The following is a 144,179-nucleotide window of genomic DNA, read 5'->3' as shown; positions in this document are numbered from 1 at the left end:
AAATGAGCCATTTAAAAGAAATTCAAAAGAGTTAACTTTTGGAATTGAAGACCGATTATCGGACAGGAATGGTGCATGTGGTGGTAACTCCCCATACCTTCCATTCTCATAACCAGGTAACGAGTCTAGATTTCTGGTCAATTATGGGTCCTAGATCCCTCATCTAGGTGGCGACTCTGTCACTTTTTTTTGTGTGGAATTCGGATTGCCTTAGTGATCCCAAGTTCACGGAAAAGATGAATTAAATCACACCTTGCTAGGCTCGGCGGCTTACCCCTGCCCTTATGGGTATTGGTTGCACGTTTGTTTGCACCATCTGGCTTTGTTGCTGCCTGCTTGGTTGGGTAATTAAAATCAATAATAAAAAGCACACGCCATTCGCGTGGATACGAGAGACCAAGAGAGAGCGTGACGCCTCGCGTCGCGACCCTCTCGCGGGATCGGGTCCCACACTTTGGCGACTCTGCTGGGGATGACCTAACTTCATTAAAATTTCAAAAGATAATTCATTTGAATTTATTTTAATTGGCTCATGAAAACTCTATGCTTGCTAGGTAGTTTGTTTACTTTATTTTCTCATCACATAATACTCAAACTTAATCTAACAAAACCTGAACGTATCATAGATTGCGCAAACATAGTGCACACACTTACATCAATTGCATCTCACATGCACACACATCCTATTTTAGGAACCCGGAGTGTTATCTAGCATGGTTGACTGGGATTTCATCACCTGGTGCCTCTGTGCTAGAGAAGCATTCCACTCTTAGCCTAGTACCTTTATGGTACGTAAACGGATCTCTTGTTCATGTACTGATACGCCGAACACTGGTACAGTATATTGAGCACGGATTCGCGCTAAGGGAACTCTTGGGCTTACTCCTAGATTAACCCACACATGCATGTAGTATACAAACACACGTGCATCACGTGTGTGAGCCTAGTTTGGGATATCCTACCATTTGTGTCTAGATTAGGCCGTAGTCCATCTTCCAATGGCTACGATCGGTCCTTAGGTACACAAACAAAGTCATGAGTCGAGATCCTCTCTCCACTCCGTTAGATTAGGATTAGGATTTATGCCTTCAGGTAACCCTTGTCAAAATGTAAAAAGATTAAAAAAACTTTCCCTTCGGGATTAGGATATAAATCCCATCTTTCCTAAGATCTCATAGGATTAGTTATTCTTGATCTACCCGTTGAAAGTAATCTTATGTAATCTCATCTAATCTTTTGATCAGGTGTCTTTCATTCATACGATTCGATCATGTTTTCATACTTTCTTTAAACTGGCAGGAACTTGTCCCAATCTCATGTTTATGTAATCTTGATCATTCTTGTATCCCTTCTCTTGGCTTACAGGCATCATGTCTACTCGTAAAATTCTCGATTGGATCTGTGGTACATTAAAGGAATCACACATCTATGCTATAAGTGAGCAAGAGAAAAATCTCTTTGGCTACATAGCAACCATTAAGCTCGATTGGGGATTACTCTATGCCGCATCAAAGTGTTGGGATCCCGATCATCATGTCTTCCGTTTTGGCAACCAAGAAATGTGTCCCACTTTTGAAGAATGGTGTGCTTTGTTGGAATATCCTGTGGGTGGCCCTCTGGTGAAGCCATCCTGTGTGCCGGATTATCGTCCTTTGTTCCTTCGCTTAATGAATAATCCAGATGAATCCATGGACTCTTTCATAAAAGGCCAAGAAGTGTCCATGCAACAGCTGATCAACATTTACCCCCTATTGAACACATTGGTGCTATTGATATTCAAAAGGCCCGACGTCGCGCTTTGAGATTCTGCTCCTTTGTTAGGTTCCTCACTGTCCAGCCTTCTCGCTTGGCGTCAGCTGTTCTTTTGGATCTCGTTGATCAAATGGATTGTGGTGCCAATCCAATTCCTACTATACTTGCAGAAACTTTCAATGGGTTTGATGATATGGCTCGCCTTCGTGCTGGCTCAGATCCAGGTCGTTATGTTTGCTCTTTCAATAGGTCCTTCTCAGGATGTCCTGCATTACTCCAGGTGTGGTTGTGCCACAAGCTAAAAATTGCAGCTCCTGTCCATTTTGATCATACATTGTATACCTTTAGCGAGTGGCGTCATGATGTTTCCTTCGATCATAAAAGCGATTGGGCTGATTGGTTAAATTCTCGCCAACAAGATCAGATTTGTTGGCAAATTCTTGGAATCCAAGAAGCTGTCTTCAACACTGGAGAAGCTAACTACGTTCGCCTTCTTGGTCTCAAAAAGACTTCCTTTTATGTTCCTGCCAGGATTCTGCGTCAGTATGGAAGGGAGCAATCTATTGTGCCTCCCCTTCGTCATTTTATCCGCCTGAGGATCTCAAGCCCAAGATTGTCAGAGCCATTTCATCTGCTTGGGATGTCAAAATCATCAAACTTTTAAAGGAGTAAGTTGAGGAAGATTATCATCCGAAGAAAAAGTCTAGAAAGAATGTTTAGTCTTTTTAGTCCTGTCAGTTTATCTGTGATTTAATAAGTGAACCATGTACTCAAACTTTAATAATTGATCAATAAAGTTCATCTTTCTCTCTCATTATCCTGGTCTATGTATGTATCATTGTCTGCTTCCTTCTGTGATTTTAAAATACGTCTTTCAAATATTTCAGGGTAGTAACACCATAGCTAAGCGTACTACTCCTTCGGTTCGAATTTCGTCACGGTTGGAGAGGAAATCTGTCTCTCCACCACCTTCTCTGAGGACCCCGTCATCTGCTTCTTTCTCACCCTCATCCTCGCCAATGGTAAAAAACCAAGATAATCCTCCACCCGTTGCTGTTACCGATACTCTCACCTTAATTCTCCAACAACTTCAAGAGCTGAAAGAGGAGAATCGAGTTATCAAGGCTCAGCTTTTTGAGAAGTTCGGGCCGTCGTCTTCCAAAGATAAAGGGCCTATGCACCATACATCTACTTCAGCAGCACCTGCCCAGCCAGTGTTCATCCCTATCCCTGATAAAACCGAAGAAGACTTAGAAAAAGAGCAGTACAGCGAGGATCGCAGTAAGCCCTCTCAGTCCACGGTTGATAAGACAGTTATGGAGAAACTAGAAAGTCTTATCAGGAAAGTTCAAGACATCCAGCTTCAGGACCAGGGTGGTTTCAACCCAAGTGATCTTACATTGTTTCCTGAAATCCGTCTCCCTGCCAATTTTCAAATGCCGAATTTTGATAAATATGATGGTGTGGGTTGACCAATCACCGATTTACAGATGTTTACCATCATGTGTCAGCCTCAAGGCTTATCTCCTGAGCAGATGGCTCAACTGTTCCCTGTTTGACTTACTAAAGTTGCTAGGAGATGGTTCATGGTCCTAGATAAAACCCGTTATAAGACATGGAAGGACATTGGTGAACAATTCATTAAGCAGTTCAAATATGATGATGGGACAAAAATCACTAGAAAAGATTTGGAGAAAACTAAGCAAGACTCAAAGGAATCTTTTCTAACCTTTGTGAAAAGATGGAGGAGACTAGCAGCGCAAATGATGGAGCGCCCTTCTGAGGAAGAGCAGGTCCAAATAATTATGAAGAATATTCCCCCCCAACTCCAGTATCACATGTCTTTACAGTATTATCCGGATTTTAAACATTTCATCGTGGTAGGCACCCAAATAGAGGAGGCTATGGCTCAAGGTGTATTCAACCGTAGTAACCCAAACACCAGGGATTTCAAAAAGTCTCCCCTAGCCCAAGTTAGTAATATTTCTCGTTCCAATGCTCAGTCATCTAGGTCCCAGGAACCTCTAGTGATGGACTATGCCCAACCCGCGGCTGCACCTCGACAAAGAACCCAGGTAGAATTTACCCCTCTTCCTATTCCATCTTCAGAGGTACTAAAGCAGTGTCTTGCCTCAGGTCCCATAACCCTACCTGCCATCCGGCCTCCCCCCAATCCTCTACCTACAAATTGGCGAGCTGACCAACACTGTGAGTATCACAGGGGTCCTGGTCATCTTACTGACAACTGCATTGTCTTGAAATTTAGAATTCAGAAACTCATTGATGAGAAAGGTATTGCATTCCAGCCAAGATCCAATGTTACCCAAAACCCGCTATCTGGCCATGTCAATCCTCCTGCTGCCGTTAATGCCATAACCATAGGAAATTTTGAGTTTGACCCTCTCACCCTCATCTGTGCCTTAGAACCCGTTTCTGAACCTCAAATCATCTTCTGTGATGAGTCATACCTAAGATAGTCTGTATATCCCTTGGTGGTCACCTTTGAGCCACAAGTTTCTCAAGTTATTACTTATGACGAGCCGGAGCTAGATGAGGTCAGACATGTTACTAGGGGAGGAAGGATCTTCAAACCTGCTGAACTAAGAGTCGAAAATCCAGGGGGGCATTGGCTCGAGGAGAAGAGCCGCAATATGTGAAAGACCCAGATGATGAGGTTGTGCAGCAGTTGAAGAAAACTCAGGCTGTTATATCTGTTTGGGGATTATTGATAGCATCAAAGAAACACAGGGAAGCCGTGTTAAAGGAATTGAATACTACACAGGTATCCTAAAAAATATCTCCAGACCAACTGGCTGAAGTTGTTGCTCTAACCCAGGCTGCCAGAGTCATTAGTTTCTCAGATCAGGAGCTGCCTCCTCAAGGTCAGAATCATGCTAGAGCTCTTCATGTCACTATTGTCTGTGAAGGCAAGAAAGTACCATCTGTGTTAGTAGATAACGGATCTGCGTTGAATGTGTGTCCATTGAGAACTGCCATTACCTTGGGTTTCGGCCCCACTGATTTTGCCGAATCAACCCTTGGAATCCTCGCGTATGACAACACCCGCAGAAATGTAGTCGGGGTCCTTACCACCAAGATTGTTGTAGGTGGTCAAGAATTTGAGGTTGAGTTTCAGGTTATTGATATCAAGGCCTCATTTAATATGCTTCTGGGACGTCCCTGGTTGCATAAGGAAGGTGCTGTTGCTTCAACCCTTCATCAAAAATTGAAGTTCATCAAAGATGAAAAGTTGATCACTGTCAGAGGTGACGAAGAGCCAGAAATAGGACAAATAACAGGTGAAACTCTAATCCTTCCAGTTGCAAAAGCAGAAGACTACAACTTGAATGGTTTCGCGTTCGACGTTGCTGCTATTTCCTATGAAGAGGCCTCTCAGGAGGAGTTGTGTTTACCTTTTGCCATCAGTCCTGTGGTTGCCAAGATAATGAGAAAAATGAATTACTTTCCTGGTATGAATTTGGGCCGTGATCCAAGTAAGGCGTCTCACTGGCGCCCAATCAAAGCAAACCATGGAACTTTCGGTCTTGGATATGTACCTACTAAGGAAGAGGAAGGAGCCATGGAAGAATTGTTGAAATTGAGGGAAGAAATCTGCCGCATCGGAGGGGTACTCCCAATGGATCCATACTCCTTATCGATGAACGGTCACTTTGTCAAAGAAGGCGGGACTTCACCATACTATGGGTTTTCCGAACCATGGTATGACTCAGTGATAGGAATCATGATACCTGGTTTGGAAATATTTAGTGGCCTTGCTCTCCTAGAAACAGAACCGCCGGTGCATTATGTTGAGAAAACTGTTGAGGATTGGTTAGTCTACCTTGAGCCAGATATGTTGGGGTCCTTGTTTGAAGAAGATGAGCCTGATGTTGCTTGGCAGGAGTTGCCAGTTTTAGACCATTCTGAAGAACAAGAAGAGACAGACCGTGAAGATGTGCTAGTAGCGGTTATTCAGAGCAATGCTACCTTTACTGAACCTCAGAGTCAGATTGCACCTGCAACAGAAAATCTTTCAAACTGGAGTTCTAATGTTTTTCCTACTTATCTTATTGCTAGGTCGAGTCCAATCAAGTCTGTGTCGATGCCTACTCCAGGCGAGTCATTTTCTGATATTATTTTCAATATGAATCCTGAGCCTGTTCAGGATGAGTCCGATGATGATGATGTAATTTTTTTTAATCCAATGAAATCTTATTCTTAGTATGTCTCTGTGTCTGCTTCTGACTTTAATAATGATAACACTCCCTCCTCAGACGAGGAAGATGGGATCGACGAAACTCCTCTTGAATTGCAGCATATGCTCAAACAAGAGGAGGAGCGCCGAGCCCAGCCTCTTAAAGATGAAATTGAAATTATAAACATCGGAACAGAAGATCTAATACAAGAAATACGAATTGGAAATACTCTATTTCCTGAAGAGCGCGATGAATTAATAAACCTACTTAGGGAATATAAAGAAGTTTTTGCCTGGTCCTACAAAGATATGCCCGGGTTGAACGAAGACATTGTTCAGCACAAGCTACCTTTGTTACCAGGAATTAAACCTAAAAAGCAGAAGCTAAGGAGAATGAAGCCCGAGTGGGTCTTGAAAATAGAGGAAGAGGTTACTAAGCAGTTGAATGTTGGGTTTCTACAAGTAGTGGAATATCCAGAATGGCTCGCAAATATAGTACCTGTACCAAAGAAAGATGGAAAGGTGAGAATGTGTGTAGATTTCAAGAATTTGAACAAGGCAAGTCCAAAAGATGATTTTCCTCTACCACATATCGATATCCTAGTGGACAATACGGCCGGGCATGAATTACTATCTTTCATGGATGGTTTCTCGGGCTACAATCAAATTAAGATGGCACCCGATGACATGACTAAGACCTCGTTCATTACACAATGGGGGACCTATTGCTATCGGGTAATGCCATTTGGTCTTAAGAATGCCGGTGCGACATACCAAAGAGCAGCTACAGCCTTACTCCATGACATGATACATAGAGAAGTCGAAGTTTATGTCGATGATACGATTATAAAAGCCAAGGAAATGAGAGATCATATCCCGAACCTTAAGAAGAAGTTATTTGAAAGAATAGAGGTAGATCCTGAATCCTAGCAAGTGTGTATTCGGGGTTACCTCTGGTAAGTTGCTAGGATTCATGGTGAGCCAAAGGGGCATAGAGGTAGATCCTCAGAAGATTAAGGCTATCCAGGAGATGCCGCCGCCTAAAGCCGAGAAGGAAATTCGAGGATTCCTAGGAAGGATACAGTTCCTAAGACGTTTCATTGCTCATCTTACATCAACTTGCGAACCTATCTTTAAGCTCTTAAAGAAAAATACTTCCAAAGAATGGACAGAGGAATGTCAACAGGCCTTTGAGAAGATAAAGCAAAGTTTGTCTGAACCACCGATAAATCATCTTCTTCATTCTTTTTTCTCTTCAATCCATTTTGGACCAGTCAAAATGTATTGTCTGTTCAGCTTTGACATTCGCGCGACAAGCACGCTCTGCCAAAGAGGGGCATCTGTAGACACCCCATTTTGACCGGGCCCTAAACCTCTCTGTGAAAATTAATAACCCTATCAAATCAGTGAGGTAGGACCCCAAATTACACCCTAAGCTAGGTTAAGGTCCCACCAAGGTCCCTGTGAAATTTCGTCGAGATTCGAGCACGTTTGCCTACCAAACGAGCCGAGATAGTGTGCGTAGTGTAAACCGAACAGAGGGGTGGATTATCCTGGAACGGTACCAAGCGGATTCCGAATAGGACACGATTGTGTGCGCGCTCATAAAAAAAATCGCGCAAAACCGCACGCCAATCAAAGGGGGTAGTGCCAATATCAGCCCCATATTTTTCTATAAAAGTAAAAAAAATCTGTAAAAAAAGAGATGGAGAGAAAAAATTCGTTAGATAGAAAAAGAGATCTGCAGGGAGAGAGAGAGAGAGGGGGGTTTTTGATTTCCTTTATCTGCGATCTCGCCGGAGATCCGACCGATTCCGTCCGGCTTCTTCACCATTATCACCATCGCTATCATCTCTTCATTTTTCTCTCCTTTAGATCCATCATTAAACCCTAATCAGAGAGAAAACAGATCTCAGAAAAACCCATTTTCTCCGGTCATCTTCCCTACTAGATCCGATCGGAATCCGGCGGACCTCCATGAGATCCGGCCGATCATCGTCTTCTCCGATCATCCTCGACAGAACTCCGGTCAAGTTCCAAGTACGTAGCATATTCTGAATCAGTTTTCTCTCTGCAACTTCAGCAAAGTTCCCCTGCATCAATTCGGACCTATAAGCTGGAGAGAAAGATTCGAGTAGAAGGAAAAGATCATAGCAGAAAGGGAGCTGGAGAGAAAACTCTTTTTTTTTTATATATATTTTTCTCTTTCCGGTCTTCTTCTCCGGCGAAGTCGCCGGAGCTCTATCCGTTCATCTAGCCAGTCATATTCTTAGCACTCCACTCTCTTTTCTTCCATTGCTAACTTTCTCCATCATGATCTTTTTCTTCTACTTCATCTAAACCCTAACTCTAATCTTCAAGCCCTAAATTTTCCCTTTCTTGTCTTCTTCTTCTTTAGCCAATTCCGGCCAGGATCCGGTCATTTTCCGGTCAGATTAATCATCGTTCACCAATGATTATTTACTACTTTCCTCATCCCATGCTATTTTTATGATTTCTCTCTTATAGATCTTGTTTAAGCTCTGTTTTAGTGTCAAAACCCTAGATCTGTACCAAATTTGATCCATTTTCTGCAAGATCAATCCCTTTTATCTCTTCTAAAATCAACACCATAAAACTCTCACCTTATGACCGAGCATATCTGAGGTGATTCCTTGTGGTTGTGGGTTTCCTTTGTCGTTGAAATTTCATATTATAAGGAAGAGTAAGCACGAGCAAGATTCTTCGAGTAGCCTTGGAATTGAGACGGATTTGCCGGAACTGTCTCGCCAATTTATTACTTCTGTCATTCTCACCATGGATTCCGATGAAGCTAGAAGGGAATCATAGAAAAGCTGCAAATCCTAGTCGGTACATCCATTCGTTGAGGTTTTCTTATGCAAATCTCAGAATTCTGTAAGTAATTTTTATTATCTTCATTAGCATTATTCTTATTACTGATTGATTGTTCGAAATTGTGGTTGGATTTCACAAGAATAAAATACAGGTTAAGGTTCAGTTCAGTATCTGTCCCTGTTTAGATTGAACCCATGGATGATGTGTGTAGTCACTGATTACTCTCCATTTTCTGTGAGCATTTTCATCAGTATCATTTTATCCTAATGCCTCACAACCCATGGGCTTCGGTTCTAGGTGTTGTGTGCCTATAGCATCTCTTGTGTTCTCATTTTGGAGTTTTGTATAAAATGATACAGTGGGCATTCGAATTATCATTCAGCCCTACATGCATCAAGTAGTTATTCTTCTTGTACATGTGTGAAATTACATCTGTTCATGCGCATCTGAATTATCATACGTCAAAAATTGTGATGTTGTTTCTATGGAAAATTTAGATGCTATATTCTTGCACATAGCTGTATTGAGCTCTTTTCTCATACTTTTATGGCATAAGTAGCAACAACCTGTTCCGATATAATATCTTTGAGATTTCTAATTTGTTTGTTCATGAGAAACATAGATCTTAGACATCCGGTAAAAAAATGTAGCTGATGGTCACATCCCTTTAAGTTCTCTTGCTTAAAATATTGACCTTTTGGGTGAAGGCGATGAAGGCGATAGCCCAAGCCCATTCTTAAGGGACTTGCTCAGTCCAAGTAGCACTCATCTCTTTTATTTAAAAGACTTGCCTAGTCTTTTATATGTGTTTCCCCTAGATATTAGATCCCCTCTGTCATTGCAAAGGCAATAAAAGAGATATCTAGAGCCCCCTTTTTAGAAGACAAGCTATGTCTCATGCAGAAATATCTTACCCTGTTAGGAGACATGCTTTGTCTCATAGAAAGTCACACCCTTTTAGAGAGACATGCTTTGTCTCGTAGAAAAGCTTATCCTCAGAGAGACAGGCTATGTCTCATGCAGAGAAAGTTATATCCTTTAGAGACAAGCTTTGTCTTATTAGTGAGTCCATCCCTAGGAGACATGCCGTGTCTCATTAGCACTTCTCTTATAGTCACTAATTTCAGAGTCAGTCCTTTAGCATAGGAATCTCTCCTTAGCTAGAGAGTCAGTCATTCAGTTTCAGGAGTCTGTCCTATCATCATAGGGGTTAGGATTTTGTCCAACCTCTCGTCAAATCATGTGATTTTTTTATCCACTCTTGCAAGACATATAATGCTGTCCAACCCTTGCAGAGCTGTGATTCTGTTCTTTTCCCCCACAAAGCATAGGATGATGTCCAACCTTTGCGGGATATCAGGAGTCCGTCCTACCCTTATGATAATAGGATTTTGTCCTCTTGAATCAAAAACACTTGAAAATTCAAAAACATCTAAAAACCAAAAATCTCAAAAATTAAGAGTCTTTAGGAGTAGTTAGGAAAATCTGTTTCGAACTACGTTGGCTTGATCCCTTTCCACAGGGTACGTAGTGCAGCTTGGGATTCACATCCCAAGTCCAGCCAAACCTTTAAAAAATAAACATTTCAAATATTCCAAAAATACAAAAATTCTTCAAAACCTTTTCAAAAAGATCTTCCCCTAGAGTTAGGGGTCTGTCTTAGCTGTTTGGGGTGTTTTAGAGTTAGGAGTCTGTCCTGATTTGTATTGATATGGTGTGTCCAGTCGTGTGAGTGTCCCTAGAGTTAGGAGGCCTCGAGTTGGTCGGTTAGACATTTAGTCGAACCGATGGCTAGACTAGGAAGCATATAGTCAGCCCGTGATTTTCTTTAGGATGCACAGCCTAGTTACACATAGGGTATAGGACCCACCTGCATTAGCTTAAGGCTAATCAACTTGCATTAGTTAGGGCATATAGAGAGTCCTAAAATTAACAATTCACTTGAATTTAAGCAATTGTACAAAAAGCATTAAAAATCAGTCGAGTCTAGTGGATCGAGTCTAGGATAGCGGTTCTAGATGGTTAGGCATCGTAGTTAGAATAGGTCATCGAACTACGTTGACTCCGATTCTTCCCGAGGCCGGGATACGTAGAGCAGCCAGGGTGGATGGCCATTATGGTCCGAGTCAAGTCTTGCATTAGAGTTTTAGGATTCTTCTTGTCCAGTCATGTATAGAATTGATTTGTGTTGTGTGTTTTGCTGTGTTTTCTTACTTTCATGTACAGATCCTATACATTTAGCTGTAGCATGCATGTGTTTGCACACCAGAACTCAGACACCAATTAGGCATGACACTCATAACTTAGATATTCATAGGTGACACTTCTTTCATTTATTTTGTATGTGTTTATTATTCATCTCTGAGACATGCATGATTAGATAGACGTCTTCTCGGAGATATTCGTTCCCACTTCAAATGACTTTCGCCCAAAACTCTTTGAAATTAATAAATAAATGGCATAAGAGACCAGGTGCTTGCACTTGGGTGGACGAGGTGCTCTTCGGACCTTCCAAATTCGTAACCAGGCACGAACCTTCTTTTTATATCTCTGATTATCGGTTGCAACAGAGCATAGTATGGGATCCATGGCCCGCGTCCTTGGATGGCGACTCTTCTTTGTTTAAGGTACGTCTCGAATCTGGGCTAATCCCCTAATAGAGAGGTATCTCCCTTTGTATCGCCACTCATGCTGTGAGAGACACATTCTTTCGAGAGTTCCTTGGTAGAGCTCTCCATTCACGTGGATGATCCTGAGACTCATGTGGGGGCTCGTCCCCCGCCTCTCTCGGATCGGGGTCCACAGTGCCAGGGGGCATACGGATAAGTATAAAAGCAGTTCCTCCCCCGGCTCTGGCTTTGTCAACAGCGGTGGAGAGGACAAATACCGTTTTAACTCTTCGAATGCGACTTGGCACTCCTGTGTCCAGGGTGCTGTTTTAATTCCTTTGACAGCGTTGAAGAAATGCAGGCATCTCTCTACGGACTTTGAGATGAAGCGCCTCAGTGCGGCCACCACCCCGGTTAGCCGTTGTACTTCTCTAATGATCTTTGGTGGAGTGAGCTCCACCACGGCTTTGATCTTTTTCGGATTGGCCTCGATCCCTCTCTGGCTTACCATGAATCCTAGAAATTTTCCCGAGCTGACACCGAAAGTGCACTTGGTGGGGTTGAGCTTCATGTTATGCTCCCTGAGGACTTGGAATGTCTCTTTCAGGTCGGAGACATGATCTTGTGCGCTTTGGCTTTTGACCAACATGTCGTCTACATAGACTTCCATGTTGCGGCCAATCTGTTCCTTGAAGAGCTTGTTCACGAGCCTCTGATATGTGGCCCCGGCATTCTTTAGGCCAAAAGGCATGACACGGTAACAGTACGTTCCCTGATCTGTTATGAAGGAAGTCTTTGGTATATCTGATTCATACATTCTGATCTGGCTGTCCCCGGAGAAGGCGTCCATGAAGCTCAGTAGTTCGTGACCTGCTGTGGCATTTATCAGCTGGTCGATTTTAGGGAGCGGATAGCTGTCCTTGGGACAAGCCTTGTTCAGGTCGGTAAAGTCAACGCAGGTCCTCCACTTCCAATTGGCTTTCTTCACCAGGACCACGTTCGCCAACCAGTCCAGATATTAGATTTCTTGAGTGAAGCCAGCCCTCAGGAGCCTCTCCACTTCTTCCTTGATCGCCTGCCGCCTTTCCAGGGCAAAATGTCTTCTTTTTTGTTTCACCGGTCTGCAAGTGAGATCAACACCGAGTCTGTGCGTGCTGACCTCCAGGTCTATGCCGGGCATGTCTGTAAGAGCCCATACGAAGACGTTTGCATTGTTTTGAAGAAACTGGGTGAGATTCTGCTGGGTGCTACTGTCTAGAGAGGATCTGATTTGAATGACCTTCTCACTATCGTCTTCGCAAATAGGGATGGAGATAAGGTCTTCGGCGGGCTGAGTCACCCGGACTTCGTTTCTCAGATCGAGTAGCTCAATCGGCAGCGATTCTGATGTATTTTTTCCCTTGAGTGCCATGGCATTGCACTCCCTGGACTGTGGTTGGTCTCCTCTGACTTCTCCCACGCTGTTTGGCGTTATAAACTTCATTTTCTGGTGATATGCTGAAGCAACGGCGTGGATGAGATTCTGGTCTGGTCGTCCCAAGATAGCGTTATAGACCAAAGTGGCCCTCACTACTAGGAAGTTGACCATCGCAAAGGCTTGACAGGGCGGCTCCCCGACGAGGACTGGGAGTTCAATCTGTCCTTCTACTTTCACAATCTCCCCTGAGAAACTGAACAGATCGGAGTTCGCCGGCCTTAAGCGGTCGTCTCCTATCATCATTTGCTTAAAAGCATGATAGTACAGGATATCGGCCGAACTCCCGTTATCGACAAGGATTTTCTTCAACTCCTAGTTCGCGACGAGCATGGTTAGGACCAATGCGTCGTCGTGCAGTAGTATCAAGTTGTCGAGGTCCGCATCCAAAAAGGTGATTTCGTTTTCCGTCTTCATCTTTTTGATGCATGTGTGCATGGCATTGTGCTGATGACCCCCTTGGTCTGGGGTCGGTGCATCTCTGGCCGTAGACTTAATGGTGGGGGAGATGATTCCGCACAGGAGGCGACTGTGACCGCCGAGGGCTCAGGTTCTGAAGGCTCTTCTCCCTGCGCTCGCTTCTGCGGCCGTCATCTTTGACATATTTTTTCAAGTATCCTCGACTGATCAGCAACTCGATTTTCTCCTTGAGCTGCCAGCACTCATATGTGTTGTGCCCGTGGTCCCTGTGGAACCGACAGTACTTCGACTTGTCTCTCTTGTTTCCTTTGGAGATCATCCTGGTTAGCCATCTTACGAATTCTTCTCCTCTGATTGCAGCCAGTATGTGTCCCCGGGAGGTGTTAAGGGGGGGTAAAGTTCTCTTCCCTCCTCTGGGGGGGACCTCTCTCTTCTAGGGGCCTTATCATCCCTATGCTGCGTGGCAGGGTTCTTTTCTTCAGAGGTTCTCCTCCGGTTTGAGTCTAAGGCCGCCAGAGTCTCCTCCACGGCTATGAACTCCTCGGCTTCAGCCATCAGATCCGCCAGTGAGTGGAGGTTTTGGAGAGCCACTAATCGGCGAAAATCATTGGATTTGGCCCCTGCGAGAAGTGCGTTCATGGCAGCTGAAGGATCCAAATTTGGAACTTGGAGAGCCTCCCTGTTGAAACGGCTGACGAATATTTTCAGAGGTTCATTATCCTCCTGCCGTAAGGCCTTGCTTTCCTTGGCCTCCGGTTGCTCATAAAATGGCGGACCAGATCGTCCCCAAAGTCCTCAAAGTTGCTAATGGAGTTCGGCTTAATCCTCGAGTACCAGTCCCGGACTGCACCGGTCAGTGTGGTCGGGAACGCTCTGCAGAGGAACCCGTCAGAGGCGCCGTGGAGGAGCATCATAGTCCTGAACGTCTCCATGTGGTCCACAGGGTCGGTGGTTCCGTCATATTGCGGAAGCGTCGGCATTTTGAACCCTCTGGGTCCTGGCGCGTTCATAACATCGCCGGTGAACAGCGGTCTGCTTGAGAACGTCCTTGCAGCAGGCCGGCCTTGATCCTTTCCCAGCTCTTCTATACGGTGGTCTATGTCTTCTATCCTCCGCAACATTGGATCAGCCCTCCTGTCTTCTCAGTCCACTGATCTGTTTCTCTCCACAGAGGGACTAGCTGCAGAGCCGGAGTGACTTTCCGAACCTTTTTGACGATGTCTGGACCTCTCTCGGGGTGCACGGTCCTCCTGAGCTCGGTGCCTCTGCACTGAGCGAGAACGTGACCTGTGGTGATGGTGAGGTTCCGTATGGGCATGCCTGGTCTTGGAGTGATGAACTCTCCTCGTAGAGTGGTGAGTCCGATCTCTACTGAGAGGTGCGGGCTCCCTCTTGTGGGCGTTCGACCTTTCCTGCGCTGGCCTTGAGGCTTCTGGGTGACGCTGGGGAGGCGCTTGGATCAGATTCTGGTATTGACCAACAAGAATGGTCATTTGTTGAAAGAGAGCTTGAACTTGCTCCGGAGTGGGACCAGGGATGAGGTGCTCCGAATGAACGGGGCTCTGCTCCGATATTGCTGAAGGAGCCACTATCTGTGAGGCCACTCGTTCGCTCCGAGTCCTGCAAGGCGCTTCAACTCGGGCTGTCCGAGCAGTTGGTACCCGGGCGCTCGTCCGTCCTGCCATTTTATAAACGGGATTTGAATACCTTTTAGATCAAGTCCCACGGATGGCGCCAATCTGTTAGGCCCAAAAGTGGTAACAGATACGGCAGTGAGGTAAGAGCTGATCTGGCGGGCTGAAGGAGCTGAATTGAAGGAACTGAAGTCCTGCACAAGAGCGCACGAGGTCAAAAGACCAACCCGGAGTCGTTGCTCCGGACGGGCCCCCTCGACACTCAAGTCAGTACGAGCAGAAGTGCAGAGCCAAAACTTTAAGAGTGGTAGCTTAGAAGTTATTACCCCTTTACTTTGAGCCTTGAGAGGCCTTTTATAGAGGGAGGCCTGGGGTGGTTGGATTACCTACCCCAGGATAGGTGTCGGCCCTTCTGTAAGTTTAGGTTTACCTACTCTCAGGTAATTACCGGATTACCCCTGGGCAGGTATCGAATTCGTGGTGGGCCCTTCAGGGGCCACGTGTCGACAGCTCATTAGTTGTTGTTTTTCATACCCCATCACGCATGTCACAACCAAGGGTTTGTAAAAAAAATTTCCAGAAGGGATTTCTTGCTAGCAGCTCTCTAAGAAAAAATAAAATTAATGTTTGGTTAATAGAATTTGTTCTTTGGATAGCATTAGAAACGTTGTTTTGATATATTCTAATAATAGAAAATTTTAATTTTGATCATTTAGAATCAGAATCACAATAAAAGCTTTGCCAGTTATCATCGAGATTCTTCTCCATGCATTAAATCTTCACGTTTGCATCCTTTTCATCCAGTAAAATCTTTGTATTCTCATAGCTGAACTACAAAGCTCACAAGTGAAAGAGAGGCCTGAAAAGGATAGAAACATGAGAATAAAAATTCAAGCCATAAAGATTCTGAAATTGCCAGTTATCATTATGATTCAGAATTGGTGTGTTTTCAAACACAAATGCTTGCCCGTGCCTTTACCTTTCTTCCTTTTCTCTAAGTCCAATTACTCTTCGGAAACTCTTTAGTCTTCTCGGAGATTATGTGATGTGTTTGTAGTTTATTAATCATTTTATAGCACTAGTTACGTACCTGTCCCTTTCCATCTTTTAGCATACTCCGAGTACTCCCAGTCTTCATTTCAATTCCATACTATTGCTGTGTTTTTTCCCATGTTCCCTTTGCGTCCTATGCATCCTTTCAGACAACCTCCGAACCGTGTCCAGCAGCATTTTCGTCATTTCAATATCCCGTATACCTCGATAAATGTGCCTTTTTGATTGATCTGTAAAATATCTCATATAAAAATGGAAAAAAAAATTATTATAACCTTTCCTTGTCATTTATCCAATCGTACTCTTCACAATCAAGATTATTGAACTTGTGTGCTCTACGTAGATGGGCAATCAAACGGTCCTAACAACTTGCATGATCGATGTGTTATTTTTTGTGCTGGTTAAATGACGGCCATTGCAGGATTTTATTTTTTTTTTTAACATTTTTTTTTTTGCTAAGGTATTTTAACTAGTCCACCCGCAGGCGATTGATTGGACGGCTAAGATGGTCCAATCTTCATGATTTTCGGGCATTTGTTTATCACCATAGATGTGTCACATGATTGGATGGTTCCCTGCCATGTTCTAAACACTAATCCAATCAACCTCCTACTCAAGAAGACACCTTCTCCATGTTCGAAGATCCATATAGTGAAGCTAGAGAGAGAGAGAGAGAGAGGGTACAGATCAGTTTCTCAAAACTGTTGACAGATCTGAACCGTTCATCTGGTAGACATTGTTATGGATGTCCTGTAGCCCAAAATCGAGCCAATCAGACAATCAATATAGCTAATAATGTATATTTCCAGCCGTTGACTTTCTTTGAAGTTGTGATTGGAAGATTGACTAGATTGGCAGCTTTGATCATACCAAAGCGTGAACCCTTTGTTGCACCGTAGTGGGCCCAACCACATTATAATACAAGGGATTTGCTAGGGTCCATTGCAAAAGGCATTTCGGGGCTGGTCTGTCGCATGTCGCTAGATTGGCAGCTTTGATCAGACCAAAGCGTGAACCCTCTGTTGCACCGTAGCGCGCCCAACCACATTATAATACAAGGGATTTGCTAGGGTCCATTGCAAAAGGCATTTCGGGGCTGGTCTGTCGCATGTCGCATGTCAGACCACAGATTGTCTCAATTCACGAGTTGGCTGGTCTGACATGCAACAGACCAGCCGCGAAATGCCTATTGTGGCAAACCCTAGCAAATTCTATAATACCATGAGGTAGATTGCAGCATTTTAACGGGAATAAAGGGAGATGATTTTTAGCTAAATAGTTAAATACGTCTCCTCAGAATGCGTCCCTTTAAAAATAGTGTTAATTTAAATACGTCCCTTCAGAAGTAAGAGCTAAATGGAACAGGGGGATGACTTATTCGAACAACTCCCCCCCCCCCGCCGCGGATACTGCACCCCCCTTGTAACTTGAATTGTGGGTCCCTACCGAGGTTGGACATTGTTGCAAAAGTTTTACGGATTTGACAATCCTATCAATTCAATTTAATAGACCTCCGCACCCATCGGAAGATTATAAAGATGCACACTCCTCCGTGTGAAATATGAATCTTCATTGGAGCTTTTTGGTAGTAGTCGTGACCAACATGATTCTTGTCCTCCAATAGAGCACTGCTTCTTTGGGCGATCAAAAAGAAAAAAAAAAATAGAGCATTGCTTTTTTGCTTCTCACCATCCATTTAATGGTCACAAATCTGAGTATTTGAATTGTCTAATTGCGATGGATTTTGATGCACGGCCCATCCATCACTAACAGATAAATGGTTGGGATCATTGAAAAGGTGCCCCTCATGTATAGGCGATAAGAGTCTCAGAATCATCATAAAAGTAGCAGGAAAATTAAATATGTGAATGAGCCTACTAAAATTGCGACAAAGTTTGTTTTCTTTCTTTCTAATTAAATGTGTCAATCTTGGGATACTCAGGGTTCGGTTCTTGGATTTTCAAAATTGTTTGGGATTTTATTCGACTTCGAGACTTTATTCGATTTGAGATTTAGGGTCCGCTAAAATGGGCTGTCTACAGCGCAGTGTGAATATAGTAGATCTATAGTCCAAAGATTAAGATCAAGGTGTTGTCCTCTTAATCGATTGGATGTAGTGAATTATGTTCAGGCATAGGTTCAAGATTCGTTCACCTAATGGTATACATTGCACTTCTATATTTTTACCCTATTTTAAAGTTATTTTACTTTCAAAATTTTGGAAAATGGTGGGGCATTGTTGGGGTATTTTCAAAAGAAATTATATTAAATTCAATAATAGTGCATGCTTTTTTACAAAATGCATTTGGGTATAGTGGTAAGTATTTGATTTTCTCTATTAAAGGTCATGGGTTCAAGTCTCAAGAACATTACCTTTTTGTACAATTAATCTCCATCTCCTTTATGGATGATCTCAACCGTTGATGAGAAATCTCATCCAATGGTTGAGATTGATGCTCCCAAAGGATACATTATAACTAACTGTAACAACTATAACCAACCTTTCAACTTCAAAATTTGAAAGGAAGATCTCCATCTCCTCTATGAGATGATCTCAACCGTTGATGAGAAATCTCATCCAATGGTTGAGATTGATGCTCCCAAAGGATACATTATAACTAACTATAACCACTATAACCAACCTTTCAATTTCAAAAATTGAAAGGAAAAGATATGTAACCCTCCCATTGAATTCAAATGGGTTAAGTTTAGTTAGTGGTGATTAGTTGGTGGAGAAAAAGGAGGAGTCTATCTCTATAAGATTGATGCAAGACGTTGGGAGAAGTCTATCTCTATAAAAATAGAGTGAAAAAATAAAACAGTAGTATTGAAAAAGAGAAAAAAAACACTTTACAAAAGGGAGTGTTCTTTCCAACAATACACTCACTTTGAAATAGAGCTCTCTCTCTCTCTCTCTCTCTCTCTCTCTCTCTCTCCTATTATGTCTCATTAAGTGCTCTTGTTGACTTAACCCTTACCAATATTATTTATTTTTCTTGCTATTTTTGGGTAATTGATTTATTGTTAATCAACGGATTGCAGCCGTTGATTTTCAAGAGCGTGTCGGGCATTGTATCCTAAGGGCAGAGATTCCTTGAGCACCTGCAATTCTTTTTGGATATCATCCTATTGTGGAGGAATCTACTGTCCTAGGGGATAGCCTGCTGAGTTGAAAATCCGAAAGGGTGACTCAGGCAAAAGTTAAGGCTAACACGGTCCGCCAAGTTAAAAATCCTGAAGAGGTGACTTCGTTACGGTAAGAGAATCACTATAAGAAGGCTACAGTGGAATCAAGACTGAAGATCGAAAGGAAGTTCAAGCAAGCTCAAGCGTCATCCTAGAAACTTGGGGCATTGAAACCAAAGAATTAAATCCTTGAGGCATTACTGTTTTAAGGAAGAAGTCCAATGTTTATCAATTGACAAATTACTCTTTGAAATGATAAACTTACCAAACAAAATGTTAACTAAGTCTGAAGCATCACTGTATCTGTCAGTGTAGTTAGTCAATCTTTGTCATTCTAAGTTCACTCTTTCAGAGTTCCTCAATCTTTTGAATAGTGTCCTTTACCCAAATTTCATCTTTAAGAAGAGCCAGCCGCCGTCCTTGTGTCCAAATGATGCAACTGTTTCGGTGAAAGAGGTCTGGTGTCGTCAGCTCCCTGCATTGGTACCAAGACCAAGTTAAACATGAAGGAAAGACCGCAAGAATCTAGTTAAATAGCTTTATTTTAAAGAAAATCAGCTTAGAAATATTCAGAAGAAGCATCGGAAAGTGCAATTCCCATAAGAAGATCATACCTCAGAAAGGCACCCTAAGCTTGGAAGAGCCTTGGATGCAATGGTCGTTGAGCCAGATTCTCAAGAAAGGTGAATTATGAAAATTTAGAATTTTCTTCCGGTTCATTGAATACCATCCTTGTCAAGAAATATTTGTCGGAATGCTTTTGAAAAGAAGAATCCTCTATACCAATGTCCAAATATTCCGAGGTCCCAGTTCATATCCCCTGTAAGGAAGATCTTAATCCAAGATATTTCATGCTGTGTGAGATTTTTTTTGTTCATCCCCAGTAAATAAATTTGTGTAAAAATCAGTTTACCAGTTCATCAATTACCAATTCCTAATTCGCCAGTACGAGTTCATCAATTGCAACTTCCAGTTTATCCATTTCCAGGTCTCCAAACTCCCAAATTATTCCGGTCCTAAATTACGAAAATGATATCACTGTCACCAGTCTCAAGTTCAATCAGACACCAGTTAACCAGTGTTCCAGTATCCAGTATTCCAATTCCAGTATCCCGTATTCTAGTATTCCAATATTGCAGCATCCAGTATTCCAATTACAGTATCCAATATTCTAGTATTCCAGTATTGCAGGATCCAGTATTCCAGTATTCCAGTTCTAGCATCCAGTATCCTATCGCCAATATTCCAGTACTCCAGTTCCAGTATCGAGTTTCGATTCTAGTATCCCAGTATTTCGACACTCCAATTCTTGTACTCAGTTCCATTGTTCGAAAATCCAGTGTTCCAGTACTCCAATTCTAGTATCCAGTATGTCCTTATTCTAGATTCCCAGTTCTCGGTGTTTAGATCAAAATTCCAGTTTTCAAGTTTCCAGTCCTAACATCCAGTGATCAAATTCTAATCCCAGAGGAATCAATCAAATTATCAATCCAATCTAATCCCCAGTTCACCAATTATCAATTTTCGGCTCTCTAGTTTTTCAGTATTCAAGCTCTACAATTCCCAGTGAACAATCTCTTCAACTTCTCAATTCTTTAATTCTCCAGTTATCCAACTATTGAGTCCCTTAATTATCCAGTTCTCCAGTTTTCAGCTCTGCGGGTATTTAGTCCCTAAATTTTCTACTTCTCCAGTTCTCCAATTCTTCAGTTCATCAAATCTTCAATTCTCTAGTTTCAAGTTATCCAGTCTTCCAATTCTCCAGTCCACCCATTGTTCAATTACCCGGTTTCTCAGTTCTCCAGTTCTCAAGTCCTTAAGCTTCCAATTCTCCAGTTATCAAGTCATCCAATTTTTAAATTGTCATTCCCAGTCTCATTCTCAATTATCGGATCCAATCTTAAATCCATTAGCCTCCCGTCTCGCTCGCAGATAGGCTAATTCTCTCATTCTCTCTTAGCCCGTTCGAAAATGATCTCTCATTTTCTTATTGCCCGTTTGAAAACGGCACTGCCTCATAATTATCTTTCATTCTGAGTTGTGTAATTTTTGTAATCAGATTGAATCAATTTCTTCGTTATTCCGAACTACCAGCTCATGGTGGTAAGAATAAATGATCTTGATTATGTTCTAGGACTTCATCTAGGGTCTTGCATTAGGTTAGGTTGCATTGTTAAGAGAATCATTTGTTAATTAACTCTACGTAAAATGGTTCTGTCACTTTTGCTTTGGTATTCGATGACTACGTCATCTTTAACAAAGAAGGGCATCTGTAGACACCCCCATTTTGCTACACTTTAAAAAGTAAAAGATTCGGTAGTTTGTCAAGTCTCGAGTCCATATTCCGCAATAGATTAGGCATCCATGCATTATAGGGTAGATTTCATCTCATTTTAGGTGTTTCGAAGTTGATTCGCAATCGTAAAGGTTTCTAGGGTGTTCCAATGATATCTGGAAGATGAAAGTATTCAAACAAGTGAAAAAACCTGCTATTTTTAGAAATTTCAGGGTTTCCCTCATTTTTGCCCATTTTTGCATTACAGGGGTATTTTGGTCATTCCCGATGTGTCCCGTTTGACCCCCAAATTGTGTCTAAGAAATTTTTAGGGATTCCATGAATTTTCAAAAAGCTGTTATTTTTAGAGTTTCCCAGGGTTTTCCCTAGTTTCACCAAAATTTGTACGTCGGGGTAATTTAGTCTTTTCCTGTGTAATTCTTTTGATCCCCGAAATGTGTCTGAGAGATTATGAATGATTTCCTGAATTTTGAAAAACCGGCTAAATTTAGAATTTCTCAGGGGTTTCGCTTAATTTGGAAATCCTGAGTGTTGAGGGCATTTTGGATATTTTGAGGGGATACCAAATGATCCTGTTTGATATTGCTCACCGAAAGGACCCAACTTAAAAGTTTCTATTTGAGAAGTTTGACCACAAAGACTTTCCATTTTTAATTTTTTCCTTTAGGGTTGAACCAATTTGAGGGTATTTTGGTCGCATTTAGATGTCTAACGGTTAAATAGGGGCATTTTGGTCCAAAAAGTTGTTTTCCAAAAAAATGGATGGCTCGATCATGGGTTGGGTACATATATAGAATGTTGAATTTAGAAAGATTTTATTGAATTTTTACGTTTAAACCCGAAACCCGTGTGAAATGGCCCATTGGGCTAAAGCTCGCAAAGATGGAGTTCATGTGGGTTCACCCATGTGGGTCAACCACCATGGTGGGCGCCCCACATGGCTGACCCACATGAGTTGGGCACCCAACCTTGATGATGTCACAATGGTGACATCATATTATTAAAAGAAAAAAAAATAAAAAGGAAAGAAGGAAAAGATGAATGATTGCTTAAAAAGATTTTTTTCCAAAGAAGCAATGTAAAATGAGAATAGCATGTCTTGATTGACAAGAAATTAAGATTGGAATCAAATCCAATTTGAAAATAAGAAAGAAAGAAATCAAGAGGGGAAAATTGGAAACAAGCCAAATATGGGAGCTCTCACATGGGAAACTAGTATTTCTCTCTTAACCTTAACTTTTTGTATGAAAATAAGAGCAAACAACCTTAGTAAGGAGCTGAAAAATTAGTCCACCCCTCCCTCCTCTCTCTCTAAGAAAAGAAAAACCCTCCCTTTTTCTTAGTGTATTTGGTTCATCTCTCTCAAGTGCTCTACACAAAGGGTTCTTGAATTCTTCCTTCTTCTTCTTCAACATATCATACATCGAGGATTGTTAGGTCATTCTTTGGGTCTTCTTGAGCGTATAAAAGGGTTGGACAAAACGTATATCTCGGATCACCAACCCTAGAGACAAGGATCGCGATCAACGGTAATGATTCCTCATCTTTGTGAAGTAAAAAAAAAAAACATGCTAGGGTTTTACTTTTGATATAACAAATCAAAGAATTTTCTTTTGAAATTCGAGAATGTTATAATATAGATTATAAGTTTTCAAAATCTAAGATTTAACCAAAAAATTAATTTTCTTCCATATAAATATTGATTTTCTTTCTTTTTTTCTTCGATATGGATTTAAATTCAATTTTCAAAGCAAGTGTTTGAAAACATGGGCATTTTCAAAAACCAATATTTTTTTAGGTTAACAAAAAATTTAAAACTACTGGAAAGTAAGATCCTGGACCATGGTTTGACCGCCTCGATTTCTGTTTTATTTTTCGAAAGATAATCCGGCAAAGGGTTATTTCTTGAAGAATAAAATAGAAAACGGGTCAAATTAAGCCCAAATTTCATGAAAATTTATTTTACAAACCGATTTTTGGATTTTCAGTTCACCTTAAAATTTCAGATTTTTTTTTATGTTTTAAATCCTAATTTAAATTACTTTAAATTCAGCCTATTTTTAATAAATACCAAAAGGTTTTGAAAATTGATAAAACTTTTCAGAATTAAAGTTTAGATATTAAGTGAATTTTTCATGGAATTTGTTTTTGAAAAAGATGTTTTCTTTACTGTTTTCTAATCGGTTCTCCGTTTTACGTGCCGTAATTCCTTTTCGTATTGAATTAGTGAATTTTCAAAAAATTTCTTTACAAACCAATAACTTAGTTACTTGAATGTTATAGAAAAAATTTTAATTGGTTTTGCAAAGTTTTAATATGGTTTTGTAATTTATTTTAATAAATGGGTTTCAATTCCTAGGAAATTATTTACAAATCGATTTTATGGAAGAGTTTAGGTTTTGAAATTTTGATAGAAAATGTTATAATCTACTGAAATTTTTCTTATCTATTATATATCTACTGGAATTTTTCTTTGATTTTAAGATACCATTATGTTTGCCTTTTAATTAATTCTTTGATTTCATTCGATTTTGTGTGGATTTTAATTGGCATCAAATTGTTATAAAAATCTTTAAATTTTTTACAGTAGCCTAATATCATAATCAACTTTATACTGTAAAAGGTTAAGCTAATTTGAAAGCCATATACTATAAGTTGCTTTATTAATTCATAATCTGACTTGAATTTTGAAAATTCATAAATTGATAGTCAAATTTAGTTAAAATTCATGAAACTCTTCCAGTAAATTACAGTCATCCATATCTTGTTACTGAAAAAGTTTCAACTGACTTGAAATTCGATTGCTTAGGGTTTCCGTGTAATCCTATCAATCTGGTCTTAATGTTAATAAATCACAACTTAATAGCAAATCAACACAAAAGTCAGTAAACATCTCCAAAAAATCTTAAATTTTCATAATTAATTCAATCCCTAACTTATTTGAAATAGAAACCTTAGGGTTCATAGATCTCCCATGTAAATTCGCTATATCGCGATAGTTCAACTGCCGAGATTATATCCATAATCGTATACTAATTGTGATCGATCCTGCATAATTTGGATATGTAAATTATAGTATGCTGTTGGCTCCGAGATCCACTGTCCATGGAAATCCTAAGAAACATGCCAGGCAATAATATACTATAACTTATGTGTTAAATTATATAAGGGTTGATAGCACTATTCCCCTCCATGGATGCAATCAAGGTTGAAACTAATCAAGCCCTAGAGCCTTTGGTATTCCATTGATCTTAGGAATCAAAAACTTTTAAAGAATTAAAAATCATTAACTTCGGCAAACTGAATTGATTTAATCATTGTCCTTGAGACCGTTGGATTACGGTTTCCCATCGTAAGAACCTTTAGGGCCTCTTAGGAACACTTACGTCACGTTGTGTCCTAGGTTTTAGATAGTCCTAGAGTTAAGAGTCCAGCCTCATCACGGCCGTTTGCTATTGATAGCAACCATGCCATAGATCTAGTTACACTAGTAACCCAATTTTCTCATAAGACAGGCCTAGTTGCCTAGGATGTAGGTTCACTTGCATTAGTCTAAAGGATGTCTTGCACTTAGATAAGACCATATAGCATCTTAGATGATGTCCTAGGATAATAAAATCTTCAACTTGAACTAAATAATCTCTCTTAAACTCTTGAAACAGTCAATCCAGTCTAGATCAGTGTCCTAGATGAGTTAGGCATAAGTAGCTTAGTTTAGGTGCACCGAACTACGATCGACTCTGATTCCAGTGAGGCTGGGATACGTAGGCAACTTTGGATGCTTGAATGGCATACCGAGCCCGAGTCGGCTCACCACAAATGGTGGGATTTTGTATATTAGTTTTTTTATGAATTCTTAACTAAATTAATTAAAATATTTAGGGCTTTCCATGAAACTAGAATTTTATGAGAACTTTCACTTAGATTGAATCCAAACAGATTAAGAAAATCAAGATACACATTTAGGAATTACATTGAAATTAGATTTTAGGATGCATGTCACGTAGTTCGCATACTGATATAGAGTTAATTAAGCCATTTAAAAGAAATTCAAGAGAGTTAACTTTTGAAATCGAATACCGGTTTATCGGGCAAGAATGGTGCTTGTGGTGGTAACTCCCTATACCTTCCATTCTCGTAACCAGGTAACGAGTCTAGATTTATGGTCAATTATAAGTCCTAGATCCCTCGTCTAGGTGGCGACTCTGTCATTATCTTTTGCGTGGAATTCGGATCGCTTAAGTGGTCCCACGTTCACGGAAAAGATGAATTAAATCAATAATAAAAAGCACACGCCAATCGCGTGGGTATGAAAGACCAAGAGAGGAGAGACTGGCGCTTCGCGCGCCATTCCCCTCTTGCGGGATCAGGTCCCACAATAAGCATAAACACAAAAGAACGGATTCATTTGTTATCTCCCATCCACATCTCTAATGGGAGAGATTTGGGATGGGCATAATCTATAAAAGGAGGATCACACCTTGGCTTTTGGTATTGTGAGTTTTCACAATCTGCCTTTTAGATTTGCCATCTTAGCCAAGGTGTTCTATTCCTTAAGGTGAGATTTTAAATTCTATTTATTTATGAATTTATCTTTTATTTGGATTGATGAAATTCCAACAATGGTATCAGAGCCATGCTTGAATTTGATTTTAGTTTTACCTAGAGAACGATAAAAGTGGTTTAAAATTAAAATCAAATACTTGGCTTAGGCACAGCTTGGATTGCAGTTTTGTGCCGCAATAGAACACATTGCCATTTCTCATAGAAAATTATCACTAATTATCCATGGAATCCGCCGCCACTTCGTCTCTCTGTCAACCGACGCTGGCTTGTCCATGTTTTGTTTCCCCTTTGTTCAATTTCATCTCTTAAATCCTAAGCAAAAATAAACAATTATATGATCTGCTTTCTTGGCACATCTGGATGCAATGCCACTATTGCCTCTCCGCCAAACTAGAAGATCTCCATCCGAAGTCGTTTTGCTGGGATGGTAAGTTTCCACCAGATGGCAAAGGGAAGGGTGTAGTTGGTAACCAAACACGGGAAACCCGGATTTCTGGTCCGTCGCATCATACCCCTGGTGGTCAGGTTGCCTCCCGCCATGCTCCGTCTGGCCGATTATTGCTGCCTTATTCCCTTGGAGATCGGGTGTCCTTCGACAGTGTGCAATCAACGCAAGAAAGCCACTAATGCTGTGTGAGAGTGGGATCCGAAGAAGATGGTGATTCCACATTATCTCATTTTTATTTGGTAGCTTGGAAACTACCTTCTTTTATATGCCTTGAGGTCCATAGTTATGGTGACCCGCATAAGAACTAAAGTGCCATTTTCGGCTGGAACTGCGCGCCATTTTAGTCATGAGATTTGCGCATCTAGTTATCACTATTGTATGCGTGTTGGAGAAGTAGAGAGAAACTTGATTCAGAAAGATTTTGAAGGCCAAGTGGGAGATTTTTGGATATGTGTCCTTTAAAATCTCCTTTTTAATTTATTAACTAATTTTATTTGATCTTATCCCACTTTGACAAGGACTCTATGTTGATAAACATAAACACAAAAGAAGGGATTCGTTTGTTATCTCCATCCACATCTCTAATGGGAGAGATTTGGGAATGGGCCTAATCTATAAAAGGAGGATCACACCTTGGCTTTTCGTGTTGTGACTTTTCACAATCTGCCCATTAGATTTGCCATCTTAGCCATGGTGCTTACCTCCTTAAGGTGAGTTTTTAAATTCTATTTATTTATGAATTTAGCTTTTATTTGGATTGATGTAATTCCAACATTTTCTACATATTTTAATCTTGATTAGCGATAGAATTGGTAGCATCATCAAAATCACCACCAATAAAAGAAATGAATAAAAAGTAGAAAAAATAGTTCCCTAAAATATGGGTTTTTATATTATTTTTCCGAAGGGTCTTCTCCAGTGAGGGTAAATAGGGGGTAAAACATTCGTTTACCCCCTGTGCAAAACTTAAGCGTGTTCCAATAATCAAAATATAATCAACTTTTCTCGTAAGTTATTTCCGTGCTACCATCTATTTACCCTGAAAGAGGAGAAATGGCATACACTCAAGGAGGTAGTAATCAAAATACGCCATCTCATGTTAAAATGACCAGAGTCCGCCTGTCATGGAAAATGACCCTATATACCCTTATGACATAAATATGATCAAAATACCTCCATTCAAGATAAAATGACTAGAATATCCTCGAGTCATGGAAAATTACTAGAATACCCCTATAACATTAAAAAGATCAAAATTCACCGTATCGGGTAAAATGACCATAATGCCACTGCATCATAGTGTGGGACCCGATCCCGCGAGAGGGGAATGACGCGAGGCTTTACACTCTCTCTTGGTCTCTCGTACCCACGCGAATGACGTGTGTTTTTTATTATTGATTTTAATTACCCAACCAAGCAGGCAACAACCAAGCCATAGGGTGCAAACAAACGTGCAACCCAGTACCCATAAGGGCAGGGGTAAGCCACCGAGCCTAGCGAGGTGTGATTTAATTCATCTTTTCCGTGAACTTGCGATCACTAAGGCAATCCGAAGTCCACACAAAAGAGAGTGACAGAGTCGCCACCTAGATGAGGGATTTAGGACCCATAATTGACCAGAAATCTAGACTCGTTACCTGGTTACGAGAATGGAAGGTATGGGGAGTTACCACCACATGCACCATTCCTGCCCAATAATCGCTCTTCAATTTCAAAAGTTAACTCTTTTGAATTTCTTTCAAATTGCTCATTTAACTCTATATTAATGTGCGAACTATGTGACATGCATCCTAAGATCTAATTTCAATGTAATTCCTAAATGTGTATCTAAATTTTCTTAATTTGTTTGAATTCAATCTAAGTGAAAGTTCTCATAAAATTCTAATTTCATGAAAAGTCCTAAGTGATTTAATTACTTTTAATTTAAGGATTAATGTACAAAACCCCACTTATGTGTGGAGCCGACTCGTGATTGGTATGCCATCCAAGCTGCCTACGTACCCAAGCCTCACTGGGATCAGAGTCGACGTAGTTCGGTGCACCTGAACTAAGCTACTTATGCCTAACTCATCTAGGACATCGATCTATACTGGATTGACTGTTTCAACAGTTTTAAGAGAAATTATTTAATTCAAGTTGAAGATTTTATTATCCTAGGACTTCATCTAAGATGCTATATGGTCCTATCTAAGTGCAAGACATCTCTTTGGCTAATGCAGGTGAACCTACATCCTAGGTAACTAGGCTTGTCCTATGAGAAAAGTGAGGTGACTAGTGTAACTAGATCTATTGCACGGTTGCTATCCATAGCAAACGCCCGTGATGAGGCTGGACTCCTAACTCTAAGACTTCCTAAAACCTAGGACACGACATGACGCAAATGTTCCTAAATAGGGCTCTAATGGTTCTTACGATGGAAACCGCAATCCAACGGTTCCGAAAGACATGATGTAAATTGATTCAATTTGTTGAAGTTAATGATTTTTAGATTTCAAGGATTTTCGGTTCCTAAACATCTAAGGAATACCAAAGGCTCTATGGTTCGCAAGTTTCTGCCTCGAATCGCAACCATGGAAAGGAATCGTGCTCTCGACCCTCGTATAATTTAGCACGCAAGTTATAGTATGTTATTGCCTGGCATATTTCTCAGGATTTCCGTGGACAGTGGACCTCGGAGCCAATAACATACTATAATTTACCCACTCCAATTATGCTAGATCAATCGCAATTAATATACGATTATGGTTACGATTTTGGTATCTAAATTATCCTAGCATGGCCATTTTACAAAGGAAATCTAAGACTTCTAAGACTTCTGTTTCAGCGGCTTAAGGAATGAATACGTGACAGAAATTTAAAGTTCCATGGAAGTTTTCATAATGATTTTGGTTAATTTCAATTAACAGATTTTATCATTTTCAGATCACATGGATGATTTTACAAATGAACTCATTGCAAACAAACTCAAAATAAATTGAAATTTCTACAGTAACACGATATGAATGAATCTAGTCTACTGTGAAAATTTGATGAATTTTAGATATGATTTACTATCAATGTCAGATTTTTAAAAATTCAGATCAGATTATGAATTTACACAACATCCCCTAGGAAATAAATTCCAAATCAATTGAAAATTTTACAGTAACATGATATTGGTAATATAAGAGTACTGTAAAATTTTTGAAAATTTTAATTATGATTTGATATTAATAAAAAATCTCACAAAATCTGGTTGTTTCAAAAGGAAATATCAAACGATATACCAAATAGAATCCTAAAATCATTAAAAATTCATGGCACAATATATCAACATCATATTATTTTACTACAAAATTTTATTAATTTTAGAACTTATTTGGTATATTTTCCATTTTTCTTCTTCAAAAAGATGTCTTTTAAGAGTTTTTTATTTTTTAAACATGATTTTTGATAAAATTATGACTTTGAAAGATGTCCTTTAACATTGCTCTGATATGATGAACACAAGAAAATTATAATATTCCAAGAAATAGATCATCCTAAGATAGCTATTTTTTTCAATTTCTTAATATCCCGGTCATCAATCCAAATTAAATTTCAATCTTCATTCAAATTCTGGAAATCCTTAGATCCAACGTATGATAATGAATTAAATGAGCGTAAATACTAAAACCATGCAAAAATACGTAAAAAAATGCGGAATAATTCTAGAAAAATCAGAGAATAATGAACCTACCTTTGGTCGCGCTCCTCGTCTCTAGGGTGCGTAAATCCGAGGTATACGCTTCGTCGCACCCTTTTATACGCTATAGAAAACCCAATCCGCCAAAGTAGACGAGTTGCTCTTTCCGATGTTTGTTGTCTTTCCTCAAGCCTTTGAATCTTCTTGAATTTATGATTCTTCGATGAATACCCCGCCGAGAGGTGAGAGAGATTTGAGAGAGAACCAAGTGAGGGTGAGATTGAGAGATGGAGAGAGTGTTCCTGAGAGAGATGAGAGCTACTGTTGAGAGAGAGATGAGAGCTACTGCGAAGAGAGGCGAGAGTGCTCTTGAGGGAAATGAAAGCTGCTGTTGAGAGAGAGATAGAGAGGGCTGGCTATTACAACATAGAAAAGATGAGAGGGTGAGAGAGATAGATAGAGAGACTTTGAGAGATTGAGAGAGGGCTGTAGCGAGATGGAGATTGAGAGAGGGCTTGAGAGACGAGAGATTGAGAGAGGGCTGTAGCGAGATTGAGAGAGAGACTTTGAGAGATGGAGAGAGCTTGCTGTTCCAACAGAGGAGATGAGAAGGCCGGCTCTTTCCACAGAGAACAAATGAGCGGGCTGGCCGTTTCAAGAGAACAGATGAGCGGGCTGGCTCTTTCCACAGAGAACAGATGAGCGGGCTGGCCGTTTCAAGAGAGAAGAGATGAGAGCTTGAGAGAGCTGGTGTTGAGCGAGGGAGAGGGAAAGATGTTGCGAGGGAGCGAGAGAAAGATCTATAGAGATGAATATAGAGAGGGATGTGAGATGAGAGAGTGAAGATGGGAGAGATCTACTGCTGTGTGGAGGGGAGAGATCTGCTGCATGGAGGGGAGAGATCTGCTGCTGTGTGGAGGGGAGAGATCTGCTGTGTGGAGAGGGGACGAGAGTTGCTGTGTGGAGAGGGAGAGATGATTAGAGTAATTGGAATTCTCAAAAAAAACTGGACGTCCCCCTTTTCATTCTCATATTAATAGTATTTATATCTTCTCTCTCCTTTCCTTTTAGAATCAAGGCAACATTCTTTTCTTAACCAAACTCATGTAGCAACTTTCTTATTTCTAAAGTAACTCTTTTAGGAATGGCAGCAATCTACACCAAAGAAGAAAATCCAACCTTTCTATTTCAGTGACATGCTATTTCGGTTGAAATATTCCCAACTAGCATACCCACGTATGTAAACCATGAATGGCTAATTTGAGAACCTTTCCATTCACTTGGTAACTTTCCCAAAGGAGTAAATAACAGGTTCCCATGCAATGCATGCAATAATACGTGAGAGGGAGAATAACCTCCTTTTTAAGAATAGATGGCTAATGAATAAGAAAAGTTGCATTAAAATTAGTGTGATTCCTTCGGATTCCTCTTCCTAAAATACATAAAGAAAGAATGGATGGTTCAGATCTTTCTTTAGTGCGGATTGTAAACCTACAAAAAAAAAATACCGGATGCACACCTTATTTCATAATATAAACCATCCATTTAAATGAGCCAGGGTTGCGCCCTGCAAATTGCATCCATAGGATGATCCGAACCACTTAATTGATTAACCACGACTTGAATTGGTCATGCCCCGTGAACTCTCTCAATAGCATGATCTAAACTGTCCATTTGATGGGGCCACTTGAGAATCTTGACCGTTGAAGTGTTTGATATTGTTTTCTTTTACTTTATTAGGCTATCCAGCGGCTGGTCTGGACTAATTAATGTTGTTTATCATTTTATGATTGCTATAGATTTTATTTTTTATCCTCCTACAAAATACATCATTATCTTTAAAACAGAATAAGCATTGATTCCTTGGCATGATAGTACTCTAATCAACAAAATAACAGGTTGCTATTGGCATCATCAAATCCCAACAGCAAAATGAGGGCGACTACTGTAGTTGGGTACCTAGAGACAACAGATGAAGAATATATATATATATATGAGAGAACATTTCCTACACACTTGTGTAGGTAAGTTACCTACATACTACCTTAAAATACAGTGGGGGCCCACATTGTTTGGGTGATCCAAACAATTCATTTGAATGATCCTCACATAGATAGGCTATCCACAAAAAATCATATCCATAGGATCATCCTAACCATTCAAACTATAGAGGCAAAAAAGGACTAATTTGTGAAGGTTTATACACGTCCATTTTACCTCCACAAATCGTAGGGCTGGGATGATCCTATGGATCTGATTTTTTGTGAACACCCTATCTATGTGAGGACCATTCAAATGAATTGTTTGGATCACCCAAACAATGTGGGCCCCCACTGTATTTTAAGGTAGTGTGTAGGTAACTTAGTTGCACAAGTGTGTAGAAAATGTTCTCTCTCTCTCTCTCTCTCTCTCTCTCTCTCTCTATATATATATATATATATATATATATATATATATATATATATATATATATGCATGTATCATCCAATTAGCTACTAATTTCCTCTTTAGAACAAGAACTTGATAATAAAAATAAACATTCCAACCAGACATATTTAAATTAACAGAGCCAAAATCAATACATCACTACCATATCTTGTTATGGCTCTATCTGGTATTCACAAAACTTTGAATTGGCGCCTTTGACAACAAGCTTTCAATCATGTAGCTAGAAATATAATACGAAACAACAAGTATTGTATTAATGCTTTCAACATTTTCCTTTATATCAGGCCCATCTCCCCCATGGATAATTCTAATATTGAAATCTAGTGCTTCTTTTGCTAGCCCTATGAATAAAATAACAGATTTTTGGTCGAAAGGACTTTATTATAGATCAAACAAGAGCAGAGCTAACCTAGTAAAGGCTTCACTTGAATACAATTTTACTTTTCATATCATGGCAAATGCTATTTAAATCATATCTGCATACTTGAACCATAGACTAGTAAGACAAGGTTGAATTACTGAGCAGAACTTATGACAAGACAGGGGCTGTCCACGGGTGAAACTCATGCACAAAAAAGGGCTGATTCATGGGTGAAACTAATGCACAAAATGGGGCTGATTCATGGATTGAATCTGCACAAAATAGTGGCTGATTCATGCGTTAACTCATGCACAAACAGGGGCTGATTCACGGGTGAAACTCCTGCACAAAACTGCGGCTGATTCAGGGGTGAAACTCATGCACAAAACAGGGGCTGATTCATGGGTGAAACTCATGCACAAACAGGCGCTGATTCATGGGTTGAATCTACACAAAACAGCGGCTGAACTGGGCAAAAATTGGGACAGATTGAATGTATTTCAAGACAATTTATAGGTTACTATACTATTAACACTTCACTAAGTCAGCCTGTCTTTTGTAAAGAAAGAAACATGGAGATGACCTGAAAATCTAACAACCTGATATCCGAATTGTAGAAGAAACCAAACACATAACTGAAGGACATGCTCATGATGGTAAAGCTCGGCTTAGTTGACATGGGAATCAATACATGTACTCAAAGAAAGTCATATACATGATGAAAAAGATGTTTTATTAGCTTAGGAATTTGATGGCAGCAGTACTATGTATGAAAGAATTTCTCAAATAGAGTTATTCCATCACAAGCTTATTATATCTTCATAAATCCATTACACATACAAGACCAGGTCTAAGATCAATTCAATTTCAATCACAGTGATAGCTATAATCAGGCTAGAACGTTGGACCTAGGGACTTTATTGCTCTGATGATTACCCAAATGCCAAATTAACATACAAAGCCACAGAAAATGAGAGGAAAACATAATATATTTTAAATTCCAAGCCCATGAAGCCTTTTCTTAGATCTAAAATCTGCTGTAAACCTTTAAAACCTCAATCACTCATCACATAACATAATCAATCGAACTAGATTCTAGTCATGAAATGATAATAATAATAAAACAAAAAGAGTTACCTGAAACAAGACAAAAAAATGCAAAGAGTTTCTTAAATGCCTATGGATCCGCTGACCTTATCCTTCTAATGAGGATCTGTATGAAGAACAACAATAAGAGGTGCCAGATTGTGACTGGAAATTGGGTTAGGGTGACTGAAAATGATAAAATTGTGAAGATGGCTTATGATGGCTGCAAAGAAGAGGAATCCAATTGGGTTTGAGGTGAAGGTTTTAGTGGAGAAAGTGGCTGGATAAATGGAGGTGGAGATCAGCAACTTAGAATGGAGATGGGAAGAGATAGTAGATCTGACGTGGGGAGGGGAAATTGGTCGGAATCCGACAATGCCTTGGCGGAGAAAATGAAGAAGAACGGTTTTAAGGAGGTTAGGGTTTAGTGGCTGGGATGGTGATGGTGATGGGTGTTGGCTGAGGGGTTTGAGGTAGAAGATGAAGAAGAAGAAGAAGATGAAGGTGGAGCGATGATGGGGAAAATGAGTTTAGGAGATAGAAGAGGGTTTTGGTAGTGGTAAGAATGAGGTGGTCGGTGGGGGAAGGGGTATTGGCTGAGATGGGTTTGAGGGGGGTAGAGAGAAGAAAAAGAAGAAGTGGCCGGAGCAGATGATCGGATTTAAAATGGGTTTGGATGATGTTAGGGGTGGAGTTCAAGGAGGTGGGAATGGTGGCTGAACTACGGAAAATGGAGGTGGGCTTTAATGGATTGCCGGAAAAAGGTAGAGGTCTCACCGGAATTAATGGGTTAGGGTTTTAGGTTTGAAATGGAGATGATAGTTGCTGATGGGATTGAGAAGGAGGAATAAGATGGCCGGCCAGGAGCTTGGCCGGAATCCGTGGTGGAAATGATAGCGGTCGGAGCTCTGGCAACGCGGTTGGAGAAGAAGACCCAAAACCCTTTTGTTCTTCCTCCCTTTCTCTCTCTGTTTTGTTCGCTCCCTCCCTCTCTCTGATTTTTTTTGTTTTGCAGATACAGGATAGATCTAAGATCTGGTGGTGATGGTAGTAACAGAGATGGAGCGGTCGGAGCTCGGGTCACCGGAATCAATGGTGTTTTGCCGAGGTTAGGGTTTGGGTTAAAAGAAAAATGGGTTTCTGAAAAGGGAAATAGAGGTGGGTTTGGGTTTTAAAAAAAAGTGAAAATGAAGGTGGTGGAAAGGATGTTGGTCTGTGGGTGGAGGTGGCTCCGGTGATGGAGAAATTGCAGAGGGATGAAGAGCGGAAGGTAGAGGTGACGATGGAGACGCTTGCTGGAGGTAGTGGAGAAGCAAAGGGTGGTCGAAGAAGATGGGTGAAGGTGGAGGTGGAAAAATGGAGGTGGAGAAGATGGGTTTGGATTTTTAGGGATGTTCCTTTTCTTCCTCTCTCTCTCTCTCTCTGGTTTTTGCAAAAAAAAAAAATCAACTCCTTCTCAAACCCTAGGTCGATGGATTTTTATAAAAGGGAAATGATGAATTTGACCCCCCCCCCCCCCCCCTTCACCCTTGGACAGCCCCATATAGTGACTTTGTAACCATTTTTTTTGCAAAAGGGGGGCCTGGCAGAAAACAGGGGTAAATGAATTCTTTTTTTTCTCTCCTAATCTCAGCCCTTCATTTTGCCTTTGCAAATGAGGGGTTAAGATCAAAACCCTAAAAATATCAAGAAAGCTTCCTAAGATGCCTCCTAACTAATCATAGTTTTAAGCTTCTCACTAACCTAGCTTAGGGCCTAATGGTGACTTAGAGGGGAAGAAAAGCATCTTCACTATTTACAAAATTGCCTTGGCCTCGGATCATGCACCCCTCAATTATGCTATATACTAATCTGTCTACCCACAGATCCTCCTTGACAGCTCATAATGGCAAATTTGAACTGGTTTTCCAGATTCCAGCACAATCCCTTTTCTGGCTAAATCGCCACCCTTCTGAACTTGCACCACGACATTTTTCGGGGTTTGCTCGCTGGGTAAATGAGCTCGGATTTCGATGAAAATTTGCAGGGACCTCGGTGGGATCCTAAGCTAACCTGGTGCACAATTTGGAACTTCAGAACACTAGTTTGGTGGGGTAATTATTTAAAACAAAACGTAAAAAGGTTCGGTCAAAATGGGGTGTCTACAGGATGCAGTACCTATCCCGAATTTCCCCTAATTTGGACTCCTCAAGGTGGTTCTCCTCGTAAAGAGCCTGAACGTTGTACCGGAGATTGGCGCCTATCCGAGCCTCAGCTATGACCTCTTTAGCCCGGCCAGGAATGAACGTGGTGGATGCCTCGGCGACATCACTACCTCCTCTCACCTCTGCCCGATAGAAGCTGTCCGTTCGGACGAGGGTGGTATTTAAGTCTAAAATCACCTCATCCCCGCTACCTACGGGCTCGTCAAGAGCAACTACATTAATCCTAGGACCTGCCATGTACGGGCCGGGAACCCTAGCCAGATTTGTTTAGGTTGATTTGTTTGTGTTCTTTCCGATGAACTAGACCCTGGACTGCTAGAAGAGGAGGATTCGCCTGAAGACAACCTAGAGCCGGACTCAAAACTAGAACTACTACTGGACATCGGGAGCACAAAAGAAAAGAGAATCAAATTAAGACGCGCTAAGAAGAAGATTATCGGTCCAAAGAGAAAGGCTCCTAATTCGCAGACGACCACGACCACAAGCTACCACAGCCGAGCAGGCAGAGCAAAAGAGGCAGAAGTAGAAAGTGAAAAGTAAAAAATGAAGGGTGAATACCGCTTCTTATAGCCTTGAGGCTTGAGGCGGTTGCGTTCGCGAACCAGGTGGTGCCACGTGTCTCTCATTAATTAAGTGGGGCACACCTTACGAGGCGAGCGTACGTATACGTATGTAGCCTATGCACATGCCTTCTGTGAATATGCGTACAAGTTGAATGGAAAAACTTCTAACTGTTTGAGCCCGTCCCAAGCCAGCCAGGATATGACGCATTTCATAAAACGACAAAAATCTGCCCGTCCCAAGCCGGCTAGGATATGACGCATTTCATAAAACGACAAAAAGTTGCCCGTCCCAAACAGTGCAGAAGGCTTGGCCGGACAGATTATCACGCTTCACAATTCTGGTCGTCCCAGGCCGTGCAGAAGGCTTGGCTGGACAGATTATCACGCTTCACCATTTTGGTCTCCCAAGTTGTGCAGAAGGCTTCGCCGGACAGATTATCACGCTTCACAATTCTGGTCGTTCCAGGCCGTGCAGAAGCTTGGCCGGACAGATTATCATGCTTCACAATTCTGGTCGTTCCAGGCCGTGCAAAAGGCTTGGCCGGACAGATTATCACGCTTCACAATTCTGGTCATCCCAGGCCGTACAGAAGGCTTGGCCGGACAGATTATCACGCTTCACCATTTTGGTCGTCCCAAGCCGTGCAGAAGGCTTGGCCGGACGCTTCACAATTCTGGTCGTTCCAGGCCGTGCAGAAGGCTTGGCTGGACAGATTATCACGCTTCACCATTTTGGTCATCCCAAGCCGTGCAGAAGGCTTGGCCGGACAGATTATCACGCTTCACAATTCTGGTCATCCCAGGCCGTGCAAAAGGCTTGACCTGACAGATTATCACGCTTCATGTTTCTAGTCACTCCGAACACCAGCCCATTCAACCAGGAATATAACTCCTCATGCTTCCCCAAGTCACCACATTGACTTGGAGAACCGGGGGGCACTTGATGGGATATGAAAAATAGCAACCAATTGGCTGTCGACACGTGGCCCTCGAAGGGCCCACCATGAATTTGGCACCCACTCAGGGGTAGCTCGATAATCTGCCAAGAGCAGGTAAACCTAAGCCCACAATGAGCCAACATCTGTCTCGGGGTAGGTAACTCAACCACCCCAAGGCTCTCACTATAAATAGCCTTCACTCATGTTATGGAAGGGTAATAACTTTTTAAACTACCATCTAAAAGCTTTGGGCCTGCTCCTCTGTTCATACTGACTTGAGTGTCGAAGGGCCCGTCCGGAGCAACGACTCCGGGTTGGACCTCTGACCTCGTGCGTTCCTGTGCAGGGCATAATACCTCCAGTTCAGTACCTTGGGCCCACCAAATTAACTCTTTCGTCACTGCCGCATCTGTCAATAATTTTAGGCTTTACACTAACCATTCGATTTATTAGTTAACCAACGGTGGGATCTACTTGTTCAATGATCCATGCCATTTATCTGCTAGGCCTTGCAATGAGTGTGGTGTGCCATGGAAGCGGATTCTGCTGCACATTTATCGCCATGGAAGCGGATTTTGGTGCACAAGGCATGAATCGCCAACTGTGAATGAAGACCATTGCTTTATTGATGCATGGCGATCCATTTAACGGCCACAAATCGGAGGGTTATAATTGTCTGGCTAATGGCAGTAAATTTTGATGCAGGGCCCATCCATCACAAGGTCTAACGGATAAATTTTCATGTCATAAGTACTGGATTGTTCAAATAATGTTCAGAAGGGAGGCCCTTGAGAAGTGTCAGCCATTGAATGACATCAAAAAATGTCCTTAATTGATAATATGGAGCTTGACTACATTTGAATTCTAGCTAGTATTACAGGATGGAAGTGAAAAAGCATTTGAAGAGGCTGTAGAAAAGAAGAACTAAGGGTTAGACATTGTAGAGATAAAGAGGTAGAAGCGGAATAAAGAGAATCCAAAAAAATTTCACTTGTAAAAATGGTAGATAATTTGAAACGGACCTTGGGGGCTGAATTTACCCAACAGCATCTTCACGTTTTTAAGCTTTTCAAGTTTACCGCACCTATAAAATCCGAGGAAGCCATTTTAACAGCTCTTTCACTAGTTTGGCGAACGCCATCTTTCACTAGTTTCTGTCGGAGAAACTTGATGTTGGAAATTATGGAAATAGAAAGCTGAGATGCTCCAAGGCGAGATACCGCTCTCCTTAAGACAATATTCGCCCCCCCCCAAATTGTATGCAAAGGGGCTCCGCAAACTTTCCTCCAAGACGCAATGAAGCCTAAGGAGATGCTCTACTAAAGTACTAAAGTTTGATGACGCTATGCACAAGCGGAATCATACTTGAAATGACCTTGGAACATTACAAGTGTCTGAGAGATATCTAGTTAATGTTTCTAGAGAATAACAATAACTAGAGAAAGAAGAAAATGGAAATAGTATGTAAAAATGTCTTTGGGGGATTTTGAAAGGATGTAGAAATGTTTTGGAAAGCTTGGAATAGCACTAACAATCTGTATTTTCGTTTTGTCTTGAAATGATTGTGATTGCTTTATATAAAGCCACTGGCGTGTTATCTATGTGAAAAGCACCTCTACCTTTCCAGATTGATTTGAAATCTGACCATTAGATCGTAGCCATCCGTGATTCTATGGTCCAGATCACTCCAAGAGTGATTTTTGGGTTGTGTAAAACCACCAGTCCTCCCCTTTATCCGCTAGATCGCGAGCGATCACCATCCCACAGCTCAGATTGCACCCGATCGACTTCAAATCATTGGTACGCGATGGATCACGATCCTACAGTCCAGATTGAACCCGATCGGACACTTGCCATTACCCACGATCCAACACCTGACACCCAATCCATCAATAGCCGTTGGAACACATCCGAGCGGCCCGATCTTGATCCGACGGATCAGAAAAAATCTATAAACTGTCAGAAGGCAAAGATTTTATATAGTGCTAGAGCGAGCTTGCTCATGTAAGTAATACGGCGGAAGCAACACCCTCTTAAAAATTGTGTTGCCGTAGGATCAAATATCAAGGGCAGTGCCTCTTACACAAGCATGTCTCAGCAGGCACCATATAATTTATCCATAAGCCAAGCCTTTTTCATCAAAATGTGATATATGGAGAATAACCTAAACGGAAAAAATAACATTGATTAAAATTTTGATGAAATAAGGACATATTTGGATCGCAAGAATTTTATGGAAAAATTTGGAAAGGAAAACCTTTTCCATTTTTTTATCCACGAAGAAGAAGATAACTTGAACCAACCTGGTATCGGAATCTGCTAGAAATGATGTGGCAAAATAGAAGAAGCAAAAAGAAAAAAAGGAAAAAGTGGTATTTAATTATTACGAAAAGGAAAAAATAACTGTTCTAGTTCGTTTTCTCGTCTTTGTTCTTCTCTGCAACAAACCCAAATCTTCAAGAAAGAGAGGGTTACTTGTTGCCTGCATTTCTTAACGGCTTTTTCCGGCCTTTTCCAACTATCTTTTCTTTTTCCAGATTTATCTTGTGGAGAATCCCAAATGCATAGGACTCTAGGAGTATGTTTAGGATTTGTTTAGTCTATGCGACTTTGTAGGGATCACTATCGATCCAAGTAGTTTGTATTTAATAAGGGATGAGACTCTTGAATATCAATGAATAATCAGTTTTAACAAATCCACTTGCAGTGGCAGAGGGTTTCCCCCCAGACGTGGGAACTTAATCTTTTTCCTTGGTTGTTTTGTGTTCTTCTCCCAAACGACTGTATCATCTGGTATCAGAGCAACGATTCTGGTTGCCTGATTTCATTCGAGATGGCAGATGGGACCAGAGGGCAGGATTCCAAGCGGATGGAAGCGGAGATCACCAAGCTACGGGACAACTCCACAAAGCAGGAAGAGGGTATCAAGGAGATCAAAAAGGAGATAAAAAATATGATGTCAGCAATGAATCTAAAGTACGAACAGTTGGCGAATTCAATTTCAATGGGTCAACAGGAGCAAGAGGGATCGACTCGCAGCTCACCTCAACGAACTATCGGACAGCAGGGACCGATACAAACTAAGTTTGGAAAGGTGGAATTCCCCAGGTTCGACGGAGAGGATCCCTTGAGATGGATATACAGGGTGGAACAATTCTTCGATTACAATCTGGTTACGGAGGAACAAAAGGTTCCGCTCGCATCCATTCATCTTGAAAAGAAAGCTTTGCAGTGGTTTGAGAAAACAAAAAAGAGTGTGAGTTGGGAACAGCTTGTGGAGGCCTTATGTACACGATTCGGCCCCAATGCTCTTAATGACTTTACTGGCTCCCTAACAAAATTGGAACAAAAGACGTCAGTTAAGGAATACCAGGAGAGATTTGAAGAGTTGGCAACAAGAACCAATGGGTTAAGTGAAGAATTCTTCGTTAGTTGCTTTATTAGTGGACTAAAAGAAGAAATTAAGGCAGCTGTGCAGATGTTTAAGCCCACTACGATCAGCCAGGCTCTTAGGCTTGCACGATTGCAGGAGGAGAATGCGGAAGCAATGGCAAAACGCAGTCGGTTCAACACCTCAAGACCAGACCAAGTAAAGCCTACCACACCTGGAAAGATGGTTTTGAAACCAAGCAAAGGGGCTGGCCCTTCTCCGATCAGACGGCTTACTCTGAAAGAGATGGATGAACGAAGATCGAAGGGACTTTGCTTCAATTGTGATGAGCAATTCAAGCCGGGGATCGATGCAAAAAAGACAGTTATACTTGATTGAAGCGGAGAGTTCTGATGATGAAAATGAAGGGACGCAGGAGGAGGAACAAGAGGCTACAGATGAATGTATGCAAATATCTGTCCATGGTCTCACCGGAACATTAGCTCCAAAGACAATGAGAGTTAAGGGCTATACTAAGCACCGACCGGTTTCAATCCTCATAGACTCAGGTAGCACCCACAATTTTGTGGATCCCCGAGTAGCCAAAAGAACAGGGTGCAAGTTTGAAACGACACTACCCCTAAAGGTTACGGTGGCTAATGGACAACAAGTGAGAAGTGACGCGGTCTGCAAAAACTTCCAGTGGGTGATGCACGGCTCTGAGTTTTGCACTGATGTTCGGCTCCTACGATTGGGTGGCTATGACGTAGTCTTTGGAACCTTGTGGCTGGAGACGCTTGGAGACATCATCTGGAATTTTTCCAAGCTGCGTATTGAATTCTGCATCAATGGAAAGAGACATGGTTTGAGGGGCGCAAAAGCCGGAAGTGTGCACTCGATTGGACGAGATAAAATGGTGAAGATTTTGAAGAAACAAGGTCATGGAGCTCTCACTCAACTATATGCCATGATAGAAGTGCAGAAAACTGAGCCTCTGGAGCCAGAACTTTCTGATCTATTGCATGAGTTTCAGGGCTTGTTCAACGAGCCAACTACCCTTCCACCAGCCAGGACGCAAGATCACAGGATTCCCTTGCAACCAGGTACATTGCCCATCAATGTTAGACCCTACCGTTACCCATACAAGCAAAAAAAAGAAATAGAAAAACTAGTTCGTGAGATGTTGCAAAACGGGTGTTGTGCGGCCAAGCACCAGTCGTTTTTCGTCACCCGTGATACTGGTAAAAAAAAAAGATAACTCTTGGTGGTTTTGTGTTGATTATAGAGCATTGAATTGGGCAACTATCAAAGACAAGTTTCCGATTCCCGCCATAGAGGAACTGCTAGACGAGTTGCACGGCTCACGGTTGTTTTCCAAATTGGACCTCCGATCAAGATACCACCAGATTCGGGTATTTCATCCTGACATCCCTAAAACAGCTTTCCGGACACACGGGGGCCATTATGAGTTTGTTGTCATGCCCTTTGGCCTAACAAATGCTCCCTCTACATTCCAAAGCCTCATGAACGAGATCTTCAAATCATTCTTGCGAAAATTCATATTGGTTTTCTTTGATGATATCTTAGTGTATAGCCGAAGCTGGAAAGATCACATACAACATCTGCGAGCCACTTTTCAGTTGCTTGAACAACATCAGTTGCATGTCAAACGTTCCAAGTGTACTTTCGGGCAGCAAAAATTGGAGTATCTTGGGCATATCATTTCCGAGCAAGGGGTTGCCACAGACCCTTCCAAAATTGAGAGCATGCTCAAGTGGCTAAAACCTCGCACCTTGAAGGCGTTACGTGGATTCTTGGGCCTAACAGGATACTATAGATGATTCATAAAAGATTATGGAACGATTGGCAAGCCACTCACAGATATGCTTAAGGAAGACGCTTTTTCTTGGACCCCAAAATCAGAGGAGGCCTTCGAGCGGCTTAAACAAGCTATGAGCACGGCCCGGTACTAGCATTACCAGACTTTTCCCAGGAATTCATCATTGAAAGTGATGCCTTTGGAGTGGGTATTGGGGCAGTTTTGATGCAACAAGGACGGCCTATAGCTTTTACAAGTAAAGCGCTCGCACCAAGGCATTTAGGCCTCTCTACATACGAGAAGGAGATGTTATCAATAGTGCATGCTGTGCAAAAGTAGAGGCCCTAATTGATTGGGAGACACTTTAAGGTGCATACCGATCATAATAGTCTGAAATTTCTTCTCGAGCACAGAGTGAGTACACCTACGCAGAAAAAATGGTTAACCAAGCTACTCGGTTATGATTATGAGATTGTCTACAAATGGGATGCGGAGAACCTTGCGGAGAACAAGGTCGCAGATGCATTATCCTGACAACTTGAGAATGAAAACGAATTTCACGCCTTAACTTGCTCACAGGCAGATTGGTTCAAACAAGTTAAAGCAGAATGGGAAAATGACAGTGATTGCAAATACTGATTCACAAGCTAGTGGCTGATCCCTCAACAGTGCGAGGCTACACATGAGATGCGGGTGAACTAAGACACAAAGGGAGGCTTGTTATTGGGCGTCAATCTTCCTTGAAGGAGACATTGCTACTAGAATTTCACAGTTCTCCATCAAGGGGACACTCGGGGTACCATAAGACTCTTAGAAGTGTAAAGCGGTCATTTTATTGGCAGGGCATGCGAAAGGGCATTCGAAGATTCGTGGCTGAATGTGAGCAATGCCAGCGGAATAAAGGGGAGAACATATCTTCACCAGGTCTTCTTCAACCTTTGCAAATACCATCAAGAGTTTGGACAGAGATCTCAATGGACTTCATAGAAGGTTTACCAAACTCTCACTGTAAGGATAACATTTTCGTTGTGGTGGACAGTCTCAGTAAGTACGCACATTTCATTGCATTGAGCCACCCATTTCCTGCTTCTATTGTAGCAGAGGCATTTCTTAATCATGTCTTTAAACTACATGGCATGCCGGTGTCAATAGTTAGTGACAGGGATCCCATCTTCTTGAGTAAGTTCTGGCAGGAACTTTTCAGATTGCAAGGCACAAAGCTGCAAATGAGTTCTGCCTACCACCCACAGACGGATGGGCAGACTGAAGTCCTAAATCGGTGCTTAGAGACTTACCTTCGTTGTACTACTGGGGGCAGGCCCAAGCAGTGGGCAAAGTGGTTACCATTGGCAGAGTGGTGGTACAACACTTCATTCCATTCAGCCATTCAAACCACTCCTTATGAGGTTGTGTATGGACAGACGACTCCACCACTCACATTTTACATTCCTGAAAGCAACAAAGTAGCAGCAGTCGACCAACAACTGTGCGAACGAGATAGTTTCTTTCGGCTCGTTCGAGAAATTTGCACCGAGCAGCTCACCGTATGAAACAACAAGCAGATCAACATCGTACCGAACGCAAGTTTCTTGTAGGAGTTATGGTTTTCCTTCGATTGCAACCTTATCGTCAGTCCTCAGTGGCAATGCGGGGGAACCAAAAGTTAGCACCGAAATTTTATTGACCATATAAGGTACTGCAACATATTGGACCTGTGGCATACAAGCTTGATCTACCAACTGGCTCAAAAATTCATCCCGTTTTTCATGTATCATGCTTGAAGCGACACCTTGGAAAGAGCTCTATTCCGCAATCAGTCCTACCAACAGTCAGCGATGAAGGGCAATTCTTGGTTGAGCCAGTGGCTGTCTTACAACGCCGCATGGTGAGAAAGAATAATAGGGCAGTGACACATGTGCTAGTTCAATTGTCTAATATGGCTCCTGAGGATGCTACATGGGAAGTCTGGCAACGACTCAAAGAACGCTTCCCACACTTTGAACCTTGAGGACAAGGTTCTTTCCAAGGGGACTGGAATGCTTCGTGCATTTCTCAACTACCTTTTCTTTTTCCAGCCTTTTCCAATTATCTTTTCTTTTTCCAGATTTATCTTGTGGAGAATCCCAAATCCATAGGACTCTAGGAGTATGTTTAGGATTTGTTTAGTCTATGCGACTTTGTAGGGATCACTATCGATCCAAGTAGTTTGTATTTAATAAGGGATGAGACTCTTGAATATCAATGAATAATCAATTTTAACAAATCCACTTGCAGTGGCAGAGGGTTTCCCCCCAGACGTGGGAACTTAATCTTTTTCCTTGGTTGTTTTGTGTTCTTCTCCCAAACGACTGTATCAGTTTTTACTCCGAGATCATTTGTGGTTCTCTGCAAAAAAATAAATAAATAAATAAACCATTCAAATCTAAAAATAGTTTCTTATTCTCTACAAAAAAAAAAAACCCAAATATGCAATGGAACAGAACCCTTCACCTAAACCCTAACCGTAGCAGGCCAAAAAATGAAAGAGTTTTTGACTTTTCATTTGAAGCTTTGGGTATCTCGGATGATGGTTGCATTCATTCCAAATCCTAACCATGCAATGGAGAGGGTTTTTGGCTTTTCATTCGAAGCCTTGTTCGCATTCATTCCTCATTCTTAATCCTGCAATGGAGCAAAACCATAACCATTCTCAGAGAAGCTTTCGAGTGTTTCGGCTTTTCTTATTCAAAGCTTGGGTTGTTTCTAGCTTCTAGTCACCCGTAAATCAAGCTTGAGTGTTTTAAGAAAGGCAGTATAGGAGAGATGCGCGCCCGAGAGAAAATGAAAAAATCCGCTCATATTTTTTTAAGAAGACAATTTTATTGATACTATGAAAGATATAGATTGGGGACCAGAGATCCCAACTCGCCCTACATAGAGTTAATTAGGTTGGCCAGGAGAATACTCCTGATCAGGAAAAACGAAGAAATCTACTAATCAGCAGTACTGCGGAAGCCTCCAACCATGCAATGCATATCTATCGATGAACGAGTTTCCTTCCCTACTAGCTAAAACCACCACCAAGAGATATTGAACCACCCGCAAATCGCCGAAGGTCAGATCCAATGAAGAATTCCATATTTGGGGGCCTCTCGTGCAAGGCTTTCCTTCAAAATAGCCTTTCCATCACCATCTAGATGGTCATTTAGTTTGGTGATCAAGACAAGCCATCAAAATCGGAAGAATAAAATCCGTGCTATATGAAAGCTAGCAGATATTCAACCCTGGAAAACGAACACAACACCTCCGTAGGGTCGCTGGAAGCCTGACCTTCTTCCAAGATACAGTAGTAGACTACTACGTTCATTCTGTGTTGATTGTTCCTCCGCCCAAAAATTGAAAAAAGCCTCGAAAGTTTTACAGATTGCAAAAGTGAAGTTGACTTAGCAAACCTCATGGGTGGCCATTCCTATTTACCAAATGAACCTGTTCTTAAGATGGAGGAGGGGCCCTTAAAAAGCACTGGGCCAAGAAAAGCTCAAAGTCCGGTAAAAAGCTGTGCCTTCTGACAATACGCCACCCTAAAATCCGTTCATATTAGATGGATTTTAAAATGTGGGAAAAACCGCCCGCCAAGCCAAAAAGGTAACTACATTTTCTCCCTTTCGTAGAGACAACAAAACGCCTAGATTTCTCTCTTTTAGAATAAAAGAGCCCATTTCCACTTTCTTTCTAGCTGATTGGAATGACATTTTTATCAACACTTTTGTTTATTTCTAACTTTCTTGCATTCCGGATGCTAATACTAATTCTTGATTACGGCAATCCAAAAGCAGCCATGTTATTATTTAATAATATTTACTCAGTCCCAATGATTTTATATATAAATAACTAAAAAATTAGGACTAAAACATAAAGTAGGAAAACTAGTTAGATACTGACCTTTTATAAAGTCGAACCATCAATGGAGATGGCCCCAAACTAAAGCTTTGGGGTTCATCATTGGATATGTTAACAACTCAACTACTATACGACCTACCGAAACTCTGCGATTTCAAAAACTTGAACAGTTCCATCTATTGAAACAGAGACAAGGAACTGGCGATTGGCAGAGATGGCTAGACACTGAACGGATTTAGAATGCCCACTAAATGTCTTTGCACAATTCCCCAAGAGGCTGTCCCACACTCGTACTTTACCATCTACGCAACCAGTAGCCACGTACTTCGAAGTACCAATCCAAGACAAGCATGTCACACATTCCTGTCCCAAACAAAAAATATCAAGGTAAACGAGGAGCGAAGACGTAGGCAATCATGAATTTTTTTTCCACGGAATATTAGTTTACTCAATGGTGGATCTAAGAGGGCGTGAGTAAGGAGAGGGTGAAGAAAGGATGAAAACAAGGGAGGGAAAAACTAAACTCAAAATATGATTTATTTCTTCCTTGTTTTCTAGCCTTTCTTCACCTTCTACTCACTCATGCCCTCTCAAGTCTCTCCTCCCACTTACTCCTCTCTCACCACATTATAAACTAATATTCCATGCAAAAAAAATTCACCTGCCAAACATGGCCGAAAAGCTTATTGAACAAATTGCATTTGGGTGTACGGCCAAATTGCAATTGGGTGCAGTATTGGGCTTCCCGGTTGCAGCTTAATTTAAGATGTAATTAAGGAAGTTATAACAGACCTCATGATCACATATGCAGCGTAGTGATGAATGTCGCAAATCCCAAATGATAAGCTTTTCATCTTTAGCCCCAGTTGCCAGCCAAGGGAAGCTGCAAAATGGATCAACATGGTTAATACATTTCTAGGCCACAGCCACTTGTAAAGTATAAAAGACACAACAAGCAAGCACGCGCACACACACGCACACGCACACACATATATATGGGTTGCTAGCGTCCATCACAGAAGGCATTTCGTGGATGGCCTGTTGCATGTGACAGCAGCCACCTCGTGAAAGAAGAAAAAATCTGCTGAAAAGTGAGCCTGTGTGGCTGCTCTCACATGCAACAGGCCATCCACAAAATGCCTTCTGCGATGGATGCTAGCAAATACACACACGCGCGCACGCGCACTAAGCATGCTTTATTCCGCTGTCATTCGTCTTTTTCCAGGAAATGTTTTTATCAGAAAGGTTTTTCCCCTTGAAAATCTGCTTTGCCGCTAATAATTTTTGGTAAAGATAAAATTGCAAAACCGAAATTTTAGGGCACCCCCAATTCTCCTACAAAACTGATTTTGCCCTAGCTATTTTGAGTTTGAATGAATGTGCGCCTATAAATTTTGAATGGCCGCCATACAAAATTGAAACTGAATTTGCGCCCACTATTAGCTTGGACTTGTGCCCGCTATTATTGGAAATCTTTTTTCCTGAAATTTGGGTTTTTCATTTACGTCACCATAACATTGCAGTTATTGTCTCACGGTTACCATATTCTATGTTGAGTTCCTAAACCGTGAAACAAAATCTTAGAAACATGCCATTCCATGAAGAAGAGAATAATCAATGAAATGTAATGAATCCGCCCATATTCTATGTTGACTTCCTAAACCGTAAAACAAATCCTGAGGAACCTGAAGGAACCTGTCATTTCACAGAAGAGAAAAATCAATGAATTGTAATGAATCCGCCCCAGTTTCCTTCGTCTTCCTCAAAATATCTCTTCATTAGGAAGAGAAAAAACCTACAAGGAAAAGAAGCTAAGACGCAGGAATAGAAGAGAAGTTGGACTACACTCCCTCTCTCCATGTTCCTATCCTATAGTCTTCCTCAAAAACAGCCGTTGACCCATGTGACAGCCATCGGCCCTTGCCTTTACACTCACCAAACAGCACCTCAAAACAAGAAAAGACGCAAGTTCATGTTCGCACTACGTCTCCTAGTGTCAAAACCAGATTTCATTTCTAAAGAATCTCCTCATCCTTTGATGAGATCAGGTAGAAACTGCCTCAACCCATGGGTGTCAACTGCAATATCCAATTCTGTCGTGAGTATATGTTATTTCATTTGCTTAATTATTTTTTTTGAAAGTTGACTTATATTCATTAATACTATGAAACTTACATCGGGGACCAGGAGTCCCAATTGCCATTACATAGTATTTAGCGGAGCATACCAGAGCATACCCCATATTACCAAAAGATAGCCATTTAGGCCAGAAATACCTGCATACACCATAAACATGTCATACTTTATGATGTAACCATCATAGATTCATCTCCAATCCATCCAGACACTGTCATATATTACTATTCATCCTCCACTACATCCTCAATGCTCTAAGGAGTCAAACTAAAAACCAACAGCCTCAGGGCATATGTTTTCCAAGACCAAAAAGTAATAGTCCCAAAAACACTATTACCAGATACCTTCAAGTTATATCGCAGCACACTTTCTTATCCTATGAAGGAGAAACTCCACACTTTGCTTCAGACACTTCTCTTTTGAAAAGAAAACAATCTCAAACTCAGGAGCCAGGAACTCCTCCATGGGGTCCTGTAGATTAGCTATCAGCACTTCCAATTTGGTGATACAGAGGGATCGATCTGCCTCCCAATCGAAGCGACGCTCAAAGTCTTGATGATGCTTTGTATCCTTGAAGAATTGGAGCTTATAGACCGGAACACAGATATCCTTGATGTTACGAGAACCAGTTAAAGAAAACAATTCCTCCAAGTTTTTCTCGGCATCCTCTTTGAGTTGTTTCCATTCCCTCCTTCCCACTCTGCAACTTCACATGGAGTGGGATTATGGACAGAAGCCTTTATTTGGTTATACTGGAGGTTCCTAACCTTATCAAGGGTGTAAATCCACTCGGAGTAATCAACAGGCTCCAATCTACGCCTCCATACCGATCGAGTATTCGGGACATCCATTATCACCTATCCAGAGAGCTAAAGCAGAAGAATAAAAGATTAAGAATACCTTGATACACCCTAGTCAATCTTTTAAATGGATAGGTCTCAAGCAGGACATTAAATCCTTGAGCCCAAAAACCAAAAAGTCGTTCCACCACAAAACCTTCCAACTTAGGTTCTTAGACACCTGGCGTAACAATGGAGCCAAGAGACCAAGAAGCCACCCCCAAAACAAACGTGGAACAAGGATAATATAGTCAGATATGGCACCATAATTTCTTTACCTGGAAATGACTTTTCGAATAGGGGTAATAGGACAAAATTGATTAGGTTCACCTGAGTGTCAAGCATAATTCCTAAGTGATAACCCTGACAAAATACAAACCTACATCCCTATTTCGAGATACCATAAATGCGCTACCATCCTTCTCAAGTTAAAACCACTCTGTCATCATGGTTTTTCTAAAAGAAAAAACCATAAGCTCTAAATGTTCAAAGAAATCATTCAAAACATCCCATCACAAACCTTTTTCGCCTTTGGAAGAACGTCAGTAGTAAAATCCTCATTTGACAGATATTACCAACTTTCTGCCTTTTCTGCAGAATACCCTGAAATATGCCATCTAGCTCGACCAAAGGAAGCTAGAGACGAACACAAATATTCACCCCGATACAGCAATGGCCTTAGGTATCGTATCCCGATACCATGGAAGGCCAAAAACACCTTTTGGGAATTTAAAATTTTTCCTAGTCAGCCTTAACTGGCTAGAAGAAGGAAAAGTAGGTCCAAAAGTACCATGAGCTTTTCCCGCCCAGACTCCTGATGATTTGAATTTTGAATCCAGGGGATCCCGCACCTGCGGATCAATGCTTGTCTGGATGGGCTCCGGTCAACATACCTCCCCGGCAGCCTTAGGGCCATCGAGGTGTCAGCCCAAGGTTCCGAGTCTCAACCACAGGAAGAAACAGTCCATGGGTAGATCACCAATGATCAAAGTGAGGCCTCTTTGGCTCCTGAACCAGGATTCCCACTGTATAACAGTGCCCTGAAATCCCTAAATTAACAAAAGGGTAACTCAGCTTCCATCTAGGTGCGAGGATTTTGGCCGATACATATCTCATACAGTGATTGTGGTAACCTTCCATGTTGACCTCCAGGACTGGTCCAAAAAGATTTCCCAAACCTTCTACTGTTGAGGTAGCCCATACATGTAAAGGGATACCATAGATATTGACCCACAGCACCTCAGATCCCTGGACAAAATCATGATTCCAGAAGGAGAAGGAGAGTAAAATATTTTCACAGGCCCCGTCTTTCTTAGCCAGCACGTCGGAGGCCATTTCCGCCGAGTGGAACATAAATAGGACTTCATCCTCTGATAGGAAGGAAGGGCAGGGAAGGGACGGGATGTCCCAACCCAGAGCCACAGATCTTGGATGGATCCGGATGGTTCTCTTCTTTTTCCTACCAAGCACGCATTTAGAAAATTAAGTCTTGTTTTCACCTCCGATACCGAGATCGACAGGGATGGGATACCTCCTTCAACAAAAGGGGTAGTCTGTCCTGAATCCGGCCAACTATCTCCCTCCTAGATCGCGACATCCGGCTCGGCTAGGGTTATGATATTGTCCTTCTTTCTTTTCTTTTTTTATCACACCATCGACATTGACTCTACCATTCAAAGTTTAAATAGTTACAGGAGGAGAAATACTGGTCCCTTGATCACCATGACGATTTCCTTTGTCTGTCTTCCCCACTGCATTAGACCTTCTTTTTCCGTGGCACCATCGGCATTGACTTCTCCATTTAAAGTTATCATAGCGCTACAAGATGGCAGAACCAGTCCCCGGCCAGCGCGTCCGTTCGGGCTTTTCCTTTCCTTTCCAAACATCCATTTTTTCTTGGGTTTCTACATTTGCTTAAAATTGAACGTATGCAAATATCATTTGATGGACCCTCATATATATATATATATGAGAAAAGAGTAGGTACTCCCTGGAGTAGATAACTTATCTACTCCCTAGCTTAAAATAACAGTTGGGGCCACATTGTTTGGGTGATCCAAAGCATTCATTTGATGGGCCCTCACATAGATAAGGTGTGCCCAGAAAATCAGTTCGATAGGATCATCCTAACCCTACGAACTGTGGAGGCAAAAAATGGATTGCCTCCACAGTTCGTAGGGATAGGATGATGCTATCGAGCTGATTTTTTGGGCACACCCTATCAATGTGAGGGCTCATCAAATGAATGCTTAGGATCACCCAAACAATATGGCCCCAACTGTTATTTTAAGCTAGGGAGTAGATAAGTTATCTACTCTAGGGATTACATACTCTTCTCTCTCTCTCTCTCTCTCTCTCTCTCTCTCTATATATATATATATATATATATATATATATATATATATATATATATATATAGAGAGAGAGAGAGAGAGAGAGAGAGAACAGATGAGAGGTCTGCGTGAATTAGAGGGATTAGTCCCTCTCTCACGCACACAGACTATATATATATATATATATGAGAATAGAGTTCCTAAGGGTGCCCTCATATAAGCTTATATCAGGTGGCTCTCACAAAACATAAGGGGCCCACATTGTTAGGATGATCCGAAGCATTCATTTGAAAGGCCCCATCATAGATAGAGTGTGTACAAAAAATCAGCTCCATTGGATCATCCTAACCCCTCCAAAAGTGGGGGCAAAAATGGATAGACACGTTTTGTCCACAAATCTGCCCATTTTTGCCCCCACTTTTGGAGGGGTTAGGATGATCCAATGGAGCTGATTTTTTGTACACACCCTATCTATGATGGGGCCTTTCAAATGAATGCTTCGAATCATCCTAACAATGTGGGCCCCTTAAGTTTTGTGAGAGCCACCTCATATAAGCTATATGAGGGCACCCTTAGGAACTCTATTTGCATATATATATATGCGTGTAACACATAGCGAAAGACATAAATACCCCCACAGTGGGGTGTGCACACACACGACCATACCTAACACTCCCCCTCAAGTTGGAGTATGAACATACACTCCCAGCTTGTTACATAAGTCGCTCAATCTAGCCGTGTTCAATGGTTTCGTAAACATGTCTGCTATTTCATCATTTGATTTCATAAACACAATACAAATCTCCCCTTCTTGAATCCGATGACAAATAAAGTAACAATCCACCTCTACATGTTTTTTTCCGCTCGTGAAAGACTGGATTCATGGCTATATGAAAGGCGGACTTCTTGTCACAGAGGAGCGACGCAGGTGACGAGTAGGGTAACCCAATCTCTGACATGAATGATCTCAACCTAATCAACTTGCAACCTGTACAGGCCATGGCTTTGTACTCAGCTTCTACACTTGACCTAGATACAACTTCATGTTTCTTGCTTTTCCAAGACAGTAAGTTACCTCCCACAAAAGTACAGTAACCATTTGTAGACCTCCTATCTGCAGGAGATCCTGCCCAATCTACATCTGGATATCCCTCAATCCTCATGTGACTATGTTTTCTGAAGAGAAGTCTTTTACCATGACATTTCTTCATGTATTTCACTATTTGAAGAACTGTCGACCAGTGAGATATGTGTGGTGCACTCATATAGTGACTAACCACGCTAACTGCATAATAGATATCCGGACGTGCGACAGTGAGGTAAATCAACCTCCAAACTAAACATCTATATCTGCCTGGATCCTCCAGTAACTCCCCCCGATCAGGTGAAAGCTTGACATTTAGGTCCATGGGAGTCTCAGCTGGCTTTGCTCCCAGAAGACCAGTCTCCTCAAATATATCTAGTGCGTACTTTCTTTGTGATAGAGATAGCCCTCTACATGAATATGCTAGCTCAATTCCTAGACGACCAAGATCTTTGGTGCAGAATTCCTTCTGAAGAAAGTCCTTCAGCCTCTGTATACCTGCACTGTCATTCCCTATGATTATGATATCATCAACATACACTATCAGGAAGATCCCAACATCTTTAACCTGAGAGCTAAACACTGAATGATCTACGACACACTGTTTCATTCCAAATCGTATCACTGCCTCACTGAAGAAGTTCGAATAAGTCTTGAATGAGCCCCTCGAAAGGTTGATGCAAATAAGCGAATTTTTGTTCAACGAATCTTCCAAACCAGGCATGACAGGATTGCGTAAGACCATATATTGCCTTTTGTAACTTGCAGATTGCATGCTTCATCTCCCTCTGAGCAACATACCAAGGAGGTTACTCGACGTACACCTCTTCCTGCAGATCAGGCACATGGTTTTAAATTTCGGCAGAAACGTTTCGTTTCGGCCGAAATATTTCTGTTTCGTTGGAAAACGAAACGAAATCCACATTGAGTCAGAAAAGTACCAAACTTCACCGAAACGCTTCTGAAATTTCGGCTGAAACATTTCGTTTCGGTGAAATTTCAGAAATTTCGGTGATACGTTTCGGTGAAGTACAAAATTTCACTCGAAATTTTGGAATTTTCGGTGAAAAGTTTCAGAAATTTCAGTGAAATTTTTACAAGATTTCGTCCGAAATTTCGTACTGAAACCGAAACGTTTCGATTTCGCTGATAATCGAAACCGAGATTTAAAACCTTGATCAGGGATTCTTGACATCAAGCTGATAAAGAGGTCATGACATGTTCACTGCAAGGGATATCAAAACACGGACTGAAGGGATTTTTTCCACAGGTGAAAAAGTTTCCATGCAATCAATGTCGTACGTCTGTGTATACCCCTTTGTAACTAATCGAGCCTTTATTCTTTCTATTATCCCATCTGGTAGGTACTTTACTGTAAACACCCACTTACAACCTACTACCTGTGCCCCTGGAGGAAGAGGGGCCAACTGACATGTATGATTTGACTCCATAGAACCCATCTCCGCATCCATTGTTGCTCGCCAACCTAGATTAGCCAGAGCATCTACAACAGAACGTGGAAGAGAAACAGAGGGCATAGATGATCAAAAGGAGCTATACGAGGGTGACAGATGAGCATAAGAAACCACGTCAGAAATGGGATAGATGCATAGAATGAGACCGTGTACGAGATGAAATAGGAGCCTCATTAGGAGAAAGAATTACCTCTGGAGCAGTAGGGAGCCCTGCAAGCTGTGAGGGAGCTGGTGGGCATGAGGTGTCGGCTGGACATGAAGGCGGTGAAGACTGCTGATCTCGATAAGAATAAACCCTCAATGGCTTGGATTGCTCCACAGGTGTTAAATTCGGGATTGGAACAGGTAATGGCAGTGGAACCTAAGAAGGAGGAACTAAATAGAAACGGAATTAGTAAAATAAGGGGTATCCTCAAAAAACGTAACATCGGCAGACACGATGACAAGTTGAGGACTATAACATATATAGCCCTTCTAAGTACGAGAATAGCCCAAGAAAACAGCCCAAGAATGCACATTTGATAACACGTAGATCCAACTTATCGAGTCCAGGAGCAAGATCATGAACAAAGCCACAAAGGGAAGGGATTAATGATAACACGTGCAACCAAGGACTCGAGGAAGTAATGGGAAGGGATTACAGATGGATTTAGAACTGAAAATGAAGAACAATTTTGGAGAATTGGTGATGAAAGACGGGCTAGGAAACATGATGTGAGAACGGCATCAGCCCATATGACTTCGGGACACGAATCTGATAAAAAAGAGTCATAGCCATGTCTACAAGATACCTAAGTTTCCTCTTAGTAATACCATTTTGCTGAGAGGTATGAGCACTAAACAACCGGTGTATAAGGACATGGCTATATAGAAATTCCTGAAACCCATTTGAGACAGAAAAGTATTCACGTGCATTGTAAATACACATGCATTTAAGAGAACATGAGTATTAGTTAGTAATCTCAGCAGAAAAAGAACGGGACGCAGAAAAAACTTCTGAATGATCCTTTATTATATATAACCAAAACATTCTTAAAAAATTGTCCACAAACACAATAAAATATCGATATCCAAATAAAGATTGAGTTGTACATGGATCCCAAATATCATAATGCACTAGCTCAAACGGACTCGAAACACGACTAACAGAAAGTGACGGAAAGGAAACACGACGGTATTTTCTATACTGACTCACAATGAAACTAAGTAACAACACTAGACACAACTAAAGAATATTGTAGACGATCGGCTGGAAGGTGACCAATACGGCAGTGCCACATGTACGAATCAACTGAAGTGCGCAACGCAGTCGGCGGGGTATCACCGTCAAAGTAGTAGTCCATCCACCTCATGGCCCGTTCCAATCCTCCACTCAGTTGCACAATCTTCAAGAGAACAATAAGAGGGAAAGAAGGTCATAGAACAGTTAAGACGAACAATAAGTTGACTAACAGAAAAAAGATTACAAAAAAAAAAAAAAAAACTCGGAACACATAAATAGATGAGATAGATAAATTAGAACCAAGAGATGTGTCCTCTAGACCAGAGATAGGGCACAGTGCCCCATTAGCCAAAATAACTGATGGGGAAGTAGAAGTCGGCTTAAAGACGTAAAGAAGACTACTGTTACTACTGTTACCCATCATGTGATGGAAGGCTCTAAAGTCAATGAGCCATGAACTGGGGTGACAAAGAGAGTAAGATGGGTTACTACCTTCCGTCACAAGTGTGGCAATGGGTTTTATCCCTTTCTCTTGTAGATGCGAAGTAGATGTTCGTACTCAGTACGAGAAACGACAAGTGTATCAAAAGAACAAGGCGTGGAAGAGACAGTCGTCGAACTCGCTGTGGTAGTCCTAGAAACGTGATGTGAAGGCCGTGGAGGTCGTAACTCTAGATGCAAGTCAAAGCAGTAGTCGACAGTGTGACCCACCATGCCACAGTGAGTACAATAATGGGATCCACGGGCACCAGTACCATGGCCTCCCCCTGAATCACATCTAAAACCTCTACCAGATCCGCGACAGCCACGGCCATGACCACTATGGGTACCGCCCCATAACCAGATTGAACCGCTAAAGCAAATTGCTCACCAACTGAATCATCAGGAACATCGACCCGAAGCGCTTGCTGAACATGAGAAAAGACGACATCAAGAGATGGTAAACTGCTCTCTCCCACTATCAGTTGTCGAATAGGAAGAAACTCTCTTCCTAGACCATCTAGGAACTGAATAACACGTAACTCCTCTTTCTGTTTGGCTAGCACAACAGGATCTATAGATGGTGGTAGGTAAGAGTCCAGTTGCTCACACAAGCCGATAAACTCAGAGTAGTACTCAGAAACAGATCTCTCGTCGTGCTTCGATTTGAGAAGGTCCGAATAAACATCACAAATCTTAGTAAGATTGTTGGTTCCGGAGTAGAGTGTCTCAGCACGTAACTAAACAGCTCTCAAGGACTTCAGGAACAACATATGACTGGCAATCTTGAACTCCATACTCTATTATAACGGGGACTGAAGACTAGCATCCTCCTGGCTCCACTTGTCAAAAGTGGAGTACTTAGGTGATGGTGGGTCAGAAGTGATATAACTGAGTTTACCCTGTCCACCGAGATAAAGCTTAACAGTACGACTCCATGCAGGTAGTTAGATCCGTCAAGTTTGATCGAGGTCATAGAAGTCACAGGGAAGGAGCCAAAAACAGTAGAGGGCGTAGCCATGGTGAATAGCTACACGAAATCACAACAACACAAACAAACAGTAACACCACAAAACGCAACACGACAACTCCAGCCACAAGGAAATGAATCAGCAGCAATTCACCCAATCTAAAAATACCACATAAACAACCACAGGCAAATCCACCAATCTGACTAACATCCACCACCGACAAAATAAAGTCACCAACACACGACAAACAACAAACAACCATCAACATCACCAAACCTAACATCCAATGACAAGCACCACAAACAACTGATCACCATCAAATCCCGAATAGACTACCACTAAGGACAGCTACAGATGCCTTCACATACATGAACACATGGTCTCGGGATAGAAAACAGCAACAATACCACGAACATACACCACCAACGTGATAAAGTCACCAAACGACTGCAAGGAACCAACCACAAGATGATGAAGTTCAAAGAATACTAGTTTAAACCATGAATACGAGGTGTTATAAGTAAATGAAAATGAGTGTAGAGACTGGTTTTAGGAAATGATTGAAAAAGTATTTGATAGAGAATTTATGGGGAGGTCTAATGGGGTGAAAAATACCCTAAATTGGTTGTGCGGTTGGGTAGAGGGGAGGAAATAATGGAGGAAATGTAGGACCGAGAGGTATAGGGTGCGTCTAGGGTTAGGTATTGAAAAACCCAAAGTCGGGTTTCATAAAATGGTTCCAATGAAAACTAGGATTTGTTATGGCTAGGGTTACGATTTTGGTGGTTGCGGTACAGATTGGAAGAGAGGGAGGGGGTCCGATTGTTAGGGTTAGCGTTCTAAGTAGATGCGACAATAGTTAGGGTTAGGGAAGGCATGGGGGCAATGAATTCCAGGGTTAGTTTTAGGTTTAGAGGTTCAAGGATGGAGTATCAATCTTCAATCTTGAATCTTCAACCTTGAAGCTTTGATACCATGTCACGAACTACATTAGGTAGATAGAAGAGAGAGATGAAGAAGAGAAGAGAACAGATGAGAGGTCTGCGTGAATTAGAGAGATTAGTCCCTCACGCACACAGACTATATATATATATAGTGAAAGACATAAATGCCCCCATAGTGGGGTGTGCATATACACCACCATAGTTAACAATATTTATCTTGGCACAAATCAGAGATTTCTGCTCTAGTTTTTGTGTTTTTTTCAATATTGGAGCAAAATATTTTAGTTTTGTCTATCTTGACTAAAATCATACATCAGAGTGTTTTTTTTTATCTTGGCACAAATCATATATCTTAATTTTTTGCTTATTTCACCTACTACATTATTGCTCAAAAATAGGTGACAAGTTTGATCCCCGCGTCTTGGAGGTTTCAATATGTGAAACTGCTTGCATTTGAGAGGGTTGTGCGTCTGTATTTAGCATTCCTCTTATAAGAATTACTTAGATGGGAGGGTGAGAGTAAGAAATATTCCATTCTAGGAAAACTAATATTGGCTATTGATTCAATGGATAAAAGGTCTTGATTGCATTGTTATAATTTGTAGCTTTAAATTGATGTTTGGCTATAGCCTTTCTACGGTAGGTCTACCTAAATGAATGGTCTAGATCATGTTTGCATCTCATAATATGGTATCATTTTCTTTTGATTTTATTGTATAACTCAAAATTATGTTACTATTGATTTTTTGCTTCCCCAGTGATGGGTCTCAGTTCTCATATGTTATTTTTTTTGAAAGATGACAATTTCATTGATATTGGAAGAGCATTGGGGACCAGGAGTCCCGCTCTACATTACAACATATCAATTAGACTGGACCGGGCATACCCGGAGCCAGAAAAGGTAGGCCTAACCAGAACACCTTTACTACAAAGATAGAATCTCCTTCACTATACCATTCAGTCCCTCCTAAGACTCCAAAAAACTACGTCCTTTCTCTATTTTTAAAGCCAAAGTCCACTTCTCAAGTTAGCACCAATAGTAACAAAAACTAGAAATTAATAGCAGCAGAGGCAAAACCACCCAAAAGGCTCCTACTGTATCTATAAGATCAACGAGGACATAGAAGCGTTCTTCCTTACCAGAGCATTTCTCCAAATCTTCCAGAATGGAGTTGATTTCAGCAGGGGCCATTTCCTCTTCAGCTTGGTCTTCCTCAAACAAGTACGATTTTTCCGAAGCCTCTACTCTTGAAAACCAATCCTCCAGCCTTCGAATCCCATCCTCTTTCTTTGCTTACCAATACTCCTGAATCTGACAAATCTTTTCATTCTTCCTTGATATCCATATAACACCATCCTACGTCTTCTTGTAACGCCCCGACGCAACCGTGTAGATATCGTCCGGTTCTAGGTCGCAGCCCTCCCCGGTTTTAAAACGCTTCTACACTGGGAGAGGGGAAATTCATATATATAGCCCAATAACTTTTCCGCCCTTTCCGATGTGGGATCTCACAATCCACCCCCCTAGGGCTCAGCGTCCTCGTTGGCACACCGTACTGGATGGGAGGTCCCGCTCTGATACCATTATGTCACGTCCCAGACCCACACCGTGCAGATTTTGTCCGGTTCTGGGTCGTGACCCGCCCCGGTTTTGTTTTTCACACAGGAAAACGCGTCTACATAGGGAATGGGGGTCTACAACATATAACCCAGGAACTTTCTCTTCCCGCTTCCGATGTGGGACTATTGATTTGGATTTCTCCCCCTTCCTTGTGTAGATGCGTTTTAAAACCGAGGAGGGCTGTGGCCTAGAACCAAACAATATCTACATCGTTGGTCGGGGCGTTACAAATATGGTATCATAGCCATAGCTCCTCTAGTACGATGTGCCAACGAGGACGTTGAGCCCTTTAAGGGGGGTGGATTGTAATAGTCCCACATCGGAAGTAGAAAGAGAAAGTTCCTGGGTTATATGTTGTAGACCCCCATTCCCTGTGTAGACACGTTTTAAAACCGGGGAGGGTTGCGGCCTAGAACCGGACAATATTTACACGGTTGCATCGGGGCGTTACACTTCTTTATGATGGCCACAAGGGAAAACCACCGAAACAATCAGATAAAACAAATCAAGTCAGGGAAAAAGGCAACCCAAAGATCCTATCCTTAGACCGAGCATGCCACGGATAAAGTGGAAGAGCAGGGAAGGCTTCTAGAAATCCGGGCCATATTTCCTGAGTCTCGATTAAGCCTGACATTAGGTAAACCTGCACCCAAGCCTCTATTTTAAGATAAGCCAAGACCAGGCTTTTGAAACCGTAGGTTGAAGCCCAGTTGTCCTTTCAGGGAAGCCTTGGGGAGGAAGTTTTGTAGTTTTCCACTTCTTACACCAGGAGGTTTGAATTTTGAATCCTGATAGTGGGCCCCCCACGCGCCATCTGAGCAGCTGTTCTGAATCTCAAGGGGAAGCGTCGGCGGCCTATTCACCTGTAAAAAATCCGACAATAGGGGGGCTCACTCAGACCAGTTCCAGATAGCAGATGAAAATCTTTGGAGTCCTGAATTGAGACTCCGACTGTGTAACAATGATCGTCGACCCATAGTTTCACAGAGGGAGAAAGCAGCTTCCACCTGGGGGGCATGATTTTAGCTGATACATAACTCATGCATTGATTATGGATTCCTTCCATTTTCACTTCCATTACCTGCCCAAATACATTTCCCAAAGCTTCAACCGTCGATGTAGCCTAGACATGTAATGGAATGCCAAAAATATTAACCCATAAGATCTCAGACCCCTGAGTGTAATCTGGAGACCAAAGGGAGAGAAAGGATAAATAGCCTCCCCAAACCTCGATCCCTAAGGCCAAAACCCTAGAGGCCACCTCCCCCGAATCAAAAATAAAAAGAATTTCATCCTTAGAGAGCAAGCAACAAGAAGGGAGAGTGGGGCTATTCCAGGAACTTTTGGCCCACAACCAAAGGTCCTGTAGGGTTCCAGACGTATCCTTCCTTCTACCCACCAAGCAGGCCTTTAGGGATTCCGATCACGTTTTCACCTCCTTTCCGGAAATAGAAAGGGGCAAAAACCTAGCTTCTTCCGAAGAGGAAGAAATTACTCCGAAGTCAGGCCAAGGTTCAATATCCTGAGTTAAACCTCCAACCCTTTTGATAGTGGAGGGGGATGCAGAGCATGGAGCTTTCCTTTTGTCCGCTTTTCCCAGGTCACACCAGCGGCATCTGGTCCGTCGCTAAAAGTTAGAGTAGTTACAGGACCAACACAACCAATCCCCATGCCCCCACAACTGGTCATTCTTACTTTTTCCAATCAGGACCTCATCCACAAGACAATAAACTACGTTTGGTGAGCCTTCTTCTTCTTGTGACACCGTCGACACGTACCCCTCCATTTGAAATTGTAGCAAGCGCAGAGTGAACAGTACCAGTCCTCTTGTCGCTGGTTTTTCCAAAACACCATGCTCCCTTACCAAGCACCACTATTCCTCAGTTCTCATATTTCATTTCTCATTTCTCATTTTGAAGTCGGATAGGCTGCACTCTTTTTACATTGGACATTCAAAATACATTTCTACTACGGAGCTGCTCCAGATACAATTATTAAATATGAGAGTTGGAGAGACACAGTAAGTGATCCATGGATGGGACCATCATTTTACACCTCATGGTTTTGATGGGGTGGAGACCACCATCTCCACCTAAATCCATGCATTACGGTGGGGCCTGACATTTTATACCATGTCTTAATGGGGCAGATCACACCATCTCTACTGAAATCATGCATACCCACCATTTCACAACTCGTCCCATCATTTTACACCTGACGTTTCACAGGTGGGTCCTACCATCTCCACCCAAAGCCAAGCCCACGCATATTGTGGGGCCATCCATTTTGTACCTAATCTGTTCATGGGTGGGGCCATCATTTTACACCCATGCATCATGCATGGGTCATAAATGCTAGTGTGTGTGTGTGTGTGCTTGACCATGTTTTGATAATGGGGCAAACTTACCTTGTTTTACAGTGATTAACCCACGTGTCAACGGCTGTTACAATTCCTGAAAAGTGTATAACGAGGTTAGTTCACCCCATTATCAAAACATGCTCCCACAGATAACAGTAGCATGTAGCGCGCGCGCGCGCACACACACACACACACACACACACACACACACACATATATATATATATATAGAGAGAGAGAGAGAGAAAAGAGTTTACACACACTAGTGTAGATAAGTTATCTACACACTAGCTTCTTCAAATATTTTATTTGATGAATACACAGAGTTCAAAAATAACTCCTGTAATATTTCATTTATTCCAAAAATCTCTAAACATGAAAACAGTGTATTTAAAATATTAGACTTACCTCAGTGAAAGACCAACACATTCAACGGAATCAGAGTGAGCTATTAAAGAACTGATCACCTGAAGAGAAAACGGTTTGTTCAGTACGGACCATTTTTTATTATAATTGTAAAAGATCCAAAAAAAAAAATCTAGCTCAATGCCATATGATGCAAGTTGTTACGAATCCAAGCACATCTACTCTCTAAAGAGAAGACGGCATTAGACACAATAAAATCGAATGAGGTTTTTTGCATTTGCAGAACCTAGAAACGTGGTCAACAATAAGTGAAACAAACATGAGAATGAAACACAAGAGCCACAAGAAAGTTGAGAAACTATTGTGTAAGAAGTTCAAATCAAGCACAGGTGTCATTGTTAGATCAAACCTAATCATCACCTGATTCTCATTTCCTAGCCCATGTTGTCTGAAACTGACACCACGCTGCAAAACTTTGTTTTTTGATTATCCAAGAACTAAACTTCTACATACAAGCTCTTTCAGGGCTCTATTCCAATTAAGGCGTCCCTCAAATCAAGAAGCCCCAAAGAGGCATAGAACAACAATAAATTTTCGGCTATGATTTGTGGACACAGACACGAGTGTCGATATGGATTCGTGTGTCCAGTTTTGACATCGATAAGAGTTGTCTAAATGAGGTAAACACAATATTCAATAAAAAACATAATGTCACACCTGACACGGTACAAAAACATGTCCAAACACCCACATTAAGTCTAACACACCCACATTAAGTCTAACACTTCCAGCAATACAAGTAAAAGTGTCCAAAGGAGTGTCGACACGCATGGACACGGGTATCGTGTCGGACACGTGAGTCGGAAATAAATTCGAAGTGTCTGCCAAATCATAGATTTTCGGTCAATTTTTGATCTATCAAGACAGAAGGAAGAGCTCCATAACCTAAATATTATTTTTCCATAGCCTATTTCTTCATTCAAAGATGTGCCTTCCCAGCTTTCTTTTTTAATGGCTCAAATTTCATTAAAAAAAAAGAAAAACAAGTTGAAGCCCCATGACTGAGATTGTCATCATATAGAAGGAAGAAATGAGAAAAACAAAAGACACATACATCAAAAGAAGAAGCCCCAAAGGAGAAGTGATTGAACAACAAAAATGCCCACCTGTGAAATCCTGCTCTTAGCAGATCGTCCAGATGATCTGCCACACTATTGGCCAACTAAAAAACTTGTTGAAAGATCCTAGAGTCCTCTGCTACAGTATCCAAAATCTCCTCTATGGAATATGCAAATATCCAAAGTAAGTTGATATTGTTGTGCACCGAACGAATCACGTTGAGGGAATCACCCTCCACGATGCGTTTACCCAGCATAGAAGGGTCCACAAGCCTAACCACTTTTAAAAGAGCCCACAACTCAGCCTCATTGGAGTTTGTCTCATCTATCGAGCCCGAAAAGATTTCCCCATCATCCTGTTGAGTAGACCTAGTGTAAGAACCGGTAAAATAGATATATATATATATAAATATAAAAATGGCCTCATAGGTGGGTAATCATCGGCCATTACTCATTTTCCCCAAGTTAATCGGGCATGAGGACATCTGGCATAATGGGGCGTACACGATTCGAACCCAAGTCTAAGCTAAGATTGAACGGCTTCCTACCACTAAGCCACCACCCCAGATGTCAACAAAAACGGAATAAATATATATATATGTTAAAAATTTCCAATAGTCACTATTCACAATTACTATTCACAATAGTCACTATGCAAGATTACTATGCAGAAATACTATGCAAGTTCACTATTGAGATACACTATTTAAAAGTATTATTCACAGTAGGACCCACCGAGTACTATTTACAAACGGGTCCCACCATCAGTAGGTCCCACATCAGCGGGCCCCACACCCGCAGGTCCCACATCAGCGGGCCCCACATCAGCGGGCCCCACACAAGTAGGTCCCACACAAGCGGGTCCCACATCAGCGGGTCCTACCAACAGTAGGTCCCACAACAAGTAAGTCCCACACAATAATTCAAGTTACTATTCAAGCAAATAAACTAATAATATAATAATTCTAGTTACTATTCATGCAAATAAAATAATAAATAAAATAATAATATAATAATTCAGGTTAAGGCTATAAATAGAGGCTCGCAGACGAGGAGAAGGAAAAAAAAAAAAAAAAGAGAAAGAGAGAGGAAGAGAAGAAGAAGAAAAAGAAAAAAAGAAATCTGAGAGAGGAGAAGGAAAAGGAAATCTGAGAGAGAAGAAGGAAAAAGGAAATCAGAGAGAAGAAGGAAAAGGAAATCTGAGAGAGGAGAAGGAAAAGGAAATCTGAGAGAGGAGAAGGTAAGTCTGTCAATAGTTATTTATTTACACAGTGAAATATCGGTGATATGGTTGGTTCTACCACCTATGGATAAAGCGTGCATATGAGGCGATAACTCGCTATAGATTATGCAAGTTTTATCATCTTAGGATAAAGCATGCATATGAGGCGATAACTCGCTATCGATTATGCAAACTTTATCATCATATTTGAACGAACGGTGAAATGCTCGCATAGTAACCGTAAAGTAAACTGTAAGGAAAGAAAGGCGAAGAAAGGCGAACTGCTGAGCATAGTAGCCAAAGAATGGTGGCCCACATGAATAGTAACATGCGGGGCCCACATGAATAGTAACATGCGAGGCCCACATGAATGAGTAACATGCGAGGCCCACATGAATGAGTAACATGCGGGGCCCACATGAATAGTAACATGCGGGGCCCACATGAATAGTAACATGCGAGGCCCACATGAATAGTAATATGCGGGGCCCACATAAATAGTGCATACTGGACAGAAAAGACATGAAGTTGATAAAACTTAGAATTATTTACAGGTTAATCATTCCTATTCTTGTTGGGACTTTTCGGTTACTATCTTCACTCAGAAATTAAAAAGGCAGGTGACAGCTAGACCTTGTCTTGTAATGGTGTTCAATATAATTGTCTATGCAATGTAAGCAGGTGACAGCTAGACCTTGTCTTGTAATGGTGTTCAATATAATTGTCTATGCAATGTAAGCAGGTGACAGCTAGACCTTGTCTTGTAATGGTGTTCAATATAATTGTCTATGCAATGTAAGCAGGTGACAGCTAGACCTTGTCTTGTAATGGTGTTCAATATAATTGTCTATGCAATGTAAGCAGGTGACAGCTAGACCTTGTCTTGTAATGGTATTCAATATAATTGTTTATGCAATGTAGCTCTGCTTATAAATTGCCTGATAAATACCTGCTTAGTGAATTTATACTCGCTTGCCTGGAATCAAATGAATTGAAATGAATGCAGGAAGAAAGGCAAAGGTAAGTAATTGCATACATGTTGCATACATGGGGAAAGTGAAGGGGAACTTAAGGGTGTGGTGGAATCATCCTGGGACCTAAGGTCCAAAGGCCAACGCGAGAAGCGTGTACTGCCTTTCGTTGGCAAACCAACCAAAAAGGGAAAGTATCCCCGAGGGATAGTATCCCCGGCTCGGCAAATGCGAGACCGTAATCCAAGTCCATAACGTCACTACCTTCAGACAGGGGTAGTGGGTAGCCGTGCGGCAAGGACACCGGCAGAAAAAAATAAAATAAAATGAAAAAGTCAGAAAAGAACTGACAGAAAAATAAATGGGGGAAAAGCCGGATGTACCTGGGGAATGTGCTGTCTCATAATTGTTGCATGCATAGCATACATTGAAATTATTGTCATTCCTTTTATTGCCATGGGCATTGTAATCTTTATTATATTGCTTCTAGACATTATTGAAAATGTGGATTATATTGTATGCACTGTTTATATTGTCTCTTTTACTCTGCTCGGTCTCTGGATGACCCTGCTCTGACGTTGATTCCTCCACCACAGGGGTTGAGGCATTAGATGGCGGAGCATTTGCAAATGAAGGAACCATGGGATAAGGGACTGTGTGATCAGAGAGTTTGTTCCTGAGTTTTTACATTTTGACGCCTTGCGTCATTTACCATGTCTATCAATACTTTGTTATGATAAGACATCTTTCAGTTGTAATAAGATTCTATCGTGGTTGATGCTTGTATAAAAAAAAAAAAAAATAGTTACATGATTTTTGCTTTCTTTTGCTCGTAGCGACTCGTCGGAAATCGGGTCGTTACACCTAGCAAAATCAACCCATGTCCGGGGGCCGACCCAACCCACCCGCAAATTTGTGGGAATGGGTTGGCATTTGAGTGACCCATCAAAATTTACTCGCAGGTACCCACATTTCGTTTTTTCTTTCTTGTTTGTTTGGTTCGAGTAGATACCGGACGCATTTCCTAACTCGCAACAAAGGGCAGCTTTCAGATAAAAGAGGGTACTCCAGGCATTTTGTGTTACTTCATTGAGAAGCAATCCATACGAACCTTGAGATCAAAGAAAAAGAGAAATGGACGGTCCAGATTAATGCTCCGTTTGGTTGCCGAAATTTTTTTGGTTTTTAGGATTTTTGTGGAACAAAAACCTCCCTGGGAGATTGGTGGAAAAAAACTTCCTACAAGTATCCCGGTAAAATAAAAATCCCATGTTTGGTTGACCGGACTATGGAGGGACAAAAAATGCTTATTTTTGGTTCCTGGGAGTATTTTTTTTTTCCAAGGTAGGGTTTCGTGCGGGGTTATTTTGGTTCCTGGGATTATTTTGGGCCCACTATATAACCAGCAACCAAACGTGGGTTTCCTATGGAAATTCCACAAAAGTCCCAAGAACCAAAAAAATTCTGGCAACCAAACGGAGCGTAAGAGGAAATGCAACCTAGTATAAAAAGGGACAAGGGTTCGTTTGCAATGGGGGTACTCTGGGCATTTTTTCTAAGTCTCTTTTGTTTTTGTTGCTATAATTTCGTTATTCACCAAAAAAAAATTCTCTTTGGCAAAAAATTGCGGGTTACCCGCGGGTTGACCCAACCCACCCGCAGTGGGTGCGGGTCACCTAAGTGCTGACCCGTAGGGATGCGGGTCATTTTTGACCCACCCGTTTGACCCGCACTCGCAAGACCCGCGGGTAACCCAACCCAATCCAACCCGCCCATTTTCCAGGTCTACTGTTGAGGGATAATCCATGATGGTAACAGGAAATGGTAGGGAGTCTTGTTGATGTAAGTCTGTAAAGATTTTGAAAAAGCCCTTTGAGATGAAACGCTCTATGCAACCCCTCCACCAAACCCCATAACCCATTCTACTCATGGGCTGCGTTTGGATTGCCAGAATCAGGAATCGGATTTGACATCATATTTCGATTCCTATTCTGATTCTCCCCTTAAACAAAATGAAAAAAATTAAAATAAAAAATTTAATTAAAAAAATTATAATAAAAATCCCATTCCAAGTGGGGGCGGATTCAGACCACCAAATCTTGAGGGAAATATATCCTGACATTTTCTCTCTACTTTTGCTTTGGTGTCAATTATGCCCCCTAAATTTTTTTTTTTTTTTTTTCTTTTTGAACCAAACGGCAAACGCCGCAATTAGGTGGAATTGGAATCAGATCCCGATTCTCATGTTTGGACTAAACTCTACCCACCCACCCACCCACCCACGCACCCACACACACACACACACAAAAAGAACCGTTAAGCTTTTTTCTGTGCACACTTCCTACAAGACTGATAGGCATAAAGTTGAAATATTCTTAGGAATTAAATAAGATGGATGTGGCGTTAGTGCCTTTATCAAAGGGATCAACATCATAAAATTCCTTGAAGGACACCTTTATATCTCCTCTGATGAAGTTCAAGCATTCATGGAAGAAAGCCATACAATAACCATATGGTCTTGGAGCATGTTTCCCATAATGGAAAAAAGAGATCTCCTAATCTCCTCCTCGAAAGGCCTTTCTAGACCTTTTCCTAATACCGGGCCCAACGAACCAAATTAAATCCCCTTATCAGTGAGATGAATCTGTCCATCAAAGGAATTAAAAAGACTAATATTAAGGATATGAGATGATAACATTCCGATCTTCCACCTTTTCCCCATCGATAATAAGTGAATGAATTTGATTGTTGCATCTCCTGACATTGGAAATACCGAAATACAACAGTTTCAAAACCATGATTTTAAATTTCCACCGAAACCAAAATGAAAAGACCAAAATGTTTCCGTTTCTATTCCCAACGAAATGAAATATGAATGGATTCCTTACACTTCATTATTTCTGTCGAAATTTTGAAATTTTCACCGAAATTGCCAAAATTTGATCGAAATGGTCGAAACGACAAAAAAAAAAAGAAAATGTTATGATTTACAACATAAAAGCTATATTGCCCTCACATCATTGTAGTCAACTCCCTTTTACCTTGGTGGCGTTCTTGTCTGAGTTCACATTTTGGCCTACAAATTCGATCAAAACTCCTTTCACTATCCCGACTTGAGATCGCATGAATCGAGTACTTAGCCAGATCAAACAAATACTCAGCCGCACCCACTGAGTTCTTAATCAAGCTGTGCCGAGTCGACTAAGATCTGCTTCGGCCGCGTAATGGCCTGCGACTGCATTTTGGAACATTGGGCAATACTAAGAGAGTATGCACTATTTTATCCCATGCATCATTGTCAACTCACTCAAGTCAACTCACTTTAACCTTGAGTACATTCTTGTCGGAGTTCGCATGTTGCCCTACAAACTCAATCAAAACTCCTTTGACTCTACGGACTTACGGAGTAATGACTGCTGCCTCAATTCAGAACTTAGCCACATCAAACGAGTACCCTGTCGCACCGAGTACTTAATCGTGACGTGTAGAGTCGTGCATCTGCATTTTAAAACAATGGGCAATACTAAGGTGGTGTTTGGATCTATGGAAAAGAAAATTATGAAAAAGGATATTTTCTTGGAAACCTTTTGATTTTTTTCTTTGGATACTTTTCCCACCGATCGGTTCACATCATTAATTTTTGGAATTTTTAATCCGATTTTTTTTGGTGTGTGTGTGTGTGTGGTCGTGGTGTTGGGGGCGGGGGGGGCGGGCGGAGGAAGGGAAGTTCATCGTTCATTTGTCTAGAAAAAAAAAATTTGCTGAAAGTTCATTGTCCTACACAGGCAGTAGCTTCAACGAATCTTTGCCTGGGAGGCGGACGGAGGAAACGATGGATCGGCTCTGAGTGCGTTAGAGTGGAGACAAGGGGTTTGGGGGTGGATCCGTGCTGGAGGATTTGGCGACAAAGGTAGAACGGCGTGGGAGGCAGCAGTGGTGAAAATCAAGAGAAAGGAGACAGACCTGAACCGAGACCCGCCACTTGCACAGCGACAAAGCCTCTCCACACCAATAGTCGACTGTTGCAGCGTCTCATTGTCACTAGGGGTGCAACTCGGGTCGGGTTCAACCCGAACCCATCAGGTTCAACCCGAAAAAAGGTCGGATCGGGTTGAGTTCAGGTTCAGGTTGAGTTTTCCCAACCCGGGTTGAGTTCGACCCGAGTGAAACCCGACATTTTTAATCATTTTTTCTACTGAGCTTAAAAACTCAGGTTGGGTCAGGCTGGGTTCGGGTTGAGTAAATGGCTTCTTGGGCCGGGTTCGGGTTGGCCTCAACCATACCCAACCAAACCCGAGTTGCACCCCTAATCATCACAATCCAGATCTTGTTGCTGTGTTTAGGCTAGCAGAGGAAGGAGACCGACCCGAGAATTGACACCCACTGCTCACGATTTTCTCGGCAATACCAGCCCATCTGTTTGCGACCGCAGCTATTGGCTTACCTCAGCCCAACACTAACAGTCACGCAGTCGTCAAAGTGCCCCACAACACTGGAGGCACCTTATTTCACCGGTGAGTCCAGCTCATTCATTTTCCGGCTAACAAGTCTGCAGCCGAGATCTAGCAAAAGATGAGCTTGATCCTTCACCGGTGCCATCTTCAAAATTATCGGGCAAATGCAGTAATAGCGGGTCACAGATTTTTTTCCCGGCCGCATAAATAATTGAGTGCCACCATTATATCCAGCCAGCCCCAAACATGACTGAATCCGCCAGTCGTCGCCCCCTTCCATCAACTACGCACCTTCGAGGCCGAGAGCGTCGTCCTTGAATCGACAGTGAAGATCCAATAGGTCAATCGGCTTGAAAGGCCCTAGAGGCCGTCGACGGTGGCATGGTTCATCATCCAGAAACAACTTGTCATTGTAGCTTGTCCTAGGAGCAGCTCTTCGATGACGTAGAGGAGCAACTCATCGTTGTAGTTGCTTTCCTTTTTACAAGGAAATAAAGACGATTGAAACGAAAGGGAGACATAGTACTATAAAAAAGAATTTTATTTTCTTGGAAACAAAAAATATGTCTAAGGGGGCTTTCTACTTTCCTTATTTTCTGGAGAAAGTTCTATCCTAGAATTTTAAATTCTACATTCAAGTAGTTTATGAAATATGGTATTTTTCACTTTTTAGGAGTTCTTTCCTAGAAAGAAAATCCCAATGTTTTTATCTGAATGCTTGGCCCTTTCCATTTTTTCGTCATCGGAAAGTGGGCCATCCTCATTTAAGACATACAGATCATTAATTCATTCCATAACGGGGCCCTTTTTCTGTCATAATTCACACGTCTTTGGACCAAATTTTAAGCTTGGCTTTAACAAATCAAACTTTTCAGCTGATATGCGCAATGGCTGACCCATCTCCATTGCCTTAAGCCACAAAGCTTCAAGTTTGTCCCACAGATTCTTCTAACTAGGCTGGTTCAAAACGGAATGAAGAATGACAGGAAGGGCTTATGATCGAAATTGGTTTGGGGAGAGTGATATGAGTTGATCATGGGAAAACAGTACCCTAGTTCGAGCAAAAGAGAAAGCTATCTAACCTGCTCTTACTTTCATTTCTTTCCCATGTGAATTGTGCCCTAGTAAGGAGAAGATCTAAAGAGTTCCCAAAAACTCCGAAAAGGCGGCAATACTTGGGGTAATCCGAGAACAACCACATCAATCCCCCAAATGATACGCCATGGTACTTGCTATCTAGCCCTAATTGACCAAGCTCCGCCCATAAATTTGGACTAAGAAACCCAATAGTCAACCTGTATATTGTTCAAAATGCCAAGAAGGGATTATCCTCCAATTTTCCCACTCTAACTGAGATTGAGAAGGGCTCAATGATGTCCTCTTCAAGTGCAAGCCTAGCCTCATCCCACACCACCAATATATCGCTCAGGAACAAAATTATGAACCTCGATGAGCATCCGAGGGCTCTAAGGTTGGCAATTGGCATAACCACAAGCTTCGCTTATTTAAGCGAAAAATGATTGGTTGAATTTTAGTAATAATCTCTTTGATATGGGCTTTCTTAGAGAACTCCAAACCTCTAACATTTCAGATAAGGATCTTCATGAGGGACTGGTCAAAACTCAAATTTGTAGCTCCTCGATATCCCTCTACTAGCCATCCTGTAAGAGGATCCTTCATAGTTGATGTTGAATTTCAGTCTAGCCATCTCTCATTCAGTGTGAGAACTCCCACATTTCTGATCCCGTCTGATGTAGGACGGATCTTCATGAGGAACCGGTCAAAACTCAAATTTGTAGCTCCTTGATATCCCTCTACTAGCCATCCTGTAAGAGGATCCTTCATAGTTGATGTTGAATTTCAGTTTAGCCATCTCTCATTCAGTGTGAGAACTCCCACATTTCTGATTCCGTCAGATTCCGTGACAAACTATCAAGCTTTTAACGTCCAAGAATTGGAAAATGATAGTAACAAAAGTGCCACAAATCTGGACAGCATGCAACTCTTATGATTCGACCGCGAAAATATGATTAATCAATAGAGATTTTAAGATTTTCTATGAGTAAATTTAATTGCATCATCCATCTACACATAAAGCAAGAAAAATAGCAATAATTCCAAGAAGTTACAGTTTTCACAATCAGGAAATTCCAGCAATCCCACAAAAATGTAATCCAATCCAACGTACAAAACCTCACAAGATCTCAATACAATAGCAGCATGCCTATGAGGAAAGAGAGATCATACCTTAGAAGCACACAGTAGATATGATACTGAGTTCATCGGTTGTGCATAAATCACATTCACAGAAAATAAATAAAGAAAATAAAAACAAGCCAAACGGCTTCAAACGGAAAGAGAGATCATACCTTCCCAGTTATTAAATTCACTACGTGGACAGAGCCATCCTCTGAACCAGTGATGACCAGAGTTGAATCAGAGGTTATCGTCAAGCATGTAAGTCCTTCGGTATGATAAGGATGGCCTATAGAAAGAAAAAATCAGATGAATCTAGAAAGCATATCAAAATCTAGAAGGAAAAATCAATTTTCAATGATGGATTCTGCATGTGAGTAAAATCAAGGAATTGCAAACCAAGACAACAGTTTGGGATACCCTCATATTTTCGCTTCCTTGTTTCATTCGGCACTTCAGCCATGCCCAAGCAACTCAAAACTTCTAGGATCCCGCAAGTTGATGATTTGATCATCAATTGGTAATAGCGACTAGAGCTGCCCAATCCCAAGCATTTCTTTTAAATTTCTCCGAAATTTCCGCGAATATGACTCGAATTGTTTCCATTCCCATCGCCACAGAAGCGAAATCTACATGAATTCCTTCTACGTCCTTATTTCCCCAAAATTTTGGCCGAAATTTCTGAAATTCGACCAAGATTCGACAGAAATGGTTGGAAAGACAAAAAAATGGAAAGATTTTATGATTTGCATTCCATTTTATTAATGTATAGAATGATATTTGGTAGGTAACATCATTGAACTTCACAACAAAGTAACTATATCTTATGCATGGGATGTTAGATCGGCATGGGACCTATAATACCTCGGAACTTTATGTGGTAATGACATAGAGTTTAAAGTAACCATATCTTATGCATGGAATGTTAGATCGGCATGGGATCAATAATACCTCGTAACTCTATGTGGTATTGACCAAGGTTGCCAAGGCGGGATTCGAAAACGGGATTCGATTCGGTATTCGAAAGCGGGATTCGGGATTCGAAAGCGGGATTCAATCGATTCACCATCTTCCAGACAAAGCGAGCAATGATCCACCAGCCACATACCCCTTTTTCTTAGAAATTCAATGGTCTGAATCCTCCCATTGCACACTGCCCAACTAAAAAAAGTAAACGATGGAGGGCCGTGAAAATTCCAAACATCAGCAGAGAGAGGGGATCCTGAAGCAGGCACCAACCGACAATATAAAGACTTCACTGGAAAAAAACTCAAATGAATCCCATGTCTATATCCTTTTGTCCACCCATTTCTTTTTAGATAACACCCCTCAATCAATTGAAACAAATGAGTGATAGACAGTAATTCTCTCTCAAAGAAATTCCTTCTGAAACTAGGATTCCATACCACATATTATTAACCCTCTCGAAACAATCACACACCAACACTTCTTTGTTCGAAGCCACCAAGAACAAATCAGAAAAAAGCGCCGCCAAGGGATCAGCAGAGCATCATGCATCCAACCAAAATTTTATACGATCTCCTTTATAAACTTTAAACCGAACTCCCGCCTCATAACTTGCCTGAACCTCAAAATATTGCGCCAAATGGTCCCTCCTTTCTTCCTATAAATATTATCCGAACACCAATTACCATGCAAGAACCCGTACTTGCTCCCAATCACTTTTAGCCACAAAGATGATTGTTCCACACCGAAACGCCAAAGCCACTTACCCAAGAGAGCACGGTTCAACTCTTTCAATCTTCGAATCCCCAGCCCACCATTCTTTATCGGAACACAAACCTTATCCCACTTTACTAAGGGTATGCCTCCTTTATTATTTTATCATCCACACAGAAATCTTCTTTGAATCTGTTCAATTCTCAAAACTACACTAACCGGGCAGTTGAATAAAGACAGATAATACACAGGTATATTAGCAAAAACCGCCTTGACCAAAACCAAACTTCCTCTCTTCGAAACAAGGTTTCTTTTCCAGGTTTCCAATCTTCTTTCTATTCTTTCTAAAATAGGAGTCCATAGCTCTTTTCTCAGTTTTCCAACACCCAGGGGAAGCCCTAGATACGATGAAGGTAGAGAGTCCAACCTGCAAGCCATCGCAATTGCAAAATCAAGAGCTTCTGAAAGGGGTATATTGATAGCAAACAAGCTGGATTTCTGGAAGTTTGATCGTTGACCAGTAATCAACTCGTAGCATCTTAAGGTAGCCTTCAAATTTAAAATCTTATTCATATCGGGGGCACAGAACAGGATGGTGTCGTCAGCGAATTGCAAAAGCGAAACTTCCCTCTATCGCTACCAATGATACTGCTTCCTTTTAACAACAATCTGCTAAGAGTTTCCGCAATAATTACAAAGAGAAAAGGAGAGAGAGGATCCCCTTGCCTTAAGCCCCTGGAAGACTTGAAAAAACTTTTTGGAGACCCATTAACCAAAATAGAGAACCAAGCCGAGGAGATGCATTTTCTCATCCATCCTCTCCATCGGTTCCCGAATCCCATCCTCCCAAGGAGATAGTCCAGACAGTCCCAATCCACTCTATCATAGGCTTTCTCCATATCTAGCTTACACAACACACCCCCAGCTCCACTTCTCGAATATGATTCAATAACTTCATTCGCAATTAGAGAACAATCCAAAATTTGTCTCTTACTAACAAAAGCACTCTGAGTATCCGAAATTATAAGAGGAAGCACCACTTTAATTCAGTCAGCTAGCACCTTGGCAATAACTTGTACAGGCACTCAACCAGGCTAATTGGATGAAAATCAGACACCTTAGAGGCACCTTTAATCTTGGGAATTAGAGTTATATCACTAGTCACAGCCGGCAAACAAGCTTGGAAAAAAGCTAAGCAGAAACCATCAGGACCAGGAGCTTTGTCCTTAGGCAACGAGAACAAGCCTTTCTAGATTTCCTCTTCCTCAAAAGGTTGTTCCAGTTTCGAACTTGCCTCTACATTCAAGCTATTAAATTCCACTCCTACAACGAAGCATAAAATTCAACAATAGCAAAGGAAACCTCTTCCTTAGAATTCAACAATATGCCATTCACAGAGATAGATTCGATTCTATTCATCCTTCTTCTAGCACTAGCCATCACTGTATTCTTGTCTCCCTCCTCCAACCATTTCACCCTCGGTTTTTGCCTCCAAGATATCTCTTCATGCAACAACAACCCTTTATGTTCCTACTTTGCTTTACCCAACTCTTCCTAATCTTCATCTGTACTTAAACCGCACTCCTCCAAAGCTGTCAGTTCTTTTAAACGACTTTCCAACCAAAACTTCCTGCCATGAGCCTGATGATTTTGTTCCTTGGACCATTCTTTTAATTTATTCTTGAGAAATCTAAGTTTTTTCACAATCACCACATCTGCAGGACCCTCCACACTACACGAAGACCACCAATTGCCCAATATGTCCTCCATGTGAGGATAACTAAGCCATGCCATTTCGAATCTAAAGGGAAGAGGGCCCCACGACTCTAGACGCGGGTCAAGAAGAAGGGGGCAATGATCCGAAACCGAATGCATCAGAGCTTTCTGGGAACTTTCAGGGACCAAATCCAACCACCCAGCACAAACAAGGAACCTATCAAGATGACTCTAGCTAGGACCTCTAGACCAAGTAAAAGAAGCACCCGCTAAAGGAAGATCAATTAACTCAAATTTGGCAATAAAATCAGCAAACGCTCTGATGTTTGCATTAGTTCTCACACAACCCAGTCTTTCCCCCACTTCTTTAGCCTCATTGAAGTCACCCCCAATACACCAAGGCAAAGAGCAAGACTCCCTAACCTACTCCAATTCGTCCCAAAACAGTCCTTTCTCGACTCTAAGGACCGGCCCATAAACCCCAGAAAACAACCACATCGAATTGCCCTCCTCCTTTTTCAAGGCCACCGACAAAGAGAACCTACCCCTCCATTCATTATGCTTTCTCCAAACATTCTCATTCCATGTTACTAGAATCCCACCAGAGGCTCCAGAGGATCCCACAAAAGAGAAATCTCATTCCGCATGAACTCCCAACCCTCTAACATCACTTCTATTTACATACTCCATTTTTGTTTCTTGCAAGCAAATAAGATCCGGTTTTAACTTTTTAACCAAGTCCTTGACTTGAATTCTCTTATCCTGATGATTCAGGCCATTGACATTCCACGAAAAAATCTTCATCACAAACCATATTTTGCAGACAACCTCCCCTTCCTACCACTAGGATTTCTTCTCTTTTGATCAAGAGACTCACCATCCCCTACCACTTCTCTAGAAGACTCTACGGGCCCCTTGCTCAGAATCTCCTTGTCCAAAGAATCCCTCAACACAGCTGTTTTAATAACATAAATAAAATCCTCCTCAGGCTCAGCATAAACCAATCCCAGTTCCTCACTGACCCCCAGAGTATGACTTACAAAAACATCAACCTCAACCTTGTTAGAATTCTCCCCAGCACTATAACCCGATGAAGCTTCAAATACCCCCAAAATAGACTTCAGAGATCCCATCAAAGTACCAGGGAGATCAAGGTCCACTTCCTTCGACAAAAGTTCAGATAATTGCACCTCTTCCAAATGACAGGTTTTCTGCGTCCTGGAATAACTCCGATACGACTTCTTCGATGAAAAGGCCCCAACTATTTTCATCTCCGCCCCATCAGAGAGAAGATTTGACCGGAGCTTAGCATCTACAAACTTGTTAAGAAATGAAAAGGTGCTGAACTTCTCCAAATCATCTTAAACTAGTTTATCAACTCTGATGACCAAATTTGGCTTCCCTACCTCCTTATTAATCCAGAAACCATCACACACCATTATCGCAGCACCCCTAGATCCGGAGCACACACAGAAACGGGAAAAGACCTGGTTAACCTGATCGCAATCATCCCTTACTAACCCCACGGACAAACCACCTCCCCTTTGACATGACTCTCATCATCACTCCTCTCCATCTCCAGGAAATTTTCATCATCCGCTTCTAAATCAAAATTTAGATGTGAAACCACCTCTGACAGAGCAAACCTGGAAACACCAGCCTCCGTGCTACAACCTTTGGAAGAAAACTCTAATCTAAGAGTCCTAATCTCAGGTGAGAACGAAGGGCAAGAAAGAGAAAAAGAATCCCCAACTCCACCTCCTAAATAAATTCGACTGGAAATGAAAGAGTTTGAACTCCCCTTACTCGAATATCAATCAGGAGAATCCACTTCACGCCAATCACTACTACTGCCCTCAAGCCCAAGCCCATTGTGAAGGGGCCAAAAACCCCATGCTCAGAGAAATGGGCCACAGCCCAAAGGCCAGAATCCGCTACAGGTGGGCATAAAGCCCACATCCCAGGCCCCACCAGTATTAATCTCTTGACCAGACTCCCGATGGGAAATAAAAGCTTCCTTTTGAGATGACCTTGGAGAGAGAACTTCGATAATATCGAAAAAGCTATTAATTCGACAGATGGGGTCCACCGATTCAGCACTATCAGATCTACCACCACATACATTGCGCCATCTGTACTCTACAGGATAGGCTGTTTTGAAATTCAAACTCACTGCCAAGTGTCTCTGATCTATCTTGCGCCCCATGCAGCACAGGATAGCAAAAGGTGCTAACGTGGGCCTCCTCTTCCAACGGAACCGCCTCCGCAACGGGAAACTCCTCTCCGATCGATCTCGCCTCCTCTTCCCCTGAATCCAGGCCTTCACAATTGGATACATCCTCCGAAAAATCCCACACAGGGTCAACTTCATCATCCGAACCCTCACTATCTAAACTAACCCCATCTAGAGCCATCTTTCCAAACTCCTACTACTTCCTCACTCTCACCCATCTAACTGCCCCATCTAAGGATACTTGGATTGGCAACTCCTTCCTAAAATCCCTACCGCAGAAATTAGCAATCTTGCAATGGAATAACCCTTTCCAGCTTGACATGACTGACCCATCTCAGCCACTTTGCCAATTTTTTCCCCGATTCTTCGAAAATTCTCCTCACACCATGCCTGAGGTGGCACACCTTCGATGTTCCACCAATGAGCACAGCCCTCCGAACTGAAGTTCTTATCCCATAATTAAAGCTCCAAAAAAGGAGAATTTATTGCATCTTTCCAGACATTTATAATCTGATTCCTATCAACCCCCATCTGAGAAGAAATCAGAATCTCCAACTCAGAAATTTTATGCACAATAACTTTACAGTTAATACCCTTCCTACTTCTCAACCATATTTCCATAGCCTTTAAATCATCTGACTGACCTGGTTTAATTCTACCCCAAATACCTAAATCAGCATTACTTAGAGATCTCAAAGGGACAACTTTCAGGTTGAAAGTCACCCCTTCTGACGTCTGCGTGCCTGAGGTGGCACACCTTCGATGCTCCACCAATGAGCACAGCCCTCCGAACTGAAGTTCTTATCCCATAATAAAAGCTCCAAAAAAGGAGAATTTATTGCATCTTTCCAGACATTTATAATTTGATTCCTATCAACCCCCATCTGAGAAGAATTCAAAATCTCCAACTCTGCAATTTTATGCACAATAACTTCACAGTTAATACCCTTCCTACTTCTCAACCATATTTCCATAGTCTTTATATCACCTGACCAACCTGGTTTAATTCTACCCCAAATACCTAAATCAGCATTACTTATAGATCTCAAAGTGACAACTTCCAGGTTGAAAATCACCTCTTCTGACGTCTGCGGCTTCATTCTTCCGGATCTCAAAGAAGGGGGGAACTCTTCATGGATTTCCCCCACCTGTTTAACCTCCTCCTGGCTTTCACCCACCTGATTGACCCTATTCTGGTAAGGTGGAAAATTGTAATCCAAACCTGACCAGATTTTTTACAGTCCCAACAAACCTTCCTTCTTTGGAAATTTCGAAACCCACATCTGCAGCACCTCCAATCACCAAAACCTCCTTCCAGTCTACGTTTCGAAATCCTCTCAATTCTTTTAGATTCTTATCCTTTACAAAAGACCAGTTGTTCTCAGGTAAAGGTCTTCCGACATGATTTCCACCTAAGGGAATCAGATTAGCACCAGTGGCCACCCCACAAAGATCCCAGCCGGCGTCTCTAGACCCTCCAGGCAAAGCAACAGAAATCCCTCCAGCATCCACCCTCCTCATCTCAAAACAACCACACAAAAGACCCACATAGCAATAACCAAGAATATGTGCAGGCCACTCCTTTGGAAAGATCCACCAGGGTCCGATTATGAAACCAGTGAAGACTCAGAAACAGAGAATGAGACCGAAGAAGACACAGATGAAACAGAAGAAGAGTATGAAAACCTTATGTGTATGAAGTTGAAGACTCTGCAACAGAAACTTTAGAAACCGATTCTGAGTGGGAAGAAATTATGGCTGAAATGGGAGAAGCAACAAGAGAGGAGGAACAAACCACCACAGCCTCGATTGGAACTCGCCGGAGAAGAAACCCCTCTCCTCTACCACCCAACTCAGAATCACTCCGCGCAGCTTATGAACCACCAGGAAATCGCCAGCGAACGAGTCCAAACCGCCCTCTCCTTAATTCTTCTTATACCTATTTTCAAAAAAAAAATCTTCTTATACCTAACCCTCCTACTTTCATCGGTTGCAAACTTCCTACCAACTAACCAAGGGAATTCCGTGCTATAATCCTTTGAGTCGGCCAAAAGAAATCTTCTTTGGATTTGCTCCAACCTCTTCATAATGCTCATTGGGCACTTAAACAAGGATAGCAGATAAATAGGGATATTTGCCAACACAGTCTTAATTAGGGTGATTCTAAGTACACTCTACACAAGATTGCGCTTCCAAGTGTCCAACTTTTGTCAACCCTCTCCACTATCTGATCCCACCCACGCTTTCTTGGTCTTCCCGGCCAAGCGGCAATCCCAAATATGTACAAGGGCGACGATCCACCAAACACCCCGTAATTCCTACTAGCCGTTCCAACAAATCGTGGTCAGTATGGATGCCAAAGATACTAGATTTGTGAAACTTAGACCTATGTCCCGAGATCAACTCATAACAACAAATGACGACTTTTAGATTTAGCACTTTCTCAACTGAGGGGGAATTGAATAGTAGAGTATCATCCGCAAATTGGAGATGGGAGACTTCCAACCCTTCGTGCCCTACTTTAAATCCTTCAATCAGACATTTCGCTTTTCCTTTTGTTAATCAGGCGGCTTAAGATCTCTGCTACTATGACAAAAAGGAAAGGAGAAAGAGGGTCTCCTTGTCTGAGACCTCTGGAGGACTTGAAAAAACCTTTAGGAGATCCATTTCAAAGTATTGAAAACCAGGCAGACGATAAGCACCTTCGCATCCATGATCACCATTTTATGCCAAAACCCATTCTAGCAAGTATGTAATCCAAACAGTCTCATTCAACTCTGTCATAGGCCTTTTTTATATCAAGTTTACATACCACATCTGCCTCCCCCATCCTTAAGTAATAATCTATTACCTCGTTAGCCACCAGGGAGCAATCAAGATTTTGTCTGTCTTGAACAAAAGCACACTAGCTACTGGAAATCACATTTGGTAAGACCCTTTTCATCCTTTTCTGCCAAAACCTTAGCCGAAACTTTATATAAACAACCCACCAAGCTAATAGGCCGAAAGTCTGGGATATTTACTGCTCTCTTCATTTTGGGGATTAGATTAATAAATGTAGCTCCAGTTTCCCTATCTAAATGCATCCCTTCGTGGAACTCTTTGAAGAATCTTCAGATATCTTCCCTCACATAATCCCAACAAGATTTAAAGAAGGCAAGACGAAAACCATCAGGCCCCAGCGCTTTATCCCTACCAAGAGCAAAAATTCTTTTTTCTATTTCCTCCGTTGGTAAAGGTTTTTCAAGATTATTTCTGTCATGATCCTCCAACCAGTCAAATTCTACGTCCTCAGGGACTGGTCGCACCAACTTCTCAGAAGAATATAAACTCCTATTATATTCCACATTCTCCTCCACCATCTCTTCCTTGTCATTAGAAAGGGATCCATTCACCTTCAAAAGCTCTATTCTATTTCCTCGTCTCCTTGCACTAGCAATACCATGAAAGTAGGCCGTCTTCTTATCCCCCTCCTTGAGCCATCTCACTCTAGATTTCTGCCTCCAAGGTATTTCTTCATGCAACAACAACCATTTATGTTCATGCAACAACAACCCTTAATGTTCTTCCTTACTTCTTCCCAACTCTTCCTTTTCCGACTCCGTAGATGCCTGAAACTCCTCTGCCCTTGATATTTCATTGATTATAGAAATCAGCCATTATTTCCCTTCTGAGATTTCCGTCTTTATAATGCTCCAATCTTTCAACTTCTTGACATACCGAAGGTTTTTCCCGATCACCATATCAGCTGGGCCAAAAGCATGACATTCATCCCACCATTCACCTAGTTTTTCCTCCTTTTTTGGACTTGCCAACCAAGCTAATTCAATTCTGAAAGAGGATGGGCCCCAACAATAAAGGCTTGGGTCTAACAAGAGGGGGCAGTGGTCCGAAACTGAATGCAGCAAAGCCTTAAGACACATCAAGAAATCTCTCTAACCATTGGAGACAAATAAGAAAACAATCAATGCGACTCCTGCTTGAATTTCTGGACCATGTGTACTTCGCACCCATCATCGGCAGATCTATTAAGTTCATTACTGCCAATAAAGTCTGCGAAAGCCACCATATTTTGTTTGATTTGTTGCACCCCAACCTTTTCTCTAAAGCCACCATATTTTGGTTTCATTTGTTGCACCCCGAACCTTTCCTCTATCAACCTAACTTCGTTAAAGTCTCTCCCCCAATGCACCATGGGATATTCCATATCTTCCTTACCTCGCCCTGCTCTTCCCAAAGCATTTTTTATCCTTCTATTTGGCCCATTCACCTCTGAAAAGCAACACAAAGAATTCACACTCATGTCCCTAAGAATCAGCGAGATTGAGAATCTGCCTCTCCAAACATATGCTATCTCCCATTTGTTAGAATCACATTAAATTAAAATCCCTCTTGAAGTACCGACTGCATCCACAGTTACAAAATCCCAATGAGTGAAAATTCCCTAACTTCTAACATCCACACTGCTCATTTCTGCCACTTTTGTTTCTTGAGTACAAAGCACTTCCGGTTTATTAATCCTCATCACCTCTTCTGCTTGGGCTTTTTTTCTCCAGGGACCCAAGCCCATTAACATTCCACGATAGAATCTTCATGGAGAACAGCTTTGTTGAGATATCCTACCCCATGAGCTGCCTCTATCACCCATATTCACTCTCCGCATAGGTTTACTAATGCAAATATTAGGCCTAAATAAGTGGCATATTTGCCAATTAGTATTTTATTAGGGGTATTTTAGTCATTTGGTTATTTAGAGTTCTTATTTTAGCAGGCTTCTTTAAGAGTTCATGTTTTAGTAGGTTACTATTTCTTAGATTTTTTATTTGCCTATATATAGGCCTCTTTACAACTTATTTTGTTAACTTTGATGATTAATACAATTGATTGAGATCTTCTCCCCCAAGTCTTCTTCTCCTCTGTTCTTCTATTCTTCTTCTACTTCTCCCTAATTTCATCTCTTCTTTGGGTTATTTTCGTCTCTTCTTCTCCTATTCTTCTAATTCTATCCCCTTTCGTCTGTTTCTGTCCCCTTTCCTCAATTTTTCTCCACGGTACTACATCAATTTGGAATCAAAGCGAACGATCCAAGAGTTTCTGGCGATCAAAGCGAGAAAAAAAAAATCCAAAGACAAGCGCGAATCGCAAGTTAGTACTCCAACGTACCCGAACACATCTCCTCCTTCAACCCCAACTAAAGCCTCAGTTGTAGCATCCCCTGCCCCCACCCGAACCCTAACCTAAGCCCTAAATCTTCAATAACCCCATCTCCTTCAAAGTTCAAACCCTAACCCAAAGAATCCCAAACCCTAAGCCTATCCCAAACCTTCACACAACAGCCCTTTTAATTTCAGACTTCAGCCCTTCATCTTCACCCAACAGACCCACCACTTCGCTGCCCAAACATCAAACCCTAGCCAAAAAAAAAAGAAAAAAAAGGAGAGAATATGAGATGCCATCGTCATCACCCCTCTTCGCCAAAGCTTCCTCACCTCCGCCGGGCACCGCCACTTCGCACCACCATCACCACGTCACCTTGCCATTGCCGCTTCCCGCACTGTGCGGGATTAAAAAGAAAAGAGAAACTCAAGTGGGTTTGCTTCCTGTTGAAAAAAAAAAGAACAACCTTTTCTTAACATTAAAAAGGACCCCCTCTTATTACTTGGACACCTCTCCCCTTTTAAGGTAATTAAATACCTTATCTTTAAGGCAAATCCAACTCCCTGATTTCCCTTTGGACACCCCCCACCCATATTACTTAAAATTGTCACGTGACTTAAAAAAAAAAGTGCGTGTACCACACACCCCAATTCTCCCCTGGGCACCCTTTTCCATTTAGAAACACCTATTTAACCCCCCCCCCCTCTTTTACCGTAGGCAACCCTAAAAAATAGGATTTTCTCTCTCCCCTCTCGCCTCTTCCATACTTTCTCTCTAATCTCTGCTCCATCTAGTTTCACTTTCTCTTTCTTGTTTTGGGCTATTTCTGCTCAAAATTGGCCCTCGACCTCAACACGAAAGTTGTTCGTGACAACTTTTAGAGCACATCCAGCCTATTTTCAGCAGCAGACAACAGTCGCCAGCGCAGTTTCAAGAGCCATCTCAGCCGTTGATCGCGCCCCTTCTTTCGATCATCAGCTTTCACTCATTCGATTTCAGATCCGAGATAGACGTTGTGCTTCTTTCGACATGACAAACAAATTAGACGGTTGATTTTAGTTTTCGACGCCGATCCCAATGGCTCCGCCCTATGTTCCATATCTTGACAGGTACGACGATTAATATTTCCAAGACCACACTCCCTATAGTAATTATGAGACTTTATGTCTACGGTGGATCAATGCTTTGGATGCATATCATGAATACTACAGCTATGATCACCGAGAGACCATCTACCGAGCCAGAGAAACTGTACAACGACAAGCCGAGAGGTTATAGATAAATCGAACCATGGACCGTCATCGCAGTTCTTATTTCCGTCGATGGGAGGATGTTCGTGATGAGTTTATGGGTATTTATGTAATAAAGGCATATCGGTATGAAAAACAATTGATGCGTGAAGCAGCTGCTCAACGAGAAGAAGCTGCTCGGCTTGCACAAGAAGCTGAATTTCGGGCAACCTTGGAAAAGATAGCGTGTGACTTGCATGAGAGTAAATTACTACGCGAACAAGATGTTGAAGTCTTCGCTCGCTTTGAACAGAACATCGCAGCCCATCATACACGAGAGGCCGAAATTGAAGCAGCGACGGAATTTGCTAACACTATTGGCAAGCCAGACATAGATGATGCTATAGGTCCGAGAGATGATCTTGTGGATGAGACCATTATAATTTTGAGCCTATGATTATGTCAGATACTGAGTCAGAGATGTTAGATATAGAGCCAGAGCTAGAGACTCGGTTGATTGCTAATATCAACATCATTGCGCATGATGCTTCTGAGATTTCCCCAGCACCAGTTGCCGAGCATCTAGAGAGATAGCTTGCCACTTCCACAGTCGAGGCAGATATTGTGACCGAGCCATCTGAGGTTGTTCCATTGACAGAGTTGATCGAGCACCGCCATGATTCAGCAGCGAGTGCCTTACTTGACGAGCCATTACTTGAGATGGATGTTCGAGATCATATTGTTGAGGATTGTCCTATCGTTGAGCCGATTGAGCAGATTATTGAAATTTGTACTGAGCCGCAGATTGATCATGAGGTTCATCAGCCTGACGTCACTGCCCCAGCTTCAGTCCTAGATGCTGATTTTATCATTGATTCTACTGAGCCTGATGAGATATCAGGGGATAACATTCATGTTGATTCTCCTGCGCATACTGAGCTACCAGTTGATGTTGATTATGTGAAGGATGTTCCCCGATTGGTACCACCCATAGTTGTTTTGCCGATCCAGGACGAGTACGTTGCCATCTTCCCAGCTTCCCTGATTCTCACAGAAGGCTTGTATTTTGATAATTTTGCATGGATGTTTTCTTGTATATTCCGCCGCCAGCCTTTCAGATCACTTTCATTGTTGTCTCGAGCATTAGCCATCAGGATTGCTTCAGACAGATTGCGCATCCTTCTGCTTCATTGGCTTATTTTCATATTTGACCCAGGCGGACTAGAACTCGAGAGCGAGTTCTTTTCAACCGGGGGAGAATGATGCAAATATTAGGCCTAAATAAGTGGCATATTTGCCAATTAGTATTTTATTAGGGGTATTTTAGTCATTTAGTTATTTAGAGTTCTTATTTTAGTAGGCTTCTTTAAGAGTTCATGTTTTAGTAGATTTACTATTTCCTAGGTTTTTTATTTGCCTATATGTAGGCCTCTTTACAGCTTATTTTGTGAACTTTGATGATTAATACAATTGATTGAGAGCTTCTCTCCTAAGTCTTCTTCTCGTCTTTCTCCTCTACTCTTATATTCTTCTACTTCTCCCTAATTTCGTCTCTTCTTCGGGTTATTTTCGTCTCTTCTTCCCCTATTCTTCTAATTCTATCCCCTTTCGTCTATTTCTCTCCCCTTTCCTCAATTTTTCTCCACGGTGCTACATTAGCTACTTTGGGCGGCTCCATCATAGTTTATCCCCATCTGAAGGTCGGACAACTCCCCACTTCTCAGCCTCCCTAAATAGAGCTCTAAGATCTTCCTCCAAAGCAGGATAGGCACCCCAGCACCTTACAAGTGGCCACCCCGTGATTAACAAGCAATTCAATTAAATCCCCTTCCGGACTTTGCCACGTCAATGGTTCGATTTCGCTTGCAGAGAGCACCACTAGATCCATTCTCACTTCCCCTGAGTTTCCCCCATTCTCTATAATATCATTACTTATCGCACCACCCCTTATGCCGTTTTCCAATCACATCCCCTTGATCGGCTTGATGGCTTCTAATAAAAGAGATTGGATCTGGAACTTTTCTATGATGGAAGTTGTTCGCCGCAATCATCTTATTTATGGTGACCAATGAAACCTGCAATTCACTACAGGATGGAACACATGCCATAGTAGCCGAAAACTCCTTGGGCAAGTGGGAAACTCATTTCCTCTAAAACGCATTTTGGAAAGGTGGGAATCTCGTTCCCTAAAAGGTGGGAAACTCGTTTCCGAAATGCATGAGAAACATATAAGAAACTTATACGAAACATAAGAGAAACATATAGAAAACCTGCAGAAAATGTATGTGAAACGTGTAGGAATTATGAGCGAAACTTACGAAAATCATTTTTAAAATAAAATCACAAAAAAAATTGTGAAATAGATATTAAAAAGGAAAACAAAAATTTATACCGTAATAAAAACTAAAAGTAAGAAATATCCAAATAGAAATTTGAACTACAAAATTTAAATCTACAAAACCATATATATGTTTTCCTTGTGTTTCGCATGCGTTTTCATTAACATTTCTCTATCATTTCTAAAACATTTCCTAAGACGTTTTTCATACGATTTTTTTATTGTTTCCTGTCTCTCGTTTCCCGTCTATTTTTTTCTCGTGCTTCCCCATTTCGCTTCCCGGATCCGTTTCCCACCCTGGCAACTATGACACATCTATTAACTAAATCACTGAATGAAAAGATACTACTTGTCGGATCGGAAGAGGGTTCTGAGGGTTGAAGCGACGGCCCGGAGAGAGAAAGATGCCTCGCCAGCGACAGAGGATCGATCCATCCGCTACCCAGGGGCTCTGATTGCAGAGGAGGTGGTCAACAAGATGCTTCACTAGACAAAGACTCTCCAAGGTGTGAAGGAAGTGTGAAGGAAACTGGGAGGAGAAGACAAGGGAGCCGATGCCACAAGCCATCTTTGCATGAACGAACTTCAACCCGTCGGAAGAATGGAAGATATGAGGATGTTCAGGGAAGCTTCTTCTGCACCATCTTCTTCTTGAAATGGCTGGACAATTCTATCGCTCGTGAGGTTTATATAGGAGAGAACTTAGTTAAAGGGGATTGGGGACAACTCTCCTGACGGACCTTCCAAGCCGGGCTTATGTTTTTACATTGGATCCCGAAAAGCAACTCACTAGTCGAATACTCTTAACAACTTTTGTAACCATCCTTCTAGTCCATTTTTGGGATGGCCCACTCTTAAATGACTGCATCCCCATTGATAGACGACAGAGAACCAAAGCAAAGTACGCCTGGAGTGTTCACATCAACCGATATTTTGCTTGGCTCACACGCAAACTAGGAGTGCCGACCATTCTGCCAAGTGGGCAGAGACGAACGTACATCTATGATCTGACCCCCAATCGTATCCACTGTTTTCTCGCCCTCGAGCCGTGTGCTACCAACTTGGTTTCTACTCCGCTGAAATTCACTTGCATGTGAAACCAAAACATCCCCTTCATTCTGACCGTTCATTTCAAACAGATTATTGGGATACGCCACCTCTCTGATGTGTGATGAGCTAAACTGCGCCCCCTCCACTAATCCGCACCGATATGCTATCTGACGCTGTCATCCCCGTCCTTCGGGCATCATTTGATTCCGGAATGGAGAGTAACTCTCACCTTGGCCTTTGGCTCTCTTCTTCCCCGACTTCTTCTCTGGTTAGGCTGGACTCCGACCTCTTCCACCCAATATATCATGTCCTCAATGAGAATCAGGATCTTTATCTTCTCCGTAACTTCCTTTGACACCATTAAAACGATTTTGCCTCTTCGTAACCTCTTCGCTCTTCCGTGGATGAATCATTAGCCAGCACTCTTCCAATCTGACTCCCCATTTTGGAAAGTTTCCACGCTCCATGCATGGGGCCCTCTCAAGGACCACCATGATGCCGTTAATAGCCCCAGAAATTTGGTAATCCAAAGATCTAGGGCTACGAATGGACAATCTTCGACAGACCAACAAGAGTTCTTGTGTTCCTCAGCATCTAACTCCTTCGACGGGATTATAATCACTTCCATGTGTGCTATTGGATAGACGGGGATTTCTCCCACAAAATTGCTCTTTTCCTGTAACCATGCCTTTAATGATGACCAGTCCTCCGAGGTCCCTTCTTTAAGTCTTCCCCACACTCCTCGATTCACTTCCGTATTGCTTCCACTTCGATGGTTTCTATCCATTGGTCTTCCTCCCTTCTTTCTAATTCATTACCTAGAGTGACTTCACCATATACTCGTTCTGACGCCACTGAGATAGGCTCCATGATACTCTCACTAGTCCAGATTCATCCAATTGAACCCACACTCAAAGGAGGACCACAAGCTCAGGGTGATGCCATCTACGCCTTCTACTATTTGATGATGGGGTCTCAGGTTCAAGATATTCGTATCAGAATCGGACCAGATTTTGTAACAATTCCAGCATTCCAACCTCCCACGGAAGTTGATAAAAGAACCGGAGCATTTTCAATTACCCATTTTTCCTTCTCTTCTCCTTCTAGCTACACTGCTGAGCCTTCTCTCTCTCTCTCTCTCTCTCTCTCTCTCTCTCTCTCTCTCTCTCTCTCTCTCTCTCTCTCTCTCTCCTGGATCTCTGAAACTCCCAGCCCTCCCAATTTTTTGATGGACTCTGGTACGACTGGCCATAGCTTTTAGTCTTCTCTCCAAGAGGAAGACGGCCTCACCCTTTGACTATGTATTTCTCCTCTGAAACCTTGAGCCCGGTTATCTCCTCCATCCCTTGGTGTGCAATTTCCAAGACCTCTTCCCCTAGGGTTTCTCCGATCAGAACTCACCGTCGTAACTTTATATGTTATTGACAAAGAGTTGGGGTCCTAAGAGGGGACACTTGTCATTGTACTTATACTCCATTACATTGTACTTCTTTATTGACTTTACTGTTATAGACATGTATGACAGCGCATATCACTGGGTTTCGATGTGATTAAGCCATTATGAATGGTTTTGTTGTTCATATGTTGGTTTCTAAGTATGTATTTGTGCTTATTCTAGCATTTCCCAAAGGTACATCTTAAAATTTCATCCTTTATGAATGTTTTTTCAAAAAATTAAAATATTTCGTCATTTGCATATGTTTACATAGGTTTCCGTGATTTTACAAGATTTCCACCGAAATTTTCACCGAAACCGAAATTTAAAATCTTTCTCACCAAAGGCATTTATGTGAACTATGCGCTAAACTATAAACTTCCCACTTTTGAAAAAAACATGCCATCACTTGAAAATCCCCCACAAAGCCTTGTGAATAGTAACGTGAACAGTGTCATGAAAAGTGACATGGGCCCTCTGTTATTTTATTTTACTCAAGTAACTTAAATGAAACTTGTATTACCTATTATAACCCTATGACAGGTGTTTGGGTCTTATATATCTTAATTGACTTAGACTTGAAATGACTTAGGACTTGAACAGTAACAAAAGATAATGGGCCTCATCCTAACTTAACTTGCGATTAACGACTTAAACAAAACCCATGGAAATAAGTAAGGAGAGGTACCCAATTTGTGGGAATATGGCTTCTCTTCCTTGAGTAGTGCTTTATATTACCACCCCTCTTAGCTTCATGCTTTGGATCATCTCTAGGGTCACGATAAGCTCCTCCTCTTCTACCATAGTTCTTGATAATCTTTACATGCTACACTCCTTGTACATTTCATTCTTCAGTTTCTTTAATGTTTGTGGGAGGATGTACTACAACATAGGTGAATCACTAAGTAGATTGCTTCTTAGATCCAAGGAGATTAGGCTCAAAAGGGATTTTCCACGGGAATAAATGGAGTTCCAACTTCTCATCCCCAATACTCAGATGACAATTGTGAGGATTCAGTCGATCAAGTAAAGAACCATAGATAGATGTTGTGGTGATTTGAGGAACTGTCGGTATTCAAAATAAATGGAGGGAAAAGCTTCATGATGAGGGCCGATAGAGTGTAGAATGACTATTTTGGCATAGGCTTAAGGCTGTAAGGAAAGATACTCACCCTTTCTCTTAGCTTGGTCTTTTGCTTAGTTATGGTATCCCTACCAAATCGTTGTAAGACCTAGTGATTGAAAGGATTGAGAAGTTCTCTCATTGGAAGACATAACTATCTTTAAGCCCCTATTTAGAATTCTGGTGACACTTGCAATGAGAATCATAAGCTCCAAAGAGGTTTTTTAAGGGAATGGACGTACGAGATTGAAGCATTTGGTGAAGTGGGAGAACAAATGAAAGCTTGGATTCAAAGCTGGTGATGGGATTGGCAACATTCACGTGAGAAATTATTCTCTCCTCAGCAAATACCTTTGGCGTTCAGTAGACGAAAGAGATCCATTTGAAGAATAATTGTTATGGAAAAATACGGGGAGGTGGGATCGGAGAGATTTAGGTAGTGGTAAAGGCTTGAGGAGTGTGTTGCGGTATATTTGTAGGGTCAACACTGAATTTTCTCCATCCATTAGGATGGGATTAGGTTTTGGGAAGATATGTAGCTAGGTAGAGTTTGATTTGACCACACATATCCAAGTCTTTATTAATAGTTCGTGAGAAGGGGCTTCATGTTTGGATTGTTATAAGAGATTGGGGGAAGAGTAGTGTGGTGGTGACCCTTCTGGTGTAACCACAAATAGGAGGAGATTTCAATCCTTCACCTCCCTTACTGGTTTCCTTAGTGAGACATAGGAGGATTTGGGCCACGAATCTCGAAGGGCCATTTTTTAGTCGGTCCTTTTTCCATTGCTTGGTGAAAGGTGATCAACTATTTTTAGTTGGCTAAACGTTTGGAGATCAGCACCCCCATGGCCCAATATTTATGCTGGACCGTTCATCAAAAAATCAACACTAAACATCTTTTCTTTTTTAATGGCAACACTCTTAACATTTTAAAGAGGAAGAAATTTCACCCAACAAATAAATGTGTTTTACGATGGACAAAGAGATAATCAACCATATCCATCTTCAATGTGAATTTCTTAGGGAAGTGGTGTCTGATGTTTGCTCTTTTTGGCATCCAATGGATCAATCCTCGATCTTCTAATAATATATTGGAGGGATAGTGGTGTTGTCACCTCGATGTTAAAGGTCGTACCCTTCGGCTATTAATAACATCTGCAGTGGTGGGCCATATGGAATGAGAAGAACTAGAGGACTTTTGACAACAAAATGTCCACTAGCAGTCAGTTGTTTGCGGAGACCAAGTGTACTATTTGCTCATGGGCTAGTGCAAGGAATGAGTTTGATGGGTATTCCATTAGCGATCTGCACCAAAATTGGGCAGAAATAATTGGGGATAGTGTGGTTGAACCCACCCCCCCCCCCCCCACACCCTCCTCCTCTTCTTCCAACATGCTTAATCTTATAGGTCTGATTGTGCCTCTATTGACAATCCACACTCGACGGCTATTGATGGAGTGTTCAACGATCACTTAAGCAACATAATACTTTCCTTCTATGATCCAATCGGAAGGGAAGACTAAAAGCAGGTGGAAGCTCAAGCCCTCTACTCACAGGCTTACTAGAATGTTGGTGGTGGAGGGAGATTCCACGAATGCTATCTCATTTTTTTTAATGGTACGAATGCTCTCTTTGGCAAGAAGTCCATAGAATTTTGGAGATTAGTGGGGATCGTTACAAAAAATTATGACATCTGTAACTTAATTTTTTCTTCTGCTCTCAAATTAGTTAGCCTATTTGCTCGCAAATAGTCGTATGAGGAGGGATTCATTATACGTGGGGCAATCTCTGCCCCTTGCGTAATCCTGTCTTTCTTGTTGCTCTTGTACGCCTGTTAAACTTTCATTACCATTTTAAAAACTCAACTCAACTCAACAAAGCCTTTGTCCCAAACTAGTTGGGGTCGGCTAAATGAATCCTTTAGAAAAAATTCTTGAAGAAGGTAAAAGGAATCTACCCGGCTCTAATCCTAGTTCTATTTGGGTTCTTCTACATGGATCATTTTCTTCCATTCTATCCTATCCAAGGTCATGTTCTCTGTTATGTTCCTAGCTATCAAGTCTTTCCTCACTGTTTCTACCCAAGTTATTTTCGGTCTGGCCCTACTCTTTTTACTCCATCAATTTGGCACGAGTCGCCTTTTCTTACCGGAGCATCCAAAGGCCTACGTTGGATATGTCCCAACCATCTTAAGTGGTGCTCTCTCATCTTCTCCTCAATTGGAGCCACCCCCACCTTTTTACAAATGTCTTCATTTTTAATTCTATCTAGCCTTGTGTGGCCACACATCCATCTAAGCATTCGCATCTCCGCTACACTCATCTTATGCACATGCTGCTTCTTGGTGGCCCAACATTCTGAACCGTACAGCATGGCTGGCCTCATAGCTGTCATATAAAACCTTCCCTTCAACTTGGTAGGGACTTTACGGTCACACAGGATTCCTGAGGCAAGCTTCCACTTCAACCAACCTGCTCTTATTCTATGGTTAACATCCTCTTTAATCTCTCCTTCCTTATGTAGAATTGAACCAAGATAGAGAAAGATATCCCTCTTAGGTACCTACTGTCCAGTCATATTTACTACATCCTCGTCCTGCCTCCTTACATTACTAAAGTTGCATTCCATATATTCTGTCTTAGTCCTACTCGGTCTAAAACCTTTAGATTCCAAAGTAGTTCTCCATAACTAATTTAGCATTTACTCTTGCCTTGGTTTCGTCGATTAATACTATGTCATCTGCAAATAACATACGCCACGGCACCTCATCCTGGATACCCTCTGTAAGCTCATCCATAACTAGCGTAAAAAGATAATGGCTTAGAGCTGATCCTTGGTGCAGTCCTATTGTAATTGGAAACTCACTAGACGTTCCATCTGTGGTTCTGACACTAGTTACTGCTCCATCGTACATATCCTTAATCACATCAACATATTTAGTAGGCACTTTTTTTTATTACCATTTAAAACAGAAAAACAAAAAGAAACTGTGGGGTAAGCATGGTTAACACCTCAACAAGATTATCAAAAAAACTACTTGGTAGACATGGTTAACTCATCTCATATGTCATCAAGATAGTTATTTAAATGCAACATATAATAGCAATATAAAGTAAAAATATGAAGCCATTATTGGAAATGAAGGAATTTCACCCCAGGATCAAAGTATCGAAGATCAAAGAACATCAAAACTAAGAATCTGGATTACACCAATATGAAAGAAAAGTAGAAATTTCCCAGCTAGCGCTTGCATATTTACCTCTAACAACATGGATGTTCTTCCCAGTTTTGGGGTTCCAAATTCTCAATGATGCATCACTAGAGCCAGTACAAATAGATTTACCTTCAACCACCAAGGGAAACAAAAGGGGATAAATTTATACTGGAACCTACAATCAACTTAAAATGAAAACATCAACATTTTGGTAGAAGAGTAGGGAAGTACCATCAGGAGTAAAATCCCCACAAGTGACGGTGCGACCGTGACCAGAGAACACATTAAGACACATATTTTTGTCAGCATTCCACATCCAAATAGTGGAATCCTCTGAACCAGCAAGAACCAAATGTCCTCTTGGGTGCCACCTCAGCCACTAGCAATACAAGAGGAAATTCAGATCAATTTGTTTAGTAGCAGGAAAAAGATGTTAAACCAACATCCTTTGCAAGGCTTCACCTCAATGCCCCCTCCAGGACCTTCAAGTACTCCCTTGAGACTGCCAGAAGATGTGTCCCACACTTGAATAAGTCCATCAAAACTTCCAGAAGCAAACAACTGACCATCAGCACTGAAGGCTAAAGTAGAAATAGAATCCTTATGACCTATAGACAGAAAGGAACAATTTCAACTTTTCTACCCACATAAATGGTGAGAGTGAAACTAACTAAAGCAAAAGCCATATCGCAAATCAAGATAAGTATCCACCAGAGAAGTCAATTTAAGTTGATTTCGACTTCCAAAAAACGAAGCAAGATATGGAACATACAGTACATCCAATACGTGTGTACAGCTAATAGAACCTACATGTGATTACAGTTGAGTTTAAACTTTTAAATTTTCCTGGAAGATTTTAAGAGCAATGTGCATACATTTACATGAACACAAATGTTTTAGATCAGTTGTTAATGACTTGTCCAGTACATTTGTATGAGGGGGGAAATGACAGAAACCACTCCCAATGTCAACAATAGATAATTACATAATTTATTTATTTCTTGAAATAAAGATTGAGCAAATAGGTAGGAACCTTAGGGAAACAAATCCATGTTGTGCTAATATTAAAAAATACCTTGGAGCTCTAAACCAAAATCTGTTTGTCCAATCTTCTGTAAAAACACCTTACAATCACTACCTCCCGTTGCCAGCAATACTGCATCGATTGGACTGCATGCAACTGCATAAAGTTCTATGACAACATAAAGCATAGCACAATAAGTGAAGTTTTTATTTTATAAGATTAACAAACAAAGTTCGAGAACTAAGATTCTAACAAAAATATTGTATGGAAAAAATGGCAGAGAGAGGATGTTGAGAACTAGCTAGCAATATATCAGGTAAGTTCTATGACAATATAAAGCATAGCACATATTAATAAGACAGTTTTTATTTTATAAGATTAACAAACAAAGTTCAAAAACTAAGATTCTAACAAAAATATTGTATGGCAAAAATGGCAGAGAGAGGATTTTGAGATCTAGCTAGCAATATAACAGGTTCACACTAAGCCGTTTAGATGCTGTACCCACATTTAGTTTAATGTAATAAGATACTTCGCAATCAAACAAAAAGACACCAATGACAATAACTCTTAGGGGCTGGCTGTTAATGCGGGAGAGAGGGGAGTTAAATGGAAATATCATTTTCCAATGGGAAAAAAATCTTGGGCTCAGTAAGGCTGAAATTTTCCTAAAAATAGGAAAGTAAATCCATTTGGAAAAAAATCAATGGGAAATGAGTTCGCCAAATGCTAGAAAACTCACTTTATCATATATAAAAAATCCTCGCATGCAAACAGCCCCTTAAAATGCTTCGTAGGCACGTAAATAGCAATTTGAGTTTCTCAATAGTAGTAGTGTACAGTTTGGCAAAGTAGGAACCGAAAGCAGGAAGCAGAAGCAAGAAGTGGTGCAACTCAGGACGAGTTTGGTCCGGTTGAGGCCGACCCTAGCCCAGCCCGAGGTAGCTTTCTATCAACCCTAACTCAACCCAACTTGAGCCTGGGGTCAAGGTTTTAAATTTCGGTTTCAGTTTTAGTTTCGGTGGAAATCTTGAAAAGTCACAAAAACGTATGGAAAATATGCAAATGATGGAATTTTAGATGAAACTTTAGGAAATGCTAGAATAAGCACAAATACATACATCGAAACCATCACAAATGCAAGAAAGTCATCCAAAATGGCTTAATCACATCAAAGATCTAGTGACGTGTTGGCGCACGTATCTAAAACAGTAAAGTTAACAAAGAAATACAATTTAATGAAGTATAAGAAACTACAATGACCAGTCTCCCCTCCAAGGACCCCCCCAACTATATGTCAATACAACAAAAAGTTACAAGTATTATTGGTCCCATGCCGATTAAACATCCCATGCATAAGATACGATTACTTTTTTGTGCAATTCAATTGTGTTGCGTACCAAATATCATTCGCTACATTAATTTAATGAAATGAAATGCAAATCATAACATTTTTCCTTCTTTTTTTTTGTCGTTCTGACCATTTCAATGGAAATAATGACGTGGATGGAATTCATTGCGATTTCTTTTTGGGGGGGATGTAAACGGAAACATTTCGGTCGGTTCGGGAAAATTTAAAACCATGCCTAAGGTCAAGGAGGGTCACCCCTAACTTGACCCATGTAACCCACTTTTCCAAATTGGGACAAGTTGAATCAGGCTGGGCCGGGTTGTTCCAAGGAAAAACAGAAAAAATACAAAAAAAAAAAAAAAAAAGCATAACCCCAGATTTTGAAAACCGCAATAAAATTAGATGGCTCATCAGGTTCGGATTCGCCTAAGTCTTCAACCCTACCCCAGCACAAAATGAAATCGGGTTAGCTTTTCCCACAACCCAAACCAAGGAAATGCCAGCTCAACTCGAGCTGAAATCAGGCTGAACCCTTCGGATTTAGGTTGAGCCCAACCGAAGTTGCACCCCTAGCAAGCAAAGGCTCTCAGGAAGGGAAAATCTGAGCAATGTGAAGCGATGAGCAAGCGTTAAGGGAATCGAACAAGGAGTGTGTGGTAGGCAAAAAATAAAAGGCTACAGACATTTTCAGTACCATGTTTTGATAATGGGACAACCTCAACTTGTCTTTTCCTCTGTAATTGGTTGCTGAGAGCTTTTTGGGGAATTGAAACAACCTTTGATAGCTAGTTAAATAACAAAAGACGAGGGGAGTTTGTCCCCATTATTAAAACACGGTAGATGGAATATCAATAGTCCAAAAAAATGAAATAACTGTCAAAATTAATGAAAATTGCAAACCAAATGAAATATAATATTTTCAATATTTCTCAAATCTAAAATAAATAAATCTAATATTATTCTCAATATTTATTTTTTTTGCTCTGATATCATATTATTTTCAATATTTTTCAAATCATAAAATAAGTAAATCCAATCAACAGTTATTGATACGAAAATTACCACTACCATTTAATAAGACGGTAAAGTGATTAAATTTGCCAATGAGGTACATAACATCGTTTAAAAAAAAAAGGTACATAACATGATGAGAATTCACAAAAGAGACATAAAGTATACATAAAGGGGAGAGAATTCTAAGGATGCATATAACATAGAACAAAACTCATCCAGCCCTTATTTTCCATCATAACATCATAGATTCTAATCTTGAGATCATGGTTTCAAATTTCCACCAAAACCGACATATAACAACTGAAATCTTTCTGGATTCATTCCTGCCGAAACTGAAATGGCCGAAATGCATAAACCAAAATCGTAATTGCAATAGTCGCATACTATAAATGTATGCATTACATGATTATTATATTAATATAAATTGTGTGCAATAGTGGCATACTATAAATGTTTGCATTACATGATTATTATATTAATATAAGTTGCGTGAAATGTGGTGCGTGTGTTATGTATAAATATTTATATAAATTACATGAGAAATTTAGTATGTGCTAAATTATTAGACAAGCGTGACAGTGCACTTGACTAGGTATTTGATCTTTCAAACAATTATGGATGGTTTTTTTGCTTATGTGATGGTTTCAAAGAGCGTACTAGCATTTTCGGAACTTTCATCTTTAAATTTTATTATTTGCATATGTTTCCATGATTTTACATAATTCCCACCAACATTTTCAACCGAAATCGAAACATTTCCGTTTTCGTGGCGACCGAAACTGAAACCCAAATTTAAAATCTTGGCTGAGATTGGGTTTTAGAGCAATATCGAGACATGCAAGGATTATCCCTTGTTGAAGAGTAATTTAGTCTTTATTATGTTGTGTAACCCTAATTATATACATCATATTATGTGAGAGGTATTATTATCGACTCACTTTTCTCCATCTCTCTTTCTCATCTCTCTCTCAACTTTTCTCCTCCTCCATCACCAACATGCTATCAGAGCCCTAGGGTTCTTATATTCTCTTTTTTTTGTTTTCTTTTCTCTCACTTTCTCTTTCTTTTTCTTCCAAACACTGTTCACGTGAACAGTGCCGCATGTGAACCGTACCGCTATATTACCACATGAATATTGTCGTGTGAACAGTATCGCTACACTGTTCACACGAACAATAACCCTAGTTTTCTAGTGTTGTCGCAGGGCACAAAATAGAGCATCTATTGTCTTTGGTCGCTATTGTTTTCATCATCTTGATGTCGTAAGCCTCCACCATCGTCATTTTGATGTTGTAAGACTTAGACTTATATCTACATTCTTCGTTCTGCCCTACAAGTCTAGTTATAGCGCCGCTTTGCTGTGTTGATCACTTTCGAATGATGTTTTGTGGGAGTCTATACGATTTGGAGGCTCAGCATCCCTTGTCTCACTCTTTTTCTTAGTTGGCTTAGTTCGAAAGTGACTAGTGATTTCTTTCTGTGTTGGTAGCCCGTGGTGTGATTGGTGACATGTGATTATCTAAGGATAGTGTGTTTATTGCTATCTCCATTAGTTCTTGCACTATGGTGATACAGAACATACAGATGACATTCATCAAGTTGGATGGATCGAATTATCCTCCATGGCGAATGGTTGTTGGAATATTTCTCCTTGTCCGAGGAAAGGTTGAGTATATTGAAAGCCTCCAACCACCCCACCCACCGCCCGCCCCAAAAAATGCAATGTCGATAAGTCGTATGGGAAGTGGAGGCAGGATGATTCTGTGATCAAGACCCTTCTATGGAACAATATGGAACCCAAGGTTGTTGGCCCTATGACATACCTTCGATCATTCAGGGGCATTTGGAAACAAGCAGAAACCATGTATTCGGGAGTGAACAATTTAACTAGGACCTGTGGTGTGTACTCAGAGCTCCTGAATCTGTGTAAGCCCAAGGGTTTCCATGGGTTCAAACATTCACTTTACCTTATTGTTATGATGCTAGCAAACTAAATTGATTAGCATTTATGGACTGATGTGTTGCTTTGAGGTGTTGTGTTGTATACAGGAATTTCATGTCATATTCGCCATTACACAACTCATCTCAACACATGGCTTGTGGATCAAGGATCAAAGGAACCAAGAGCTTGCACCTACATTAGAGACATCATCATTTGAAGATGTTCAAGTCAAGAAGCTCAAAGATGAAGATTCCACAAGTTCCTAGCAAGTGTCAAGAAGGAGCTTGGAGTTGAACATGACATGGTGACACCTCATGTACCTTACAACATGTATTGAAGATTGGAGGGAGTCACAAGAGCTGAATCAAGTTCAAGATGTTCACTCAAGCCGAAGAAGTCTAAGAAAGTGCAAATGAGCAAAGACATTCCAAGAAGACTCAGTGGTATACAATTTTAAAATGTAATTGGAGTCCTCTTGATTTTATGTTAAATGCACTTTCAAAAGGTTTTCAAATGGTTTTCATATTTAAGTTTTTATATCTTTAGAAACCATCAACACACCCAAGAATGTGCTTGAAAACCTAGGACTAAAGCCCAAAGACCATGGCCCAAAGCCCCTGAGTTTTTAAAGTTAAATTGGAATTTTATATAGGGCCAGTCGACAGGGGTGTCCCAGGCGACCGCGGCAAGCTTGCTGGAATTCCAGCACTTACGGAAAAATAGCGGGCCGGTCGACCGGGGTGAGCCGGGCGACCGCGGCAAGCTTACTGGAATTCCAGCACTTACGGAAAAATAGTGGGCCGGTCGACCGGGGTGAGCCGGGAGACCGCGGATGTTTCTGTTTCAACAGAAACAATCTGTCATGGGTTTGGGCGGCCGGCCGCCGTAGGTCGGTCGACCGCGGATAGGTTTTGCGAGCCAGATTTTTAAGCAAACAGGTAGCCCTCGTCGGGCGACCGCTATGAGGCTGGTCGACCGCGACGGTAAGAAATTTGAAAATATAAAAGTGTCTGATAGGGGCGGGCGACCGCGGTGGTTCGGTCGATCGCAACGGTCGAGCAAAAGAGCCGTTGGGGCTTCTGCAGGTTGACTTTTTCAACCCAGTTATTTACAGTTTTGCCCCCAAATAGTCATATTTTCAAATACACTATATATACATGATCAAAAGCTATCTCAACAAGCTTTTGAACATTTGAGAAAGATAAAATCCCATTTCTCTTGGAGCTTCAACTTCGAAATCAAAAGCTAAAACCTCTTTGAACTTGTATTTCTACATCTTATCAAGAGGCACTCCATAGGGCCTTCTTTTGCTGATTTCCTTGGAGTGATTGTGAGCTACAATGTTGTAACCCGCCTATTAAGAGGCATTGAGTGTTTTTCAATTTTATATGTTCTTCATTGAGGGTCTTCTCTTCGGCCTGTTAAGAATTGTGAAGATATTGTGAGGGTCTCCGATTTGGCCCGTTAACAAAGGTGAATCATGTAAAAGGAAGTGTCCCTCGCAAGGCTTCGTGCAGAAAGGGTGTGTGCCCTTTGGAGTTGGAAAAGTTGTGGTGTGCAGCTTGGCGATTCGCTATTCAAGAATCCCAACTTTAGTGGAGCATCCAAGGAGGAAAACTTGAAAGAGTGGAGTAGGTTTTGTTATAGACCGAACCACTATAAAAATCTCGTGTTTCTTGTGGATGACTCTTCTCTCTCTCTCTCTCTCTCTCTCTCTCTCTCTCTCTCTCTTTTGCACGTGTGGTGATTGGTAATCTCTAACCCTAACTTGTTTATTCTTTTAATGAACAAGGGTTAGTAAATGCACTTAATTAAAATGTTTAAACCCTAATTACATTATAATATCTACTTGAAGGGTTAGTAAATGTGGGATTAGAATGTTTAAACCCTAACTTTCATTAATATATCTATTTGAACAAGAGTTAGATTAATTAGTGCTTAATTAGTGGATCAATTTTTAATCTTCCCTTAATTAAGCCTAAAATTTTTAATTGACCAATTCACCCCCCCACCTCTTGGGTTGTCACACTTGCATTTCAATCTGAAGCGTGGAGATAAGTCAATTTCAGAGCTTTACTCTCAGTATGTGACTCTATGCGAACAGCTTGATATGTATCTGATTCGCACGTGGTACAGTTTCAAGATGCCTTGGGGCCAGAGTTTCTATATGTCAGCAGGGCCAAAGTTTCTCTCTATATGTCAGCAGATAGTGGGTCTAGGGTCCCTTCCCTCTCTTAATGAGGTGTTTTATCGCATACAGAGATCTATGCGGGTTGAGGGTTCGAGTGACCCGAGCGAACAACCCTAGCTGCACAGTTGGGTAATGATCGTAGTGGTCGTGATGGTCGGTCTACCCGTTGTAGAGGCCGTCATGGACATGGAGGTGGTCGTGACTCAGGGGAAGGCCGTCGTTAGGCAGTCGTGGGACCCGTTTCTTTACTCGTTATCATATGAAATCGTTAGGCAGTCGTGGGACCCATTTTTGTACTCATTATCATATGGAGGGCCACTCGGATGATAATTTCTTGATCTGCATCCAGAGTTATGACCTCCTAGATATAGTCATGCTTCAATTGCGGCGTCTGAGATCTCCATACCTCCATCATCTGAACAGGATGAGCAAGGTGATTCCTTAGTAGTTTCCCGTGCTAAGTATGATGATTTTTGAGATCTAAGAATAAATACAAGCAGCCAACTGCCACCTTAGCCCAACAAGGTAGCAATTCCTCCTGTTTTCATTATGCTTCTGGGTCGTGGCTTGTTGATTCAGGAGCATCCAACCATATGACCAGTAAATTTGATATATTTTCCTTCTTTTCAATCATCCTCTTTAACGAGTCATAGAACAACCTTGGCTGATGCGACTACTTCTCCTGCCTCAGAAGTAGTTGTAGCTTCCCCTAACTCAGGCCTTTCATTATCCTCTATTCTTTATGTTCCTAAATTTCCTTTTAATTGACTTTCTGTTAATCAGTTGACTAAACATCTAAATTGTTTTGTTGACTAAACGTCTAAACTGTTATGTTGTCTAAACATCTAAACGGTTCTGTTTCTTTCTTCCCTTCTTATTGTGTTTTCAAGGATCTGAAGACTGGGAAGAAGATTGGCTCAGGTCGTGAGGTGGCGACCATGATTACCTCGATCAAACAAGGGAGAGTGCAGCTTTACGAAGACCGTTTGATTATTTCCAGTGGCACTTTAGTTTGGGCCACCCTTCATTTGAAAAACTCCAGACGTCAGTCTTAATATCGAGTCCAGTTAGCTCTTTTCAGTGTGAGTCCTGTGAGTTGGAAAAACATCATAGAGTGTCTTTTCCCTCCAGAGTAGTCAGTCATGTTTCTCGTCCCTTAGAGTTAGTTCATTTTGATGTATGAGGTCCCTAACTGCTGTCGATATTCATCTTTATTTGGTTGTAAGTACTTTATTATTTTTGTTGATGGTTATTCTAGAATGACATGGTTGTTTTTAATGAAAGATCATTCAGAAATTTTCCCTGCAATCAACAATATCACTGTTCCATTCGATGTTTACGTACTAATAGTTCTACGAAATACTTTTCTACTGATGATGGTTTTCAATCCTTCTCGAATCCTTCTTGAAATCCCACAATATTCTTCATCCATCTTCTTGTGCCTATACCTCCCAGCAAAATGAAGTGGGTGAGAGGAAAATTCGTTCTCTCCTTGATATGGCCCGCTCTCTTATGTTTCAAATGAAGGTTACATAAGCCCTGTTGGAGTGATATTGTGTTAACTGCTTATTTCCTTATTAATCCTCTCCCCTCTTCTGTGTTGGATAGTCAAACTCCATTTTACAGTGCTCCATCCCTCTGGTAATCCCTTTCATGTGCTCCCGCGAGTATTCAGTTGTGTATGTTTCGTTCACAAGTTATCTCCTGGATTAGACAAGTTAGATGCTAGCTCATAGAAATATGTTAGATGCTCACAAGTTATCCCTTTCATGATGCTCGCTTTGAGACAGATTTTGTTCATGGCACTGAACTACCTCTTCCCATTCCTTCTTCCTCTTTAAATGTTGGATCTTCTCAGTTGCAAGTTTATACTCGTGGTCCTCACAGGATTGTGCAGCCCCATTACGATGAATCTGCCTCAGATCCACCACCACTCGGCCAACTGCCTTCCCCGTATGAAGGTCTCCCTCATGTAATCAGTTGTCTACAGTTCCTTTTGATTCACCAATTGTTTCTGGAATCATTCATGCATTTCTGACATCCTATCTCTTACTTTGTCTCTTATGATCACATTTCTCTTTCCTAAATGAGCTTTCTTTCTTCTGTGTCCTCTGTTGTTGTTCCTAGCTCTGTTGCAAAAGCAATCATTCAAAAAAAAAAAAACCTCTGCTGCAAAAGCAGTAGCTCATCCAATTTGGCATGCTGTTATGGATGCTGACTTGACTACTTTCCATTCCAATGGCACTTGGCAGTTGGTTCTGCTACCGTCTGGTACTCGGATCGTTGGTTGTCAATGGGTTTTGTCCACTAAGTATTTGCTAGATGATACAGTTGAGCGTTTGAAAGCATATTTGGTTGCGAAGGGCTACTCAGAACATTTGGCGTGGATTATATTGAGACGTTCTCTCCATATGCGAAGATTCCCTCTGTTTGTGTCCTTATATCTTTGGCAGTAAATTGGGGCTGGCAGTTGTGTCAGTTGGAGATGGAGTAAACATGTCATCTCCGTATGGCCATTTATGGACTGAAGCAGTCTCCCCAAGCGTGGTTTGGGAGATTTAGGGAGGTCGTTATGCGCTTTGGTATGAAGCAATGTGCTGCTGCTGCTCAATATTCAGTTCACATTCTGAAGCTAGTTATATCTTCTTGATAGTGTATGTGGACGACATTGTCATTCCTGGGAACGACAGGTTAGGCAAGACGTCTTAGGAACTTTTTGGAAGTGGAGGTAGCGTACTCTTTGGGTGGACTTTCATTGCCTCAAAGGAACTATGTGCTGATAAGTGATAATATTATAAGAGATAGGGTCCTTGAGAATGAAGCCTGCTGAGGTTCCTATGGGCTCTAATGTGAAACTCCATCATGATCAAGGAGAATTTTTAAAAGACTAAGGCAGATATAAGAGACTTGTTGGCAAGCTAATCTACTTGGCTGTGACTCATCCTGATATCTCCTATGCAGTGGGAGTGGTTAGTCGGTTTATGAGTTCTCCACGTACCTCCCATTTCTACGTTTTAAGGATCCCGTTTTGTGAATAAAAGCATGCGTCAACCATTAGAGCCACGTCCATTAAAAGACAAAGTAAGGAGGCTCAAATCCCCATAAAAGTAATAAATACTCCTTGAATGTCAAATCAACGGTGATGTTACCCCGTTGTTATTTTCCAAACGGAAACCCGTTTTCAAAGTGTTATCCTTTTCATTTTTTCATCTTCACTTCTGCGGTATTGATGATAGGTGAAAGTAGGAGAAGAATTAGTAAAAAAATGGATAAAAATTAGCTTAAAAATCATAAAATCAACTTAAATTGGCAAAAAAGTCGGGTGCATAAGTAAAAAAGGGGATAAACCGATGAAAAACACAATTTTTTGCCATTTAGACATTTTTTTGCCAATTTGACCCAATTTACACTCATTAGAATTGACATTTGAATTCACCCGACTTTTTACTGATTCCCCCCAAATAATGTTGATTCAACTTGATTTTATTACCAATCAACTTGATTTTGCGGATTTAATCTGTTTTTTTTTTTTTGTCGATTTTACACTAATTTTTGATGGACTGCCTGACCGTGAGCAGGTTGGCTGAAGTGGACGCATGCTTCAGGAGTTTTGTACGACCGTAGAATATCTACTAAGTTAAAGGGAGATGCGAATGCTTAGATGGATGTGCGGCCACACAAGGTTAGATAGAATTAAAAATGATAACATCCATAAAATGGTGGGGGTGGCAACAATTGAGGAGAAGAGGATAGAACACCACTTAAGATGGTTTGGGCATATCCAACGTAGGCCTTTGGATTCTCCAATGAGAAGAAGTGACTCGTGCCAAAGTGATGGAGTAAAAAGAGGAAGAGGCAGACCGAAAACAACTTGGGTAGAAACAGTGAGGAAAGACTTGATGGCTCGGAACATAACAGAGAACATAACCTTGGATAGGAGAGAATGGAAAAAAATGATCCATGTAGACGAACCAACTAGCGTCAGGATTAGACTTAGTCAATTTGAGCCGGGTAGATTCTCTCACCTTCTTTATGAAAAATTTCTAAAGGAATCATTAGCCAACCCCAACTAGTTTGGGACAAAGGCATAGTTGATTTGAGTTGAGTTGTGTGCTTGACGAGAGTGAAACAAAGCAAATCGTTACAGGCCACAATGCATAGGGAGGGTAGTTTTGCCCTTTTAAGGAAAAAACAGGGAAAAAAGAAACTAAAGTCCCTTTTGTATTCCAAGAAAAACAATTTCAACACAAAAAATCCCTTTTAAGGGAAAAGCAGGAAAAAAAGAAACTAAAATCCCTTTTGGATTCCAAGAAAAACAATTTCAACAGAAAAAATCCCTTTTACGGAATTTTCTCTTTCCCCAACTCGGGGAAATGACATGATTATGGTTAATTTAGAGTGTTGTCAACACAAATTGAAGGTCCCTCTAAAAAAAATTGAAAATGGTTGATTCAAGCATGGTTTTAAATTTCGGTTTGGCTACAATTTCGGACTTATCCGAAACTGAAATTTAACCTGAAATCCTGAAATTTCGGCCGAAATTTGGTACAAGCACACGAAATGGAGGATTTTAAATCAAAATTTCGACCAAAATTAACGAAATTTCAGTGATTTCGATCGAAATTTTGTAAAGGAATTAAAATTAATATTTTATAACAGATTTCGCAAAAATTGCCAAAATTTACGAAAATTTTGTACATTTCGGCTATTTCGGTTTCAGAACGTTTTGGTTTCAGTCTTGACCGAAATCCGAATTCCGAATTTCGGCAGAAATTTAAAACCATGGATTCAAGTTACTCTTTCAGCCCCAAAATAAAATTAGGTAATTTTAGAAAAATTTTCCTTTCCAAACATTTCCATAAATTTCCTGCAATCCTAAATTTCTAATATCGCCCAAGATAACCCTCCTAACTGCGCTCGAAGCCTCCCAGTTTTCAAAGCCGCCTTTCCAACACAGGATCTCTTCTTTCTCATTCGCCCTCTCCAGCATTATCATCTTTCACGGATTACCTTCCTCATCCTCCTCTCTCGTCCCTGTTATATTCACTTCCTCCTTCTGATATTAACACGATCATCAATATCGATATTATCAATATCATCAATATCGATATTATCAATATCATCAATATCGTCACCCAGTGCATTGCTCGCGTTTCCTACTAGTATAATTACTAATGGATTCAAGAGGAGGTAACTCATCCTTCCCAAGCACTTGAACCCTTAGGAGCTCTAGATATGGGTTCAAGTCTGCAAAAACGCAAAAATTATATGTTGCGTGATTTGTCTCTTTAGATGCTTTGGAGTGAGGGAAATGGGCTGACAATGATCAGGTTCCTCTCATCTTTGATTGAGAAGCCCGAATTTTTTTTTGAAAATAGACAAATGTATTCATACCAGCAAAATTTACAATGGGGACCAGTAGTCCCACCAGATTTACATAGTATGAATTGCCCAGGAACATTCTTCTTGGCCCAAAAGATAAAACCCATTCCCCATGACATTGCCCAATAGAACTCATTGTATTGAATCCATTGAGGCCCCACCAAGTCAAGTTACATGTCCTGCCATGTGACACAGATTTCTCCACAGCATTGCAGCTGGCGAATTCAATTTTCAAAAATCCTGCTCGAAGACCCGGTGCTATTGTGAGCCCCTAATCGTGCATGATAGCCAACAACCCATCATCATCATCTGATCTCCAGTGGCCTCCACCTCGCATCACCACCAAGCTCTGGCGGACCCCCATGCTAACCATTCCGGATGATTTCTATGCCATAATTTATTAATCAGATTATTAGTGACCCCCGTCACTTTTGATTCAGTAATTGAAATAAGATCCAGCTTGTGATAGAAGATAAGGTCCTTAACTGCTTGGATTTCTTATCATCACCCAAACCCCTGACATTCCAAAATCCCAGCTTCATTGGTAACTTATAAAACCGGCCTACCCCAATAAGCACCCTAGTCCTGATCCCTCCCTACACCTGAAACCCTTATCACCGAGGGTTTCAACACAGGCTTCGTCTTCCCTAAATAATTCAAATAGGCACTATCTCACCTTTACCTCTTTCACTGACATCCTCCTCGACATCCTGATCCTCAAAGGATTTCTTAGGTCGGACAGTATCCCTTTTTAAAGTAAGAACTCTATCAGAGGTGACCTAGAGTCAATAGAACTGCACCTTAAACTTTTCTTTTGACGGTATCTGATGAGTCCCCTTGAGCCAGGTTTTTCTTTACCGTCGCGTTCCACCTTAGTGCGAGACAAGGTCACTGTCGGACTGTCCCCAAAAAAACCAGCAAAGTTCCCAAATTTTGCTTTAAGACCGATACATCTTAGCTTCCAAAATAGGACCCTACCATGACGCCGCCCAATTCCCAAAGCCCGATTCAGTCCCATAGGAGACTTCGGCGCACTGGCCTCCTTTATAGGCAACAAGATGTTCGTCCATGATAACTAGGGCAAATACTTTCAATCGGTGCCTCAACAATAACCGAACTAGTACAGTTGTTTTTCGTCGTCTTGAGTTGCCACGTGTATTCGCCGTATGCGGGCCCATCACTCCAGCCCAGTTGTCCTCCAAATTCATTTGACTTTTGAATTTTGAATTCACACCAGGCTAGCAGACCGTTTCTGACAAGGGAAAATCATCACATTTCGTCAGACACTCACCAGGGGAATCAACAGCTGAGATCTGAAAGTTGGGAAAAGTCCGATCAAACGAATCAGGTGCTCTCCTTGACTCAAAGTGGGTCCCACCTTGGTTCAAGGACAATAAAAATTGACCGCCTCCAGCTCGGAGGGAGCAGCCATGCAATTGCCTTCCTCCCGATAGGAGGCTCCCGACGGGAGGGATATTGGACATCAGTTCCTTTCGACAAGCTAGGACTTTCCCTGTCCTTTCGAATCCGATGCAGCATGCCCAGGTCTCAATAGGTTCCATTCATTCGTTAAAACCTTTGCAGAAATATAACTCATGCATGAACCATGGGCTCCTTCCATTCTAATCTCCACAACCAGCCCGAAGATATTCCCCAAAGCTTCCACCGTTGAGGTGGCCCATGCATGAAGGGGAATCCACAAGGTCTCAATAGGTTCCATTCATTCGTTAAAACCTTTGCAGAAATATAACTCATGCATGAACGATGGGCTCCTTCCATTCTAATCTCCAGTACCAGCCCGAAGATATTCCCGAAAGCTTCCACCGTTGAGGTGGCCCATGCATGAAGGGGAATACCAAAGAATTTTACCCAAATTGCTCGCGCCGCCTGCCAATAGTCCGAGCTCCACACGGAAAGAGATAGAAGCTATTGTCCCAAGGCTTAACCGCCCAACTTTAGCATCCTCATGGCCACCTCATCCGAATCAAACATGAGTAGCACTTCCTTATCACTCAGGACACAGAGGCCAAGCGAGCGAGGGTAAATTCCAAAACCATTTAGCCCACTTCCATAGATCATACAACTCCCAGACGGCCATCTTCACCCTGCCTATGAGACAAGATTTCATATGCCGCCGCCTATCCTCCACCTCCTTTCTAGAGGAGGATATAACCGGAACCTCACCATTGTCCACTATTTCTACCCTCCAGAGTCCGACCATTGGCCTTTCGCACCTTTGTTCACAGCAGTTTTGGGTGGAGAAAAGATGCGGTTGCATTGTCTGCAGTTTCTTCTTCGTCTAAAGTTAAGGTATCCACACTTTTTGCAGACTCAATCACCATCGAGGGCCTTAATCGGATCTTTCGGAGACCAAGGTTTCGGACTCGCCTAACCTTCTTTACAGTTTTTCGCTTCCCCATTTTCTCATTTCTAAACCTCTTGTTTCTCATTTTCTGCCTTTCACTTCCCACATCCTTTCTCGCACTCGCTTCCCCAGACTGAGAAGCCCGAATTAATTCTCTGTAGATAAGTTACCTTGCTAAATATTTTTAATTTCCCTAAGTAACGGTAAATCCGAGTTAAAACCTCATGTTGAGAACATATTTGAGCTATGGCATCCAATATATTCTTCATAGTCTTCAAAAAAAGTAAACTTCTACAAATACTTTGCTCCATTACATATAAAATCCAAGTCATTAATATGTGATTATCACTTTCCCAATCATCATGGGTTGGATCATCTTCACTAGGTTTCTAAAACTTCTCAGTTATTGGACCCAACAAACTTCCTCGGGTGACCAATCAGCATCCCAACTAGTTTTGCCCATTCTAGATTGGCTCTTCTGGTAAGTTTGACTGTTGTTGTCATCAACATTGGGTGGTCATTATGAGTACTTCCCATGGAAGTGATTAATGGTTGTTTAAACTCATACAACTTATTTAATCATTCTCCCATAAATCTAAAATGAGATCACACCCAACCGAATAGAGATAGCAAGAGGTGAAAGAGAACATACCTTTATTGTCAGGTAATCCAAATTGTTTTCCATTGTCATCACTATACCCGGAAGAAGGGAAACCCTCCGGATTCGATTTTAGGGTTCTAATTTAATTATGGGTCAGCGCAGATGCCATGTCATAAATCTAAACCATGAGAAAGGAATCAAGAACACCAAATAAGCAAGCCTTGATAAGATGAGAAGACGAGAAGAACAGGAGAGGAAAAAGAAAGATAGGAGAATCAAGGAATTCAAGTGGTTTTTCCAAAACCCATGAACCATTTTTCCTTTCTAAAATGCAGGAAAACAGAATTTGGTAAGGGGTGTTGAAAGTTGAAACTAAAGTGGGCCCCTTCTTACATTTGAGCTACTCAAGTGACTTATACCCAACATACAAATAAAAACCACTCAATGTGCCTAGATACATGAAACTGGGCCACATCAATAAACTATATTATTCTGTACTCTGTCGTAGGCAAAGTGCATGTCGTTTGGAAGCTATTCTTTTGAAACCAATATCACAAACATAGTAATGTGTATCAAAAAGTTTGATGTCCTCTAATCTGTAGCATACCATAATGTAGTAAATCATGAATCAAGTGAGGATGCAAGAAGAGTCCTGAGCTGATGCATTCTCAAAAATATTCTACAATGGGAACATAAGAAAGAACACCTGATCTCTACCAAATAACTAAGAGGAAATGCTAAGTATTTATATCAATCTTGCATAAAATCGTTCATATTAAGTATGTATACAATTTATAAAAAATTGCAGGTAGCTGCCTACAGCAGCTTATTCATGTAAATTAGTATCAAAGAAGAAAACTATACGTAAAACAATAGCTTTGAAAAAGGAACGTTTGGCACAAAAAATTATCAAGAAACCAAAAATTCAAATCAATTGGCGGAACTAACCTGGATCAACATTTGAACTGACATTATCATCGCTGTTTGAACTGACATCATCATCCACATCAGGTAGATCTGCATTTGGGTTTTAAAAATATAAATAACAACTAAGAGAAAGAGGGAGTGACGGAGTGAGAAATTACAGATAAATCTCACATGAATATCTTAAATAAATCTAAGAGAGATGGAAGTGAGAGGGGGGGAGAGATTCCAGATAAATCTCGCATGAACAACTCATTACCTGCAAATTTCATGAAACCTTGTAGGCACACACCAAAATACATGTAAGCAAAAATCTTGCTCGATCTACTACCAGCGACAATTGCTTACAGAAATATACCAACCACAAAACTGCATCCAACTTTATAGATAAAACAAACACATTTATGAATGCCTAGTACAGAATTTCTATTTCTAGGGAGCCTTCGATGATTCAGTCAACAAAACATCATCTCATGCTGCAATTCCCAAATTCAATAAACCTGATCGTGTTCTGCAAACATGGTTTTTAATTATGACCGAAATACCGAAATTACATACACTCGATGTCAGTCAAGATTTCGGCCAAAATCTGAAATTTCAGTCGAAATTCCCAATTTTCTTTGGAATTTTTGTAAAAATTCAAAATTTATTATTTTTTAACATAATTTTGAAACGAAATTTCAGTTTCGGCCACCGAAACCGACACTGAAACCGACAATTCAGTCCTTGTTTGTAAATTCACATGTAAGAACTCCACCAAACTATTCTGGGCATCCGAAGCGGTGTTCCAGATACACCGAAGCTAGTCATGCAAAAACCAACTCTGCCAGATGGCATTTTACATAGTTCGAAACCAAAAAGGCAGAAAACCGAATCCATCCTGGATCTCCCAAACAGAGGCGACAATCTCTGGAGAAAATTTTTTGCATATGGAATTTAACACAAAATCAAAAACCAAGAAATCAAAATTCCAAATCAATTGATGGAACTTACCTATATCAGCATTTGAACCGACATCATCGTCCACATCAGGAAGATCTGCAGTTTGGTTTCAAAAAGCATAAATAACAACTAAGAGAGAGAGAGAGAGAGAGAGAGAGAGAGAGAGAGAGAGAAGCACAGCACCTTCTTCGTCAATGGTGATTTCTTGGATGATGTCGTTTTCGTCGAGGAAGACACCATTGTCCCCAAGATCAACTTCGTCATCTCCGTAACCTTTCATATCTTCTGTGATTTTGAATTAATCAGATTGGAGAAATTAGGAAAAAGTGAAAAATATCTATAAGATGAATTTTAAAAAGAAAAAAAAACAGGGACTAGGCTTCTTTCAAGAGCGAGGGAAGGATTAATGGTTGTTGCAAGCACGCCTCGGATGGCAGTGACTGTCCTCTGGAACAGTTAGCGACAGAGCCGGCAAATAGCGCTGGCCAAGGAGCGTCGTGTCTCTTGGTTTATTTATCTTGTTGCATACGAAATCTAAAATAGGGTGAAGTACAATACAAGTAACTACAGAAAATAATGATACAGAAGTCGGAAACCGAATTGGGAAATTGAGTATGGAAACCGCAATAGCCTCTTATCACGTTGATAACTACTTGCCTTTATCAGCCCTTCTAGGGCAGCAGGACATTTTTTGGAAAAGTTTGGAAAGAATAAACATTCAAAACTTACCGACTTTTTTTACATACGAGAAAGGTAACTTGAACCGACCCTATTCAATTTACATTTAGGTTCTGTTCCAATCGCAGTAAAACCGTGATAAATAAATTTCTTAAGTAAAACATTTAAAACCTGAACTTTTTCATCGTACAGTTTTCCTTTTCCGTTGATCGATTGCATGCAGTAAAATGAGATGTAAACCAAATACAGCGTTCCAATTACCACTAGTTTTGTGGCCTAAAATTTGAAATTCCCTTAGCCGGCTATTTTTAATACAATTACATCAATGGAAGGTCTAGACCACTTAATGAACGGTCTAGACCACTAAACAAAAGCTTCCTAACAAACAAAGGTTTCCCTTCTACAATAATCTACAAAGTTGAAGAGTAATGAGAGACGAGACTAATGACAAACAAAAGTTCCCCTCATTACTCTTCCAAGAAGAGGAATGACTTTGCTTTTAGAAATGTCTAATATGGGCGTGGTTTTGGCAGTTGTAACTGCGCTGAATGTGGACTCTTTGAATTGCACAAGTGTTGAGTCTTGTTCATGAAAGCATGTTGTGGATTGCAAAATGATGAATCAAAATATTCACATTTTTAAATTATCATCGTTGTTAATACTGTTCATCACTTCCAAGAAGAGGAATGACTTTGCTTTTAGAAATGTCTAATATGGGCGTTGTTTTGGCAGTTGTAACTGAGCTGAACGTGGACTCTTTGAATTGCACAAGGGTCAAGTCTTGTTCGTGGAAGCGTGTTGTGGATTGCTAAATGATGAATCATAATATTCACATTTTTGAATTATCATCGTTGTTAATACTGTTCATCACTCTTCCAAGAAGAGGAATGACTTTGCTTTTAGAAATGTCTAATATGGGCGTTATTAACAACGATGATAATTCAAAAATGTGAATATTATGATTCATCATTTTGCAATACACAACAGACTTCCAAGAACAAGACTTGACACTTGTGCAATTCAAAGAGTCCCTTTTTTTTACTTACGACAGCCCCCTTAATAGAAACCCTAAGCTTTGATACCAAATTGGTGCAAATCCATGGGTTCACGAGTTATTTCACAGGAACTTTTTGAGCTTAATGGGTTAATCTTCACATTAAATAGCGCAAACCGATCCCTAAGTAAACTAAGTGTTCAATAAGCAAGTCATCCATTCAAAAAAATATATATATAGGCAAGCCAACCATGTTAGGATATTTACTTTAAGCTAACCAATGGGATAAATCAACAACGAGATTAGAAATCTACATAAACATGCATTGCAAATAATAGAACGCACCAATCAATAGAAAATATACAAACATGGCAGCAGGACTATAATGTCTGATCACAATCTAAAATAAATAAATAAACAAAAGGGAAAATCCATGGTCCAAATAACCTCTATCGGCGGTAAATAATCTCAGAAACAAATTAGGCATTGTACAGATGCGACGATCTCAGGAACCGTGTTTCTGCATGTAGCAGATCTTACTCGAGTGAGTCAAGTTCTTCCCACCAGCGGAGTAACTAATGTGATCCATCTTTGATCACCAGTAGCTTTTAAATACTTTCTCTTTTAATTTGCTTCTATCGTGGTTATTTAAGCAAGTTTTCATTTTTATGTACACCTTCTATTTTAGTTACAATTTTTTTGAGCCTAGATGTGGGCAAGGTCCACATCACCTAGAGCCCACACTACCCCATCCCATACCTTGACCTTATTAGCCCTAACTGTATTTATTCCTTTGGGCATTAAGTAGGAGTATTTAAGTCTTTCACCAATGACTTAAGTTGTCTTATAGCCTAATGGCCCACAGGTTGACTCACACACTTAAGTGATGTTATATTCCCCACCCCCTTTGTTGCAAAAAAAGGAGAAAAATCTCTCCTCCTTAGGATGAGATATCAATCCCTTTTCTCCTCTTTCATCCTCTATTTCCTCCTTTTTTTTCTTTTCCGTCTCTCCTTCTCTTTGTTTCTTTCTCCTCCTCTCCTCTTTGTTTCTTTCTCCCTCTTTCTTCTTTATACTTTTCTTTTCTACCCCACCTCACGGTTTCTCTTCCAAAAACTATTCTCTTAACTATTGTTACAGCCTTGACTGTCACAGTCCTTTCTTCCCCCATTTTAACATCTTCTCTATCCTCTTTTGCTGTCCTTTTCTCCCTATTCTATTCCAATGGTCCCTAGAACTGTTTCCAAGGCTGTTTTTCATAACAGTTCATTCTTCTCACATTTTTCCTTCTTTCCTTCTTAATTCACATTTATACCTTGATGTCCGAGGACTTACGTGATCACTTTTTTTTTAATAGAGGACTTACGTGATCACTTCTACATCGTATTTTCCCTCTTGGGCCTGATCTTATGGTATCGATTGCTGTTTCGTGGGCTGTTCAAATCTTCTCAGCTTCTCCACCATCATTCTTAGACCTCTTCTCACGAGATCTGCTGGTGACACGGCTACCTTCCGGATACAATCGGACCGTTGATATTTACATTCCTTTAGCCCTGATTTTAAGAAGGAAATCAGACCTCCTGATATCCCTCGAGCTATGTCACAAATCTCCTTCTCAGGAATTTCTCGGCAAGGAAAAATCTAGTGAAATTTATTTTTTTTTCGGGTTTTTATCAGGAAAAAAACGGTAAAAATAAAATTATTTAAAAATATTAAATATTAAATTAAAAAACTTCTTAAAAAAATTTAATGGAATAAAACCATTCAAAAAATAATTATTATAAATATATGTAGGGAAATGATATCTGCGCCAAGCTGTTTCAATAAACAAGCGCTCCACTTGTTTGTCGTGTAGTATTTTAAGGGATTTCAGAGGATATTACAGTTCTCAAAAAGCTCTTTAAACCCTTAAAATACTACACGACAAACAAGTGGAGCGGCTGTTTATTGAAACACCTTGGCGCAGATATCATTTCCCTATATATATATATATATATATATATATATATATATATATATATATATATATATATATATATATGAGAAAACGGTTCCTACACATGTGTAGAGAATTCTCTCTACACTAGCTTAAAATACAGTGGGGGCCCACATTGTTTGGGTGATCCAAGCCATCCATTTTAAAGGCCCTCACATAGATAAGGTGTCTACAAAAAATCAGATCCATAGGATCATCCCAACCCTACGATTTGTGGAGGTAAAATGGATGTCTTTAAACCTTCACAAATTAGTCCATTTTTGGCCTCCACAGTTCGAATGGTTAGGATGATCCTATGGATCTGATTTTTTGTGGACACCCTATCTATGTGAGGGCCTTAAAAATGAATGGTTTGGATCACCCAAATAATGTGGCCCCCACTGTATTTTAAGCTAGTGTGTAGATAACTTATCTACACATATGTGTAGGAACCGTTCTCTCTCTCTCTCTCTCTCTCTCTCTCTCTCTCTCTCTCTCTCTCTCTCTCTCTCTCTATATATATATATATATATATATATATATATATATATATATATATATATATCTTTTTTTAACCTGAACTTTATCTAGGAACCCGGGCCAGCACCTTAAATTCTATTAATGTGAAGAGAAGTTATAAAATTTGCATCGCTATAAACAACCAAATATCAAATAAAGTCTCGGAGTACTCAAATTAAAATCATTACAAATTATATGCATTAAATAAAAATTTCTTCAACATTTTCAGAGTCATCTTCTTCTTCTTCTCTTGGATCTTCATTCTCATTGGCACAAAACGGATGAACTAATCCTTCCCAAGGGTCTGTATCGCCATCAGTGAATGCTTCTAAATCTTTCATAGATATTGGCATTGCATCACGCATTTGTTTATCTGTACTCATCTTCTTCATATGTAAGTTCATCCGCACATATACTAAATCATGTAGTTTTTCCGGCTCTAATCTATTTCTCTTCTTGGTGTGGGCTGCCTCAAATGCGCTCCAATTTCTCTCACAGGCCGAAGAACTGCATGGTTGGCTAAATATTTTAACAGCTACCTCCTGAAGAATGGGAAGTTTTGAACCGTACATATCCCACCAAAGTCTTACATAAAGGAAAAATAATAATAAAAGTAATCATTCTAATAAAATTAATGTCATTAAATCAAATAAATCAAATACAAACTTACTTGGATGAACTGTATCAAGACATGCTAATGCAAGACCTCCAAATACTCCATGATAACGTGTGAGTTCCACGGCTAAATCTTTATTGTGGCTTATTCATGAAACCAACTTCTCAATAACTTTATCAAGTCCAGTCCTCACCTCTGGATCCATGCTCACCATATTATTATAAAATAACTGAGGATTGGGATAAGCAGCTGCTGTATGCAGAAGGCTATGCAAATTATCATTCCATCACTTAGCTATAATATTCCATAATGGCACGTATTTATCAAGTCTCCCACTATAAAACTTTTTTATCACTTCCTTCGCTCTGTCCATTGATTCATATAAATATCCAATTGTAGATCTATCACTATCTACCATTCTTAATACCTTAATCAAAGGTACGATGAAACCGATTACCTCCTTTCCATCTTGCCAAAATTTATCTCCCTGTAATAATTCTGTAACTTCCCTCCCCTCATCTGATTATTTGGCCTGATTTAAATTCCTCCAATCAAGAGATGCTACCATATATCTCAAACCTTCTTCCTGCTTTAAAATTGATCACAAACATAAAAAGTGTGTCGCAAATCGTGTCACTGCAGGCCTTTATAAGTCTCTTCTTTTAGTATGCACCCTCATCAGATCCACTATTGCATGATATTTATAGATAAATTTAACAATTTTTCGTGCATTCACAACGACAAGTTGCACAAAAGGCAATTTATAGAGATCCTCCAAAATCAAATCCAAACAATGTGCTGCACAATTAGTCTTAAATATTTAGATATTTGGTCTCTCTATTATATAACCTGCTGCCAAATAATTAGAATCATTATCAGCTACGACTTGAACTACATTCTCTGATCCAACTTCTTCAATGCCAGAAGAAATGAAATTAGCTACGTAGCTAGCATCCTTCACCTTTCCCACACAACATTCTGATTTCAAGAAAATAGCCCCTTTTGGAGAAGCAACTAAAAGATTAATATGTGGGCGATTCCTTCCATCAGTCCAAATATCAGACATAAGTGTACAACCAGTCTTTGTCCACAACATTTTCACCTCTTCTATGTATTCTTCAACTTGTTCCTTCAATGTTCCTAATAGTTTTGTTCTCGCTGTTTCACTATTAGGAAGAAAACATATCCAGGTCCATAATTTGCAATAACAACAAGTGCCTCTTTAAATTCATTGGACCTTAGTAAGTTGAAGGGTAGATTATTCATAACAATACTTTTCATTATTAATAAATCTACCACTTCCTTTTCTTTTTTCTTAACCATACTGGTAATAGTTGGTTGTCCTTTTAAAGAAGAAATAGACTGAGGAGATCCTGCTTGCATCGAATCTCCACTAGGGAATGATGAACTTGATGATTTCATAATATAATCTGAAATCTTAGCTTTCTGTTGCTGCCTTTCCTTTCCAACTCCCGTACTGAGGCAACAACAATGTTCTTGACAAATTCAGGTACGCTAGGGCATATTGCAACATCACGCACCTTGATTTGTGCCCAATGGTACTTTGACCGAGAAATCCCTCCAACATATGTTGCACCACAAAACTTGCAACGAGCTCTTAAACCATCTTCTTCTGCATATTCCCACATTTAATCCCTCTCCCTCGCCATTGTATTTTATATGTAACTACAAATAAAATAGAAAAAGAACTAATTGATACAAAGTAATCAATGGATATACATATATATATATATATATATATATATATATATATATATATATATATATGTGATGGGAATTGCAAGCCAATTTGGTAGAAAAGCCATTTCACCGCTGACTTTTGCATGAGAGAACAGCCACCTCAGATGAATTAAATGAAAAAGACAAAATTTGCTGAAAAGTGAGCATGAGAGGATGTTCTCTCATGCAAAGGTCAGCCGCGAAATGGCTGCACCTGAAACCTTAAATGAATTAAATGAATATGACAAAATCTGCTGAAAAGTGAGCATGGGTGGATGTTCTCTCATGCAATCATGCAAAAATCAGCCGCAAAAAGGCTTCCCCAAAACCTCAGATGAATTAAATGAATAGGACAAAATCTGCTGAAAAGTGAGCATGGGTGGTGGCTGTTCTCTCATGCAAAACTCAGCCAAGGTTTTAAATCTCGGTTTCGGTTTTGGTCATTAGCAAAACCGAAACGTTTCGGTTTCGGTAGGAAATTTCGGACGAAATCTTGAAAAAATTTCACCGGTGAAATTTCCGAAACGTTTCACCGAAACGAAACGTTTAGGCCGAAATTTCCGAAATTTTGTACTTTTCCGAAACTATGTGCATTTCGTTTCATTTTCTGCCGAAACCAAAATATTTCGGCCGAAATGAAACGTTTCCGCCGAAATTTAAAACCATGAACTCAGCTGCAAAATGGCTTCTAGTGAAAATGTCTAGCAAATCCATGATTTATCAAGCATAAGGGATTTGCTAGTGACCATCACAAAAGGCATTTAGTGGCTGGGCTGTTCAATGTGAGAGCAGCCACCTTTGAATACTTAAATGAATAAGACAAATCTGAGCCTATGTGGCTGCTCTCGCATGCAACAGCTGAGCCACAAAATGCCTTCTGCTATGGTCTCTAGCAAATCCCCAACTGTAATATTTATCTCAAAAAAAAGGGGAATGATAATATCACCCTCTGACGGATAAAATCCCCCACTTTAACGTTATTCCTTAAGTTTCAACGGCAAAGAAAAATGTTAACGGGTCTGAATCATTCTCAAGCAGTGAATATTACAGTTGGGTATTTTATCATTCTCACAGAAGCCACTAACGGCAAATAAAAATGTTAAAGGGTCTCTAGCAAATCCTCAAGCAGTGAATCATTCTCACATAAGCCATTAAAGGGGAATTTATCCGTTCAAAGGGGGAAAATATCATTTCCAACGATTGTAAAAGCAGAAAAGAAGAAAGAACAGAGAAGGACGTTGCAAAAAACAAAAACCCTAACTAGAATAAATCCTCTGAAAAAACCCTATGAACAAGCCCCATGAAAAACCCTATGCAAAAAAAAAGCACGATAAACCTGAGTAAATCGAAAATAAATAAATAAATAACAAAAACTACTCACCTGGATCTTCTTCTTCTTCGACTTCGAGATCTTCAACTTCGATATCTCCTTCCTCTTTTTTATTTGTTTTTGGGTATTGGGCTAGGGTTTTTAGTTTTATCGGAACTGGGTTTCCGTATTAGGTTTACGCTAGACGAGTGACAATAGTGAAGTGGGTTTTAGTCGAGCGATAATAAGAGAACTGGGTTTTATAAAGGGAAAGCGCTACTGTATTTTGATGAGGGCAGCACTCACTTTATTAAAAGTACGGTATGGCCCCCACCATAGGATGATCCAAACCGTCCATTAGATGGACCAAAGCCTAAATAGGTTGTGCCCAAAAAATCATCTCCATAGGTTGATCCTAACTGTCCGATCTGAATGTTATAGCGTTGATCCTAACCCTCTATAGATCGTAGGGTTAGGATCAACCTATGGAAATAATTTTTGGGCCACAACCTATTTAGGCTGTGGCCCATCTAATGGACGGTTTGGATCATCTTATGGTGCGGCCCATACCCTACTTTTAATAAAGTGCGGAGTGCCCTCATCAAAATATAGTAGTGCTGATAACATTTCCCTTTTTGAATCGGAAACAACTTTTATTTTGGTCGCGTATGTATTGAAAATTGAAAAAATAGCGCGAATTTATTGCGATAAATTGAAAAACCGCCGTTTTTTGTGACATAGCCCTCGAGTCCTCAATCTTGAACATATTTGTTCCTGAGATTATTTACAGTCGGATTGAGGTTGTTTGGACCCTGGAATTTCCCTTTCGTTTCTTTATTTTAGATTGTGATCAGATATTATACTCTTGCCGCCATATTTGTATATTTTCTATTGATTGGTGCGTTCTATTATTTGCTATGCATGTTTGGATACATTTCTAATCTAGTTGTTGAATATCCCAACGGTTAGCTTAAAGTAAATATCCTAACATGGTTGACTTGCCTATTGAGCACTTAGTTTATTTAGGGGACAGTTTGCGCTATTTTATGTGAAGATTAACCCATTAAGCTTAAAAAAGTTCCTCTAAAATAACCCGTGAACCCTTGGGTTTGCGCCAATTTGGTATCAAAGTTTACGGTTTGTATTAAAGGGGATGTCCCAAGTAAAAAAAAAGGCGAATATAACATTTCCCTCATCACATTTGAGGAAATTTTGCAAATCAGGTCGCAAGACGCGACATAAATTTGTGACCCAAATACCCATGGTAGATTTTTTTGCCTTGGAAAAAGACCAAAATGTCCATATTCATGAAAAGGTGAAAATTACCTTATAAAAAGATGAAACATCCATTACACTCCTATCAAAGCATGAGGTGTAAAATAGTGGGCACCACCTTATGCATAGACTTGCGTGGATATTGTGGGACCTATCCCATCAAAGCAAGAGACAAAATGGTGGGCCCCACCCGGTGCATAGGTTTGAGTTGAGTTGGTGGGACCCACCCTATGAAAACACAAAATGTGCAAAATGGTGGGTCAAACCCTGTGCATGGTTTGAGCTGAGCTGGTGGGACCCACCCTATCAAACATATCGTTAAGTGTCATTGTTATTTTGGTCTTTTATGAGGTAATGATTCCCCCCCCCCCTCGGGTGTAGGTTTAATACACCCCTTGTTACGTGATTTGAAGGTAAGGAAAAAGAAAGGGAAGGGAAGTAATTTGGCGTAGCAAAATGGAATAGAAAGGAGAAGAAACCTGACAGAAAACCTATCTGATAAGCGTTTTGTTGCCAGGAAACGTGACAGAAACTAACAGAAAATGCAGAAAGATGTGTTTAGTTCCACAGAAACTCAACAGAAACCTGTTAAACATAAAATGTGACAGTGCTATAAAAGTGACCAAAATAAGTGGGTCCAACATATGGTTTACAAATATATCAAAATAAGAAAACTACCACAATCAAAAGAAGAAAAATAACCATGCAAATGAAACATGGTAAAGAAAAATAAGTGGATCCTATAAATCATCTCCATAGGATCATAATAACCCTCTGATCTATAGAAGTTTTTTATAATGTGCAGTCCTTATGCATATACATATCAGAGGGTAGGGCATCCTATGGAAAGGATTTTCTGGGTACAATCAATTTACATTGTGGGCCAACAAATGAATGGTTTGCATTGGATCATCATATAAATTGCGCCCAACATGACTTTTTGAAAAATAGACTCCAAGGGCACACTCCATATAAAATCTCCTTTATTCATTGCTCACATTTTCTTGATCCTAACATCACAAACCCACATCAAACTTCACCCAAAATATCCTTCCAGACTGTAAAAAAAAAGTTAATTCACCACAACCCAATTCAATCATGGCATGAAATATGGATGTCAAATGTATAAAAATCCAAAATTGGCAAAAATAAGAAATACCCATTAACAATAGCAAGAATAGGGTTGAAAATGGAAAGAACACAAAAAAAATATTAAAGTGCTTACTTTGCCTTGTTTTTTCAATCTGGAAAATGTTTTTGAGATTCCAGCATGCTGGGGAAGGCTAAGAGAAGCCATTAACGTGAAAGATTTAGGAGAAATAGTTTTCAAGAGCAACAGACATCACTGTACTGAATAAAAGCTGAAGTCTGTTGATGGAGGTTTAGACGAAGAGGGTCTTTATTTATAATATAAATAAAAAATCATATTTCACTTAAAAATCCGAAAATAAGAACACAAAATCATATTTCATAAGCATTTCAATTCAAAATAAGATCACAAAATACAAAAGTAAGATCCCTTAAATCATATTTAAGTTCAAAATCTGAAACACTAATATGTAAAACATATGATAAATCGAAAAACTGTAATATATAAATTTGAAAACCCTACTGTAGACACCCTCATTTTGCTACACTTTAAAAAATAAAAGATTCAGTAGTTTGTCAAGTCTCGAGTTCGTATTCCACCTCGGATTAGGCATCCGTGCATTTTAGGGTAGATTTTCGCCTCGTTGCAGGAATTTCTGAAGTTGTTTCGCGATCCTGAAGGTCTCTAGGGGGTTCGATTTTTACAGTAGCCTAATATCATGATTAACTTTATACTGTAAACGTTTAAGCTAATTTGAAAGCCATATGCTATAAGTTGTTTTGTTAATCCATAATCTGACTTGAATTTTAAAAATTCAGAAATTGATAGTAAAACTTAATTAAAATTCATGCAACTCTTCCGATAAATTACAATCATCCATATCTTGTTACTGAAAAAGTTGCAAATGATTTGGAATTCGATTGTCTAGGGTTTCTGTGTAATCCTATCAATCTGGTCTTAGTATTAATATATCACAACTTAATAGCAAATCAACACAAAAGTCGGTAAAAATCTTCAAAAAATCTTAACCTTTCATTATGAATTCAATCCCTAACTTATTTGAAACAGAAACCTTAGGGTTCATAAATTTCCCATGTAAATTCGCTATATCGCAATAGTTCAATTGCCGAGATCGCATCTGACGGATAAAATCCCCCACTTTAACGTTATTCCTTAAGTTTTAACGGCAAAGAAAAATGTTGAAGGGTCTGAATCATTGTCAAGCAGTGAATATTACAGTTGGGGATTTTATCATTCTCACAGAAGCCACTAACGGCAAAGAAAAATGTTAAAGGTCTCTAGCAAATCCTCAAGCAGTGAATCATTCTCACAAAAGCCATTAAAGGGGAATTTATCCGTTCAAAGGGGGAAAATATCATTTCCAACGATTGTAAAAGCAGAAAAGAAGAAAGAACAGAGAAGGATGTTGCAAAAACCAAAAACCCTAACTAGAATAAATCCTCTGAAAAAACCCTATGAACAAGCCCCATGAAAAACCCTATGCAAAAAAAAAGCACGATAAACCTGAGTAAATCGAAAATAAATAAATAAATAACAAAAACTACTCACCTGGATCTTCTTCTTCTTCGACTTCGAGATCTCCTTCTTCGATATCTCCTTCCTCTTTTTTATTTGTTTTTGGGTATTGGGCTAGGGTTTTTAGTTTTATCGGAACTGGGTTTCCGTATTAGGTTTACGCTAGACGAGTGAAAATAGTGAAGTGGGTTTTAGTCGAGCGATAATAAGAGAACTGGGTTTTATAAAGGGAAAGCACTACTGTATTTTGATGAGGGCACTCCTCACTTTATTAAAAGTACGGTATGGCCCCCACCATAGGATGATCCAAACCGTCCATTAGATGGACCACAACCTAAATAGGTTGTGCCCAAAAAATCATCTCCATAGGTTGATCCTAACTATCCGATCTGAATGTTATAGCGTTGATCCTAACCCTCTATAGATCGTAGGGTTAGGTTCAACCTATGGAAATAATTTTTGGGCCACAACCTATTTAGGCTGTGGCCCATCTAATGGACGGTTTGGATCATCTTATGGTGCGGCCCATACCCTACTTTTAATAAAGTGAGGAGTGCCCTCATCAAAATATAGTAGTGCTGATAACATTTCCCTTTTTGAATCGGAAACAACTTTTATTTTGGTCGCGTATGTATTGAAAATTGAAAAAATAGCGTGAATTTATAGCGATAAATTGAAAAACCACCGTTTTTTGTGACATAGCCCTCGAGTCCTCAACCTTGAACCTATTTGTTCCTGAGATTATTTACAGTCGACAGAGGTTGTTTAGACCCTGGAATTTCCCTTTCGTTTCTTTATTTTAGATTGTGATCAGATATTATACTCTTGCCGCCATATTTGTATATTTTCTATTGATTGGTGCGTTCTATTATTTGCAATGCATGTTTGGGTAGATTTCTAATCTAGTTGTTGAATACCCCAACGGTTAGCTTAAAGTAAATATCCTAACATGGTTGACTTGCCTATTGAGCACTTAGTTTATTTAGGGGTCAGTTTGCGCTATTTAATGTGAAGATTAATCCATTAAGCTTTAAAAAGTTCCTCTAAAATAACCCGTGAACCCTTGGGTTTGCGCCAATTTGGTATCAAACTTTAGGGTTTGTATTAAAGGGGATGTCCCAAGTAAAAAAAAAAGGCGAATATAACATTTCCCTCATCACATTTGAGGGGATTTTGCAAATCAGGTCGCGACTCGCGACATAAATTTGTGACCCAAATACCCATGGTAGATTTTTTTGCCTTGGAAAAAGAACAAAATGTCCATACACATGAAAAGGTGAAAATTACCTTATAAAAAGATGAAACATCCATTACACTCCTATCAAAGCATGAGGTGTAAAATAGTGGGCACCACCTTATGCATAGACTTGCGTGGATATTGTGGGACCTATCCCATCAAAACAAGAGACAAAATGGTGGGCCCCACCCGGTGCATAGGTTTGAGTTGGTGGGACCCACCCTATGAAAATACAAAATGTGCAAAATGGTGGGTCAAACCCTGTGCATGGTTTGAGCTGAGCTGGTGGGACCCACCCTATCAAACATATCGTTAAGTGTCATTGTTATTTTGGTCTTTTATGAGGTAATGATTCCCCCCCCCCCGGTGTAGGTTTAATACACGCCTTGTTACGTGATTTGAAGGTAAGGAAAAGGAAAGGGAAGGGAAGTAATTTGACGTAGCAAAATGGAATAGAAAGGAGAAGAAACCTGACAGAAAACCTATCAGATGAGCGTTTTGTTGCCAGGAAACGTGACAGAAACTAACAGAAAATGCAGAAAGATGTGTTTAGTTCCACAGAAACTCAACAGAAACCTGTTAAACATAAAATGTGACAGTGCTATAAAAGTGACCAAAATAAGTGGGTCCAACATATGGTTTACAAATATATCAAAATAAGAAAACTACCACAATCAAAAGAAGAAAAATAACCATGCAAATGAAACATGGTAAAGAAAAATAAGTGGATCCTATAAATCATCTCCATAGGATCATAATAACCCTCTGATCTATAGAAGTTTTTTATAATGTGCAGTCCTTTTGCATATTGTAGACACCCCATTTTGACCGACCCCTTTTCTTTTGCCATAGATGAATAAATTCCCGAAGTTGAAAAATGCCCATTTACAAGTTATTGCTAAAAGCCTTTCTGAAGCGCGAGTGACCCCTGAGCTCGGCAATTTGGCCCAAGTCGCACCCCAACCCATGGTCTTGGGTTTAATCCGAGCTTAATATAAAGAAATATAGAGTGGGGTGGATCAGATGCGTAGGAGTGCCCTGCAAGTGAAGAAAAGAAGAGAAAGTGTACCCTGTTTTCTACTTGGACCCCCCTGTAGAGTTGAAAAGAGCATTCATATTACACTAGAAGGGACTGTTAAGAGTAAGAGAAGGAGTGCTAATATATCATTATTTTGCATGGTCATTTTTACCCTAGTTCACCCCGTTGTACAAAAAGAGTAGTGTTGAACATACTTAAAGGGTTGTCCATAGAGTGAAAAAGGGGTCGAAGTTATCGCTTCCCTCGGGTTTTGCTAATGACCGAGCCGCTCCCTGAAGTGTAAAAAGAGTAGTCATAAGTACACCATAGGAGAGGTATCCATGGAATGAGAGGGGCGCAAATATTTGTTTCTCTTTAAAAGAGAATCGATCGAGGCAGTAAAGGAGGTTTTTTTCATTTTCGTGGGGAGTTTTTTTTAGAGAAAGGAAGGGAGGCCTAAAGAAAAAAAAACCCAAACCCTAGATTTTGCCTTTTCTATCTTCTTCTTCTCCCCAATAGGGTTTCTCATTTTTTTCTTGCAGCCACCGAGAGGGTGAGAGAGGGGAGACTTGCAGAGAGAAAAGGGAAGAAGCCGCGGCCGCCGTCCCTATTCCTATCTCCATCCACCTTCGGTAGCCATCTCCTCCACCTTCTTCTTCACTCCACCACCAACCTCATCATCAAACCCAACCCTATCTCCATCTCAAAAACCACCATCTGCCCCTCTCCATACCGCCAGCCACCATCTCCACCACCACCTTCAACTTCCCCTGTTTCTACCCCTTTCTCATTTCTAACCTCTATCCCTAGCTAACCCACCCTCTTCACTACCCAAATCCAGCTCATCAACACCCATCTTCACCCCTATTGCCGGAATCCGACCCCCACCTCCATCTCAAACCCTCCTTTTTAATCAATCCCAAAACCCAATCACCCAAACCCTTATCCATTAATTCCGGCTATTTTGCCAGAATCCGACCAAAGCACCACGGAATCCGACCACCCACCTCCTCCATCTTCTTCTCCGTCCTACCATTATCTCCTCCAAAACCCTTATGATTCTTAAGCTTTGTTGAAACCCATTTCGTTGAAAAAAAGAAAAAAGGAGATTGAGAGAGACAGAGGAGAGACTTGCAGAGAAAGCAAGGGAGAGGAGTGGGAGAGATATTCGCCTTCAAGCTCCGGCAAGTCTGCCGGAATCTTCCCCCCCCCCCATATTCTTCTTCTCCACCGGAACTTCTCCATCGGATTCCTCAGATCTCTCATCCCAGCCACCTTTATAATCCCAGCCAAATCCATTTCAAAACCCATATCAACCTCCCTTACCTTTACCCATTTTCATTTCTAACTTCCATCCTTACCAAACCCACTTCAAGACCACCTTCATCCTCTCTACCTGCTGTTACCTCCTTAGCCAAGGTTTGTTTCATCCTCTCTGGTAAACATCTCGGCGATAAATCAGATAACCAGCATTTTAATTAGGTGCTCATCCTCTCTGGTCAACATCTCGGCGATAAATCATCGAAGAATATCCCTCGCTTAAGGTGATACCTAGCCCATCTCTTGTTTTGATCTGTGTCATTGATGGTATATGTTTAGCTGATCATGTTGTTTTCTTCAATCTTTGGTTCATTTGTGATCTGTTTATTTGGGTGTAGATGAGTTCCTTTTTGAGAAGCATGATTAGTTGATTTACGAATCTGTTTCATTTAGATCCTGAGTTTTCTTTAAAGCTTTTTATCTTGAAAAGAAACAGAAATCCAATCTGTTCAGGATCTGTGTAAGTATGTTTGTCATTTCAAGAGCGTGAGTGATGCGGCATGTCATAAAATAGAGGAGAAGGTAGATGAATATGCAGATTTGATCTCTTTATCATGGTTACCTCAGTGTAAAGGGTTTTATTTTCGCTAGTCATGACATGCTTCATTAGTAGGTGGATGTGAGGATGATTAAGTCATGTCGTGATTAATGCAGGGTAGCATGAATGAGAGTCCTAGTTGTTCTTTGTTCTCTGTGTAAATTGCAATAATGTTTTAACATTTGCCCTTTATTTGCGAACTACAGACTGGTTGTGTCCGAATCTTATATTTTTCGGGGCTTATATTTTAAGATTTTCAACTTTCGAGTGATTAGATTTGGATTCATCATACTACTATAGCTTTAATGCTTTCATATTTCTTGAATGCTAATACATGCTTGTTAGAAAACGTGTCTGTTCAAAATTCATCAACTACTCATTTGGTCCTAAACCACCTTCTTATGGTCATTCGGAGATGTAAATTAAATTGATCATTGCCCGAGATAACTGTAGCGGTTTCCTTCTCTTAATCTTTGTTGTGAAGAACATTATGGAAAATAATTTGCCCAAATTGTTAAGGGGCGGGAGTTTGTGCTTCAGTTATTTCAAAATAAATTGCAAGGGTCGGTTGTAGGGTCAGTGCTTCATAAGAGAAAATGATGGGCGATGAAGGCGCTAGCCCAAGCCCATTCTTAGGGGACTTGCTCAGTCCAAGTAGCATGCCCCTCCTTTGTATAGTAGACTTAGCCTTTTGAAGACCCTTAAACCTTATGTTTCCTTCCTCTTTGTAAGGGCGATGAAGGCGCTAGCCCAAGCCCATCCTTAGGGGACTTGCTCAGTCCAAGTAGCATGCCCCTCCTTTGTATAGTAGACTTAGCCTTTTGAAGACCCTTAAACCTTAGGTTTCCTTCCTCTTTGTAAGGGCGATGAAGGCGCTAGCCCAAGCCCATCCGTAGGGGACTTGCTCAGTCCAAGTAGCATACCCCTCCTTTGTATATAGGAGACTTGCCCAGTCTCATCAGAACCCAATTTTACATCATTTGTGTTTCAGAGACAAGCCTTGTCTCATATAGAGAGTTTCCCCTTTAGGAGGCTTACCTAGCCTCATGTTAAAGTGGCCTCCTCTTTTAGAGTGAGTCTTTGACTTGATAGTGTTATTAGAGAGTCTCTGACTCATTTGTACTCCCTCCCTAGTGTTATTAGTTAGGAGTTTCTCCTTTAGAGTTGTTGATTACTTCGCTTTGATTAGGGACTAACTCAGTCTTATTAGAGCTTTTCTTGCTTGGGATCTTAGGTCGTTTTCTCTCTTCTTGGGACGCTTGTGTGATTGTTGTGGATCGTCTCTTTGAGACCTTTGTTGCTTGTTTGGGGTTTCCCCTTTTTGCTTTAGGGCTTTGCCCTGGTTTATGGTTATGCTTGCGTGTTCCCTTTAAGATTGAAAGCATTTAAAGATTCAGAACATTGGAAAAGCTTTAAAATCCAAAAACATTAGAAATTTGAAACTCAAAAATATTTGAAAACTTTAAAAATATCAAAAACGTTTAAAAAATACATTAAAAACCCTTAAATCATTTGGAGTGTTAGGTTTTAGTTAGGAGAGTTCGATTTTCGAACTACGTTGGCTTAATCATCTTTTACGAGGTATGTAGTGCAGCTTGGGATTCTTATCCCAGGTCCAGCCAAACCTTTGTAAATAAATCATTCAAACTCTTTAAAAAAGAACAAAAATATTTCATAAACCTGTTTTTGAAAAATCTTCCTCTAGAGTTAGGACTTTGTCCTAGATAGAGAGTTTTAGAGTTAGGAGTTTGTCTTTTGTTGTGTGCTTGTTGTGTGTCTGTGTTAGGTTAGGAGTTTGTCCTAGCTAGGAGCGCCTCCGTCCGGTCAGTCGGCGATTCACATCGCCGACTGATGACTAGGTCTAAGATGCGTTAGTGATCCTATTATTTTTCTTAGGAAACACAGCCTAATTACGCATAGGTTGTAGGAACCACCTGCATTAGCTTAGGGCTAACCTGCATTTAGTTAGGGCATATAGGGGGTCCTAAAATCCACAATTCACTGGAATTTAAATAATCGTACAAGAAACTTTAATAACTGGTCCGGTCTTTTAGATCGAGTCTAGGATAGAGGTCTAGGTGTCTTAGGCATCCTAGTTTATAATAGGCGCGAAGAACTACGTTGCCTTGATTCTCGTGGAGGCGGGGATACGTAGGCTTCTTTGGATGAATATCAGACCATCCGAGGACTCGGGCTTAAGCATTAGTCTTAGGGTCTGTTGTTAGCGCTTGGGATTCATGTTTGTATATCGATTTTTACATAGGATCATGATAGTGTGTGTTCATTTCTTAGCTTTCTTACATGCTTATTCTTTTATCTGCTTGCATTGCTGCTTATTCTTTACTTCGTTCACATGTTTCTTCTTTTATCTGCCTGCATTTCTGTTTATTCTTTACTTCGTTTATTGTATCTTAATTCATTTCATGATTAACTGCTAGTTCTAGATTTTTAATCCTGTGTAGATTTTATACCTTTAGCTGTAGCATGCATGTGTTTACTCATAAGAACTTAGACACCTATTAGCATGTCACTCATAAGCTAGTTATCATTAGGTGACAGTTATTTCGGTTCTTTTGTGTGTGCTTATTTTCATCTCCGAGACATGCATGATTAGATAGACGTTTTCTCGGAGATGCGTGTTCCCATTTCATATGATTTTCGCTTGAAACTCTTCAAGGTTAATAATAAATGGCATAAGAGACCAAGTGTTCGCACTCGGGCGAATTGGGGGCGCTCTTCGGACCTTCTCCATTCGTCATCAGGCACGGACCTTTTGTATCTCTGGTTATCCATTGCAAACAGAGCATTTGTTTTGGTTCCATGGCGTGTCCATGGATGGCGACTCTGAGTTATTTTTATATATATCTTGGTTTCGAGCCTTGGCTCCGGATCAGGATGTATCTCTTTCTTTTTATATCGCCACTCATGCTATGTTGTGAGGGTGGCATCTGTTTCGAGAGTTCCTTGGCAGAGCTCTCCTTCACGTTGTGGAGATCCTGAGGGTGTTAGGGACTCATTCCCTCACCGTCCTCGGATCGGGGTCCACACATATACATATCAGAGGGTAGGGTCATCCTATGGAAAGGATTTTCTGGGTACAATCAATTTACATTGTGGGCCAACAAATGAATGGTTTGGATTGGATAATCATATAAATTGCGCCCAACATGACTTTTTGAAAAATAGACTCCAAGGGCACACTCCATATAAAATCTCCTTTATTCATTGCTCACATTTTCTTGATCCTAGCATCACAAACCCACATCAAACTTCACCCAAAATATCCTTCCAGACTGTAAAAAAAAAGTTAATTCACCACAACCCAATTCAATCATGGCATGAAATATTGATGTCGAATGTATAAAAATCCAAAATTGGCGAAAATAAGAAATACCCATTAACAATAGCAAGAATAGGATTGAAAATGGGAAGAACACAAAAAAATAATAAAATGCTTACTTTGCCTTGTTTTTTCAATCTGGAAAATGTTTTTGAGATTCCAGCATGTTGGGGAAGGCTAAGAGAAGGCATTAACGTGAAAGATTTAGGAGAAATAGTTTTCGAGAGCAACAGACATCACTGTACTGAATAAAAGCTGAAGTCTGTTGATGGTAGGAGAAATAGTTTTCGAGAGCAACAGACATCACTGTACTGAATAAAAGCTGAAGTCTGTTGATGGAGGTTTAGACGAAGAGGGTCTTTATTTATAATATAAATAAAAAATCATATTTCACTTAAAAATCCGAAAATAAGAACACAAAATCATATTTCATAAGCATTTCAGTTCAAAATCTGAAACACTAATATGTAAAACATATGATAAATCAAAAAACTGTAATATATAAATTTGAAAACCCTACTGTAGACACCCTCATTTTGCTACACTTTAAAAAATAAAAGATTCAGTAGTTTGTCAAGTCTCGAGTTCGTATTCCACCTCGGATTAGGCATCCGTGCATTTTAGGGTAGATTTTCGCCTCGTTGCAGGAATTTCTAAAGTTGTTTCGCGATCCTGAAGGTTTCTAGGGGGTTCGATTTTTAGGGTTTCCTTCATTTTTGCCCATTTTTGCACTACAGGGTATTTTGGTCATTTTCGATGTGTCCCGTTTGACCCCCGAGTTGTGTCTAAGAAATCTTGAGCGATTCCATAAATTTTGGAAAAGCTGCTAAAAATAGATTTATCAGGGGTTTGTCTTGAATTGAAAACTTTGCGAAACGAGGGCGTTTCGGGCATTTCCAGCGGATCCCATCTGACCCTGTTAAATTTCCCTTATTCAATGGAGCCAACTTAAAAAAAAAAATTATTTTCGAAGTTTGACCGCGAAGACTTTCCATTTTTAACAATTTCCCCTTAAAGGCGATCTAATTTTAGGGTATTTTGATCACTTTTTGGGTGCGAATTGGTCAAAAAGGTCATTCTTGTCCGAAAAATCATTTTTTTCCTAAAGGATATGGTTCAACCACATGCTAGGAGTGCACCATAGAGGCTACATGGGTTGTGTTCATTTATAAAAGTGTGAATTTAAAAGCATTTTTCTGAATTTTTATCGAAAAAAAATCAAAAACCGTGTGAAAAGGCCCATTGGGCTAAAGCCCATGAAGCAGGGGGACCATGTGGGTCGACCACCATGGTCCCCCCCCCCACATGGGTTGGGCGTCCTTCCCTTTGGATAAGGTGGTGACATCATATTTGAAATTAAAAAAATAATAATAATAAAAAGAATAAAAAGAAAAGAAGGAAAAGAGAAATGGTTGCTTAAAAGGGATTTTCCAAAAAAGCAATGTGGAATGAGCAATTTGCTTAGCTTTACATCCGTCCCAAGGTATCATTTCCAATACATCTGTGGGGCAGGCTCGTACACATTGAGTACATCCTATACATGTATCATAAATCTTTACTGAATGTGACATTGTGTCTATCAATTTTTTGAACGTTATCAATTTTTGATCTGGTAAAATCGGTAGTAAATGAATCATATATTGTAGATACCAGATGAATCAGTAGTTTACCAGAATTGATTTTTTTTTAGTATCAATTTACCTCTGGATCTGTTTAGGAAAGAGGACCAAGATACTTTGATTTCTTACGTTTCAGCAAACATGGTCATACGAGTCATATATGCTAATTTTAATTGGTGAATATAATATTATATATATCTGTCTTTTTTTATATCATTATGACTATTTATTCAACAAGTTCGATTGATTGATACGAGTTGATTTTCTATTACGATGGATCGACGAAACAATAGCTGGCCCAATAGCTGCTTCAGCGGCTGCAATAGCTATAACAAAGATCGAGAAAATGTCTCCTTTTAATTGTCGACTATCAAATAAATCAGAAAACGTTACGAGATTCATATTAACCGCATTCAGTATAAGCTCAAGACACATAAGTGCTCTAACCATATTTCGACTTGTGATCAATCCATAAATACCAATAGAAAATAAATAGGCACTCAAAATAAGTACATGCTCTAGCATCATTGACCAACTCCTCATCAATCTCGATTCATTTCAATATGAACAACAATTTCACTGATTGACTCGAATATAAAACAAGTACGGAACAAAGGAAGGTATTGGTAATGGATCGAACTAAAACAAAACCCTTTTTAATTTAATATATGAACAATAAATATATAAATTGAATTGAAGCAAAATGGATGTAATAACAATACAAGAAGACAGAACAAGGCCTTATTTATTTTAAATTTATTTTTATTTTATTTTGGATTTCTAATTCATTTCTAATTCTAAGTATTTATTACTGACGAGCCATAGCAATTGCACCTATCAAGGCAACTAAAAGAATTATAGAAATGAGTTCAAATGGAAGATAAAAATCTGTTGATAAATGAATCCCAATTTGTTGAACATTACTTATCAGGTCCTGCTCTATAATCTGGTTTGATCCTGTAGTCCAAATAATCCCATCTTGTTTGAAAAGAAATTAAGATTGGAATTAAATCCAATTTGGAAACAAGAAAGAAAGAAAGCAAGATGGGAAATTAGAAACAAGCCAAAGATGAGAGCTCTCACATTGGAAACTACTATTTCTCTCTTAATCCTAGTTTTTTTTGTATAAAAATCAAAGCAAACAACCCGAAGAAGGATCCAAAAAATAAATTCGTCCACCCCTCTCTCCTCTCTCTCTGAGAAAAGAAAAACCCTCCTCTCTTTTCGTTTTATTTTTCGAAAGATAACCCATTACAGGGTCATTTCTTGAAGAATAAAATAGAAAACGGGTCAAATTAAGCCCAGATTTCATGAAAATTTGTTTCCAAACCGATTTTTAAATTTTCAGTTCACTCTAAAATTTTCGAATTTTTTTCATTTTGTTTAATCTGAATTTAAATTATTTTAAATTCGGCCTATTTTTAATAAATACCAAAAGGTTTTGAAAATTGCTGGAACTTTCCAGAATTAAAGTTTAAATATTAAGTTAAATATTTCATTGAAAACAATTTCAAAAAAGATGTTTTCTTTACTGGTTTCTAATCAATCATCCGTTTTACGTGCCGTAATTCTTTTTCATATTAAATTAGTGAATTTTTGAAATTTTTCCTTACAAACCAGTAACTTAGGTTACTGGAATGTTAGAAAAAAAATTTCAATTGGTTTTGCAAAGTTTTAATATGGTTTTGTAATTTATTTTAATGAAAGGGTTTCCATTCCTAGGAAACAAATTCACCTTTTCTATTTACAAATCGATATTATGGAGGAGTTTTAATTTTTAGGTTTCAAAATTTTGATAGAAAATTTTGTAATCTATTATATATCCACTAGAAGTTTTCTTTGATTTTAGGATACCATTGTATTTGCCTTTTAATTAATTCTTTGATTTCATCTGATTTTTGTGTGAATTTAATTAGCATCAAATCGTAATAAAAATCTTTTAAATTTTTACAGTAGCCTAATATCATGATTAACTTTATACTGTAAATGTTTAAGCTAATTTGAAAGCCATATGCTATAAGTTGTTTTGTTAATCCATAATCTGACTTGAATTTTAAAAATTCAGAAATTGATAGTAAAACTTAATTAAAATTCATGCAACTCTTCCGGTAAATTACAATCATCCATATCTTGTTACTGAAAAAGTTGCAAATGATTTGGAATTCAATTGTCTAGGGTTTCTGTGTAATCCTATCAATCTGGTCTTAGTATTAATATATCACAACTTAATAGCAAATCAACACAAAAGTCGGTAAAAATCTTCAAAAAATCTTAACCTTTCATCATGAATTCAATCCCTAACTTATTTGAAACAGAAACCTTAGGGTTCATAGATTTCCCATGTAAATTCGCTATATCGTGATAGTTCAACTGCCGAGATCGCATCTGACGGATAAAATCCCCCACTTTAACGTTATTCCTAAAGTTTTAACGGCAAAGAAAAATGCTAAAGGGTCTGAATCATTGTCAAGCAGTGAATATTACAGTTGGGGATTTTATCATTCTCACAGAAGCCACTAACGGCAAAGAAAAATGTTAAAGGGTCTCTAGCAAATCCTCAAGCAGTGAATCATTCTCACAGAAGCCATTAAAGGGGAATTTATCCGTTGAAAGGGGAAAATATCATTTCCAACGATTGTAAAAGCAGAAAAGAAGAAAGAACAGATAAGGATGTTGCAAAAAACAAAAACCCTAACTAAAATTAATCCTCTGAAAAAACCCTATGAACAAGCCCCATGAAAAACCCTATGCAAAAAAAAAAGCACGATAAACCTGAGTAAATCGAAAATAATTAAATAAATAACAAAAACTATTCACCTGGATCTTCTTCTTCTTCGACTTCGAGATCTTCTTCTTCGATATCTCCTTCCTCTTTTTTATTTGTTTTTGGGTATTGGGCTAGGGTTTTTAGTTTTATCGGAACTGGGTTTCCGTATTAGGTTTAAGCTAGACGAGTGAAAATAGTGAAGTGGGTTTTAGTCGAGCGATAATAAGAGAACTGGGTTTTATAAAGGGAAAGCCCTAGTGTATTTTGATGAGGGCACTCCTCACTTTATTAAAACTACGGTATGGCCCCCACCATAGGATGATCCAAACCCTCCATTAGATGGACCACAGCCTAAATAGGTTGTGCCCAAAAAATCATCTCCATAGGTTGATCCTAACTGTCCGATCTGAATGTTATAGCATTGATCCTAACCCTCTATAGATCGTAGGGTTAGGATCAACCTATGGAAATAATTTTTGGGCCACAACCTATTTAGGCTGTGGCCCATCTAATGGACGGTTTGGATCATCTTATGGTGCGGCCCATACCCTACTTTTAATAAAGTGAGGAGTGCCCTCATCAAAATATAGTGGTGCTGATAACATATCCTTTTTTGAATCGGAAACAACTTTTATTTTGGTCTCGTATGTATTGAAAATTGAAAAAATAGCGCGAATTTATTGCGATAAATTGAAAAACCGCCGTTTTTTGTGACATAGCCCTCGAGTCCTCAACCTTGAACCTATTTGTTCCTGAGATTATTTATAGTCGACAGAGGTTGTTTGGACCCTGGAATTTCCCTTTCGTTTCTTTATTTTAGATTGTGATCAAATATTATACTCTTGCCGCCATAATTGTATATATTTTCTATTGATTGGTGCGTTCTATTATTTGCAATGCATGTTTGGGTAGGTTTCTAATCTAGTTGTTGAATATCCCAACGGTTAGCTTAAAGTAAATATCCTAACATGGTTGACTTGCCTATTGAGCACTTAGTTTATTTAGGGCTCAGTTTGCGCTATTTAATGTGAAGATTAATCCATTAAGCTTAAAAAAGTTCCTCTAAAATAACCCGTGAACCCTTGGGTTTGCGCCAATTTGGTATCAATGTTTAGGGTTTGTATTAAAGGGGATGTCCCAAGTAAAAAAAAAAGGGGAATATAACATTTCCCTCATCATATTTGAGGGGATTTTGCAAATCAGGTCGCGACTCGCGACATAAATTTGTGACCCAAATACCCATGGTAGATTTTTTTGCCTTGAAAAAAGACCAAAATGTCCATATACATGAAAAGGTGAAAATTACCTTATAAAAAGAAGAAACATCCATCACACTCCTATCAAAGTATGAGGTGTAAAATGGTGGGCACCACCTTATGCATAGACTTGTGTGGATATTGTGGGACCTATCCAATCAAAACAAGAGACAAAATGGTGGGCCCCATCCGGTGCATAGGTTTGAGTTGAGTTGGTGGGACCCACCCTATGAAAACACAAAATGTGCAAAATGGTGGGTCAAACCCTGTGCATGGTTTGAGCTGAGCTGGTGGGACCCACCCTATCAAACATATCGTTAAGTGTCATTGTTATTTTGGTCTTTTATGAGGTAATGATCCCCCCCCCCTCGGGTGTAGGTTTAATACACCCCTTGTTACGTGATTTGAAGGTAAGGAAAAGGAAAGGGAAGGGAAGTAATTTGGCGTAGCAAAATGGAATAGAAAGGAGAAGAAACCTGACAGAAAACCTATCTGATAAGCGTTTTGTTGCCAGGAAACGTGACAGAAACTAACAGAAAATGCAGAAAGATGTGTTTAGTTCCACAGAAACCTGTTAAACATAAAATGTGACAGTGCTATAAAAGTGACCAAAATAAGTGGGTCCAACATATGGTTTACATATATATCAAAATAAGAAAACTACCACAATCAAAAGAAGAAAAATAACCATGCAAATGAAACATGGTAAAGAAAAATAAGTGGATCCTATAAATCATCTCCATAGGATCATAATAACCCTCTGATCTATAGAAGTTTTTTATAATGTGCAGTCCTTATGCATATACATATCAGAGGGTAGGGCATCCTATGGAAAGGATTTTCTGGGTACAATCAATTTACATTGTGGGCCAACAAATGAATGGTTTGAATTGGATCATCATATAAATTGCGCCCAACATGACTTTTTGAAAAATAGACTCCAAGGGCACACTCCATATAAAATCTCCTTTATTCATTGCTCACATTTTCTTGATCCTAACATCACAAACCCACATCAAACTTCACCCAAAATATCCTTCCAGACTGTAAAAAAAAAGTTAATTCACCACAACCCAATTCAATCATGGCATGAAATATGGATGTCAAATGTATAAAAATCCAAAATTGGCAAAAATAAGAAATACCCATTAACAATAGCAAGAATAGGATTGAAAATGGAAAGAACACAAAAAAAATATTAAAGTGCTTACTTTGCCTTGTTTTTTCAATCTGGAAAATGTTTTTGAGATTCCAGCATGCTGGGGAAGGCTAAGAGAAGCCATTAACGTGAAAGATTTAGGAGAAATAGTTTTCAAGAGCAACAGACATCACTGTACTGAATAAAAGCTGAAGTCTGTTGATGGAGGTTTAGACGAAGAGGGTCTTTATTTATAATATAAATAAAAAATCATATTTCACTTAAAAATCCGAAAATAAGAACACAAAATCATATTTCATAAGCATTTCAATTCAAAATAAGATCACAAAATACAAAAGTAAGATCCCTTAAATCATATTTAAGTTCAAAATCTGAAACACTAATATGTAAAACATATGATAAATCGAAAAACTGTAATATATAAATTTGAAAACCCTACTGTAGACACCCTCATTTTGCTACACTTTAAAAAATAAAAGATTCAGTAGTTTGTCAAGTCTCGAGTTCGTATTCCACCTCGGATTAGGCATCCGTGCATTTTAGGGTAGATTTTCGCCTCGTTGCAGGAATTTCTGAAGTTGTTTCGCGATCCTGAAGGTCTCTAGGGGGTTCGATTTTTAGGGTTTCCTTCATTTTTGCCCATTTTTGCACTACAGGGGTATTTTGGTCATTTTCGATGTGTCCCGTTTGACCCCCGAGTTGTGTCTAAGAAATCTTGAGCGATTCCATAAATTTTGGAAAAGCTGCTAAAAATAGAATTTATCAGGGGTTTGACTTGAATTGAAAAGTTTGCGAAACGAGGGCGTTTCGGGCATTTCCAGCGGATCCCATCTGACCCTGTTCAATTTACCTTATTCAATGGAGCCAACTTAAAAAAAAAAAAATCTATTTTCGACGTTTGACCGCGAAGACTTTCCATTTTTAACAATTTCCCCATAAAGGTGATCCAATTTGAGGGTATTTTGATCACTTTTTGGGTGCGAATTGGTCAAAAAGGTCATTCTGGTCCGAAAAATCATTTTTTTCCTAAAGGATATGGTTCAACCACATGCTAGGGGTGCACCATAGAGGCTACATGGGTTGTGTTCATTTATAAAAGTGTGAATTTAAAAGCATTTTTCTGAATTTTTATCGAAAAAATCAAAAACCGTGTGAAAAGGCCCATTGGGCTAAAGCCCATGAAGCGGGGGACCATGTGGGTTGGGCGTCCATCCCTTTGGATAAGGTGGTGACATCATATTTGAAATTAAAAAAACAAAAATAATAATAAAAAGAATAAAAAGAAAAAAAGGAAAAGAGAAATGGTTGCTTAAAAGGGATTTTCCAAAAAAGCAATGTGTAATGAGAATAGCATGTCTTGTTTGAAAAGAAATTAAGATTGGAATTAAATCCAATTTGGAAACAAGAAAGAAAGAAAGCAAGAGGGGAAATTAGAAACAAGCCAAAGATGAGAGCTCTCACATTGGAAACTACTATTTCTCTTTTAATCCTAGTTTTTTGTATAAAAATCAAAGCAAACAACCCGAGGAAGGATCCAAAAAATAAATTCGTCCACCCCTCTCTCCTCTCTCTCTGAGAAAAGAAAAACCCTCCTCTCTCTTCCAGTGTGTTCTTCTCTCTCTCAAGTTTTCTTCACAAAAGGGGTACCTGAACTTCTTATTTTTCTCCAAGGCATCATATAATCAAGGATTATTAGAGCACTCTTTGGGTCTTCTTGAGCGTATAAGAGGGTTGGACAAAGTGTATATCTCGGATCACCAACCATAGAGACAAGGATCGCGATCAACGGTAAGGATTTCTCTTCTTTGCGAATTAGAAAAAGCGTGCTAGGGTTTTACTTTTAATAGATCAAATCAATGAGTTTTCTTTTGAAATTCCGTTATAGTATATATTTTAAGTTTTCAAAATCTAAAATTTCACCAAAAAATTAATTTTCCTCCATATAAATATTAATTTTCTCTCTTTTTCCTTCAATATGGATTTAAATTGGGTTTTCAAGGCCAGTATTTGAAAACATGGTCTTTTTAAAAAATAAATTTTTTTTCAGGTTAATAAATTTTTTAAAACTAATGGAAATTAAGATCTTGGACCATGGTTTGACCGCCTCGATTTTCGTTTTATTTTTCGAAAGATAACCCCTTAAAGGGTCATTTCTTGAAGAATAAAATAGAAAATGGGTCAAATTAAGCCCAGATTTCATGAAAATTTGTTTCCAAACCGATTTTTAAATTTTCAGTTCACTCTAAAATTTTCGAATTTTTTTGATTTTGTTTAATCTGAATTTGAATTATTTTAAATTCGGCCTATTTTTAATAAATACCAAAAGGTTTTGAAAATTGATGGAACTTTCCAGAATTAAAGTTTAAATATTAAGTGAATATTTCATTGAAAACAATTTCAAAAAAGATGTTTTCTGTACTGGTTTCTAATCAATCATCCGTTTTACGTGTCGTAATTCTTTTTCATATTAAATTAGTGAATTTTTGAAATTTTTCCTTACAAACCAGTAACTTAGGTTACTGGAATGTTAGAAAAAAAATTTCAATTGGTTTTGCAAAGTTTTAATATGGTTTTGTAATTTATTTTAATGAAAGGGTTTCCATCCTTGGAAACAAATTCACCTTTTTTATTTACAAATCGATATTATGGAGGAGTTTTAATTTTTAGGTCTCGAAATTTCGATAGAAAATTTTGTAATCTATTATATATCCACTGGAAGTTTTCTTTGATTTTAGGATACCATTGTATTTGCCTTTTAATTAATTCTTTGATTTCATTTGATTTTTGTGTGAATTTAATTAGCATCAAATCGTAATAAAAATCTTTTAAATTTTTACAGTAGCCTAATATCATGATTAACTTTATACTTTAAACGTTTAAGCTAATTTGAAAGCCATTGCTATAAGTTGTTTTGTTAATCCATAATCTGACTTGAATTTTAAAAATTCAGAAATTGATAGTAAAATTAATTAAAATTCATGCAACTCTTCCGGTAAATTACAATCATCCATATCTTGTTACTGAAAAAGTTGCAAATGATTTGAAATTCGATTGTCTAGGGTTTCTGTGTAATCCTATCAATCCGGTCTTAGTATTAATAGATCACAACTTAATAGCAAATCAACACAAAAGTTGGTAAAAATCTTCAAAAAATCTTAACCTTTCATCATGAATTCAATCCCTAAGTTATTTGAAACAGAAACCTTAGGGTTCATAGATTTCCCATGTAAATTCGCTATATCGCGATAGTTCAACTGCCGAGATCGCATCTGACGGATAAAATCCCCCCCTTTAACGTTATTCCTTAAGTTTTAACGGCCAAGAAAAATGTTAAAGGGTCTGAATCATTCTCAAGCAGTGAATATTACAGTTGGGGATTTTATCATTCTCACAGAAGCCACTAACGGCAAAGGAAAATGTTAAAGGGTCTCCAGCAAATCCTCAAGCAGTGAATCATTCTCACAGAAGCCATTAAAGGGGAATTTATCCGTTCAAAGGGGGAAAATATCATTTCCAACGATTGTAAAAGCAGAAAAGAAGAAAGAACAGAGAAGGATGTTGCAAAAAACAAAAACCCTAACTAGAATAAATCCTCTGAAAAAACCCTATGAACAAGCCCCATGAAAAAGCCTATGCAAAAAAAAAAAGCACGATAAACCTGAGTAAATCGAAAATAAATAAATAAATAACAAAAGCTACTCACCTGGATCTTCTTCTTCTTCGACTTCGAGTTCTTCTTCTTCGACTTCGAGTTCTTCTTCTTCGATATCTCCTTCCTCTTTTTTATTTGTTTTTGGGTATTGGGCTAGGGTTTTTAGTTTTATCGGAACTGGGTTTCCGTATTAGGTTTACGCTAGACGAGTGAAAATAGTGAACTGGGTTTTAGTCGAGTGATAATAAGAGAACTGGGTTTTATAATGCGAAAGCACTACTGTATTTTGATGAGGGCACTCCTCACTTTATTAAAAGTACGGTATGGCCCCCACCATAGGATGATCCAAACCGTCCATTAGATGGACCACAGCCAAAATAGGTTGTGCCCAAAAAATCATATCCCTAGGTTGATCCTAACTGTCCGATCTGAATGTTATTGCGTTGATCCTAACCCTTTATAGATCGTAGGGTTAGGATCAACCTATGGAATTTTTTTTTGGGCCACAACCTATTTAGGCTGTGGCCCATCTAACGGACGGTTTGGATCATCTTATGGTGCGGTCCATACCCTACTTTTAATAAAGTGAGGAGTGGCCTCATCAAAATATAGTAGTGCTGATAACATTTCCCTTTTTGAATCGGAAACAACTTTTATTTTGGTCTCGTATGTATTGAAAATTGAAAAAATAGCGCGAATTTATTGCGATAAATTGAAAAACCGCCGTTTTTGTGACATAGCCCATGAGTCCTCAACCTTGAACCTATTTGTTCCTGAGATTATTTACAGTCGACAGAGGTTGTTTGGACCCTGGAATTTCCCTTTCGTTTCTTTATTTTAGATTGTGATCAGATATTATACTCTTGCCGCCATATTTGTATATTTTCTATTGATTGGTGCGTTCTATTATTTGCAATGCATGTTTGGGTAGATTTCTAATCTAGTTGTTGAATATCCCAACGGTTAGCTTAAAGTAAATATCCTAACATGGTTGACTTGCTATTGAGCACTTAGTTTATTTAGGGGTCAGTTTGCGCTATTTAATGTGAAGATTAACCCATTAAGCTAAAAAAAGTTCCTCTAAAATAACCCGTGAACCCTTGGGTTTGCGCCAATTTGGTATCAAAGTTTAGGGTTTGTATTAAAGGGGATGTCCCAAGTAAAAAAAAAGGCGAATATAACATTTCCCTCATCACATTTGAGGGGATTTTGCAAATCAAGTCGCGACTCGCGACATAAATTTGTGACCCAAATAGCCATGGTAGATTTTTTTTGGCTTGGAAAAAGACCAAAATGTCCATATACATGAAACGGTGAAAATTTCCTTATAAAAAGATGAAACATCCATTACACTCCTATCAAAGCATGAGGTGTAAAATAGTGGGCACCACCTTATGCATAGACTTGCGTGGATATTGTGGGACCTATCCCATCAAAACAAGAGACAAAATGGTGGGCCCCACCCGGTGCATAGGTTTGAGTTGAGTTGGAGGGACCCACCCTATCGAAACACAAAATGTGCAAAATGGTGGGTCAAACCCTGTGCATGGTTTGAGCTGAGCTGGTGGGACCCACCCTATCAAACATATCGTTAAGTGTCATTGTTATTTTGGTCTTTTATGAGGTAATGATTCCCCGCCCCCGGTGTAGGTTTAATACACCCCTTGTTACGTGATTTGAAGGTAAGGAAAAGGAAAGGGAAGGGAAGTAATTTGACGTGGCAAAATGGAATAGAAAGGAGAAGAAACCTGACAGAAAACCTATCAGATGAGCGTTTTGTTGCCAGGAAACGTGACATAAACTAACAGAAAATGCAGAAAGATGTGTTTAGTTCCACAGAAACTCAACAGAAACCTGTTAAACATAAAATGTGACAGTGCTATAAAAGTGACCAAAATAAGTGGGTCCAACATATGGTTTACAAATATATCAAAATAAGAAAACTACCACAATCAAAAGAAGAAAAATAACCATGCAAATGAAACATGGTAAAGAAAAATAAGTGGATCCTATAAATCATCTCCATAGGATCATAATAACCCTCTGATCTATAGAAGTTTTTTATAATGTGCAGTCCTTATGCATATACATATCAGAGGGTAGGGCATCCTATGGAAAGGATTTTCTGGGTACAATCAATTTACATTGTGGGCCAACAAATGAATGGTTTGGATTGGATCGTCATATAAATTGCGCCCAACATGACTTTTTGAAAAATAGACCCCAAGGGCACCCTACATATAAAATCTCCTTTATTCATTGCTCACATTTTCTTAATCCTAGCATCACAAACCCACGTCAAACTTCACCCAAAATATCCTTCCAGACTGTAAAAAAAAAGTTAATTCACCACAACCCAATTCAATCATGGCATGACATATCGATGTCGAATGTATAAAAATCCAAAATTGGCGGAAATAAGAAATACCCATTAACAATAGCAAGAATAGGATTGAAAATGGAAAGAACACAAAAAAAATATTAAAATGCTTACTTTGCCTTGTTTTTTCAATCTGGAAAATGTTTTTGAGATTCCAGCATGCTGGGGAAGGCTAAGAGAAGCCATTAACGTGAAAGATTTAGGAGAAATAGTTTTCAAGAGCAACAGACATCACTGTACTGAATAAAAGCTGAAGTCTGTTGATGGAGGTTTAGACGAAGAGGGTCTTTATTTATAATATAAATAAAAAATCATATTTCACTTAAAAATCCAAAAATAAGAACACAAAATCATATTTCATAAGCATTTCAGTTCAAAATAAGATCACAAAATACAAAAGTAAGATCCCTTAAATCATATTTAAGTTCAAAATCTGAAACACTAATATGTAAAACATATGATAAATAGAAAAACTGTAATATATAAATTTGAAAACCCTACTGTAGACACCCTCATTTTGCTACACTTTAAAAAATAAAAGATTCAGTAGTTTGTCAAGTCTCGAGTTCGTATTCCACCTCGGATTAGGCATCCGTGCATTTTAGGGTAGATTTTCGCCTCGTTGCAAGAATTTCTGAAGTTGTTTTGCGATCCTGAAG

General features: G+C 40.1%; 2 protein-coding genes across 5 annotated transcripts; one reads left to right on the top strand and one right to left on the bottom strand.

Moving 5' to 3' along the window:
• The first annotated feature begins 41,616 nt into the window (after positions 1-41,616).
• On the top strand, positions 41,617-42,943 carry LOC143889606 (uncharacterized). Its single transcript, XM_077393879.1, has 2 exons — positions 41,617-42,343; positions 42,690-42,943. The coding sequence occupies exons 1-2, from the start codon at positions 41,617-41,619 to the stop codon at positions 42,941-42,943; spliced, it is 981 nt and encodes a 326-aa protein (XP_077249994.1).
• Positions 42,944-45,074: 2,131 nt separating this feature from the next.
• On the bottom strand, positions 45,075-119,559 carry LOC143889059 (uncharacterized). 4 transcript variants are annotated; one of them, XR_013254784.1, is made up of 12 exons: positions 111,686-112,087; positions 111,554-111,598; positions 110,585-110,653; positions 94,842-94,958; positions 94,229-94,374; positions 93,998-94,145; positions 93,812-93,895; positions 72,765-72,880; positions 62,673-62,731; positions 47,593-47,683; positions 46,843-47,163; positions 45,075-45,306 (listed from the first exon to the last, which is right to left on the bottom strand). XR_013254784.1 is itself a non-coding variant. In XM_077393412.1 (12 exons), exons 2-12 carry the CDS (start codon positions 111,780-111,782, stop codon positions 46,936-46,938), a joined length of 1,200 nt encoding a protein of 399 aa, XP_077249527.1. In that variant the 5' UTR covers positions 111,783-111,787; positions 119,406-119,559; the 3' UTR covers positions 46,766-46,935. The 4 variants fall into 4 exon arrangements, 3 of the variants coding, with proteins under 3 accessions (XP_077249527.1, XP_077249587.1, XP_077249483.1); XM_077393412.1 differs by lacking the exon at positions 45,075-45,306 and adding an exon at positions 119,406-119,559 and having other exon boundaries at positions 46,766-47,163; positions 111,686-111,787; XM_077393472.1 differs by lacking the exon at positions 45,075-45,306 and having other exon boundaries at positions 46,766-47,163; positions 94,842-94,946; positions 111,686-112,089.
• Positions 119,560-144,179: the final 24,620 nt, after the last annotated feature.

Source organism: Tasmannia lanceolata, unplaced genomic scaffold, assembly GCF_043159265.1.
Source record: "Tasmannia lanceolata isolate RefF3 unplaced genomic scaffold, GAP_Taslan_0.1 ptg000002l, whole genome shotgun sequence".
Taxonomy (NCBI): Eukaryota; Viridiplantae; Streptophyta; class Magnoliopsida; order Canellales; family Winteraceae; genus Tasmannia; species Tasmannia lanceolata.
The sequence above is the reverse complement of the archived record's forward strand: the minus strand, read 5'-3'. Positions and strand labels throughout refer to the sequence as shown.

Bases quoted from the DNA above. Each gene is read 5' to 3' on its own strand.
- LOC143889606 (XM_077393879.1), top strand. From the start codon at position 41,617: ATGAGAGTTAAGGGCTATACTAAGCACCGACCGGTTTCAATCCTCATA. The intron at 42,344-42,689 runs GTAAAAAAAAAA...ATGATATCTTAG, and splicing joins TTTCGTCACCCGTGATACTG to TGTATAGCCGAAGCTGGAAA.
- LOC143889059 (XM_077393412.1), bottom strand. From the start codon at position 111,782: ATGAAAGGTTACGGAGATGACGAAGTTGATCTTGGGGACAATGGTGTC. The intron at 111,599-111,685 runs GTGCTGTGCTTC...ACCAAACTGCAG, and splicing joins AATCACCATTGACGAAGAAG to ATCTTCCTGATGTGGACGAT. The intron at 110,654-111,553 runs GTAAGTTCCATC...ACCCAAATGCAG, and splicing joins CGGTTCAAATGCTGATATAG to ATCTACCTGATGTGGATGAT.